The 144,179-nt window shown below is 32.8% G+C and overlaps 1 protein-coding gene across 1 annotated transcript; it reads left to right on the top strand.

Annotated features, from left to right (window-relative positions):
* The first annotated feature begins 43,951 nt into the window (after positions 1–43,951).
* LOC119602897 (low-density lipoprotein receptor-related protein 1B) lies at positions 43,952–140,739 on the top strand. Its single transcript, XM_037954696.1, has 26 exons — positions 43,952–44,207; positions 104,730–104,855; positions 107,899–108,018; positions 108,267–108,509; positions 110,289–110,543; positions 110,974–111,133; positions 113,814–114,030; positions 116,183–116,366; positions 116,893–117,244; positions 117,322–117,519; positions 117,606–117,797; positions 119,353–120,234; positions 120,315–121,892; positions 121,954–122,427; positions 122,491–123,118; positions 125,694–130,870; positions 130,937–131,481; positions 131,545–131,813; positions 131,876–132,272; positions 132,329–132,496; positions 132,563–133,133; positions 133,194–133,462; positions 133,555–133,876; positions 133,948–134,106; positions 139,963–140,089; positions 140,155–140,739. The coding sequence occupies exons 1-26, from the start codon at positions 43,952–43,954 to the stop codon at positions 140,308–140,310; spliced, it is 14,025 nt and encodes a 4,674-aa protein (XP_037810624.1). The 3' UTR covers positions 140,311–140,739.
* The last annotated feature ends 3,440 nt before the right edge of the window (positions 140,740–144,179 follow it).

Below are 144,179 nucleotides of genomic sequence, written 5' to 3'. Positions count from 1 at the left end.
TTACAGTTAGAAAAAAAGCGCCAAACAAATACTAACTAAATATGACCACAGAATGCTTTGTCATATTTAAGAGAAACGAAATGTTGCGCATAAAATATTATATATAATTCATAATAAAGTAAATAAAATTAAAAAAAAAAAATAGAATAATAAAAAATATTGTTATGACTGTCTGAGGCAATAGACAAGTTGCCTTAAAAGGTTGTACAGTAGATTTATTGTTTTTAATAATTTTTTTTTCCTCCAACTCGGTTCCTTTCAAAAACATTTCATATTTTTACTGTTTCTTTGTAGTCGTCCCGTAATGATTTGTTACGAGAATAAAATGTTGGCAAAATAAAAATGTTATTGAAAAAATAATAATAAAAAAATAACAATAAAAAAATTATGACATAAGTCATAATAAAATCTACAAAAAAACAGTTTAACAAAGACTTGGTAAATAAAATTAATATAAATGAAAACTCCCCTCTACTAGCTGCTTTTAAGGAAATGGGTTAAATTTAGTTTTTTTTTATAAAATCATTTGATTCCATTACGAACACATGACCCACAAAGCCCTCATACATGTTATTGATTTTCAAACTGCCTTTTTTTATCAATTTAATTTTCTTTATATGAAATTTCATTTGTATTTTCTTCATTTCATTTTTCATTTTCTTTTATTTCCATAACACTTGACTTAACAAATCAAATTTACTCCTCCTATCTATGACTTTGTCAATTTTGTGTAGAAGTTTTTCCGAAATTGTTTTACTGAGGAAGAGAAAAAGTATAAAGTTGTCTTTTGTTTCAAAATTTGTGTTTTTTGTCATTTTGTAGTTCAACATATTGATAATACGATTTAAATTCTTCTCTGTTATACTTTGCAGGATAACGAAAATGGTACTACAGACAATAGGATAGGACATAGTCCAGACTATACGCTAGACTAGGCTGCAGACTAGACTATAGTTCAGACTATAGACTACACTATAGTCCAGACTATAGAATATATAGTACTATAACTTAGACTACAGTCAAGATTACACACTAGAAAACAGCCCAGACTATATACTAAACTATAGTCCAGACTATATACTAGAGTATAGTCCTGCTTATAGACTAGACTACGTTCCTAACTATAGCTAGTACAAACAATAGGCCATAGTCCAGACTATACACTATATTATAGTCCAGACTATAGAAGCACTATAGTAAAGACTATAGTCCAGACTATAGACTAGACTATAGTCCAGACTATAGACTAGACTATAGTCCAGACTATAGACTAGACTATAGTCCAGACTATAGACTAGACTATAGTCCAGACTATAGACTAGACTATAGTCCAGACTATAGACTAGACTATAGTCCAGACTATAGACTAGACTATAGTCCAGACTATAGACTAGACTATAGTCCAGACTATAGACTGGATCATAGACTAGACTAGACTACAGGCTAGACTATAGTCCAGACTATAGACTAGACTAGACTAGACTATAGTCCAGACTATAGACTAGACTATAGTCCAGACTATAGACTAGACTATAGTACAGACAATAGTCTATACTATAGTCTAGACTATAGTCCAGACTATAGTCCATACTATAGTTCAAACTATAGACTAGACTACAGACTAGACTATAGACTAGAATATAGTCCATATTATAGATTATACTATAGCTGAGATTAGTTGTAGTCCAGAATGTGGACTAGACTATAGTCCCGAATTTAAACTAGACTACCGTCCAGACTGTAGACTAAAGTACAGTGCAGGCTATAGACTAGACTACAGCGCAGGCTATAGACTAGACTACAGTGCAGACTATAGACTAGACTATAGTCCAGACTGTAAACTAGACTATAAACTAGAGTATAGTCCAGACTATAAACTATACTATAGTCCAGACTATAAACTAGACTATAGTCCAGACAATAGACTAGACTATAGGCCAGACTATAGACTAAAGTATAGTCCAGACTATAGGCTAGAATATAGTCTAGACTATAGACTAGACAATAGTCCAGACTTTAGTCCAGACTATAGTCCAGACTCTAGGCTAATATATAGTCCAGACTATAGATTAATATATAGTCCAGACTAGATTATAGTCCAGGCTATAGACTAGACTATAGTCCAGACTACAGACTAGACTATTGTCCAGACTGTAGACTAGACTATAGTCCAGACTATAGACTAGGCTATAGTCCAGACTATAGACTAGACTATAGCCCAGACCTTTGTCCAGACTATAGACTAGACTATAGTCCAGACTATAGGCAAGACTTTAGTCCAATATTTAGCCCTGTCTATAGACTAAACCAAAGTCCAGACTATAGACTATATAGACTAGACTAAAGTCTGGTCTATAGAATAGACTAAAGTCTAGTCTGTAGACTAGAATATAGTCCAGACTATAGTTTGGACTATAGAGTAAGGAATAGCCCAGACTATAGACCCGTCTATTCTAGAATATAGTACAGACTATGGACTACATTATAGCATAGACTGCTATGGACGTGATTATAGCCCAGACTATAGACTAGGCTATAATCCAGATTATAGACTAGACTATAGTCGACTCTATAGACTATATTATAGTCCAGACCCTTGACCAGACTACAGTGCAGACATAGTTGGACTAGAATATCGTCTAGGCTAGACTTTAGTCCAGACTATAGCACAGACTATAGTACAGACTATTGTGCAGACTATAGACTAGACTGTTGTACAGACTATAGACTAGACTATAGTACAGACTATAGACTAGACTGTAGTACAGACTATAGACTAAAGTATAGTATAGACTATAGATTAGACTGTAGTTCAGACTATAGACTAGAGTATAGTCCAGAATATAGACTAGAGTATAGTCCAGACTATAGAATAGAGTATATAGACTATAGACTAGAGTATAGTCCAGACTATATACTAGAGTAGAGTCCAGACTATAGACTAGAGTATGATCCAGACTGTAGACAAGTCTATAGACTAGACTATAGGCTAGATTATAGCCCCGACTATAGACTAGACTATAGACTATAAACTATAGCCCAGACTGCAGACTAGACTATAGTCCAGACTATGGAGTAAACTATAGTCTAGACCATGGATTAAACTATCGTCCAGACTGTAGGACTAAACTATAGTCTAGACTATAGACCAGACCGTAGACTAGACTATAGTACAGACTATAGACTAGAATAAAGCCCAGTCTATAGACTACAGTTCACTCCAGAATATGGACCAGGCTAGACAATAGTCGACTCTAGTGTCAAATATATTTAAGAACGTAAGGCCATAAATAGGTCTCTTTAAATCTTCGTGCATTTTCCTGTCCTTACCTTTCTCTTTTGTCTCGTAGTATAATAATTTTATTTGCATATAAAGTGTTTTAAAATTGATGAATAGTTTTGTCATGTATGAAGATATTTACATTTACCTACATATGTAAGTTTGAACAGAGAAAAGGGAGTTTCAATAATTGCAAATCGATTTTCATAATTTCTGGCAGTCAAGCCATTTTACTAATTAATGTCTGTCAATAGGTGAAATATAAGCAAGACAATCGCTTAAATTCTAACATATTAGGAGATAGGAATCGTTCTAACTTTAGCTGTCTGATAGGTAACTTAAGTCACATTTTTGAACGAGTATTCATATTTAACTTCTAACCGTTCTTATTGGATAACTCTTTATGACTATATACATTTGTTGTACTTCTCTACTTTTGTCAAATCTTTAGTGTATAAAGTGTCAATCTTTGAAATTTTCTATTAAGTTTTTGTTTTTTTCTTTCTTTTCATTATTTCAAATAGTAATATGAGGAGTTTGTATTTTAGTATTTGAAAGACATACATGATTCTATACAAAAATGGCAATTAAAATATTTTAAATTTAATTTAATTCCTTTTTTTAAATAAAAGGAAATGACAAAAATATCTTAAAATTATTTTAAGCAAAAAATATTATTTTAAAATTTCATTGAAATCATTTTAAAGATATTTTAAGGAAATTATTTTTAAATTGTTTAAACTCTGAAACTGAATATTTCTGATAAATACTTATTATTGGATTTAATATATTTACTCATACATATGCACATACTACACACAAATACAAGCGTTCCAATTGTTTGTGTGTGGTATACATATTATACCCGGTTTGGTTTTCTCTTTCGCTTCCTGATTAAATCGCAAAACAAACACTCAAAATCCAATAAAATAAAAATAATTCTGAAAAAGAGTTCAAAAAATGCCAAGAAAACCGAACAGAAAACTGCTTTAAAAAAATGACGTTTAAAAAAGCAATTTCCCTAAAGAGGGAAAGACGAGTCCTATGAGCAAAACAAAAACTGAACAGCAACACTAACTCTTTATATAACGAGAAAAATAAACGTCACAAAAGTTTTAAAAACAATCTTTAAACACAACCCCACAGAAGTTCCCAACAGGTGATCTATTTCAATTATATAAATACCTAGTTGGGTGCGAAGGACCATTTCAAGTTTGTCTAAATGCCATTTATTTCTTCACGTCTTTCAAAGGCCTCCCTAAAATTCACCCTTTAAGCAACTCTGACTTATTGTTGATTTATTAAAATACATATACATATAGCAAATTTGAATATACATTTCCAATAGCAACAAATTCGTTAATATTTTTGTTGTTTAGTATCAAACAATTTAACATTGACTGTCGTGCCATTGTTGACCCCATTATTATTTTTTGTGACATCTTCTAAAAATATTTTTCATTTATTCAATATTTTCAGTTGTTGCTGCAGTAGTATGTGTGTGAGTGTGTGTGTGTATATTCATATACTCAAAAAGTCTGTTCAATACTTGCAAACTTTTTTTCATTTTGCATACTATGGACCAGTTGAGACTATAGACCAAACAAGAGACCATATGATAGACTAGACTACTATTTAGTCTATAGTTTGGACTATAGTCTAGACTACTATCTAGTCTATAGTCTGGACTATAGTCTAGTCTATAGTCTGGACTATAGTCTAGTCTATAGTCTGGACTATAGTCTAGTCTATAGTCTGGACTATAGTCTAGTCTATAGTCTAGTCTATAGTCTGGACTATAGTCTGGACTATAGTCTGGACTATAGTCTGGACTATAGTCTAGTCTATAGTCTGGACTATATTCTAGTCTATAGTCTGGACTATATTCAAGTCTATAGTCTGGACTATAGTCTGAACTATAGTCTAGTCTATAGTCTGGACTATAGTCTAGTCTATAGTCTGGACTATAGTCTAGTCTATAGTCTGGACTATAGTCTAGTCTATAGTCTGGACTATAGTCTAGTCTATAGTCTGGACTATAGTCTAGTCTATAGTCTGGACTATAGTCTAGTCTATAGTCTGGACTATAGTCTAGTCTATAGTCTGGACTATAGTCTAGTCTATAGTCTGGACTATAGCCTAGTCTATAGTCTGGACTGTAGTCTAGTCTATAGTCTGGACTGTAGTCTAGTCTATAGTCTGGACTATAGTCTAGTCTATAGTCTGGACTATAGTCTACTCTATAGTCTGGACTATAGTCTAGTCTATAATCTGGACTATGGTCTAGTCTTTAGTCTGGCTTGACAATAGCCTATAGTCTGGACAATAGTCTAGGCTATAGTCTGGACAATAGTCTAGTCTATAGTCTGGACTATAGTCTAGTCTATAGTCTGGACTATAGTCTAGTTTATAGTATGGATTATAGTCTAGTCTATAGTCTGGACTATAGACTAGTCTATAGTCTGGACTATAGCCTAGTCTATTGTTGGCACTATTGCGTAGTCTATTGTCAGGACTATAGCCTTGTCTATTTTCAAGATTATAGCCTAGACAATAATCTGGACTATAGCCTAGTCTATTGTCAAGACTGTAAATAGCCTTTACTCTGTACTATAGCCTAGCCTGTACTATGGAATAAAGCCTATTCTGTACTCTGGACTATAGTCTAGTGTATGCATAGGAATATAGTCTAGTCTATAGTCTGGACTATAGTCTGGATTATAGTCTGGACTATAGTCTAGTCTATAGTCTGGACTATAGTCAGGACTATAGTCTAGTCTATAGGCTAAACTATAATCTAGTGTATAGTCTGGACTTTGAGGTATTCTATAGTCTGAGCAATAGTCTTGGTTATGGTTTAGTCTGTAGTCTGGATCATAGTCTATTCTATTCTTTTGACTATAGTTTATTCTATATTCTGAACTATAGTGTAATCTATTCTAAAGTCGGGACTATAGTCTTATTTACCTTCCGAGCCATAGTTTAATCTACAGTCTAGTCTATATAGGTTTAGGCTATTATCTGGACTATAGTCTGGAGACTCTAAACTAGACTATGGTCTATTTTAGAGTCTGGTATTCAGTTGGGAATATGCTCTGGTCCATATTCTGGTCAGTACTTAGGATCTAGTCTATAGTATGAGCTACATTCTAGTTTGAAATGTAGTCTACGTTACGACTATATAGTCTAGGCTATAGTCTACATCTCAATTGAAAATAACCGATGTTCATTTTTTGCAACCTTTAAGTTGAAGCCTAAATATAACTGATTCTACCGCTAAAATTCTCGTACTATTTTTATGGATTTTTTTGGGCAATGAAATTTTTTGTAGTTATTCGATTTTCGCTGGAAAATGTGTTTATGCAGTTATTTTGCCCAAAAAGAATTGTATAAAAATAAACTATAAAATTTTGTTTATTTCATTTATTTTTTATTTGCCTTTTTGCTGTTGCTTTAGTTTTGTCACATTTTTTTATGGATTCCAGTATAAAATTTGACAACTAGTTTTATAGACTTTTATTATTGACAGGGGACTAAATTATGCACGTACTACATTTATATATAAAAAAATTGTAGTGGTTTAGATAAACAACGACCAAGTTAAGGAGCTACTACTTCGTTTCTAGATACATACCTATAAATCAGGGTCAAATTTGTGTCAATCGCAAAAGCATGTGACACAAAAAGCATATGCCGGAAGAAATCGAAGGTTTTTGTTATAAACAGAAGTCTAGCCACTGGACAAGGTCTAATTGTTTGTAAGTGTTATCTTTTTAAAGTTATTTTTAAAACAATATTGTAGCTCATCTAATATTCTTCGAATCCTTGCAATAACCTTTTCCACTCACCTGTTAGTTATTCAATTCAAATGACTTTTATGCAATACATATACATTTTTTTACCTTTTTTCCTGGCCAATATTTCTTTTGGGTTTATTTTGTTGTTTATTTAGAAAACTGTATTTATTTGTTTAGTTATATTCAAATGTTATTATAGAGTGAGTGTCTATTTGAATACTATTATTTATCACATTTTCGTAACCCAAATTGAATAGTGGAAAAAAACGTACTATTTACATTTCGAGATTTAAATGTAATTTGAATGGAAAGTGACACTCTTTGGGATCATGGATATTCGGTTGTATAAAATTCGTTAATAAAGTGTGAGGGAAATAGTTTTCTTTTTTAATATTGGGAGTTGTATAGTACAGACAAGAGATAAGACTAAGCTATAGACCAGTCTATAGGCTGAACTTTAGTCTAAACTATTGATTAAACTATAGACCAGACTATATGTTCGACTATTGTCTAGACTATGGAAATGACTATATTCCACATTATAGACTAGACTTCAGTCCAGACTACATACTAGACTATAGTCCAAACTATAGACTAGACTATAGTTCAACATATAGACTTGACTATAGTCCAGACTATAGACTTGACATACTCCAGAGTGTAGACTATAGTCAAGAGTATAGACTAGAAGATAGTCCCGACTATAGGCTAGACTATAGTCCAGACCATAGACTAGACTATAGTCCAGACCATAGACTAGACTATAGTCCAGACTATAGACTAGACTATAGTCCAGACTATAGACTAGACTATAGTCCAGACTATAGACTAGACTATAGTCCAGACTATAGACTAGACTATAGTCGAGACTATAGACTAGACTATAGTCCAGACTATAGAATAGTCTATAGTCCAGGCTATAGACTAGACTATATTCCAGACTATAGACTGGACTATAGTCCAGACAATAGACTAGACTATAGTCCAGGCAATAGACTAGACTATAGTCCAGACTATAGACTAGACTATAGTCCAGATTATAGACTATAGTTTAGTCCAGACTATTGACTATACTATAGTCCAGACTATATAATAGATTATAGACTAGACTATAGTCTGGACTATAGACTAGACTATAGTCTGGACTGTAGTCTGGACTATAGACTAGACTATAGTCTGGACTGTAGTCTGGACTATAGACTAGACTATAGTCTGGACTATAGTCTGGACTATAGTCTGGACTATAGTCTGGACTATAGACTAGACTATAGTCTGGACTATAGACTAGACTATAGTCTGGACTATAGTCAGGACTATAGACTAGACTATAGTCTGGACTATAGTCTGGACTATAGACTAGACTATTGTCTGGACTATTGACTAGACTATAGTCCAGACTATAGCCCAGACTATAGACTAGACTATAGTCCAGACTATAGACTAGACTATAGTCCAGACTATAGACTAGACTATAGTACAGACTATAGTCCAGACTATAGTCCAGACTGTAGACTAGACTATGGTCCAGACTATAGTCCAGACTATATACTAGACTATAGTCCAGACTATAGACTAGACTATAGTCCAGACTATAGTCCAGATTATAGACTAAACTAGAGTCCAGACAATAGTCTAGACTATAGTCCAGACTATAGAATAGAATATAGTCTAGAATATAGACTAGACTATAGTCCAAACTATAGACTATACTATAGTCCTGACTAAAGACTAGACTATAGTACAGAATACAGACTAGACTATAGTCCAGAATATAGACTAGACTATAGTCAGATTATAGACTAGACTATAGCCCAGACTATAGACTAGACTATAGTCTAGACCATAGACTAGACTATAGTCCGGACTATAGACTAGACTATAGTCCAGACTTAAGACTATATTATAGTCCAGACTATAGACTAGACTATAGTCCAGGCTATAGACTAGACTATAGTCCAGGCTATAGACTAGACTATAGTCCAGACTATAGACTAGACTATAGTCCAGACTATAGACTAGACTATAGTCCAGACTTTAGACTATATTATAGTCCAGACTATAGACTAGACTAAAGTCCAGGCTATAGACTAGACTATAGTCCAGACTATAGACTAGACTAAAGTCCAGGCTATAGACTAGACTATAGTCCAGACTATAGACTAGACTATAGTCCAGACTATAGACTAGATCATAGTCCAGATTATAGACTAAACTATAGTCCAGACTTTAGACTATATTATAGTCCAAACTATAGACTAGACTATAGTCCAGACTATAGGCTAGACTATAGTCCAGACTATAGACTTGACTATAGTCCAGACTATAGACTTGACTATACTCCAGACTATAGACTTGACTATACTCCAGACTATAGAATAGAACATAGTCCAGAATATGGACTAAACTATAATGCAGACTATAGACTAAAGTACAGTCCAGATTATAGGCTAATGTATAGTCAAGACTATAGACTAAAGTGCAGCCCAGATTATAGACTAATGTATAGTCCAGACTATAGAATAAGTTATAGACTAGACTGGACTATAGTCCAGACTACAGAGTAAGTTATAATCAAGACTATATATTATAGTCTTATGGACTAGACTATAGTCCAGGCTATAGACTGGACAATAGCTAAGTCTTGACTGTAAGCTGGATGGTAGCCTAACTATAGTCTGGCCTATATTTTTTTATGACGAATACAGCTGAAATGGTCCCTAGTAATGACTGCATTATTACGGAATCATTCTCAATTACTTAATAATTACAGTTTTTTTGTCGTTACTTTTATTTTTTATTATTCATAAGCTTTCAATTTTTAACACCTGTTTCGTAAAAATTATTTAATTTTTTATAATTCCAGTTAATTTTTATCGTCATTATTTACCAGCCCCGGCAAATCTATGTTTAACAAAATTGTTCGTTCATGGATCAGTTTCTTTGTGATTTTTTATAAATTTAATTTAATTGCCATTTAACTATTTTGATTGTATAGAAATTTATACTAAGGAAAATATTGAAATCTACAACGTGTTTAATTCACGACATCGAAAGCAATGAATCATAAAATTTATATTTATTGTGTTAATAAATTGTTTAATACAAAGAACAAGATTTTCTTTATATATTTTTTTAGTGTTTTGTAAAAAAAAGTGACAAGAAATAAACAATTTAACTGTAAATTGAACAATAATCATGATTTAAATTTAAGTTTTTTCGAAGTTGATGTCATACGTTTAATTTCAAAGGAAATCTTTTGTGTTGTTGCTTATCAATTAAGGTTACAAAGTGTAAAGAAAATATTTGAGTTTTTCAAATTATTATTTTTTTTTTTTAATAAGAATTTAGTGAAAATTTGTACCATAGACTAAAGTATGGTTCAGACTAAACAGTATACCAGAATGTAGATTAAACTATAGTCCAGACTATAGACTAAACTATGGTCTAGATTATAGACTATAGTCTAAACTATTGTCCAGACTATAGACTTGACAAAAGTCCATACTAAAGTCTAAACCCTAGTACACACTATAGTCCAAACTATAGACTAAACTATAGTTCTGACTATAGACTAAACTATAGACCAGACTATAGACCAAATTGTAGACCAGACTATAGACTACACTATGGTCCAGACTATAGACTAAACTGTAGACCAGATTATAGAGTAAACAATAGTCCAGACTATAGACTTAACTATGGACCAGACTATATATAATCCAAACTATAGGATAAACTATTGTCCAGACTATAGACTAAACTATAGTTTATGGACTAAACTATAGACCAGACTATAGACTGAACTATAGTCCAGCCTATAGACTAAACTATAGTCCAGACTATAGAGTAAACTATAGTCCAGCTTATAGACTATTGTCCAGACTATGAACTAGAATATAGTCCAGACTATAGACTAGACAATAGTCCATGCTAAAGTCTAAACCCTAGTACAGACTATGGACTAAACTGTAATCCAGACTATAGACTAAACTATAGTCCAGACTATAGTCTAAACTATAGACCAGGCTATAGACTAAACTATAGTTTGTAGTCTAAACTATATTCTAGACTATAGACTAACCTATAGTCCAGAGTATAGACTAAACTATAGTTTATAGACTAAACTATAGTACAGACTATAGACTAGACTATAGTCCAGATCATAGACTAAGCAATAGTCCAGATCATAGACTAAGCAATAGTCCATACTAAAGACTAAACCCTAGTACAGACTATAGACTAAACTATAGGCCAGACTATAGACTAAAGAATATTCATACTAAAAACTAAACTATAGTCAAGACTATAGACAAAGCTATGGTCCATACTAGAGACTAAACTATAGTTCATACTACAGGCTAAACTATAGTCCGGACTATCGACTTAACTATAGTCGAGACTGTAGACTTAACTAAAATCCGGACCATTGATTTCATAGTAATAAGCGTGACTATGTATAAGTTCGTCTATAGTTCATACCATAGTCTAAGCTATTGTCCAGACTACAGTCATTACACAGCAGTTCGACAAAGAGTCAATGCATACGAAGAAGACAGTAATTTCCACTAATAGTTAACCACCTGGATGATCGTAATTCGTACGAATGTGACGAATGACCCATGAAGACAGTCGTCACTTTAGTGTCCTCTTTGTAAGCGGGAGCGGATATAGTCGTCTCTTCACTGTCCTCAAGTAACCTAGAGATTATACTCTTAAAAGTTGTTTTTTTTTTTGTTGTACTTCCGAAAGTAGTTATTTTACCCATCTTTTGGAGAAATGACTGTTACTTTCTACTAATGTGTCACCATCTGGTTGACTCAAATTTATATCTTTCGGGTCAATCGTCACATTATTGTCCCATAGTATTCTAGAGAGTAGACACTTGAAATTTTTAAATTTTAGTTCCATTAATATCTTACCACCTCCAATTCGTATGTTTTTGGTCTTTCGTCACAAATAAACTCTTTGTAAACGAGAATGAAGACAGTCGTCACTTTAGTGTCCCCTTTGTAAACGAGAGCGGAGGCAATCGCCTCTTTACTGTATCTTTGTAGGGTGTAGAGTGACGATTGACTTCCTCGTAGGACAAGCCCATGTTAAAATGGTTGGTCACCTGGGTAGTCAGGTGGCTAGGGGCCACCACAAGTGGTAGGTTAAGTGGTCAGTTCGGGACTGTCCCGTCGAACTGCTGGGTAGTACTGATCAATTCTGTAGATTTAGTTTCAGTTTTTGAAGAAATTATTTAAATATTTTTTAAATACAGTCATATTTACTGGAAGATAATGCATTATAATTCGAAACATAATAGAATTATTGTCTCCTTATTTTATGATTTTTTATGACTTAAAATATTATTATTAGCAGTAAATGGACTGAAGACAAAAATACGGGATAAATTATCTCATATGTCTGGACAATATGGACAATTTGGCTTAAATTCAATGCAAGTTTATTTCATATAGATTAGGGTGATACTTATCGTTTAAAATCAGATGTGGAACCGAATTACCGCATAAGTAATCTCGATATCGAAATTAAGCTAAAATGAAAAAAAGGGAAAACTACGATCAATTCTACTCGATAACGTATGCCGTAAGTCGCTGCCTGATTATAGTTAAGTTGTCTGAACTTATCAAAACAAAATTTATTCAGTTTGCTGCAACTGAAAACCTACACCACCCTAATATTTTATTATTGCAAACAAACAAACAGAAGCCCTAGTTATTTTGTGTTGTTTGTTGTGTCATCGAGCGAAAAAGAAACTTTTCATAAAAGTCTACGACAAAAAAATTGTACTTTTTCCAAATCTTTCTCTACGTACGACTATAATGCGGCAATTTATTATAAAACATTTATGCTTGTTAGTAGTTTCTTTAAAAGAATTATGTTGGATTATAAATTTTATGTGGAAAAAAATATGCATTCAAACACATAAACACAAAAGACGATAAAAATCTTTTAAGGGTCATATATAGCAGAAAAAATAGTTTTCTTTTGCTGTTTGCAACTTTTTTTTTTAAAAAAAGCAATTTAAGTTGAAAATACAAAGATAGTATTTATTAAAGAAGAATTTGATTGTTATTTTTTAAATAAGACAAATAAAGAATAATTGTTATTAGTGAAAATGGCTGTTTTTTGTAATCGAACTTTTAAAGCTCAATTTTAATTTAAGCTTTAGTTCAGTTCTAGTTCAGTTCTAGTTCAGTTCTAGTTCAGTTCTAGTTCAGTTCTAGTTCAGTTCTAGTTCAGTTCTAGTTCAGTTCTAGTTCAGTTCTAGTTCAGTTCTAGTTCAGTTCTAGTTCAGTTCTAGTTCAGTTCTAGTTCAGTTCTAGTTCAGTTCTAGTTCAGTTCTAGTTCAGTTCTAGTTCAGTTCTAGTTCAGTTCTAGTTCAGTTCTAGTTCAGTTCTAGTTCAGTTCTAGTTCAGTTCTAGTTCAGTTCTAGTTCAGTTCTAGTTCAGTTCTAGTTCAGTTCTAGTTCAGTTCTAGTTCAGTTCTAGTTCAGTTCTAGTTCAGTTCTAGTTCAGTTCTAGTTCAGTTCTAGTTCAGTTCTAGTTCAGTTCTAGTTCAGTTCTAGTTCAGTTCTAGTTCAGTTCTAGTTCAGTTCTAGTTCAGTTCTAGTTCAGTTCTAGTTCAGTTCTAGTTCAGTTTAGTTCAGTTCTAGTTCAGTTCTAGTTCAGTTCTAGTTCTAGTTCAGTTCTAGTTCAGTTCTAGTTCAGTTCTAGTTCAGTTCTAGTTCAGTTCTAGTTCAGTTCTAGTTCAGTTCTAGTTCAGTTCTAGTTCAGTTCTAGTTCAGTTCTAGTTCAGTTCTAGTTCAGTTCTAGTTCAGTTCTAGTTCAGTTCTAGTTCAGTTCTAGTTCAGTTCTAGTTCAGTTCTAGTTCAGTTCTAGTTCAGTTCTAGTTCAGTTCTAGTTCAGTTCTAGTTAAGTTCTAGTTCAGTTCTAGTTCAGTGCTAGTTCAGTTCTAGTTCAGTTCTAGTTCAGTTCTAGTTCAGTTCTAGTTCAGTTCTAGTTCAGTTCTAGTTCAGTTCTAGTTCAGTTCTAGTTCAGTTCTAGTTCAGTTCTAGTTCAGTTCTAGTTCAGTTCTAGTTCAGTTCTAGTTCAGTTCTAGTTCAGTTCTAGTTCAGTTCTAGTTCAGTTCTAGTTCAGTTCTAGTTCAGTTCTAGTTCAGTTCTAGTTCAGTTCTAGTGCTAGTGCGTTCTAGTTCAGTTCTAGTCAGGTTCTAGTTCAGTTCTAGTTCAGTTCTAGTTCAGTTCTAGTTCAGTTCTAGTTCAGTTCTAGTTCAGTCTAGTTCAGTTCTAGTTCAGTTCTAGTTCAGTTCTAGTTCAGTTCTAGTTCAGTTCTAGTTCAGTTCTAGTTCAGTTCTAGTTCAGTTCATTAGTTCAGTTCTAGTTCAGTTCTAGTTCAGTTCTAGTTTCAGTTCGAGTTCAGTTCTAGTTCAGTTCTAGTTCAGTTCTAGTTCAGTTCTAGTTCAGTTCTAGTTCAGGTTCTAGTTCAGTTCTAGTTCAGTTCTAGTTCATTCTAGTTCAGTTTCTAGTTCAGTTCTAGTTCAGTCTAGTGCAGTTCTAGTTCAGTTCTAGTAGTTCAGTTCTAGTTCAGTTCTAGTTCAGTTCTAGTTCAGTTCTAGTTCAGTTCTAGTTCAGTTCTAGTTCAGTTCTAGTTCAGTTCTAGTTCAGTTCTAGTTCAGTTCTAGTTCAGTTCTAGTCAGTTCTAGTTCAGTTCTAGTCAGTTCTAGTTCAGTTCTAGTTCAGTTCTAGTTCAGTTCTAGTTCAGTTCTAGTTCAGTTCTAGTTTCAGTTTTAGTTTCAGTTCTAGTTCAGTTCTAGTTCAGTTCTAGTTCAGTTCTAGTTCAGTTCTAGTTCAGTTCTAGTTCATTCTAGTTCAGTTCTAGTTCAGTTCTAGTTCATTCTAGTTCAGTTCTAGTTCAGTTCTAGTTCAGTTCTAGTTCAGTTCTAGTTCAGTTCTAGTTCAGTTCTAGTTCAGTTCTAGTTCAGTTCTAGTTCAGTTCTAGTTCACTTCTGTTCTGTTCTGTTCTAGTTCTGTTCTAGTTCTGTTCTAGTTCTGTTCTAGTTCTGTTCTAGTTCTGTTCTAGTTCAGTTCTAGTTCAGTTCTAGTCACTTCTGTTCTAGTTCTGTTCTAGTTCTGTTCTAGTTCTGTTCTAGTTCTGTTCTAGTTCTGTTCTAGTTCAGTTCTAGTTCTTATTCAGTTCTAGTTCTATTTGAGTTCTAGTTCAGTTCTAGTTCAGTTCTAGTTCAGTTCTAGTTCAGTTCTAGTTCAGTTCTAGTTCAGTTCTAGTTCAGTTCTAGTTCAGTTCTAGTTCAGTTCTAGTTCAGTTCTAGTTCAGTTCTAGTTCAGTTCTAGTTCAGTTCTAGTTCAGTTCTAGTTCAGTTCTAGTTCAGTTCTAGTTCAGTTCTAGTTCAGTTCTAATTCAGTTCTAGTTCAGTTCTAGTTCAATTCTAGTTCAGTTCTAGGTCAGTTCTAGTTCAGTTCTAGATCAGTTCTAATGCAGTTCTAATTCAGTTTTAGTTGAGTTCTATTCTAGTTCTGTTCTCGTTTTTTCTTCTTTAATAGATAAAAACACTAAAAATTATAATTTGAACTAATTTAAAATTTTATTCCTTCTCTTTACAGGTAAGTGATCTCAACACACATACATCTGCGGCAAGTATTTTCCTTTAATCAGATACAATATTAGAAACAAGAATTGTTAATTTTCCAAAGTCTCCCGAGTAGTAACTAGTGCTTTTATGGCTTACTTACCACTATAAGATTGAATCACTTAAAATGATTTCTTAAATTTTTTAGCAAAAAATGTATGCAGAAAAAAAAACTATATAACTTCGTTGAAATAGCTTTTACTGACAAAATTTCTACTCATACAACTCCTTAAGATAAGATTTCCCCCTTTTTACTAAAATAAACTAAAAAAATCCTTTCTTAAACCAGACAAAAACGTAAAAACAACAATTTCTAAATATCTTGAAAGATTACTGAAGGTTAAATTTTCTTGCTCATGCTAAAAAATTCCTTTATGCCACAACAAAAAAAGTGCACAAAAAAATCAGCAAAATCAATTGAATGATTGATGATGATGCTTTGTAAAGCTGATGTTGATGGTGATAGAAAGAAAAAGAGGCATTTTAGTTAATACTTAAAATAAATTAATATATTAAATTCTACCCAACTGAAGAGGAAAAATAAACTACAGCAACTACAACTTAAAATAAAATAATAAATAATGTTTAATAAAAAAAATCTGAGAATCTGGAAAAAATCAACAACAAGAACCCACAACAATTTATATCAAATTTATATACAATCAAAATTGTTTTTTTTTCCTTTTTTTCTTGCAGTTGAAGTTCAGACATCGTCTTCGTTGTCGGTCTCATACGTAAAATAAGAATTATGTGTACTATATAGTTTCCCTCTTTTTTTTATTGCTCATGGGGTGTTAAATTATAAAAAGAACAAAAAAACCTATTCTCAATAAGAAAAGAAAAAAAGTATTGTAACATGAAAGTGTTGGGGGTAAAATAATAGGGATGTAATAAAAGAAAGAGTCTTATATTGTAAAATGGTGGAATTTCTCTAAGGCTTCATTGATGTGCAGTTAAGAAGTCGAAATATAGTTTTAGTTCTGTTCTAGTTTTTGGTTCTAGTTCTGTTCTAGTTCTGTTCTAGTTTGTTCTAGTTTGTTCTAGTTCTGTTCTAGGTTCTGTTCTAGTTCAGTTCTAGTTCAGTTCTAGTTCTGTTTCTAAGTTCTGTTCTAGTTCTGTTCTAGTTCTGTTCTAGTTTCTGTTCTCAGTTCTGTTCTGTTCTAGTTTTTGTTCTAGTTAGTTCTAGCTCTGTTCTAGCTCTGTTCTAGTTCTGTTCTAGTTCTGTGCTAGTTCTGCTGTCTAGTTCTGTTCTAGTTCTGTTCTAGTTCTGTTCTAGTTCTGTTCTAGTTCTGTTCTAGTTTCTGTTCTAGTTCTGTTCTAGTTCTGTTCTAAGTTTCGGTTCTAGTTCGGTTCTAGTTCTGTTCTAGTTCTGTTCTAGTTCTGTTCTAGTTTCTGTTCTAGTTCTTCTAGTTCTATTCTGTTTCTAGTTCTGTTCTAGTTCTGTTCTAGTTCTGTTCTAGTTTCTGTTCTAGTTCTGTTTCTAGTTCTGTTCTAGTTCTGTTCTAGTTCTGTTCTAGTTCTGTTCTGTTCTGTTCTAGTTCTGTTCTAGTTCTGTTCTAGTTTCCTGTTCTAAGTTCTGTTCTAGTTCTGTTCATAGTTCTGTTCTAGTTCTGTTCTAGTTCTGTTCTAGTTCTGTTCTAGTTCTGTTCTAGTTCTGTTCTAGTTCTGTTCTAGTTCTGTTCTAGTTCTGTTCTAGTTCTGTTCTAGTTCTGTTCTAGTTCTGTTCTAGTTCTGTTCTAGTTCTGTTCTAGTTCTGTTCTAGTTCTGTTCTAGTTCTGTTCTAGTTCTGTTCTAGTTCTGTTCTAGTTCTGTTCTAGTTCTGTTCTAGTTCTGTTCTAGTTCTGTTCTAGTTCTGTTCTAGTTTGTTCTAGTTCTGTTCTAGTTCTGTTCTAGTTCTGTTCTAGTTCTGTTCTAGTTCTGTTCTAGTTCTGTTCTAGTTCTGTTCTAGTTCTGTTCTAGTTCTGTTCTAGTTCTGTTCTAGTTCTGTTCTAGTTCTGTTCTAATTCTGTTCTAGTTCTGTTCTAGTTAGTTCTAGTTCTGTTCTAGTTCTGTTCTAGTTCTGTTCTAGTTCTGTTCTAGTTCTGTTCTAGTTCTGTTCTAGTTCTGTTCTAGTTCTGTTCTAGTTCTGTTCTAGTTCTAGTTCTGTTCTAGTTCTGTTCTAGTTCTGTTCTAGTTCTGTTCTAGTTCTGTTCTAGTTCTGTTCTAGTTCTGTTCTAGTTCTGTTCTAGTTCTAGTTCTGTTCTAGTTCTGTTCTAGTTCTGTTCTAGTTCTGTTCTAGTTCTGTTCTAGTTCTGTTCTTAGTCTGTTCTAGTTCTGTTCTAGTTCTGTTCTAGTTCTGTTCTAGTTCTGTTCTAGTTCTGTTCTAGTTCTGTTCTAGTTCTGTTCTAGTTCTGTTCTAGTTCTGTTCTAGTTCTGTTCTAGTTCTGTTCTAGTTCTGTTCTAGTTCTGTTCTAGTTCTGTTCTAGTTCTGTTCTAGTTCTGTTCTAGTTCTGTTCTAGTTCTGTTCTAGTTCTGTTCTAGTTCTGTTCTAGTTCTGTTCTAGTTTCTGTTCTAGTTCTGTTCTAGTTCTGTTCTAGTTCTGTTCTAGTTCTGTTCTAGTTCTGTTCTAGGTTCTGTTCTAGTTCTGTTCTAGTTCTGTTCTAGTTCTGTTCTAGTTCTGTTCTAGTTCTGTTCTAGTTCTGTTCTAGTTCTGTTCTAGTTCTGTTCTAGTTCTGTTCTAGTTCTGTTCTAGTTCTGTTCTAGTTCTGTTCTAGTTCTGTTCTAGTTCTGAGCTAGTTCTGTTCTAGTTCTGTTCTAGTTCTGTTCTAGTTCTGTTCTAGTTCTGTTCTAGTTCTGTTCTAGTTCTGTTTCTAGTTCTGTTCTAGTTCTGTTCTAGTTCTGTTCTAGTTCTGTTCTAGTTCTGTTCTAGTTCTGTTCTAGTGTGTTCTAGTTCTGTTCTAGTTCTGTTCTAGTTCTGTTCTAGTTCTGTTCTAGTTCTGTTCTAGGTCTGTTCTAGTTCTGTTCTAGTTCTGTTCTAGTTCTGTTCTAGTTCTGTTCTAGTTCTGTTCTAGTTCTGTTCTAGTTCTGTTCTAGTTCTGTTCTAGTTCTGTTCTAGTTCTGTTCTAGTTCTGTTCTAGTTCTGTTCTAGTTCTGTTCTAGTTCTGTTCTAGTTCTGTTCTAGTCTGTTCTAGTTCTGTTCTAGTTCTGTTCTAGTTCTGTTCTAGTTTCTTTTCTAGTTCTGTTCTAGTTCTGTCTAGTTCTGTTCTAGTTCTGTTCTAGTTCTGTTCTAGTTCTGTTCTAGTTCTAGTTCTGTTCAGTTCTGTTCTAGTTCTGTTCTAGTTCTGTTCTAGTTCTGTTCTAGTTCTGTTCTAGTTAGTTCTGTTCTAGTTCTGTTCTAGTTCTGTTCTAGTTCTGTTTCTAGTTCTGTTCTAGTTTTTAGTTCTGTTCTAGTTCTGTTCTAGTTCTGTTCTAGTTCTGTTTTTCTAGTTCTGTTCTAGTTTCTGTTCTAGTTCTGTTCTAGTTCTGTTCTAGTTCTGTTCTAGTTCTGTTCTAGTTCTGTTCTAGTTCTGTTCTAGTTCTATTCTAGTTATTCTATTTCTTCTTCTAGTTCAGTTCTCTTTCCTACTATTGTAGTGCTATTTAGCTCTTCTTCTCTGTACACTTTGTTCGTATGTTATTATAAGAGTTTGAACGTAAAGTATGGTAAATTTACTTTAATTGCTTTGCACTCGACAATTAATTTGTTGTTGTTAGTTTTATTTTTGTTAAGTTATAGTTGGTGTTGGTTTAATTGTCGTTTTTTTTTGTTACATCCCTGTAGTTCGTATAAGCTTTTGACGAATTAGGGACAATTTTGTTGGAACAGTTTTCTATTGTAAGGTGTCTGTGCAGAGAGTGTGTCGGGAAAGTTTTCAATAGAAAAATTCTCTTTGGGTGCAGTTTTTGGTCTTTTGGGACAGTTGCTTTTATATGAAATTTTATGTTGTAACTGTTTTCTATAGAAGAGTTTGTATCTTGGTGACAGTTTTCTATAGTAAATTTTCATTTGGGAAAGTTTTGTATGAAGTTTTTCCTTTGATACAGATAAAACTGATACATTGACTCCTTGTTAACTACTGGGCTTTTGTTGCAGTTTGTTTTATAGTTGTTTTTTTGTTTATCATTGCTTTTTATACTAAAGGATTTAAGTTGTAAAGTGTGTAAAATAAGTAGAAATTTTAAGTTGAGCGAAACAGCAACAAAAACTATAATACGGCACAATTGTAATTAATTTTAATTACCCCATGCAATTTACATTAGTTGTCGTTTAGTTTTTAGTTTATTTTTTTTCTTTGTTTCTAAATAAAAACATTTATTTTATTATTTACATGCATCGTGCTCATGTAAATTATTATTGTTACAAGAAAAATTAAAAAAAAAAAATTATGGCTGGGAAAAAGGGAGTTAGTTGGTGTGAAATAGTAGTAATTTATGAAGTATTTTCTTAGAATAGGAGGAAATGGGTGGTCGTCGTTTCATTTGATAAATTCATTTAATTATATTGATCTTTGGCTTTTGTTGATACAAAAATAAGTCTTAATGTGTTGCAAATTCAGCCAGCGCTTACTATAGTACTGCTTAGTAATGCTGGCGGTATGTAGTGGTTATTACAATACCAATTACTCATTATAAGGCTTTGCCTTTAATATCAAAAAGATAAATTTTATATAAAAATCTTTAAAATTCAAATTTCTGTGTTAATTTAAAAACTTTTAAAATCATCAGCATTTCATCTGTTTTTGCTCCCAACAGCAAAAAATCATTCATAATTTACAATCAACTTGTAGTTGCAACAAGAAAAAAACTATGTTTTACCTTCAATTGTTAAATTAGTAGAAGAAAAACTCTCACAAGAACTTTTCATAACTAAAACTTACATTCATTCTCTTAACGAATCAAGTGGAACGAACGAAGTATAACTTGTATTGCGTTCTGTTGTTGTTTTATTTTCATTTTTATATTTTCTAACATTTTTCATCCACTTTCATGCCACAATCAACTTTTTGTTTGAAAGTAAAAAAAAAAATCATCTTGAATATTGAAAAGGTATGTTGTACCTGCTCTCTATATATTCTGATAGTATTTAAGTTTGTCGACTTGTGTAGATGGGTTCCGTCTGTTCTGTACTCTAAAGTAAAACAAACAGACATAATGGCGCCTTCTACAAAACAGACGAAGAATCACAAGAGAACGGAAAAGAAATATAATTTCAACTAATAGAGTTTGCAATGTGTAACTAATTGTTAAATTGATGGCGCGCAATAGGGTAGCGAGAACAGTATCAGGTGGAAAACTTAATGATGCTGTACACGGAAAATAATAGTTTTTAGAAGAAAGTATTCCCAAGAAGACAGTTTTCTGTAGAAAAGTGTCTTTTGGGAACAGTTTTCTATTGAAAAGTGTCTTCTTGGGACAGTTTTCTAAAGAAAAGTGTCTTCTTTGACAGTTTTCTTCGCAAAAGTCTCTTCTTAGGATAGTTTTCAATAGAAAAGTGTCTTTTTAGGAATTTTTTTTATAGAAACGTGTCTTCTTAGGACATTTTTCTATAGAAAAGAGTTTTCTTGGGACAATTTTCTAAAGAAAATTGTCTGCTTAGGATAATTTTCTATAGAAAAGTTTTTTTTTGGGACAGTTTTCTATAGAAAAGTGTCTTCTTAGGACAGTTTTCTATAGAAAAGTGTCTTCCTGGGACAGTTTTCTATAGAAATGTGTCTTCTAAGGACAGTTTTCTGTAGAAAAGTGTCTTCTTGGGACAATTTCCTAAAGAAAAGTGTCTTCTTGGGACAGCTTGGGATAGTTTTCTATAGAAAAGTGTCTTATTGGAACAGTTTTCTATTGAAAAGTTTTCTATAGACAGTTTTCTATAGAAAACTTTTCTATAGACAGTTTTCTATAGCGAAATATCTTCACGGAACAGTTTTTTTTATAGAAAATTGTCTCCTTGGGACAGTTTTCTATAGAAAAGTGTCTTCTTGAAACAGGTGTCTATAGAAAAGTGTCTGCTTATGATAGTTTTCTATAGAAAAGTGTCTTCTTAGGACAGTTTTCTATAGAAAAGTGTCTTCTTGGGATGGTTTTGTATAGAATATTGTCTTATTGGGACGGTTTTCTATAGTAATGTGTCTTCTTGGGACAGTTTTGTTTAGAAAATTTTCTTTTTGGGACATTTTTCTATAGAAAATTTCCTTTTTGGGACAGTTTTCTATAGAAAAGTGTCTTTTTGGGACAGTTTTCTATAGAAAAGTATCTTCTTGGAACAGCTTTCTATATAAAATGTCTTCTTGGGACACTTTCTGTAGAAAAGTGTCTTCTTGGGATGGTTTTGTATAGAAAAGTGTCTTTTTGGGACAGTTTTCTAGCGAAAAGTGTCTACCCGGGGCAGTTTTCAATAGAAAAATGTCTTCTTGGAACAGTTTTCTATAGAAAAGTGTCTGCTTATGATAGTTTTCTATAGAAAAGTGTCTTCTTAGGACTGTTTTCTGTAGAAAAGTGTCTTCTTGGGACAGTTTTCTATAGAAATGTGTATTCATGGGACAGTTATCTATACAAAAGTGTCTTTTTGGAACAGTTTACTATAGAAGATAGTCTTCTTGGGACTGTTTTCAATAGAAAAGTGTATCATGAGGACAATTTTTAATAGAAAATTGTCTATTTGGGACAGTTTTCTATAGAAAAGTGTCTTTTTATGACAGTTTTTTATATAAAAGTCTCTTTTTGCAACAGTTTTCTATACAAAAGTGTCTTCTTGGGACAGTTTTGTATAGAAAATTGTCTTCTAGGGACAGTTTTGTATAGAAAAGTGTCTTCTTTGGATGGTTTTGTATAGAAAGGTGTCTTCTTTGGATGGTTTTGTATAGAAAAGTGTCTTCTTGGGATGGTTTTGTATAGAAAAATGTCTTTTTGGGACAGTTTTCTAGCGAAAATTGTCTTTTCGGGACAGTTTTCAATAGATAAATGTCTTATTGAAACAGTTTTCTATAGAAAAGTGTGCTTATGATAGTTTTCTATAGAAAAGTGTCTTCTTAGGACTGTTTTCTGTAGAAAAGTGTCTTCTTGGGACAGTTTTTTATAGAAATGTGTATTCATAGGACAGTTTTCTATAGAAAAGTGTCTTTTTGGAACTGTTTACTATAGAATAGTGTCTTCTTGGGACAGTTTTCAATAGAAAAGTGTATCATGAGGACAATTTTTATAGAAAATTGTCTATTTGGGACAGTTTTCTATAGATAAGTGTCTTCTTGGGACAGTTTTGTATAGAAAATTGTCTTCTTGGGACAGTTTTGTATAGAAAAGTGTCTTCTGGGGACAGTTTTTGATAGAAATGTGTCTTCTTGGAACAGTTTTCTGTAGAAAATTGTCTTTTTTGGACATTTTTCTTTAGAAAAGTGTCCTCTTGGGACAGTTTTCTATACAAAAGTGTCTTCTTGGGACACTTTTCTGTAGAAAAGTATCTTCTTGGGACAGTTTTCTATAGAAAATTGTCTTTTTGGGACAGTTTTCTATAGAAAAGTGTCTTCTTGGAACAGTTTTCTATAGAAAATTGTCTTTTTGGGACATTTTTCTTTAGAAAACTGTTTTCTATACAAAAGTGTCTTCTTGGGACACTTTTCTGTAGAAAAGAATCTTCTTGAAACAGTTTTCTCTAAAAAAGTGTCTTTTTGGGATGGTTTTGTATAGAAAGGTGTCTTATTGGGACAGTTTTGTATAGAAAAGTGTTTTCTGGGGACAGTTTTTGATAGAAATGTGTCTTCTTGGGACAGTTTTATATAGAAAAGTGTCTCCTTGGTACAGTTTTCTATAGAAGATTGTCTTCTTGGGATTGTTTTGTATTGAAAAGTGTCTTCTTGGATTAGTTTTCTGTAGAAAAGGTTTTCCTGGATATCATTTAATTTCTCTCAGTGTCCTCAACAAAAGAACCAGACACTCTAATATGAAAACAACTAATAGACTTGTTTGATTTTCATTATGAAAGAAAAAATTATGAAAAAACCAAATACCAAATAAAGATATGAATTCTACAGTTACTCACGATATGCCATAGCCTCCGAACATTTGCCACATATCTGAGTGTGTTTGTACTTGTGTGGCACGAGTAAAGTGTAGGCGAAAAGCGCGCAAAGTAGTAAAAAGCTCTTTGGTAAATAATTTTTAATTGAAAATAAAAATCGTAGAAAGACTATTTCACACACTTGTGCCAAAGCATAACGAGTTGCTAAGACAAAGAGTCAGTGATGGAAAAGTATAGAAAATTATGACCAAAATAAAGCCTAAACATAAATTTTTAAAGTTTTGAAATAAAAAGCCCTAAAGGATCCATAAATTAAAGCGAACTATAGAATTGTTTCATTAATTATAAAAGAAATACTCTTTTAGATATCTGTACTTTAATAAAATCATAACCGTGAATTTCTCTATGTTGTCGTCTTCCATCATCCACTTAAATTTTTATAACAGTTATGAAAGTTACTTAGTAGTAGTAGTGCGTTCGTTAGTCGCCCCGCTCTTGCTTGTTTCCTGTTTCCTGCTGTAACGACTAAACTACCAAACAAGACACTACCACACCAACACCATCGCAACCCAATAGCAGCAACATCTCGAATGACTACATTGTTGCTGTTAAAGATGAGCAGGCGATATGTGTGGCAACGAATGGTGTAAAAGCATAAGAAAAATTGTTATTGAACGAGGTGCAAAGTTCAGTAAGCTATTTTATCTTTCACAACACAAACATTTTCACATTCTCTTGCATGCAGCCATGCATGCACGCACTTACACTTCAAACATTCTTAACACATCCTTGAAAAGGACTATAAGGTAATAGCAACAACACACTAACTGGTGGTAGCAACAGGAAGAAAAAGTAAAATGTTTCTTTCTTTTTTTGTTTTTGTTCTTCAACTTGATAGTATTTTCGGTTTTAATGGTTGTTGCGAAAATTTTTAATTGATTTTCTGATGTGTTTATTTTTTTCTCTTTTTTTTTGTTTATACTTTTTATTTGTTTGCGCCAACATGCAACAACATGGCATAAGAAAATAATTGTCTTTAATTAATTTAAAAGAACTAAATAAACAAACTTAAAGTGTGACATAAAGTTTTTCTTGATAAAGAAAAACTTGAAAAGTGGTGTATTTTAAATGTTTATTAATTTTAAAAGAAATATGAAAAGTTTTTGCTTAAATTGTTTTGCAAAAAAAAGCTCGAAATTTGGGAAAAGTTCTTTTAGGATAGATTTCTATAGAAAAGTGTCTCTTAGGACAAGTTTCTATAAATATCTCCCTTAGAAAAGTCTCTGTTTTGGGACAGTTTTCTAAAGAAAAGTGTCTGTTTGGGACAGTTTTCTACAGAAAGGTTGCTTTTTGAGACAGTTTTCTAATGAAAAGTGTCTGTTTGGGACACTGTTCTCTAGAAAAGTTTCTATATAAAAGTATCTGTTGGAGCATTTTACTATGAAAAAGTGTTTTCTTGGGATAATTTTCTATAGAAAATAGTCTTTTTGGGATAGTGTTCTAGAGAAAAGTGTCTTCTTGGACTGTTTTCTATAGAAGAATTTTTGTTGCGACAGTTTTCTATAGCAAGTTGCCTGTTGGAACAGTTTTCTATGAAAAAGTGTTTTCTTGGGATAATTTTCTGTAGAGAAATGTCTTCATGGGACGTTGTTCTATAGAAAAGTTTCTTCTAAGGACAATTATCTATAGAAAAGTGACTTCTAAGGACAGATTTCTATAGAAGAGTGACTTCTTGGGACAGTTTTCGAAAGAAAAGTGTCTTCTTAGGAATGTTTTCTATAGAAAAGTGTAGAAAGGTTTCTGCTGGGACAGTCTTCTATACAAAAGTCTCTCTTTGGGACAGTTTTCTATACAAAAGTTTCTGTTTGGGACAGTTTTCTATAGAAAAGTTTCTGTTTGGGACAGTTTTCTATAGAAAAGTTTCTGTTAGGACAGTTTTCAATAGAAACATTTCTGTTGGTACAATTTTCTATAGAAAAGTTTCTGTTTGGGACAGTTTTCAATAAAAAGATTTATGGTGGGACAGTTTTCTATAACAAAGAGTCTTTTTGGACAGCTTTCTATAGAAAAGTTTCTGTTGTTGCAGTTTTCTTTAGAAATAGTCTCTTTTGGGACAATTTTCTATAGAAAAGTTCCTGTTGGGACAGTTTTCTATAGAAAAGTTTCTGTTAGGACAGTTTTATATAGAAAAGTTTCTGTTAGGACAGTTTTCTTTAGAACAATTTCTATGAAATGAAAATTTCGATAAAAAAGTTTCTCTTTGGGACTGTTTTCTATAGAAAGCTTTATGGTGGGATAGTTTTCCATAGAATAGTTTCTGTTTGGGACAGTTTTGAATAGAGAGATTTATGGTGAGAGAGGTTTCTATAGAAAAGATTATGTTGTGGCAGTTTTCTATAGAAATAGTCTCTGTTGGGACAGTTTTCTATAGGAAAAGTTTCTGTTTGGACAGATTTCTATAGAAAAAGTTTCTGTTGGGACAGTTTTCTAAAGAAAAGTTTCAGTTGTGAAAATTTTCCATAGAAAAGTTTCTGTTGCAAGAGTTTTCTATAGAAAGATTTCTGGTGGGATAGTTTTCTATAGAAATAGTTTCTATTGGGACAGTTTTCTATAGAAAATTTCTTGTTAGAGCATTTTTCTATAGAAAAGTTCCTATTGGGACAGTTTTGTATAGAAAAGAGTCTTTTGGGACAGCTTTCTATAGAAAAGTTTCTATTGTGGTAGTTTTCTGTAGAAAAAGTTTCTGTTGGGACAGTTTTCTATAGAAATAGTCTCTGTTAGGATAGTTTTCTATAGAAGAGTCTTTTGGGAAAGTTTCTGCTGCGACCGTTTTCTATAGAAAGATTTATGGTGGGATAGTTTTCTATAGAAATAGTCTCTGTTGGGACAGTTTTCTATAGAAAAAGTCTCCAAACAGAGTGTCTTCTTCCTATAGAAAATTGTCTTCTTGGGACAGTTTTCTATAGAAAAGTGTCTTCTTGGAACAGTTTTCTGTAGAAAATTGTCTTCTTGGACTAGAAAAATGTCTTCTTAGACAGTTTTCTATAGAAAAGTGTCTTCTTGAGACAGTTTTCTATAGAAAAGTGTCTTCTTGGGACAGTTTTCTATAGAAAAGTGTCTTTTTGGAACAGTTTTCTATAGAAAAGCTTCTGGTAGAACATTTTTCTATATAAAAGTTTCTGTTTGGGACAGTTTTCTGTAGAAAAGGTTTTGTTGGGACAGTTTTCTATAGAAAGTTTTCTGTTGGGGACAGTTTTCTGTAGAAAAGTTTCTGTTGGAACAGTTTTCTACATAAAAGTTTCTGTTTGGGACAGTTTTCTGTAGAAAAGGTTTTGTTGGGACAGTCTTCTATAGAAAGTTTTCTATTTGGGACAGTTTTCTATAGAAAAGTCTCCTTTTGGAACATTTTTCTATAGAAAAGTTTCTGTTTAGGACAGTTTTCTATAGATAAGTTTTTGTTGGGACAGAAAATGTCTTCTTGGACAGTTTTCTATAGAAAAGTGTCTTCTTGGGACAGTTTTCTATAGAAAAGTGTCTTTTTGGAACAGTTTTCTATAGAAAAGCTTCTGTTGGAACATTTTTCTATATAAAATTTTCTGTTTGGAACAGTTTTCTGTAGAAAAGGTTTTGTTGGGACAGTTTTCTATAGAAAGTTTTCTGTTGGGGACAGTTTTCTATAGAAAAGTTTCTGTTGGAACAGTTTTCTACATAAAACTTTCTGTTTGGGATAGTTTTCTGTAGAAAAGGTTTTGTTGGGACAGTCTTCTATGGAAAGTTTTCTATTTGGGACAGTTTTCTATAGAAAAGTCTCCTTTTGGAACATTTTTCTATAGAAAAGTTTCTGTTTAGGACAGTTTACTATAGAAAAGTTTATATGTAGAATATTTTCCCAAAAGCAGATGCTTAGCTTATCGTCTTAACCAGTCTCTCCAACAAAATTCCAATCATTTGCCTTAATATTAATCTCCCTGCCAGTTTTCTTCACAAAAAAGAAACGAAAAAAAAATCCATTATACTTAATTTTAACAAACATTTATCACTAATTTAAAACGTTTTATGGTTTCTCATCTATTATATCCAATAATACATGTGTATAAAGTAAAAGATACTTTTTCATTATAGCCATCAAAAAAAAAAAAAAAAAAAAAAAAAAACAGTTCTAAAAACACATACCAAAAATAAAACAATCTAAAAACACCAGCTTAAAGAATAGAACGAAAAAAATAAAAACTACCAACCACAAAATACAGTTTGACAGCGCATCAATCACAACAAGTTGTCAATTCATATCATTCGCACAAAAGTTTACACTCTGAACGCTTACAATCGCATACTATATAGTCCTAGCAGCAACAAAATAGTCAAGTCATTCATTCATACAGCCAGCCAAGTCTTGTCGAGTCATACTCACTTACTCTGTCACTCACTCAGTCAGTCAGTCAGTTATTCATTCCATCTAACAGTCAATAGATATTGAGCGTATTGTAACAAACCACTGAAAATTGATAAAAATACAAGAAAAAATCGCTTTAGATGTAAACAATATGTGAACAATATTCGACTAGAGAGAGTCTGTATGGAGGGCGAGAGGATGAGAGAATTTGACAAGATTGATACATAGTATGACATTAATATTTGAATGTGACAGATACGGGGTGATTAGGGATCATTGCAGCTCTTAAACGTTTTTCCTCCTTTTGAATTTTGGCTACACTTTTATGTCATGGTCAGCAGTTTTTGGGAAATTTTGTAGTAGGGGGGAAAAAATGTCAATTAAAAAACTTGACATGTCATTAAGTGGTCACTTAATATTGTTCAAATATTATTTTTCAAATTTAAAAAGATATGAAAACTGACAGCTGTCATTTTGAATCATATTTTAGTTGTCAGTAATTACCACAATTTTTGTATTTAATCCTTTATTTATCTCAGCATCTGCGCTACTGATTTTACATCCCTCCCCTGCTTTGCTTAACCACAAAAATCGATGACTGAAAAATCACATTCGAATTGTTGAACATGCACACCAAAGCACAGAAAAAAACCTAAAAACGTGTATTGAAATATGAATACAACAACAAAAAAAAATAAAGTTAAACCCTTTTCAGGAAACCCCTTAAATAGATTTCAAAACAATTTTAACTTGTGGGTTGTCATTGTCATCAACATTGTCATCATCATCTGCAGCAGCAACAGCATCAACATCACCATTGAAGTGTGTCGTCGTTTGTTTAAAAACAGCAGTAAACTATTTCTGATTGTGACTCTTTTTTTGTTGTAATTGTTGTTGTCCTCGTTTTTCCTATTTTAGAAATAGTTGTTCTCTTACAAATATCGATATATTTTTAGGGAATATTTGTGCATACATTGTTGCCACTGTAACTCACACATACTAGGGTTTATGTCCTCGAATGTGTTTTGAACAGGAAATGCAAGAAATGCGAAATTTTGCATTAATAGTTCAAGTAGAAAGTTTCTTGGGATAACTTTCTAAAGAAAAGTGTTTATGGGGACAGAGAAAAAATATCTTTTGACAGTTTTCTAAGCTCAGTTCTAGTTCTGTTCTGGTTCAGTTCTGGTTCAGTTCTAGTTCTGTTGTAGTTCTGTTCTAGTTCTGTTCTAGTTCTGTTCTAGTTCTGTCCTAGTTCTGTTTCTAGTTCTGTTCTAGTTCTGTTCTAGTTCTGTTCTAGTTCTGTTCTAGTTCTGTTCTAGTTCTGTTCTAGTTCTGTTCTAGTTCTGTTCTAGTTCTGTTCTAGTTCTGTTCTAGTTCTGTTCTAGTTCTGTTCTAGTTCTGTTCTAGTTCTGTTCTAGTTCTGTTCTAGTTCTGTTCTAGTTCTGTTCTAGTTCTGTTCTAGTTCTGTTCTAGTTCTGTTCTAGTTCTGGTTCTAGTCTGTTCTAGTTCTGTTCTAGTTCTAGTTCTGTTCTAGTTCTGTTCTAGTTCTAGTTCTAGTTCTGTTCTAGTCTAGTTCTGTTCCAGTTCTGTTCTAGTTCTGTTCTAGTTCTGTCTAGTTCTGTTCTAGTTCTGTTCTAGTCTGTTCTAGTTCAGTTCTAGTTCTGTTCTAGTTCTAGTTCTGTTCTAGTTCTGTTCTAGTTCTGTTCTAGTTCTGTTTCTAGTTCTGTTCTAGTTCTGTTCTAGTTCTGTTCTAGTTCTGTTCTAGTTCTGTTCTAGTTCTGTTCTAGTTCTGTTCTAGTTCTGTTCTAGTTCTGTTCTAGTTCTGTTCTAGTTCTGTTCTAGTTCTGTTCTAGTTCTGTTCTAGTTCTGTTCTAGTTCTGTTCTAGTTCTGTTCTAGTTCTGTTCTAGTTCTGTTCTAGTTCTGTTCTAGTTCTGTTCTAGTTCTGTTCTAGTTCTGTTCTAGTTCTGTTCTAGTTCTGTTCTAGTTCTGTTCTAGTTCTGTTCTAGTTCTGTTCTAGTTCTGTTCTAGTTCTGTTTCTAGTTCTGTTCTAGTTCTGTTCTAGTTCTGTTCTAGTTCTGTTCTAGTCTGTTCTAGTTCTGTTCTAGTTCTGTTCTAGTTCTGTTCTAGTTCTGTTCTAGTTCTGTTCTAGTTCTGTTCTAGTTCTGTTCTAGTTCTGTTCTAGTTCTGTTCTAGTTCTGTTCTAGTTCTGTTCTATGTTGCTGTTCTAGTTCTGTTCTAGTTCTTGTTCTAGTTCTGTTCTAGTTCTGTTCTAGTTCTGTTCTAGTTCTGTTCTAGTTCTGTTCTAGTTCTGTTCTAGTTCTGTTCTAGTTCTGTTCTAGTTCTGTTCTAGTTCTGTTCTAGTTCTGTTCTAGTTCTGTTCTAGTTCTGTTCTAGTTCTGTTCTAGTTCTGTTCTAGTTCTGTTCTAGTTCTGTTCTAGTTCTGTTCTAGTTCTGTTCTAGTTCTGTTCTAGTTCTGTTCTAGTTCTGTTCTAGTTCTGTTCTAGTTCTGTTCTAGTTCTGTTCTAGTTCTGTTCTAGTTCTGTTCTAGTTCTGTTATAGTTCTGTTCTAGTTCTGTTCTAGTTCTGTTCTAGTTCTGTTCTAGTTCTGTACTAGTTCTGTTCTAGTTCTGTTCTGGTTCTGTTCTGGTTCTGTTTTAGTTCTGTTCTAATTCTGTTCTAGTTCTGTATTTTAATTAAAATGTATTTTAATTAAAATGTCTGTAAATGTGTCTGTTCGTAAAAATAAATAATATACCATAAACTAAATGATAAATATACAGTGGACGTCCAATAGTACGTATACTCTTTATTACGAATGTCCAATAATACGAATGGCAAAATTGTTGCATTGCCTACTCTATAGTACGAATAAAGTCACAATTTTTCTGTTCGATAGTACGAATAACGCATTTTTTATGGGAATTTTGGTTGTATTTACGTATGAATGAAGTTTTTATTTTATTATTTCGGTATCATTCACCTTAAGCTCAGTAATTTTGAAGTTTTTTTGTATTTATTACAAGTGTTTTGTATTTTTAAAAATCCTATACACACAATTTACTGCATGTGTATTTACAAATCAACAATTATTTAGTGTTATTAATTTATTTTATTGGAATTTTGATGACCCAAGAGAAGAAATTAAATTGGATGATAACGCCAATGAGGAAAGTATTTTATTAGTTCCCGACAATAACTCTGCTGAGAACAATATTGAAGCCTAAAAAGCGCTGTTATTGAAAAAGCCGTAGGAATCATTTTACAAAGTAATAAACATCGATGTTAAATGATGGATTTTTTAATAATTAAAATGATATTTATATACATATGTATGTATGAACTGTTAATTTTGAAAGTAGTGTGACTCCACATTCCAAACAATGGGTTTAAGGATAACTATTCTAATTTTTAAGAGAAAATTATAAATTAGAGAATTGTGGTATATTCCATTCAAGTTTCTAATAAAAGTTTTATGTAATCTGAACATTTTAACACATTTTAGAACACATATGTAAATTGCAAATTGTCTTTGGCACACATCTTTTTAAAAACATTAAAATTTAAAACCTTCTACATATATCTCATTTCAACCATTGGACTCACGATACTTTCAAAATTAACAATTCATATACGTAAATACAGTATTGTTCGAAACCTAAGCAACTTTTTTTGGCATTGTATACAAAGTGCTATATTTTCTATTTTAATTGATTTATTCAAAATTATATAATTGATAATAATACTATTATGTGTCTACATTATAATAACAACAACAAAAGTTTAATTCCATTTCGCTTTTGAGTTACAAGAAAATAATAACTGAATTAACTCCATAAATAGCTGTTCGAAACTTAAGCAACTTTTTGATCTTCTTATGAAAATCTTTGGTCCTTTTGAGTTCCAAACACCTTTATGGAATAGATTAGTTACAAGTGTAGTTCGTAATGAATCCCAATCGGATTTTAAGCCATTCGCCAGCTGTAATGTTTTCTAAAACTGCGAGTTTCGACCCAGCGCTTCAGAATGCCGAATAGCATCTCTAAGGGGCTTGAGTTAGGAGACTTTGATGGACAATCAAAGAATTTGGGTCCCATTATACAATAACTACTCTTAGATCAACTTTGCCAAAGGTTTTGGTTCATTATCATGCTGAAAATCGCAATAAAGTAAGTTGTTCTGTTCAATGTACTTAATCCTATGGTTCATTTTGTTGGCCAAAAATGTCCCAGAAAGTAAAACAATCCAATTTTATTTGTATTTCAACATCAGGACTTACTCTACTCACTAAAAATCTTGCCCACAACCTTAATTGTTTGACCTCCATGCTTTTTTAAGTCTTTAATGTACGATGATGTAACCGCATATGAATCCCGCAGTGACATGGCACAGAGTTTACTTAAAGAAATTCGATTTTTTTTACAAATTTTGTACATTTTTGGGTAGAATATTGAAATAGATTACGCAAGACTAATAAAAACAGTTTTATTTAAAAAAGGGGTCCACATTTTCCTTCTTAAATTCAAAAAGAGTATGCGAGGCTCAAAGGCTGAAGGAAATATTACAATATACCCTTTTAGTAAAGGCCCAATAATGAATGAAGAGCAAAAATTTAAGGCTGTGGCCACGTTTTTTGAAGAGAAGAGTTAGTCCTGATGTTGAAACACAAACAAAGTTGGATTGTTTTTCCTTTTGGGACGTTTTTCGCCAACAAAATGAATCATATGATTGAGTACACCGAACAGAACAACTTACTTTATTGCGATTTTCAGCATGATAATGAACCAAAACCTTTGGCAAAGTTTATCTAAGAGTTGTTATCGGGTAATAGGACCCAAACTCTTTGATTGCTCATCAAAATTTCCTGACTCAAATCCCTAGAGATGCTGTTCGGCGTTTTGAAGTGCAGTTTCGGAACTCGCCGTTGTAGAAAACATTGCGGGGGCGAATAACTTAAAATCCGATTGGGATTTATTACGAACTACACTAGTAACTAATCTATTCCATAAAGGTGTTTGGAACTCAAAGGGACCAAAGATTTTCATAAGAAAATCAAAAAGTTGCTTAAGTTTCGAACAGCTATTTATGGAGTTAATTCAGTTATTATTTTCTTGTAACTCACAGCGAAATGAAATTAAACTTTTGTTGTTGTTTTTATAATGTAGGCACATAATAGTATTATTATCAATTATATAATTTTGAATAAATCAATTAAAATAGAAAATATAGCACTTTGTATACAATGCCAAAAAAAGTTGCTTAGGTTTCGAACAATACTGAATGTCCCTTTTATGCCTGTTTATGTACAAGAAATTTATTTAAAATAATACACATTTATTATATTTTGTTCCGTTATGTAATTTTTATGAAAAATAAAACAAAAATAAATAAAATCCAATATTTTATGTGTATTATTTGAATTTAAACATACAAAATGTGTTGTTCAATAATACGAATTTTTCGGTATTACGAAAGGGCCTGACACTATATAATTCGTACTAGTGGACGTCCACTGTATAAGAAATTTTCTACTAAATTTAACAAGAACTGGTTATCAATCAAGATCAATTTAGTTTATAACTAAAATATAATCCTACGTATAAAAAAAGTAAAACATACAAATATTTGTTTTTATTGCATTTGAGTGCAATTTAATTTAGAATATTTGTCTGTATGGAGCAACAGTAGAGGTTAAAAAAAGTACGTTGTGTTGGAAATTGTATTAAGATTTTGTTCTGTTCTGGTTCAGAGTTAGTTCAGTTCTAGTTCAGTTTTAGTTCAGTTCTAGTTCAGCTCTAGTTCAGTTCTAGTTCAGTTCTAGTTCAGTTCTAGTTCAGTTCCTGTTCAGTTCTAGTTCAGTTCTAGTCTAGTTCAGTTCTAGTTCAGTTCTAGTTCAGTTCTAGTTCAGTTCTAGTTCAGTTCTAGTTCAGTTCTAGTTCAGTTCTAGTTCAGTTCTAGTTCAGTTCTAGTTCAGTTCTAGTTCAGTTCTAGTTCAGTTCTAGTTCAGTTCTAGTTCAGTTCTAGTTCAGTTCTAGTTCAGTTCTAGTTCAGTTCTAGTTCAGTTCTAGTTCAGTTCTAGTTCAGTTCTAGTTCAGTTCTAGTTCAGTTCTAGTTCAGTTCTAGTTCAGTTCTAGTTCAGTTCTAGTTCAGTTCTAGTTCAGTTCTAGTTCAGTTCTAGTTCAGTTCTAGTTCAGTTCTAGTTCAGTTCTAGTTCAGTTCTAGTTCAGTTCTAGTTCAGTTCTAGTTCAGTTCTAGTTCAGTTCTAGTTCAGTTCTAGTTCAGTTCTAGTTCAGTTCTAGTTCAGTTCTAGTTCAGTTCTAGTTCAGTTCTAGTTCAGTTCTAGTTCAGTTCAGTTCTAGTTCAGTTCTAGTTCAGTTCTAGTTCAGTTCTAGTTCAGTTCTAGTTCAGTTCTAGTTCAGTTCTAGTTCAGTTCTAGTTCAGTTCTAGTTCAGTTCTAGTTCAGTTCTAGTTCAGTTCTGTTCTGTTCTAGTTCAGTTCTAGTTCTAGTTCAGTTCTAGTTCAGTTCTAGTTCAGTTCTAGTTCTGTTCTAGTTCTGTTCTAGTTCTGTTCTAGTTCTGTTCTAGTTCTGTTCTAGTTCTGTTCTAGTTCTGTTCTAGTTCTGTTCTAGTTCTGTTCTAGTTCTGTTCTAGTTCTGTTCTAGTTCTGTTCTAGTTCTGTTCTAGTTCTGTTCTAGTTCTGTTCTAGTTTTGTTCTAGTTCTGTTCTAGTTCTTTTCTAGTTCTGTTCTAGTTCTGTTCTAGTTCTGTTCTAGTTCTGTTCTAGTTCTGTTCTAGTTCTGTTCTAGTTCTGTTCTAGTTCTGTTCTGGTTCTCTTCTAGTTTTGTTCTAGTTCTGTTCTAGTCTTCTGTTCTTCGTTCTGTTCCTAGTTCTGTTCTAGTTCTGTTCTAGTTCTGTTCTAGTTCTGTTCTAGTTCTGTGCTAGTTCTGTTCTAGTTCTGTTCTAGTTCTGTTCTAGTTCTGTGCTAGTTCTGTTCTAGTTCTTTCTAGTTCTGTTCTAGTTCTGTTCTAGTTCTGTTCTAGTTCTGTTCTAGTTCTGTTCTAGTTCTGTTCTAGTTCTGTTCTAGTTCTGTTCTAGTTCTGTTCTAGTTCTGTTCTAGTTCTGTTCTAGTTCTGTTCTAGTTCTGTTCTAGTTCTGTTCTAGTTCTGTTCTAGTTCTGTTCTAGTTCTGTTCTAGTTCTGTTCTAGTTCTCTGTTCTGTTCTGTTCTAGTTCTGTTCTAGTTCTGTTCTAGTTCTGTTCTAGTTCTGTTCTAGTTCTGTTCTAGTTCTGTTTCTAGTTCTGTCTAGTTCTGTTCTAGGTCTTTCTAGTTCTGTTCTAGTTCTGTTCTAGTGTTCTGTTCTAGTTCTGTTCTAGTTCTGTTAGTTCTAGTTCTAGTTCTGTTAGTTCTGTTCTAGGTTCTGTTCTAGTTCTGTTCTAGTTCTGTTCTAGTTCTGTTCTAGTTCTGTTCTAGTTCTGTTCTAGTTCTGTTCTAGTTCTGTCTAGTTCTGTTCTAGTTCTGTTCTAGTTCTGTTCTAGTTCTGTTCTAGTTCTGTTCTAGTTCTGTTCTAGTTCTGTTCTAGTTTCTGTTCTAGTTCTGTTCTAGTTCTGTTCTAGTTCTGTTCTAGTTCTGTTCTAGTTCTGTTCTAGTTCTGTTCTAGTTCTGTTCTAGTTCTGTTTAGTTTCTGTTCTAGTTATGTTCTAGTTCTGTTCTAGTTCTGTTCTAGTTCTGTTCTAGTTCTGTTCTAGTTCTGTTCTAGTTCTGTTCTAGTTCTGTTCTAGTTCTGTTCTAGTTCTGTTCTAGTTCTGTTCTAGTTCTGTTCTAGTTCTGTTCTAGTTCTGTTCTAGTTCTGTTCTAGTTCTGTTCTAGTTCTGTTCTAGTTCTGTCTAGGTTCCTGTTTCTAGCTAGGTTTCTGTTCTTGTTTGTTCTGTTCTGTTTCTAGTTTGTTCTAGTTCTGTTCTAGTTCTGTTCTATTCCTGTTCTAGTTCTGTCTAGTTCTGTTTCTAGTTCTGTGTCTAGTTCTGTTCTAGTTCTGTTCTAGTTCTGTTCTAGTTCTGTCTAGTTCCTTGTTCTAGTTCGTTCTAGCTAGTTCAGTTCTAGTTCTGTTCTAGTCTGTTCTGTTCTGTTCTAGTTTCTTTTCTAGTTCTGTTGTATTTCTGTTCTGTTTCTAGCTCTATTCTACTATAGTTCGCCTGTTTACCTCACTATTTCCCTTTTTTCCTTGGTATGCTATTTAATTTACATCGAAGGCTTTTTGATTTCACATATAATATTTTCCTTTCGCTCATTGTAAAGTAATTTTTCAATTATTTATTTTCAGTTCGACAATTAGTTGTTTGTAAACAGTTATAATTGAGCAACGAAAATGTATGACAAATATTTGTTTAAAGTAAGAAAAATATATTTAAATATTTATTTAAATTTTGTGTGTCATAATTTTTTAGCAAACAATGAGAAAATTTTGCAAATAATTGCTTAATTGAAAAAAGTTTAGTGAAGGGAAAATGAAGAGAATAATGAAAAAAGTGGAAAAATTTATAGAAATATATGTAGAAATACTTATTTATATTACTTATATTCTATATAATGTAAGACAGAATTATTAGCCTCTTATAAGCTTGTTTTATCATCCGACTGTAACTGACCTGAACGTAAAATGGAATCTAAGTAGAAATTGTTTATGTGTTCGGCATTAATAGGCTTTTTCTTCTCCTTAATTTCTTCAAAACTAAAAGACAAAGTTATTGAATCCATACAGGTTGACAAATATTGTGTAACACATTTTCAAGTAATTTCTTACATAATTTTTTGCTGTGACAAGTTCGTTGGTTAATTACCGGTTTAAGTTTTATTTCACTTTAAATTGCCTAATAGGCCCAGACCTCTAATTTGTAGCTTTATTACAATATGTTCAAACTATATAAAGTTTCACCCCCTTAATAATCTATCTGCATTTTAAATATTACAATTTACAATAACATATGTTTTAAATCATTATTATTTATTATTTAATTACATATTCATTTCATTTATTTATTAATTTATTTATTTAACTATTCAATTATTTGCAAATAAAAAGTGTGAAATTTATAATTTCCATTTATACAAATTTATGAATTTGTAATTCAGATTGTTGAAAAAAAATTTACACAAATCATTGTTACAGTTACTATTTTTTGTACCTTAAACTAGTTTGAAGAGGTGTTTTACGTTTAAGATGATGTTTGTAACGCAGAATTGGTCATATTTTAAGGCTCCGTCTATTCTTACTTGCAATGACTTCTAGAACTGAACTAGAACAGAACTAGAACAGAACTAGAACAGAACTAGAACAGAACTAGAACAGAACTAGAACAGAACTAGAACAGAACTAGAACAGAACTAGAACAGAACTAGAACAGAACTAGAACAGAACTAGAACAGAACTAGAACAGAACTAGAACAGAACTAGAACAGAACTAGAACAGAACTAGAACAGAACTAGAACAGAACTAGAACAGAACTAGAACTGAACTAGAACAGAACTAGAACAGAACTAGAACTGAACTAGAACAGAACTAGAACTGAACTAGAACAGAACTAGAACAGAACTAGAACAGAACTAGAACAGAACTAGAACAGAACTAGAACAGAACTAGAACAGAACTAGAACAGAACTAGAACAGAACTAGAACAGAACTAGTACAGAACTAGAACAGAACTAGAACAGAACTAGAACAGAACTAGAACAGAACTAGAACAGAACTTGAACAGAACTAGAACAGAACTAGAACAGAACTAGAACAGAACTAGAACAGAACTAGAACAGAACTAGAACATAACTAGAACAGAACTAGAACAGAACTGGAACAGAACTAGAACAGAACTAGAACAGAACTAGAACAGAACTAGAACAGAACTAGAACAGAACTAGAACAGAACTAGAACAGAACTAGAACAGAACTAGAACAGAACTAGAACAGAACTAGAACAGAACTAGAACAGAACTAGAACAGAATTAGAACAGAACTAGAACAGAACTAGAACAGAACTAGAACTGAACTAGAACAGAACTAGAACAGAACTAGAACTGAACTAGAACAGAACTAGAACTGAACTAGAACAGAACTAGAACAGAACTAGAACAGAACTAGAACAGAACTAGAACAGAACTAGAACAGAACTAGAACAGAACTAGAACAGAACTAGAACAGAACTAGAACAGAACTAGAACAGAACTAGAACAGAACTAGAACAGAACTAGAACAGAACTAGAACAGAACTAGAACAGAACTAGAACTGAACTAGAACAGAACTAGAACAGAACTAGAACTGAACTAGAACAGAACTAGAACAGAACTAGAACAGAACTAGAACAGAACTAGAACTGAACTAGAACAGAACAAGAACAGAACTAGAACAGAACTAGAACAGAACTAGAACAGAACTAGAACAGAACTAGAACAGAACTCGAACAGAACTAGAACAGAACTAGAACAGAACTAGAACAGAACTAGAACAGAACTAGAACAGAACTAGAACAGAACTAGAACAGAACTAGAATTGAACTAGAATTGAACTAGAATTGAACTAGAACTGAACTAGAACTGAACTAGAACTGAACTAGAACTGAACTAGAACTGAACTAGAACTGAACTAGAACTGAACTAGAACTGAACTAGAACTGAACTAGAACTAGAACTGAACTAGAACTGGGGCCACCTTCCTAATGGAATAGGGTATCGAATAGTCCTGTTTGTTTCGTAATTCTTATCGTTTTTTTTTTCTTGTTATATAAATGTGAAATTATAAATGTAAACATTATTTTAAGAATATGTTCCAATGAATAATATTAATATCAGTTAAATAATAAATTATTTATATATTATTATAAGTAGAATAGGCAAAAAACTAAATTAAATATTAATAAAATATACAATTATTTATTACATATATTAATGTATGTGTAACATTTCAATTAAGATAAGAATTTGTGTAGGTGATTAATATATACACATTTGGAAGGTGTATGGTGATCATGGAACAAATTTTATATAGTTTTATATAGTTTGAATTACATTTGTAGCCACTGGTGTACTGCTAAGTAAAGTAATGCTACATTTCCGGAGAAACTTAAATATTAAGTACTTCTTCTTAAAATGTTTAATTAAATGTACACTTTTACAATTTAAATCCATTTTATCTTATTTAGGTTTAATTGAAAATATGTTCTATAAATTATTTTGCAAAATAACGCAATTTTTCTAAATAAAATAGTTTCTTACTACATACATACCAAACATTTCTAACATTCTTTTGTGATTTTTATTTCACCCAAAATTATATTTCCGTTTTACAAACAATAATTTCCTTTTTTTAAATAATTTTTATTTTCTATCACAACAACAATTTTAAAATTAAATTCTCCATTTTCTGTTCTTTTCTTTACAGGTAAGTGTATGGCTGTTGTTATTGTTGCACCAAAGGATTTTCAAACTTTTGCAGAAAGTTTTTCTTTAAATGTACACATACGATTATATACTTATGCTTAACTACCTACCATATTCTATAACTATTTTATTTATCATAAATTTTATTAAATAAAAATATTTTATTTCGAAAACATGCTGGAGTAGCCAACAAGATCCATATGTAAAAGACAATTTCCACACAATTTATAGAGAAAAGTTTTTAAATGTGTTCGTTCACATTACCCAACCAACATAGCAGGTCAAATATTTGAAAAAAAATATGGAAATTTCAAAACTCTAAACAAATTTGTAGAAAAATATTTCTAAAAATGTTGATTTTCAAGTGACCGATTTGAAAAGAAAATCTTTCTAAAATGTTAATGTTTGAGAATGTTTCATGAAAGTTTAGGTATTGAGAAGATAAAATTTTACTTCGTGATTTTTATAGAAATAATAATTTTAATAAATATGAAGAACTTTCCAGAGCTACATTTGAAAATGGTTTCAATTTCAAATCATTCTCTATTTTTGAGCAATATTAGTAGTTTGCTGGGATTAAACAAATGTCTGTGTGTATGGGTATTTATTTACATTAGGATGGTACCAAACTTCTACATATGTACGTATATTTCATTTCACTTATATTTCTGTTCTAGTTCAGTTCAGTTCTAGTTTAGTTCTAGTTCAGTTCTAGTTCAGTTCTAGTTCAGTTCTAGTTCAGTTCTAGTTCAGTTCTAGTTCAGTTCTAGTTCAGTTCTAGTTCAGTTCTAGTTCAGTTCTAGTTTGTTCTAGTTCTGTTCTAGTTCTGTTCTGTTCTTGTTCTGTTCTAGTTCTGTTCTTGTTCTGTTCTAGTTCTGTTCTAGTTCTGTTCTAGTTCTGTTCTAGTTCTGTTCTAGTTCTGTTCTAGTTCTGTTCTAGTTCTGTTCTAGTTCTGTGTTCTTGTTCTTGTTCTGTTCTAGTTCTGTTCTAGTTCTGTTCTAGTTCTGTTCTAGTTCTGTTCTAGTTCTGTTCTAGTTCTGTTCTAGTTCTGTTCTAGTTCTGTTCTAGTTCTGTTCTAGTTCTGTTCTAGTTCGGTTCTAGTTCTGTTCTAGTTCTGTTCTAGTTCTGTTCTAGTTCTGTTCTAGTTCTGTTCTAGTTCTGTTCTAGTTCTGTTCTAGTTCTGTTCTAGTTCTGTTCTGTTCTAGTTCTGTTCTAGTTCTGTTCTAGTTCAAGTTCTGTTCAAGTTCTGTTCTAGTTCTGTTCTAGTTCTGTTCTAGTTCTGTTCTAGTTCTGTTCTAGTTCTGTTCTAGTTCTGTTCTAGTTCTGTTCTAGTTCTGTTCTAGTTCTGTTCTAGTTCTGTTCTAGTTCTGTTCTTATTATACTTTTATTCTTATTTTTAAATAAATCAAACAACCTGTTTGTTTCAAGGTTAGACAAAGAATGATCGTCTGCATCATCTTTCTTTATTATCATCTTCTTATTATTATCTTATTCTAAACGCGTGTTTACATTGTAGGCGTGCTTACATAATATAAGGAGTATTTACATATATTTGCAGGGATGGCACTATACCTCCCTTTATTACAAAAAGTTTTGATTATTTCATAAAAAAATAATTTATAAATGTTTAATTTCTATAGGGATTCCTTCCCCTCTTTCGTTTTGTTTGTACTTTTTTTCATTACAAAGATTTTAATTGTATTACAAAAAATAAATATTTTGATTATGTGATAAAAATTTTAATTTATAAATGTTTAATTTCTATTGCTATGTATACAAATTTTAATTTGTAAATGTTTAATTTCTTTCCTCTTTGTTTATACCTTTTTCATTACAAAGTTTTAATTGTATGATAAATTTTGTATATACATATATATATATATAATTTTAATTTCTATAGGGATTCCTTCCCATCTTTTTTTTTTGTTCTTTCATTAATATACATATATTTTATTTACAAATATGGTTTATGTATTTTACTTACGTTTTTTTTTATTTTTTTTTTCTTCATTTTTTTGTTTACTTTTAAAATTTTGAAATGTTTCTTTTTGAAAATGAAATTAGTGTAAAATTAAATCTAATATACAAACTTTTAGTATTTTCTTATTCTGTTTTTATGTACAGTTTTTTCTTTTTTTGTTAATTCATTGTAAATTATTACGTTAGTATCAAAAATTTTTTTTACAATATATGGACCATCATAAATATTTTTGTGTTTATCATATGGTTCAATTTTTAATAAAACTTTGTCATTTATTTTTAAATTTATAGGATTTGCAGAATTGTCGTAAAACTTTTTGCTTCTAACTTTATGTTTTTCTAATAACTCTTTAGCAAGTAAATTAGTTTTTTGAAGCCTGTATTTAATTTCTTTACTGTAATTGTCGATATTGTAAATAGGTTCAATATTGTTATTTATTTCATTAGGCATTATTGCCTTTTTGCCGAAAACCAATTCAAAAGGAGTAAACTTATTGTCGAAAACTGTGTTAGGTGTAGTATTGTGATAGAATGTATAATATTTCAAATATGTGTCCCAGTCAGATAAATTTTCATTTAAGTAAGCCCTAGTGTATTCGTTGAAAACGCGATGATTACGTTCCACGGTTCCTAATGTTTCATGGTGATAACTAGTTGAGAATTTGATTTCGATTTCTAAAAATTTGCATAGCTCAGTTAAAATTTCGTTTTTGAACTCAGTTCCTAAATCCGATTTAATAATGTTCATCTTCCCATATATTAAAATAAAGTTTTCGAAAATAGCTTTAGCAACAGTTTTGGCTGATTTATCAGGTATTGCTATTGATATCAGGTATTTTGACAAATCGCACATTATTGTTATGGCATATTTATTTCCAAACGCAGTTTGAGGTAATGGACCTATAGTATCTATAACAACAATTTCAAATGCTCTGTTAGGAGTTGGAGTTAAAGTAAGTTTTTCAGTATTTGAAGGCCTAACTTTGTTTAAACAACATTTGGTGCAATTCCGCACAAATTTAGCAATGTCCTTTGTCATTCTTTTCCAATAATACTTCGTTCGGATTTTTGCATAAAGCCTCTTTTGTCCGCAATGACCTCCTATTACTGGGTCATTATGATATATTTGCATAATTTTAATCTTCTCATCTTCATTTTTTACTATAGCGATAGGTTCAGTAAGAATTATTTCAAGAGTCTTCAATATTTTATTACCGTAATCTTTCAATTTCTGTATTGTAAAAATTTTGAAAAATAAATCATCTTTTGGCCATTCTGCACTATAGATTCCCTGTTCGTTGGCTTCCTTTTCTAGCCTCGAAAGCAAATAGTCAAAACTAATTGTTTCGTTAACGAAATCAAAGTCTAAAGACAGCAATTTTTTAAATTTTATATATATTTTTAAACGCAATATTTTTTGTTTTTGATCATTGTGAAATAATTCGGTTCTAATTTTTGCTATTTTCTTACTAAAGTTATGAGAAAATTTGTCGTAAATTTTCAAATTAAGAGGTTTTTCATTGAAAGGTTTAAATGCAATGTTTTTATTGGGTTTCTTTGACATTGAACGCGTTGTCACTGCGAGTATATGCTTGTCTGTATTATTCTTTAGTTCATTTATGCTAACTCTTGACAATGCATCTGCTGCTACATTTGATTTGCCTTTGATATATTCGACGGTGAAATTGTACTCTGAAAGTTCTAATCTTATTCTGGTAAGTTTTGAAGAAGGGTCTTTGATGTTAAAAAGATAAACAAGTGGTCTATGATCCGATCTAACTATAAAAGGTGTGCCATAGACATATGGTCGAAATTGTGTAATTGCGAAGTAAATTGCCAGCAGTTCAAGCTCAATTGTGGGTTTTTTCTGTTCTGACTGATTAAACGATTTTGAGGCAAAGTAAATTGGCAAATCGTTACCATTAAAGTTCTGGCTCAATATAGCTCCACAACCAAGTTTTGAAGCATCTACTGTTATAATGAATGTTTTTGAAAAGTCTGGATATTGTAAAATCCTGGGAGATATTAACATTGACTTTAAATGATCGAAAGATTTTTGACATTTCTCATCCCAACTAAAGTGTATATTTTTTCGTGTTAAACGGTTTAATGGTGCTGCTATTATTGCAAAATTTGGTATAAAGCGCCTATAATAGTTTGAAAATGCGACAAAGCGTCTTACTGCGTCTTTATCTGTTGGAACAGGATAAGTTTTAACTGCGTTTATTTTTGTATCATCCGGCAAAAGACCATTCGCGGTACATCTGTGCCCTAAAAACGTTACTTCAGAACGAAAGAAATTGCATTTGTATGGATTCAACTTTAAATTATGAGATCTTAAAACATTAAAAACATCCTTTAAATTACTCAAATGGTGTTGTTTGCTACAACCGACTATGACAATGTCGTCTACATATAAAAATGCTTTGTTGGGAGAAAGTCCAGAAAACGCTATGGACATCATTCTTGAGAAAGAATTAGGTGCCACATTTAATCCAAAGGGTAAGACCTTCCATCGGAAAGAGCCTTTGTCGGTACTAAAAGAAGTTACGTCACGCGAGTCGGAATGTAGTGGGATTTGGTGGAAACCAGAAAATAAATCAACAACAGAAAAATATTTTGCTCGACCTAAATTGTCTAGAATATCGTCAATGCGAGGTAAAGGGAATTTGTCCGCTATGAGTTTCTTATTGACGGCCCGATAATCTACGCACATCCTATACGACTTTTGATCATCTGTACTCTTTTTGGGTACCAGAATTAGTGGACTATTAAAATTGGAAAAACTAGGTTCAATCAAATCATTTGCTAATAAATTGTTCACTTGTCTATTAATTTCGTGTTTTTGTGAATGAGCAAGCCTATAATTTTTTATATATATTGGGGATTGATCAACTAATCGAAATTTTTGCTCATAGAAATTATTAATTGACATTTTGTCATCCTTCAACGCAAAAATATCTTCGAATTCCCTACAGAGTGGCATAAGACTATCTTTTACATCATCCGGCATTTGATTTTGTAGTACATTTTCTAATTTGCCTATACGTTCACTATTTTTCACATTTTCATTTATCGAATATATATTAAAATTTCGTAACTTTTCCGCATTGACTTTGTCATTTTGTATGCATTTAAATTCATTAGTAGTATTTACTATTCGTATGACTGGATTGTTTGAGTCTATAATGCCCTTACCGATAAATACGCCTTTGCAAATTTGTTGTGAATCTACAAACATGGGTTCTGTAATTCCGCATAAGTTAAAAGTTCTATATACCTCACACCTTGGTGGGATAACACAAGTAAAATTTTTAGTACCTTGCAATATTGGCACGACTAATCTCTTATTCCTGTCACGAACTGTTATGGTCATATTTTCGTAATTAATTTCACACTTATTGTCTTTCAGAAAATCTTTGCCTAATATTCCTTCGGATGGTATATTGAAATTGTTGCTTACTACATGGAAAACTTGTGGAATTATAGAATCTGACACAATTATACTTGTACAAATTGTACCTAAAGTAGTTAAAGAGTTCGGAGTAATACCTGTAATATTGATTATTTCATTCTTGTTCAAAAAAATATTTTGATTTAAGCAAGAAATTTTAATTAAAGATATGTCTGCTTGTGAGTCTACAAGAAAAGAACAGGTTTTATCTGCGTCAACACAGTTTAGTTTTATAAAATCTGCATAATTAGGGTTTAAGCTGTAAACTGATTTAAAATGTTGGGTATCTAATTCTGATTTTGTGTTTCGTTTTCCTCCCTCAACATATTCTGTTGAGGGTCTTCCACGTTTAAAGTCCTTACTGAAGCCCTTTGGTTATTGTTATTTTGTCCATTTCTACCATTACGACGATAATTATTGTTATTTTGATTGTTTGCAAAATTGTTGTTTCTTCTAAAATTGTTATTGTAATTGTTATTAAAATATCTACGGTTACTGCCACGGTAATAATTGTTACGAAAACGAGGAAAATTTTTGTTTTGATAACTATTGGTTCTATTGCTACCTTGATTCCTGAATGCCAAAACCTGACGTTCTTTTGTTTCAGCCGTTTGTTCGACTACTAGTTTCGCAATAACTTCTTTCGGGTCTGAGAAGGATGAGGATGCTAAGATTGACTTTACCAAATCGGATTTAGCATTTAATCTACACATTGCAACTGTTTGTTCAACCGCCATTTCGTGAGCTTTTTTCTTAGTTATTCCCTCGACAGTCAAAGAACGTTTGAAAGCGTCAGCAAGTAGCTCTGCTTGCTTTGAAAAATCCGCAAAATTATCATTTTTAACCGTAAGAGCTGAAATTTTACCCGCGATAACTTTCGAACTATCAGGTTTAATATTTGTTTTCAAAGCAGTTTTAATTTCATCAATTGTAGTAACGTTATCTGGCAATGCTTCACGAGCTTTTGCTTCCAATTTAGATTTTATAAAATGCACAAAAGTTGTTGTTAAGTTTGGTTCAGTCAATTCTTCTATTAAATCTATTTTGTCAAGAAACGAATCTAAAGACAGTGGGTTACCATCGTAATTATCTCTTATAATAGACGCGCACATGCCTATAAACGATTTTTTCTGTTCTATTGTAGCCATTGTTTCAGAAATTTCTATACTATCCTTGTTATCACTATTAGAAATGTTGTCCGAGTCACTATTACTATCACTTTCTAACACAATTTCTTTTTTTATATATGTAAATAAGTTTTTTCCTTCCGGGACTTTTATTCTACATTCTAATTTATTGAAACAATTTACTAAAAGTTGTCGACAGTGTTTAATTTTCTTGAGAATTGGTTTCCTATTGGAAGGTAATAATTCTTTATATCTTGTTTCTGTATATTCTAGTATGGCATTATAAGTTTCTGTTAGAAGTGAGATATATTCATTAAGTTTATCGACATTTTTTGTTAATGGTCTACGTTGCAAAACTCTTCTCTTTATTTTATAAAATTCAAAAACTAGTTCATTAAACCTTGTGTTATTAAACTCTGACATTTGTAAAACATTATAGTTTATTTGTTTTATATATAATATATATATATTTACAAATTCTTATTTTTAAAGGTTTTTTTGAATAGTTTTGAATATTTATATAAAATAAAATCTTTTTATAAATTTAGAAAAGTATAAGTAATTTTAAATATTATTAATTATTAATATTATTAATATTGTTAATATAAAATTTCTTATCTATTTAGTAAAATTTACAAGTAATTTTAAATATTATTATGGATATAAAATTTCTTATATCTATAATTAATTTTATATATTAATATTTAACAAAGTTGTAAACTAATTTCGAATATCTTAATTATTTTGTAATTAGAAGAAGCTTAAAATATTATGTAGTAGTAGAAAAAAAAGGATTAATAATTAAGAATGATAGTTATAGTTTTAAGTATATGATTAATAATCTAATAATATTTACATATTTACAAATAACTTCAACTGTTACCCTTATTCCATCCCTGATGTTTTTCCTTATTTCCTTATTTGTTATTGTCCATCTTCAGTTCAATTTCTCCATCTCTTTATTTTGTTGTTTTAGCTATTGTCCATCTTCGTTTGCATTTTATTACTCCATCTCTTTATTTTGTTGTTTTAGCTGTTATAAATCTTCGGTTGCATTTCATTGTCTCCATCTCTTTATTTTGCTTGTTGTTTGGTTTTTTCTTATTGTTAATTGTCCATCTGCAATTCACTTCATTTCTTACTTATTTTTTCATTTTTTGTATTTTTTTCAAACTGTTTTCCGTTTTAAGTTTATCAATTTTCAAAATAATTTTGTTTTTATATCTTAATAGATAATATTCTGTTTGTTAAATTTTATTTTTGTATTTTTTTTATATTTTATTAAATGTTGGTTTTCTATATGTTTATTATTTTATGTGCGATTTTTTTTTTTTATATTTCAATATTGTTTTTCGTTCTTGATTCTTGTGTTTTTTTCCTTTAGTTTTATTATGTTGTGTCCTGTTTTTTTTTCTTTATTCCTCTTTTTTCACTTTGCTTCATTATTTATTCTTATGATTTTTTTCCGTTACATTTTTTTTTAAAGATCAAATTTTTCTTTTGTGTTTGTTAAGTTTGTGTTTTTTTTCACCACACTTTATATTCTTATTTGCAATAAGCACTTTTGAAAGTACTGTACCATTTTGCATTTTTACAATCACGCCACGAATTATTTGCAATAACGGTACCTTTAAATATTTGCACAAGTACTACGCATTTTGCGATTTCCACAACAACACAGTGATTTGTCTATAAGTGTTCTTCTTTTTTTTTTGTAAATGGTTTTATTGTTGTTGTTTTTCTTCTTTTTTTGTAATTGTTAGAGATTTTTTTTTTGTGGTTCAATATAATTGTTTGTAAAGTTTTAAGATTATTTTGAAAAATTACATTATATTTTATTTATTAGTTATTGTGAAGTTACACATTTTCATGATGATTTTTTTAAACGTTATTTTCTTTTGATTTTAAAGGTTAGTTATAAGTAATGGTTTTAATTAGGTTTTTTTTCATACACTTATAATATTCAACACATTTTCCTTTTTTTTTTTAAAACAACTTTTCCTTTTATGTTAGGTTTTATTTTTTTAGTAGTTTTTTTTTTATAACTTTATGTCACTATTTTTGTATTTTATTTTTGCAAATACCACAAATTCTTTTGTTTAGTTTTCAACTGTCCTGTCACGGTCGCCATATTATACTTTTATTCTTATTTTTAAATAAATCAAACAACCTGTTTGTTTCAAGGTTAGACAAAGAATGATCGTCTGCATCATCTTTCTTTATTATCATCTTCTTATTATTATCTTATTCTAAACGCGTGTTTACATTGTAGGCGTGCTTACATAATATAAGGAGTATTTACATATATTTGCAGGGATGGCACTATATTCTAGTTCTGTCTAGTTTCTGTTCTAGTTCTGTTTCTGTTCTGTTCTAGTTCTGTTCTAGTTCTGTTCTAGTTCTGTTCTAGTTCTGTTCTAGTTCTGTTCTAGTTCTGTTCTAGTTCTGTTCTAGTTCTGTTCTAGTTCTGTTCTAGTTCTGTTCTAGTTCTGTTCTAGTTCTGTTCTAGTTCTGTTCTAGTTCTGTTCTAGTTCTGTTCTAGTTCTGTTCTAGTTCTGTTCTAGTTCTGTTCTAGTTCTGTTCTAGTTCTGTTCTAGTTCTGTTCTAGTTCTGTTCTAGTTCTGTTCTAGTTCTGTTCTAGTTCTGTTCTAGTTCTGTTCTAGTTCTGTTCTAGTTCTGTTCTTGTTCTGTTTTGTTCTGTTCTAGTTCTGTTCTAGTTCTGTTCTAGTTCTGTTCTAGTTCTGTTCTAGATCTGTTCTAGTTCTGTTCTAGTTCTGTTCTAGTTCTGTTCTAGTCTGTTCTAGTTCTGTTCTAGTTCTGTTCTAGTTCTGTTCTAGTTCTGTTCTAGTTCTGTTCTAGTTCTGTTCTAGTTCTGTTCTAGTTCTGTTCTAGTTCTGTTCTAGTTCTGTTCTAGTTCTGTTCTAGTTCTGTTCTAGTTCTGTTCTAGTTCTGTTCTAGTTCTGTTCTAGTTCTGTTCTAGTTCTGTTCTAGTTCTGTTCTAGTTCTGTTCTAGTTCTGTTCTAGTTCTGTTCTAGTTCTGTTCTAGTTCTGTTCTAGTTCTGTTCTAGTTCTGTTCTAGTTCTGTTCTAGTTCTGTTCTAGTTCTGTTCTAGTTCTGTTCTAGTTCTGCTCTAGTTCTGTTCTAGTTCTGTTCTAGTTCTGTTCTAGTTCTGTTCAAGTTCTGTTCTAGTTCTGTTCTAGTTCTGTTCTAGTTCTGTTCTAGTTCTGTTCTAGTTCAGTTCTAGTTCTTTTCTAGTTCTGTTCTAGTTCTGTTCTAGTTCTGTTCTAGTTCTGTTCTGGTTCTGGTTCTGTTTTAGTTTTCTTCTAGTTCAGTTCTCGTTCAATTTTAGATCTTTTACTTCGTTTCACACGTGCCTTATTAATGAAAATTTTATTGTGTATTTGCTAAAAGTATAGTGTCAAACTTTCGACATGTTTTTAATTAAAAATAAACAATATGAGATAAACAATTATATAAAAGAAATAACAAAAATATGTTAAATTAAATTATTGTACATTTTTCTAAATAATTTTTTATAATACTAAGTATTATTTAGTTATATACTTGACAGTTTAAAAGCTTGTAAAAGAATTTTATTTTAAATATAAATATGAAATACCCTGCAGGAAATGGTACTAGTACTAAACTAGTATTTTACTAGTACCAAAATCACCAGTACTAGTTCCCAACTGTAAACTTTTCTATACCATCTTAATGCTCAAATTAACATTGAGTGTGTTTGAAAAATTACTAGTACCAATAGTTCTAGACTTATACTAGTACACTTGGACCAAATTGGGTTCTTTAGAACCAGTTAATTACTAGTTCTAATGTTTACAAAAAGTGCCCATAATTGGTAATTTTGCTTCTTTTAATCCTCCTGCTTGGTTCCAAGTAAAAATTACTACAAAATTAGTTTTTTATTATTTTATTCATAAAAATTAAATTCATATAAAAAATTTTGTAAATACATACTGGTTTCTATCCGAACCACCAACATGGGTTATATACACATACATATGTATATAATGTCCACAAAATTGCATTCAGGTATCGCCTTAAATATGAACATTTGCGTATGATAAAATAACTAATTGCAATTTTTAGATTTAACAGACGTACCTTCATAGGGTTCTGCATGCAACTGCACCTAAACAGTCATTCACTATTTATCCTCTGATTTGAAAGAAAATTTTTGTAAATTTCCTTTATTTTATGCAAAATGTTTGAAAATATTAATTTTATAATTTAAATAATTTATTTTTTTCCAACACATGTCAAATAAAAAAGTGGTGCCCCTTAAACTACTTCTAGTACTAGTATTTTTTCATTAAAACTCTAACCCCTTTTGTACTAGTGTCTACAGTACTAGTAATAGTACTAGTGGCTATAAGACAATTGTCGCTTCATTTCCTGCAGGGTACATATTTAAAATTTGTTCAAAAGTTAAGATATAGGCGAAAACAGTTTTGAGACATTTCTGACCAGAAAGAATTAAGTATAAATCCTCTCTTTTAACTATAAAACCTCTCTCACAACGGTATACTTTAATATTTTTACCAAAGTGACAACAATACTTAATCGTCCATAAGTTTCATTCCGCTTTAATTTTTTTTTTTTTTTCATTTTTTATTTAAACATCCTCTTAAAAGAGAATTTTCACACCAAGGTCTGTCTATATTTATTGTCTTTGTATTCAGTTATTTTTTTCCACAAAATAGACAAGTATGGCCCAGAGCCTTAAATAGCACTGAACATGTTAAAAGTTCTTGTTTTTTGTTGCTGTTTCGAACATATGCATAAACTTGAAAACAACTTGAAATTCTACAAAAATACACACACAGTAATACTGAAAAAAAAAAACAAATCTCGCACTTAACCACGTGAAGGTATGTAACCTTGCAGTTCGGGGGTACTAGACTATAGTATAGTCTATAGTCTAGTCTATAGTCTAGTCTATAGTCTAGTCTATAGTCTAGTCTATAGTCTAGTCTATAGTCTAGTCTATAGTCTAGTCTATAGTCTAGTCTATAGTCTAGTCTATAGTCTAGTCTATAGTCTAGTCTATAGTCTAGTCTATAGTCTAGTCTATAGTCTAGTCTATAGTCTAGTCTATAGTCTAGTCTATAGTCTAGTCTATAGTCTAGTCTATAGTCTAGTCTATAGTCTAGTCTATAGTCTAGTCTATAGTCTAGTCTATAGTCTAGTCTATAGTCTAGTCTATAGTCTAGTCTATAGTCTAGTCTATAGTCTAGTCTAGTCTATAGTCTAGTCTATAGTCTAGTCTATAGTCTAGTCTATAGTCTAGTCTATAGTCTAGTCTATAGTCTAGTCTGTAGTCTAGTCTAGTCTATAGTCTAGTCTATAGTCTAGTCTATAGTCTAGTCTATAGTCTAGTCTATAGTCTAGTCTATAGTCTAGTCTATAGTCTAGTCTATAGTCTAGTCTATAGTCTAGTCTATAGTCTAGTCTATAGTCTAGTCTATAGTCTAGTCTATAGTCTAGTCTATAGTCTAGTCTATAGTCTAGTCTATAGTCTAGTCCTATAGTCTCTAGTCTCTAGCCTAGTCTATGTCTAGTCTATAGTCTAGTCTATAGTCTATTCTATAGTCCTAGTCTATAGTCTAGTCTATAGTCTAGTCTATAGTCTCGTTCTATAGTCTAGTCTATAGTCTAGTCTATAGTCTAGTCTATAGTCTAGTCTAGTCTAGTCTATAGTCTAGTCTATAGTCTAGTCTATAGTCTAGTCTATAGTCTAGGCTAATAGTCCAGTCTATAGTCTAGGCTATAGTCTAGTCTATGTCTAGTCATAGTCTAGTCTATAGTCTAGTCTATGTCTAGTCTATAGTCTAGTCTATAGTCTAGTCTATAGTCTAGTCTATAGTCCTAGTCTATAGTCTAGTCTATAGTCTAGTCCTATAGTCTAGTCTATAGTCTAGTCTATAGTCTAGTCTATAGTCTAGTCTATTGTCTAGTCTATAGTCTAGTCTATTGTTTCTATCTATAGTCTAGTCTATAGTCTAGTCTATAGTCTAGTCTATAGTCTAGTCTACAGGCTAGTCTATAGTCTAGTCTATAGTCTAGTCTATAGTCTAGTCTATAGTCTAGTCTATAGTCTAGTCTATAGTCTAGTCTATAGTCTAGTCTATAGTCTAGTCTATAGTCTAGTCTATAGTCCAGTCTATAGTCTAGTCTATAGTCTAGTCTATAGTCTAGTCTATAGTCTAGTCTATAGTCTAGTCTATAGTCTAGTCTATAGTCTAGTCTATAGTCTAGTCTATAGTCTAGTCTATAGTCTAGTCTATAGTCTAGTCTATAGTCTAGTCTATAGTCTAGTCTATAGTCTAGTCTATAGTCTAGTCTATAGTCTAGTCTTTAGTCTAGTCTTTAGTCTAGTCTTAGTCTAGTCTATAGTCTAGTCTATAGTCTAGTCTAGTCTATTCTAGTCTATAGTCTAGTCTATAGTGTAGTCTATAGTGTAGTCTATAGTGTAGTCTATAGTCTAGTCAATAGTCTAGTCATAGTCTAGTCTATAGTCTAGTCTGTAGTCTAGGCTATAGTCTAGTCTATAGTCTAGTCTATATTATAGGCTATAGTCTAGGCTATAGTCTAGTCTATAGTCTATAGTCTAGTCTAGTCTAGTCTATAGTCTAGTTTATAGTCTAGTCTATAGTCTAGACTAGACGAATTTGTGACCTTCATATTCCGGTACATACAACGCTCCCATTTTAATCCCAACATATGTATTTTTTACTATTCTTCTTTTTCATAGTATACTTTTATGCGATTCCGTTATCTTTTGCCGCAAAAGTTGTTTTTATATCTTTTTTTTGTGAATATTTTTGCAGTTTTATTTCGTAATTTGTTTTATACATTTATTCAGCAACACAAAAAAAGCAACAAGAAACTTTTATTTTGTGTTCTGAATATTTTTGTAAATATTTCATTTTTGTCTATTCAAAATATCGACTGTTTTCAAAGTACACAAATACATAACCAGACAAACTTGGGTATAAATTAGAGCGGTTCTTTTTTCTTTGAGAATTAATATTAAGTATTTGAGAATTGATTCGATTCAAATTCTCGGTAAGAATATATAGTAACAAGTCTCGAAATATTCCAATCCATTTAACTTTAAAAAACTTAAAACAAACACCCTAATATTTCAATAGAAGTGTTTATTTCAGCTAGTAGTAAAAACACGTGCATGTATTAAAGCTTTTTTCTTCGAAATGTTATTAAAGCCAGAGTAACAAAAACACTGCTACACAAAAACAGAACGGAAAAGGAAGTGTTGCTAGGATGGAATGTTTATGATTGTAGATTCTACTTGAATATACATACATCTATTTATTTATCTTATGTGTGTACAACTGCCTGTTACATTCTCTGTTACTGTGTGTAATTATCTTTAAAAAAATTATAATTATTTTTTGTGTATTTTTTGGTGTCTTGTTCTTTGCTAACGAGCAACATGGAGTAGAACTAATTTTCACTCTTACTTATAGTAAATTGCAATAGTTTGTTTATGAGGTGGGTTTTTGTATATAAGGAAAAACTATCATCCGTATGGTGTATGATTCATAAGTAGTTATTGTAGGTTCATACACAGTTATTTGTTCTAAGATTTCCGGTTATTTGTTGAATGAAAGCAAAATATTTGTTCCAAATGTTAAGTATTTGAAAGTAGCTTAAGAAAATCCAAAATATGTTTTAGAATTGAGAAACATTTTTGAATGTAAGAGATTATTTAGAAAAAAAATAGTTAACTAGACTAAACAACTAGACTATAGACGAGACTATAGACTAGACTATAGACTAGACTATAGACTAGACTAAGACTAGAGACTAGACTATAGACTAGACTATAAGACTAGACTATAGACTAGACTATAGACTAGACTATAGACTAGACTATAGACTAGTATAGACTAGACTATAGACTAGACTATAGAATAGACTATAGACTAGACTATAGACTAGACTATAGACTAGACTATAGACTAGACTATAGACTAGACTATAGACTAGACTATAGACTAGACTATAGACTAGACTATAGACTAGACTATAGACTAGACTATAGACTAGACTATAGACTAGACTATAGACTAGACTATAGACTAGACTATAGACTACACTATAGACTAGACATAGACTAGACTATAGACTAGACTATAGACTAGACTATAGACTAGACTATAGACTAGACTATAGACTAGACTATAGACTAGACTATAGACTAGACTATAGACTAGACTATAGACTAGACTATAGACTAGACTATAGACTAGCTATAGACTAGACTATAGACTAGACTATAGACTAGACTATAGACTAGACTATAGACTAGACTATAGACTAGACTATAGACTAGACTATAGACTAGACTATAGACTAGACTATAGACTAGACTATAGACTAGACTATAGACTAGACTATAGACTAGACTATAGACTAGACTATAGACTAGACTATAGACTAGACTATAGACTAGACTATAAACTAGACTATGACTAGACTATAGACTAGACTATAGACTAGACTATAGACTAGACCATAGACTAGACTATAGACTAGACTATAGACTAAACTATAGACTAGACTATAGACTAGACTATAGACTAGCCTATAGACTAGACTATAAACTAGACTATAGACTAGACTATAGACTAGACTATAGACTAGACTATAGACTAGACTATAGACTAGACTATAGACTAGACTATAGACTAGACTATAGACTAGACTATAGACTAGACTATAGACTAGACTATAGACTAGACTATAGACTAGACTATAGACTAGACTATAGACTAGACTAAGACTAGACTATAGACTAGACTATAGACTAGACTATAGACTAGACTATAGACTAGACTATAGACTAGATAGACTAGACTATAGAATAGACTATGGACTAGACTATAGACTAGACTATAGACTAGACTATAGACTAGACTATAGACTAGACTATAGACTAGACTATAGACTAGACTATAGACTAGACTATAGACTAGACTATAGACTAGACTATATACTAGACTATAGACTAGACTATAGACTAGACTATAGACTAGACTATAGACTAGACTATAGACTAGACTATAGACTAGACTATAGACTAGACTATAGACTATACTAGACTATAGACTAGACTATAGACTAGACTATCGACTAACTAGACTAGACTATAGACTAGACTATAGACTAGACTATAGACTAGACTATAGACTAGACTATAGACTAGACTATAGACTAGACTATAGACTAGACCATAGACAAGACTATAGACTAGACTATAGACTAGACTATAGACTAGACTATAGACTAGACTATAGACTAGACTATAGACTAGACTATACTAGACTATAGACTAGACTATAGACTAGACTATAGACTAGACTATAGACTAGACTATAGACTAGACTATAGACTAGACCATAGACAAGACTATAGACTAGACTATAGACTAGACTATAGACTAGACTATAGACTAGACTATAGACTAGACTATAGACTAGACTATAGACTAGACTATAGACTAGACTAGACTATAGACTAGACTATAGACTAGACTATAGACTAGACTATAGACTAGACTATAGCTAGACTAGACTATAGACTAGACTATAGACTATACTATAGACTAGACTATAGACTAGACTATAGACTAGACTATAGAATAGACCATAGACAAGACTATAGACTAGACTATAGACTAGACTATAGACTAGACTATAGACTAGACTATAGACTAGACTATAGACTAGACTATAGACTAACTATAGACTAGACTATAGACTAGACTATAGACTAGACTATAGACTAGACTATAGACTAGACTATAGACTAGACTATAGACTAGACTATAGACTAGACTATAGACTGACTATAGACTAGACTATAGACTAGACTATAGACTAGACTATAGACTAGACTATAGACTAGACTATAGACTAGACTATAGACTAGACTATAGACTAGACTATAGACTAGACTATAGACTAGACTATAGACTAGACTAGACTAGACTATAGACTAGACTATAGATTAGACTATAGACTATACTGACTAGACTAAAGACTCGACTATAGGCTCGACTATAGACTAGACTATAGACTAGACTATAGACTAGACTATAGACTAGACTATAGACTAGGCTATAGACTAGACTATAGACTAGACTATAGACTAGACTATAGACTAGGCTATAGACTAGACTATAGACTAGACTATAGACTAGACTATAGACTAGACTATAGACTAGACTAGACTATAGACTAGACTATAGACTAGACTATAGACTAGACTATAGACTAGACTATAGACTAGACTATAGACTAGTCTATAGACTAGACTATAGACTAGACTATAGACTAGACTATAGACTAGACTATAGACTAGACTATAGACTAGACTATAGACTAGACTATAGACTAGACTATAGACTAGACTATAGACTAGACTATAGACTAGACTATAGACTAGACTATAGACTAGACTATAGACTAGACTATAGAGACTAGACTATAGACTAGACTATAGACTAGACTATAGACTAGACTATAGACTAGACTATAGACTAGACTATAGACTAGACTATAGACTAGACTATAGACTAGACTAAAGACTAGACTAAAGACTAGACTAAAGACTAGACTAAAGACTAGACTATAGACTAGACTAAAGACTAGACTATAGACTAGACTATAGACTAGACTATAGACTAGACTATAGACTAGACTATAGACTAGACTAAAGACTAGACTATAGTCTAGACATAGACTAGACTATAGACTAGACTTAGACTAGACTAGACTATAGACTAGACTATAGACTAGACTATAGACTAGACTATAGACTAGACTATAGACTAGACTATAGACTAGACTATAGACTAGACTATAGACTAGACTATAGACTAGACTATAGACTAGACTATAGACTAGACTATAGACTAGACTAGACTATAGACTAGACTAGACTATTGACTAGACTATAGACTAGACTAGACTATAGACTAGACTATAGACTAGACTATAGACTAGACTATAGACTAGACTATAGACTAGACTATAGACTATATAGTTAGAAGAGTCGTGCTTAATATTTTCCAGACTTAATTTTACTTTTTTTTAATTTTGTTGCAAGTTCCCCGAAAAACACATTAAAGGTACAACCAGAGCTAAATATTCCAATTAATCTTTAGCAAGAATTTAGGTATACTTAGATTGTAATTTACAATTTCAAACGAAAAGGAAGAGATCATTACTCTCATGTTAACAACATTTCCTTTGAAATTTCCTAAAGCACAAGCGTTACTTTGTTTTAACGAAATTTCACTTTCAATTTTATCCATTAAACTCTGTACATTGTACAACGCATTTCCAATCAATCTGTCGTAGTTCCCAGAAGTAACAAGCAAAATCCTGCTTTTATTTACTATTTACTTCAGCTTTTTGAAACATTGTGAGAATTTGTAATATCTCTGCCTAATTTAAAATCGATTACTACGAAATAAAATTCAACCAAAAAATCATGTTTAACAGCGTTTCTTTGTTAAGCTTAAGCGTTAGAAGGATGTAGTATATCCTTTAAAAGAAATACGAAAATACTGTTGCCAATAATTTTTCGCAGAAAAAAACGAAATCGCAGTAAAAGAAAATGTGTTTATTTTGCTAAAAGTCAGAAGAGACAAGAACTAAAACATGATAAAAAGTAGCGAAAATTTAATAAAACAGTGTAAAATGTCAAAACACTGCAGTAGTGATAAAAAAAATAAAAATACACACTGACATAAATACACACTACATACATAGGGCACTATGCTTTGAAAACTTTTTAAAGGGAAAAGAAGCTGAATAAAAAATTTGCAGATGGAAAAAATCTTGACGACATGCCACTTTGAAAGACATTATTTTTTCTTATTTAACCCACAGAGGCACAATCGCACTGTTACACAGGAGCTGGGTTTACTGTAACATACATTAATTTAAGAGAATTTTTTAAAGAATTAATTCGCTCACTTTGGTTTAGTTCACTACAGTTCTAGTTCAATTATACGTCACATGTAGTTAACTTGTAGTTTAGCTCTAGTTCAGTTGTAATTCAGTTCTAGTTCAGTTCTAGTTCAGTTCTAGTTCAGTTCTAGTTCAGTTCTAGTTCAGTTCTAGTTCAGTTCTAGTTCAGTTCTAGTTCAGTTCTAGTTCAGTTCTAGTTCAGTTCTAGTTCAGTTCTAGTTCAGTTCTAGTTCAGTTCTAGTTCAGTTCTAGTTCAGTTCTAGTTCAGTTCTAGTTCAGTTCTAGTTCAGTTCTAGTTCAGTTCTAGTTCAGTTCTAGTTCAGTTCTAGTTCAGTTCTAGTTTAGTTCTAGTTCCGTTCTAGTTCAGTTCTAGTTCAGTTCTAGTTCAGTTCTAGTTCAGTTCTAGTTCAGTTCTAGTTCAGTTCTAGTTCAGTTCTAGTTCAGTTCTAGTTCAGTTCTAGTTCAGTTCTATTTCAGTTCTAGTTCAGATCTAGTGCAGTTCTAGTTCAGTTCTAGTTCAGTTCTAGTTCAGTTCTAGTTCAGTTCTAATTCAGTTCTAGTTCAGTTCTAGTTCAGTTCTAGTTCAGTTCTAATTCAGTTCTAGTTCAGTTCTAGTTCAGTTCTAGTTCAGTTCTAGTTCAGTTCTAGTTCAGTTTCAGTTCAGTTCAGTTCTAGTTCAGTTCTAGTTCTTTAGTTCAGTTCTAGTTCATTTCTAGTTCAGTTCTAGTTCAGTTCTAGTTCAGTTCTAGTTCAGTTCTAGTTCAGTTCTAGTTCAGTTCTAGTTCAGTTCTAGTTCAGTTCTAGTTCAGTTCTAGTTCAGTTCTAGTTCAGTTCTAGTTCAGTTCTAGTTCAGTTCTAGTTCAGTTCTAGTTCAGTTCTAGTTCAGTTCTAGTTCAGTTCTAGTTCAGTTCTAGTTCAGTTCTAGTTCAGTTCTAGTTCAGTTCTAGTTCAGTTCTAGTTCAGTTCTAGTTCAGTTCTAGTTCAGTTCTAGTTCAGTTCTAGTTCAGTTCTAGTTCAGTTCTAGTTTGTTCTAGTTCCGTTCTAGTTCAGTTCTAGTTCAGTTCTAGTTCAGTTCTAGTTCAGTTCTAGTTCAGTTCTAGTTCAGTTCTAGTTCAGTTCTAGTTCAGTTCTAGTTCAGTTCTAGTTCAGTTCTAGTTCAGTTCTATTTCAGTTCTAGTTCAGATCTAGTGCAGTTCTAGTTCAGTTCTAGTTCAGTTCTAGTTCAGTTCTAGTTCAGTTCTAATTCAGTTCTAGTTCAGTTCTAGTTCAGTTCTAGTTCAGTTCTAGTTCAGTTCTAGTTCAGTTCTAGTTCAGTTCTAGTTCAGTTCTAGTTCAGTTCTAATTCAGTTCTAGTTCAGTTCTAGTTCAGTTCTAGTTCAGTTCTAGTTCAGTTCTTTCAGTTCTAGTTCAGTTCTAGTTCAGTTCTAGTTCAGTTCTAATTCAGTTCTAGTTCAGTTCTAGTTCAGTTCTAATTCAGTTCTAGTTCAGTTCTAGTTCAGTTCTAGTTCAGTTCTAGTTCAGTTCTAGTTCAGTTCTAGTTCAGTTCTAGTTCAGTTCTAGTTCATTTCTAGTTCAGTTCTAGTTCAGTTCTAGTTCAGTTCTAGTTCAGTTCTAGTTCAGTTCTAGTTCAGTTCTAGTTCAGTTCTAGTTCAGTTCTAGTTCAGTTCTAGTTCAGTTCTAGTTCAGTTCTAGTTCAGTTCTAGTTCAGTTCTAGTTCATTCTAGTTCAGTTCTAGTTCAGTTCTAGTTCAGTTTCGTTCAGTTCTAGTTCAGTTCTAGTTCAGTTCTAGTTCAGTTCTAGTTCAGTTCTAGTTCAGTTCTAGTTCAGTTCTAGTTCAGTTCTAGTTCATTCTAGTTCAGTTCTAGTTCAGTTCTAGTTCAGTTCTAGTTCAGTTCTAGTTTAGTTCTAGTTCCGTTCTAGTTCAGTTCTAGTTCAGTTCTAGTTCAGTTCTAGTTCAGTTCTAGTTCAGTTCTAGTTCAGTTCTAGTTCAGTTCTAGTTCAGTTCTAGTTCAGTTCTAGTTCAGTTCTATTTCAGTTCTAGTTCAGATCTAGTGCAGTTCTAGTTCAGTTCTAGTTCAGTTCTAGTTCAGTTCTAGTTCAGTTCTAATTCAGTTCTAGTTCAGTTCTAGTTCAGTTCTAGTTCAGTTCTAATTCAGTTCTAGTTCAGTTCTAGTTCAGTTCTAATTCAGTTCTAGTTCAGTTCTAGTTCAGTTCTAGTTCAGTTCTAGTTCAGTTCTAGTTCAGTTCTAGTTCAGTTCTAGTTCAGTTCTAGTTCATTTCTAGTTCAGTTCTAGTTCAGTTCTAGTTCAGTTCTAGTTCAGTTCTAGTTCAGTTCTAGTTCAGTTCTAGTTCAGTTCTAGTTCAGTTCTAGTTCAGTTCTAGTTCAGTTCTAGTTCAGTTCTAGTTCAGTTCTAGTTCAGTTCTAGTTCAGTTCTAGTTCAGTTCTAGTTCAGTTCTAGTTCAGTTCTAGTTCAGTTCTAGTTCAGTTCTAGTTCAGTTCTAGTTCAGTTCTAGTTCAGTTCTAGTTCAGTTCTATTTCAGTTCTAGTTCAGTTCTAGTTCAGTTCTAGTTCAGTTCTAGTTCAGTTCTAGTTCAGTTCTAGTTCAGTTCTAGTTCAGTTTCTAGTTCAGTTCTAGTTCAGTTCTAGTTCAGTTCTAGTTCAGTTCTAGTTCAGTTCTAGTTCAGTTCTAGTTCAGTTCTAGTTCAGTTCTAGTTCAGTTCTAGTTCAGTTCTAGTTCAGTTCTAGTTCAGTTCTAGTTCAGTTCTAGTTCAGTTCTAGTTCAGTTCTAGTTCAGTTCTAGTTCAGTTCTAGTTCAGTTCTAGTTCAGTTCTAGTTCAGTTCTAGTTGAGTTATAGTTGAGTTCTAGTTGAGTTCTAGTTGAGTTCTAGTTCAGTTCTAGTTCAGTTCTAGTTCAGTTCTAGTTCAGTTCTAGTTCAGTTTCTAGTTCAGTTCTAGTTCAGTTCTAGTTCAGTTCTAGTTCAGTTCTAGTTCAGTTCTAGTTAAGTTCTTGTTCAGTTTCTTGTTAGTTCTTGTTCAGTTCTAGTTCAGTTCTAGTTCAGTTCTAGTTCAGTTCTAGTTAAGTTCTAGTTCTGTTCTAGTTCTGTTCTAGTTCAGTTCTAGTTCAGTCTAGTTCAGTTTCTAGTTCAGTTCTAGTTCAGTTCTAGTTCAGTTCTAGTTCAGTTCTAGTTCAGTTCTAGTTCAGTTCTAGTTCAGTTCTAGATCAGTTCTAGTTCAGTTCTAGTTCAGTTCTAGTTCAGTTTTCTAGTTCAGTTCTAGTTCAGTTCTAGTTCAGTTCTAGTTCAGTTCTAGTTCAGTTCTAGTTCAGTTCTAGTTCAGTTCTAGTTCAGTTCTAGTTCAGTTCTAGTTCAGTTCTAGTTCAGTTCTAGTTCAGTTCTAGTTCAGTTCTAGTTCAGTTCTAGTTCAGTTCTAGTTCAGTTCTAGTTCAGTTCTAGTTCAGTTCTAGTTCAGTTCTAGTTCAGTTCTAGTTCAGTTCTAGTTCAGTTCTAGTTCAGTTCTAGTTCAGTTCTAGTTCAGTTCTAGTTCAGTTCTAGTTCAGTTCTAGTTCAGTTCTAGTTCAGTTCTAGTTCAGTTCTAGTTCAGTTCTAGTTCAGTTTCTAGTTCAGTTCTAGTTCAGTTCTAGTTCAGTTCTAGTTCAGTTCTAGTTCAGTTCTAGTTCAGTTCTAGTTCAGTTCTAGTTCAGTTCTAGTTCAGTTCTAGTTCAGTTCTAGTTCAGTTCTAGTTCATTTCTAGTTCAGTTCTAGTTCAGTTCTCGTTCAGTTCTAGTTCAGTTCTAGTTCAGTTCTAGATCAGTTCTAGTTCAGTTCTAGTTCAGTTCTAGTTCAGTTCTAGTTCAGTTCTAGTTCAGTTCTAGTTCAGTTCTAGTTCAGTTCTAGTTTTAATTCTAGTTCATCTTTTGAAATCTATCAAATTTGTGTACAAATTATTTCTTTTAAGACTCTGTCCCTGACATCTTCCTGTTCAGGAGGGAAGTTGTTGAAAAAAATGTGTGTTATACGGCAGTGAAAAAAAAAAATAAAACAATCTGGCAAATGATGTAGCAAAATCAGATTAACATAACCCCAAAAAAAGGCAACAATTCAAAAAAGTTTTTTTATATCTAAAAAAACATAAATATGAAGCAATTTATTATATTTATGTAGTCTAAAAACACGATTTCCTTAAGACCCCGGTATCTAATGTAAGATTCGTTTGATTGAAATTATTACATTATTAACGATTCGGGTTAAAACTGATAAGAAATTTGAGCTAAAACAAGGAACTGTTAAAGTTTTAGCAAATTCCGGCTTTAATTTAATAAAAAAATATTTTAAATTTTAAATTCCTAAATTTAAATTTTAAATTTTTTTATTTATTTGCTACTGGCAATTTAATATTCTTATTAGACATTTGGTATTGTTATAATATATTATGTAAATTTATTTAGCAATTGTTATAATTTATTGTTCCCAATGTGATGTTTGTCGGTTTTAGAAACATAATGCGATACTAGTATTATGCCAATTAATGTCTTCAATATTATCAAGACACAAAGGCTGACAAACAGACCGACTGACAAGTAATACAAGATAAAATAAGTGTTAAATAATACAATTGTTAAATGATGTTTATACTGTAAAGTAATAAAAGGGACATATTGAGCGTTTATAATGCAAAGCAGCCAACTGTTCAGTTCTAGTTCAGTTCTAATTCAGTTCTAGTTCAGTTCTAGTTCCGTTTTAGTCCAGTTCTAGTTCAGTTCTAGTTCAGTTCTAGTTCAGTTCTAGTTCAGTTCTAGTTCAGTTCTACTTCAGTTCTAGTTCAGTTCTAGTTCAGTTCTAGTTCAGTTCTAGTTCAGTTCTAGTTCAGTTCTAGTTCAGTTCTAGTTCAGTTCTAGTTCAGTTCTAGTTCAGTTCTAGTTCAGTTCTAGTTCAGTTCTAGTTCAGTTCTAGTTCAGTTCTAGTTCTAGTTCTGTTCTAGTTCAGTTCTAGTTCAATTCTAGTTCAGTTCTAGTTCAGTTCTAGTTCAGTTCTAGTTCAGTTCTAGTTCAGTTCTAGTTCAGTTCTAGTTCAGTTCTAGTTCAGTTCTAGTTCAGTTCTAGTTCAGTTCTAGTTCAGTTCTAGTTCAGTTCTAGTTCAGTTCTAGTTCAGTTCTAGTTCAGTTCTAGTTCAGTTCTAGTTCATTCTAGTTTAGTTCTAGTTCAGTTCTAGTTCAGTTCTAGTTCAGTTTTAGTTCAGTTCTAGTTCAGTTCTAGTTCAGTTCTAGTTCAGTTCTAGTTCAGTTCTAGTTCTAGTTCAGTTCTAGTTCTAGTTCAGTTCTAGTTCAGTTCTAGTTCAGTTCTAGTTCAGTTCTAGCTCAGTTCTAGCTCAGTTCTAGTCCAGTTCTAGTCCAGTTATAGTTCAGTTCTAGTTCAGTTCTAGTTCTGTACTAGTTCTGTTCTAGTTCTGTTCTAGTTCTGTTCTAGTTCTGTTCTAGTTCTGTTCTAGTTCTGTTCTAGTTCTGTTCTAGTTCTGTTCTAGTTCTGTTCTAGTTCTGTTCTAGTTCTGTTCTAGTTCAGTTCTAGTTCAGTTCTAGTGCAGTTCTAGTTCAGTTCTAGTTCAGTTCTAGTTCAGTTTCTAGTTCAGTTCTAGTTCAGTTCTAGTTCAGTTCTAGTTCAGTTCTAGTTCAGTTCTAGTTCAGTTCTAGTTCAGTTCTAGTTCAGTTCTAGTTCAGTTCTAGTTCAGTTCTAGTTCAGTTCTAGCTCAGTTCTAGCTCAGTTCTAGTCCAGTTCTAGTCCAGTTCTAGTCCAGTTCTAGTTCAGTTCTAGTTCAGTTCTAGTTCAGTTCTAGTTCAGTTCTAGTTCAGTTCTAGTTCAGTTCTAGTTCAGTTCTAGTTCAGTTCTAGTTCAGTTCTAGTTCAGTTCTAGTTCAAGTTCTAGTTCAGTTCTAGTTCAGTTCTAGTTCAGTTCTAGTTCAGTTCTAGTTCAGTTCTAGTTCAGTTCTAGTTCAGTTCTAGTTCAGTTCTAGTTCAGTTCTAGTTCAGTTCTAGTTCAGTTCTAGTTCAGTTCTAGCTCAGTTCTAGTCCAGTTCTAGTCCAGTTCTAGTCAGTTCTAGTTCAGTTCTAGTTCAGTTCTAGTTCAGTTCTAGTTCAGTTCTAGTTCAGTTCTAGTTCAGTTCAGTTCAGTTCTAGTTCAGTTCTAGTTCAGTTCTAGTTCAGTTCTAGTTCAGTTCTAGTTCAGTTCTAGTTCAGTTCTAGTTCAGTTCTAGTTCAGTTCTAGTTCAGTTCTAGTTCAGTTCTAGTTCAGTTCTAGTTCAGTTCTAGTTCAGTTCTAGTTCAGTTCTAGTTCAATTCTAGTTCAGTTCTAGTTCAGTTCTAGTTCAGTTCTAGTTCAGTTCTAGTTCAGTTCTAGTTCAGTTCTAGTTCAGTTCTAGTTCGTTCTAGTTCAGTTCTAGTTCAGTTCTAGTTCATTCTAGTTCAGTTCTAGTTCAGTTCTAGTTCAGTTCTAGTTCAGTTCTAGTTCAGTTCTAGTTCAGTTCTAGTTCAGTTCTAGTTCAGTTCTAGTTCAGTTCTAGTTCAGTTCTAGTTCAGTTCTAGTTCAGTTCTAGTTCAGTTCTAGTTCAGTTCTAGTTCAGTTCTAGTTCAGTTCTAGTTCAGTTCTAGTTCAGTTCTAGTTCAGTTCTAGTTCAGTTTCTAGTTCAGTTCTAGTTCATTCTAGTTCAGTTCTAGTTCAGTTCTAGTTCAGTTCTAGTTCAGTTCAGTTTCTAGTTCAGTTCTAGTTCAGTTCTAGTTCAGTTCTAGTTCAGTTCTAGTTCAGTTCTAGTTCAGTTCTAGTTCAGTTCTAGTTCAGTTCTAGTTCAGTTCTAGTTCAGTTCTAGTTCTTTCAGTTCAGTTCTAGTTTAGTTCTAGTTCAGTTCTAGTTCAGTTCTAGTTCAGTTCTAGTTCTAGTTCAGTTCTAGTTCAGTTCTAGTTCAGTTCTAGTTCAGTTCTAGTTCAGTTCTAGTTCAGTTCTAGTTCAGTTCTAGTTCAGTTCTAGTTCAGTTCTAGTTCAGTTCTAGTTCAGTTCTAGTTCAGTTCTAGTTCAGTTCTAGTTCAGTTCTAGTTCAGTTCTAGTTCAGTTCTAGTTCAGTTCTAGTTCAGTTCTAGTTCAGTTTCTAGTTCAGTAGTTCTAGTTCAGTAGTTCTAGTTCAGTAGTTCTAGTTCAGTAGTTCTAGTTCAGTAGTTCTAGTTCAGTAGTTCTAGTTCAGTAGTTCTAGTTCAGTAGTTCTAGTTCAGTAGTTCTAGTTCAGTAGTTCTAGTTCAGTTCTAGTTCAGTTCTAGTTCAGTTCTAGTTCAGTTCTAGTTCAGTTCTAGTTCAGTTCTAGTTCAGTTCTAGTTCAGTTCTAGTTCAGTTCTAGTTCAGTTCTAGTTCAGTTCTAGTTCAGTTCTAGTCAGTTCTAGTTCAGTTCTAGTTCAGTCTAGTTCAGTTCTAGTTCAGTTCTAGTTCAGTTCTAGTTCAGTTCTAGTTCAGTTCTAGTTCAGTTCTAGTTCAGTTCTAGTTCAGTTCTAGTTCAGTTGTAGTTCAGTTCTAGTTTAGTTCTATTTTTAAAGAACTTCATCAATTACCCTCGTTTATCCAAACAATATGTATTAACTTAAGCTGAATTTAATACCTGTTGTAATAAATTGTTATGATTAAGTGTTTTAACATTTGTAATGTCAGTGTATTATCTCGCGTTAAAATGGTGAACATATTTTTGCAGTCCAGTTGGAAATTGAAGACAAAAGCATTTAACACGATTGTTTAAACGTAATGATTTCCGGTACTAAGTACGATAACTGTTTACAGTCGGTTTATTAGGCGCTATATTTATCTCACCTGCGTGCTGCAAATTTTTAACAGATCTTTGCTATAAAATTCAAAATCAAAATTTTCAATTGGGGTTTCAATGCCACAAGCACAAACAACTTGTATCTCCTCCATTGTACTATGTGCAACCTATTCATATATTTTAAAACAATAATAATCATACAACGAGTACAACAGCAACCGCAACGCGGTTGTAATTCTAGAAACTGCAACATTACATTTCAGCCTCGTTTTTGTTATTGTTGTCGTCGTCGTACTGCAAAACAAGTTTGATGCAGTTTGTTTGTGGGTGGGTGTTTCAATTTGTTATAAACCCTTTAAAGGTCATTTAATTTAAACACAAAATACTTAAATACACATGTGTAAACTCTTATTGTTTTTAATTTCTTTGAGAATTTATCAATTAAATGTTCCAACCAGTTGTGGGAGTAATAAATGTATTCCTATTAGCTGGTAATTTTACAAAAGTTTTAATACTTTATTACTCTTTTGTATATATAATTGACGACACTCAGAACTGCTGGATTCGTATTAACTTATCATATAATGGCGTACATCGAAGTCCCGCTGTATAGCCTTTTATTTAATAGTTTGTATAATGTTCTTTTATAATTGCAAACTATTTAGTTTTATATTTATAGTTAAACATTATCAACGTCAACGTAGTCATCATCCACAACATCAGATGGTTAAATAATGAGTTTTAATTAATATTTAAAATTTAATTTTAATTAGCTATTGAAGTCATGTGTACATATATTAACATTGCAAAAAGTTAAGTTTAATATTGATTGCAACTAAAAAAGCTTTTAACAGGCTTAAAAAGGAATTTATAACAAATTATTCACAATAACACAGATTTTCAGCAGACGATTAGCAAAGTTGAACCAAAATTCAGTTCCAGTTCAGTTCTGTTCTAGTTCTGTTCTAGTTCTGTTCTAGTCAGGTCTAGTTCTGTTCTAGTTCTGTTCTAGTTCTGTTCTAGTTCTGTTCTAGTTCTGTTCTAGTTCTGTTCTAGTTCAGTTCTAGTTATGTTCTAGTTCTGTTCCAGTTCTGTTCTAGTTCTGTTCTAGTTCAGTTCTAGTTATGTTCTAGTTCTGTTCCAGTTCTGTTCTAGTTCTGTTCTAGTTCAGTTCTAGTTATGTTCTAGTTCTGTTCTAGTCAGGTCTAGTTCTGTTCTAGTTCTGTTCTAGTTCTGTTCTAGTTCTGTTCTAGTTCTGTTCTAGTTCTGTTCTAGTTCTGTTCTAGTTCTAGTTCTAGTTCTGTTCTAGTTCTAGTTCTGTTCTAGTTCTGTTCTAGTTCTGTTCTAGTTCTGTTCTAGTTCTGTTCTAGTTCTGTTCTAGTTCTGTTCTAGTTCAGTTCTAGTTCTGTTCGAGTTCTGTTCTAGTTCTGTTCTAGTTCTGTTCTAGTTCTAGTTCTGTTCTAGTTCTGTTCTAGTTCTGTTCTAGTTCTGTTCTAGTTCTGTTCTAGTTCTGTTCTAGTTCTGTTCTAGTTCTGTTCTAGTTCTGTTCTAGTTCTGTTCTAGTTCTGTTCTAGTTCTGTTCTAGTTCTGTTCTAGTTCTGTTCTAGTTCTGTTCTAGTTCTGTTCTAGTTTGTTCTAGTTCTGTTCTAGTTCTGTTCTAGTTCTGTTCTGTCTGTTCTGTTCTAGTTCTGTTCTAGTTCTGTTCTAGTTCTGTTCTAGTTCTGTTCTAGATCTGTTCTAGTTCTGTTCTATTTCTGTTCTAGTTCTCTTCTAGTTCTAGTTCTGTTCTAGTTCTGTTCTAGTTCTGTTCTAGATCTGTTCTAGTTCTGTTCTAGTTCTGTTCTAGTTCTGTTCTAGTTCTGTTCTAGTTCTGTTCTAGATCTGTTCTAGTTCTGTTCTAGTTCTGTTCTAGTTCTAGTTCTGTTCTAGTTCTGTTCTAGTTCTGTTCTAGTTCTGTTCTAGTTCTGTTCTAGTTCTGTTCTAGTTCTGTTCTAGTTCTGTTCTAGTTCTGTTCTAGTTCTGTTCTAGTTCTGTTCTAGTTCTGTTCTAGTTCTGTTCTAGTTCTGTTCTAGTTCTGTTCTAGTTCTGTTCTAGTTCTGTTCTAGTTCTGTTCTAGTTCTGTTCTAGTTCTGTTCTAGTTCTGTTCTAGTTCTGTTCTAGTTCTGTTCTAGTTCTGTTCTAGTTCTGTTCTAGTTCTGTTCTAGTTCTGTTCTAGTTCTAGTTCTGTTCTAGATCTGTTCTAGTTCTGTTCTAGTTCTGTTCTAGTTCTGTTCTAGTTCTGTTCTAGTTCTGTTCTAGTTCTGTTCTAGTTCTGTTCTAGATCTGTTCTAGTTCTGTTCTAGTTCTGTTCTAGTTCTGTTCTAGTTCTGTTCTAGTTCTGTTCTAGTTCTAGTTCTGTTCTAGTTCTGTTCTAGTTCTGTTCTAGTTCTGTTCTAGTTCTGTTCTAGTTCTGTTCTAGTTCTGTTCTAGTTCTGTTCTAGTTCTGTTCTAGTTCTGTTCTAGTTCTGTTCTACTTCTATTCTTGTTCTGTTCTAGTTCTGTTCTAGTTCTGTTCTAGTTCTGTCTAGTTCTTTCTAGTTCTGTTCTAGTTCTGTTCTAGCTCTGTTCTAGTTCGTTTCTAGTTCTGTTCTAGTTCTGTTTCTAGTTCTGTTCTAGTTCTGTTCTAGTTCTGTTCTAGTTCTGTTCTAGTTCTGTTCTAGTTCTGTTCTAGTTCTGTTCTAGTTCTGTTCTAGTTCTGTTCTAGTTCTGTTCTAGTTCTGTTCTAGTTCTGTTCTAGTTCTGTTCTAGTTCTGTTTTAGTTCTGTTCTAGTTCTGTTCTAGTTCTGTTCTAGTTCTGTTCTAGTTCTGTTCTAGTTCTGTTCTAGTTCTGTTCTAGTTCTGTTCTAGTTCTGTTCTAGTTCTGTTCTAGTTCTGTTCCAGTTCTGTTCTAGTTCTGTTCTAGTTCTGTTCTAGTTCTGTTCTACTTCTGTTCTAGTTCTGTTCTAGTTCTGTTCTAGTTCTGTTCTAGTTCTGTTCTAGTTCTGTTCTAGTTCTGTTCTAGTTCTGTTCTAGTTCTGTTCTAGTTCTGTTCTAGTTCTGTTCTAGTTCTGTTCTGGTTCTGTTCTAGTTCAGTTCTAGTTCAGTTCTAGTTAAGTTCTAGTTTTGTTCCAGTTCTCTTCTAGTTCTCTTCTAAGTCTGTTCTAGTTTTGTTCAAAATCTTTTCTAGTTCTGCTATTTCTGTTCTGTTCTAAATATGTTCTAGTTCAGTTCTTGTTTGTCACACAATTTCTATAGAACTTTCTATTTATCCACATTTTACAAACTGTGCAAAATCTACATTCCAGACAAATATTATATATTAATTTCAAATATCTATTAAAAATACATAAAGTAATTTGATTCATCGTAACAAAGACAAAAGATAAAATTGTAATTTATATAAAAAATTGTTCAAATATTCTGTTGTAAACTCCTCTACCTTACCTCTACTCCTGCTAATATCTCACAGGATGTCAATTTTAAGCACAACATTTTACCTTTTAGTTTAAACAAAGTGTGTCCCTTCAAAAGTGAATTCTCACGTTCATTAATAATTTAAAATTATGTTGTTATGTTTGTAGCCGGGTTTTAAATTACTTTTCAATATGTATGAGTTTGTTTAAATCTATATGCAAAAGTGTGTAGCTTTTTATAATCTCTAAACATGCAACATGACCATTAAAGTGCTGTTGTGCAACACAAATATGAAACATACATACGTTCTTCTACAATGAAACATACACACAAACACACACATAGTAAAAAAGATCCTGGTATTTGTAATTTTTTTCCATTTTTGTGAACATTTTGCATATAAAATTACACTACACATCATTAATTTTTAAACTATATTTTGCCTCTGTCTGTCGTTCTCTTTTTTTATACCCAATAATTTATTCATATTTAAGCTTTATGTTCATGATTTTGTTCGTGTTTTCTACATACATTTTGAGCAGGCAATATTCGAAAATGTTGCAGATATTGTTTTTTTTTGCACAAAAGTGTACGTACATGTTGTTAAAATATGAACCAAAGCACTAACGTGGAATTAAAGTTGAATTTTTTTAATCTAAAAATAAAACGAATAAATTTTATAGAGCGGAATTAAGAAGATTGGAATTTAAAAATAATTGTTCTAGTTCTATACTAGTTCTGTTCTAGTTCTGTTCTAGTTCTGTTCTAGTTCTGTTCTAGTTCTGTTCTAGTTCTGTTCTAGTTCTGTTCTAGTTCTGTTCTAGTTCTGTTCTAGTTCTGTTCTAGTTCTGTTCTAGTTCTGTTCTAGTTCTGTTCTAGTTCTGTTCTAGTTCTGTTCTAGTTCTGTTCTAGTTCTGTTCTAGTTCTGTTCTAGTTCTGTTCTAGTTCTGTTCTAGTTCTGTTCTAGTTCTGTTCTAGTTCTGTTCTAGTTCTGTTCTAGTTCTGTTCTAGTTCTAGTTCTGTTCTAGTTCTAGTTCTGTTCTAGTTCTAGTTCTGTTCTAGTTCTAGTTCTAGTTCTAGTTCTGTTCTAGTTCTAGTTCTGTTCTAGTTCTAGTTCTGTTCTAGTTCTGTTCTAGTTCTGTTCTAGTTCTGTTCTAGTTCTGTTCTAGTTCTGTTCTAGTTCTGTTCTAGTTCTGTTCTAGTTCTGTTCTAGTTCTGTTCTAGTTCTGTTCTAGTTCTGTTCTAGTTCTGTTCTAGTTCTGTTCTAGTTCTGTTCTAGTTCTGTTCTAGTTCTGTTCTAGTTCTGTTCTAGTTCTGTTCTAGTTCTGTTCTAGTTCTGTTCTAGTTCTGTTCTAGTTCTGTTCTAGTTCTGTTCTAGTTCTGTTCTAGTTCTGTTCTAGTTCTGTTCTAGTTCTGTTCTAGTTCTGTTCTAGTTCTGTTCTAGTTCTGTTCTAGTTCTGTTCTAGTTCTGTTCTAGTTCTGTTCTAGTTCTGTTCTAGTTCTGTTCTAGTTCTGTTCTAGTTCTGTTCTAGTTCTGTTCTAGTTCTGTTCTAGTTCTGTTCTAGTTCTGTTCTAGTTCTGTTCTAGTTCTGTTCTAGTTCTGTTCTACTTCTGTTCTAGTCTGTTCTAATTCTGGTTCTGTTCTAATTCTGGTTCTGTTCTAATTCTGGTTCTGTTCTAATTCTGGTTCTGTTCTAATTCTGGTTCTGTTCTAATTCTGGTTCTGTTCTAATTCTGGTTCTGTTCTAGTTCTGTTCTAGTTCTGTTCTAGTTCTGTTCTAGTTCTGTTCTAGTTCTGTTCTAGTTCTGTTCTAGTTCTGTTCTAGTTCTGTTCTAGTTCTGTTCTAGTTTTGTTCTAGTTATGTTCTAGTTCTGTTGTAGTTCTGTTGTAGTTCTGTTGTAGTTCTGTTTTAGTTCTGTTCTAGTTCTGTTCTAGTTCTGTTCTAGTTCTGTTCTAGTTCTGTTCTAGTTCTGTTCTAGTTCTGTTCTAGTTCTGATCTAGTTTTGTTCTAGTTCTGTTCTAGTTCTGTTCTAGTTCTGTTCTAGTTCTCTTCTATTTCTGTTCATTTAAGTTGTAGTTCAACCTTAGTCGTTGTTATTAGTTCTTCTAATTTTTTTCTCTGTGTAGATATTTTGCCCATATAAATTTATCTTTTCTAATAAAGAAATTAAATTCATTGTAGTAAAAATTAACAATATTTTAAATTGGATTTTTTTTAATAACAAAACATAAAAGATTTCAATAGATTACTTTGTAATGTATAAAAATCACCCTTAAATTTTTATAGGTTTCCTATTATTTAAACAATAAGTTTGTTTAACAATATGAAAGCTTTTAAAATTTTACTTTTGCCAATAAAAAAGAACACCTTTAAAATGAGCCAACAAATTTTATGAGTTCTTTTTTTTTTTGTAACATTTATTTTTTTTTTGCTTTATTGGAAAATAATATCCAGTTGCAAAGTATTAAAGTTACTGCAAAAAAAAGGTTTGATCTTGAAGTTCAACTCTATTATACAACAATAAAATAAACTCTGCCATTTATGTACAAAAACATCAATTACGTAAAGTAAATGTTTGCTTAATAAATTGCCTGTAAAATATATGTATTTGCCACATAGTATACTGACAATAAAAATGGGGAAGTGCCACATATGTGTATGTGTATGCGTGTGTGTGTTTGAGGCAATATATGCCCCTAAATTCAATTTGCTTCAACATTTAATATTAGTTGTTTTTCCACCTCTTTTTGTTGGAGTTTTTCTGTTTTTCTTTGAAATAAAAAAATCAAGAATATAGCAGTCACCCTATAAAAGAGAGTTCCTCCGAACAATTCAAATAAATTTCAAAGTTTTTCAATGAAATTTTTCTTTGTTTTTGATTTATTAACAAATATACACACAGTCACAGTCGCACATACATCCAAAGAAATAGAAAAATTGCAAAAAGTCGAGGTAACTGCAGGAAACAGAAACAGTTGAAGTTATAAATACAAGAAGCAAAAGACTGAAACAGAAACAGAAGTGGAAAATGAAGGAAATCTACTTAAGCAACTAACAACTTGTGATACTGCAACCTACATACAGATACAGATACATTTACAGCTAAAATATACAGAGATATAACCCTGCAATAAGGGGACCAACTTAGCCATCCAACTTGATCTAACTGTAGTTATCCGCTAGACTATTTGGATATAATGCCAGATTACCCGAAGCTTCAAATTATACACGGGTTTCAAAAAGTATTGGGAAACACACAGTCTTATAAGGAACTCACTGTCTTCTTAAAGATCTGCTGGAAATATATAATACGTACTATGTATTTCCTCATACAGACACTAAGTGAAAACATATGTTTTCTTAAGGAGAGGGTAAGAACAAAAAAACAAAATTTAACAGCATTGGCATCAGAGAAATATTCAATTCACACACAATCTGAGTACAAGTTGATACATATGCATACTTACAAACTCTTAAGGATGTAGTCGGCATCATAAACACAGTTATTTTATATGTATGTAGTGGTGTTAATATCACAGTAGTATAATCCCTGTTTTGAAAGGATTCAGTAACTAAAAAAAAACTATTTATAAAAATTTAGTTTTTTGTATTAAAAACCTCTTTATTTTCATTAAATATTTGAAATGTCAATAATCCTTAATACTCTTTTATCCCTTTCATCCCTTGGGAATATCACAAAAAAGGTGACACCACTAATATTATTATAGACCCAGCAAAATAAATCATTCATTTAAAGTTTTATACAATTTATTTAAACATTCATCTTTAATATGCCCACACTCACATGTATTCCAAACGGTCTTTATTTGGGTGACACCTCTCCAGATGAAAACAATCGCATTTCAAGTCAGGTTATAGACTAGACTATAGACTAGACTATAGACTAGACTATAGACTAGACTATAGACTAGACTATAGACTAGACTATAGACTAGACTATAGACTAGACTATAGACTAGACTATAGACTAGACTATAGACTAGACTATAGACTAGACTATAGACTAGACTATAGACTAGACTATAGACTAGACTATAGACTAGACTATAGATTAGACTATAGACTAGACTATAGACTAGACTATAGACTAGACTATAGACTAGACTATAGACTAGACTATAGACTAGACTATAGACTAGACTATAGACTAGACTATAGACTAGACTATAGACTAGACTATAGACTAGACTATAGACTAGACTATAGACTAGACTATAGACTAGACTATAGACTAGACTATAGACTAGACTATAGACTAGACTAAAGACTAGACCATAGACTAGACTATAGACTAGACTATAGACTAGACTATAGACTAGACAGTAGACTAGACAGTAGACTAGACTATAGACTAGACTATAGACTAGACTATAGACTAGACTATAGACTAGACTATACACTAGACTATGGACTAGACTATAGACTAGACTATAGACTTGACTTTTGACTAGACTATAGACTAAACTATAGCCTAGACTATAGACTAGACCATAGACTAGAATATAAACTAGACCACAGACTAGACTGTATGCTAGACTATAGACTAGACCATAGACTAGACTATAAACTTGACTATAGACTAGACATACACTAGGCTATACACTAGACTATACACTAGGCTATACACTAGACTATAGACTAGACTATACACTAAACCATACACTAGACTATACACTAGACTATACGCTAGTCTATAGACTAGACTATAGACTAGACTATAGACTAGACTATAGACTAGACTATAGACTAGACTATAGCCTAGACTATAGACTAGACTATAGACTAGACTATAGACTAGACTATAGACTAGACTATAGACTAGACTATAGACTAGACTATAGACTAGACTATAGACTAGACTATGACTAGACTATAGACTAGACTATAGACTAGACTATAGACTAGACTATAGACATAGACTATAGACTAGACTATAGACTAGACTATAGACTAGACTATAGACTAGACTACCTAGACTAGACCTATATACTAGACTATAGACTAGACTATAGACTAGACTATAGACTAGACTATAGACTAGACTATAAGACTAGACTATAGACTAGACTATGACTAGACTATAGACTAGACTATGACTAGACTATAGACTAGACTATAGACTGACTATAGACTAGACTATAGACTAGACTATAGACTAGACTATAGACTAGACTATAGACTAGGACTATAGACTAGACTATAGACTTAGACTATAGACTAGACTATAGACTAGACTATAGACTAGACTATAGACTAGACTATAGACTAGACTATAGACTATAGACTAGACTATAGCTAGACTATAGACTAGACTATAGACTAGACTATAGACTAGACTATAGACTAGACTATAGACTAGACTATAGACTAGACTATAGACTAGACTATAGACTAGACTATAGACTAGACTATAGACTAGACTATAGACTAGACTATACTAGACTAGACTATAGACTAGACTATAGACTAGACTATAGACTAGACTATAGACTAGACTATAGACTAGACTATAGACTAGACTATAGACTAGACTATAGACTAGACTATAGACTAGACTATAGACTAGACTATAGACTAGACTATAGACTAGACTATAGACTAGGACTATAGACTAGACTATAGACTAGACTATAGACTAGACTATAGACTAGACTATAGACTAGACTATAGACTAGACTATAGACTAGACTATAGACTAGACTATAGACTAGACTATAGACTAGACTATAGACTAGACTATAGACTAGACTTATAGACTAGACTATAGACTAGACTATACTAGACTATAGACTGACTATAGACTAGACTATAGACTAGACTTAGACTAGACTATAGACTAGACTATAGACTAGACTATAGACTAGACTATAGACTAGACTATAGACTAGACTATAGACTAGACTATAGACTAGACTATAGACTAGACTATAGACTAGACTATAGACTAGACTATAGACTAGACTATAGACTAGACTATAGACTAGACTATAGACTAGACTATAGACTAGACTACAGACTAAACTATAGACTAGACTATAGACTAGACTATAGACTAGACTATAGACTAGACTATAGACTAGACTATAGACTAGACTATAGACTAGACTATAGACTAGACTATAGACTAGACTATAGACTAGACTATAGACTAGACTATAGACTAGACTATAGACTAGACTATAGACTAGACTATAGACTAGACTATAGACTAGACTATAGACTAGACTATAGACTAGACTATAGACTAGACTATAGACTAGACTATAGACTAGACTATAGACTAGACTATAGACTAGACTATAGACTAGACTATAGACTAGACTATAGACTAGACGATAGAACTAGACATAACTAGACTATAGACATAGGACATAGACTAGACTATAGACTAGGACTATAGACTAGACTATAGACTAGACTATAGACTAGACTATAGAACTAGACCTATAGACTAGACCTATAGACTAGACTTAGACTAGACTATAGACTAGACTAGAGACTAGACTATAGAATAGACTATAGACAGACTATAGACTAGACTTATGACTAGACTATAAGACTAGACTATAGACTAGACTATAGACTAGAACTATAGACTAGACTATAAGACCTAGACTATAGAATAAGACTATAGACTAGAATATAGACTAGACTATAGAGCTAGAACTATAAGACTAGACTATAGACTAGAATATAGACTAGACCTATAGACTAGACTATAGACTAGACTATAGTACTAGACTATAGACTAGACTATGAACTAGACTATAGAACTAGACTATAGTACTAACTATAGACTAGACTATAGACTAGACTATAGACTAGACTAATGACTAGACTATAGACTAGACTATAGACTAGACTACAGACTAGACTATAAGACTAGACTATAGAGCTAGACTATAGACTAGACTATCAGACTAGACTATAGACTAGACTACTATAGACTAGACTATAGACTAGACTATAGACTAGACTATAGACTAGACTATAGACTAGACTATAGACTAGACTATAGACTAGACTATAGACTAGACTATAGACTAGACTATAGACTAGACTATAGACTAGACTATAGACTAGACTATAGACTAGACTATAGACTAGACTATAGACTAGACTATAGACTAGACTATAGACTAGACTATAGACTAGACTATAGACTAGACTATAGACTAGACTATAGACTAGACTATAGACTAGACTATAGACTAAACTATAGACTAGACTATAGACTAGACTATAGACTAGACTATAGACTAGACTATATACTAGACTATAGACTAGACTATAGACTAGACTATAGACTAGACTATGGACTAGACTATAGACTAGACTATAGATTAAACTATAGACTAGACTATAGACTAGACTATAGACTAGACTGTAGACTAGACTACCCTATAGTCCTCGACTGTGGACTTTCAGTACTCCTAGAATTAAAAATTTTATCCAAATAATTAAGCACCCTACTACATGTTAGTTTGTGTATGCATTTCACACAAAAATCTTTCGTTTGCAGAAAAATTCCACAAAAAAAAAATCTAAGAAATAAGAATGAAATAAAGTAGACTTGTCCTAAAACTTGAAATAATGTTATACTTTCTGAAATTGACTACTAAACTTAATATATGTCTGTCTAACTAAAATACACAAACATACAAACATGGAAAAATGTGTATACTACACATTCATATGTATGTATGTATTTTTATTTGTAGGCGAATGTCTGTTGCTGTATAAGAGTAAAGGAATTTATTATAAATGTATGAGTTTGCTAGGATATGTTTGCCTGAAGGCAGTTTATTTCAATTCGAAAATATTACGACACATTTTGACTAGTATTTACGCATATATACATACATATAGCTCTATAAAAACACTTAGACATATTTGTATACATACAAATGTATATTTCCTACTATACTACTGATCTATCTATGTACGTCTACCCTGTAGTTTAAAGTGATGATATCGTTATAGTTAGAATAGGTAAATACCTTAAATATCTATCTTAAAAGGAAACATTGATTCCCCTTAAAACCACCGGGCTACTTCTAATACTAAAGTGTATAAGTACCTCTCAATATGTGTAAGAAAAAAAAAACAAATATTGTTAGAAGATTCTCAGATGAAATAATGAACTGAAATAGAAGCTGAACTAAAAACAAAAAACAATACCAAAAGGAAATAAAAAAACACATTGAGCAAAGACAAACATGCATGGCTTAATGTTTGTATGCTTTGTATATCATACATGTGTGTATTTAACTATTAAAGAACTTTATAAAACTTATCGTACATGTCGACAAATGTTGTTGTTTTATCTTTAGTTTTTTTTTTCTGTTTCAAAATAATATGTTCATTTTTAGCAGATAGTGTGCAACTTTAAGAAGAAATTATTGAAGAAAGGAGTTTTTGGAGCAAATATTTTTAAAAGGATATCAGCTCTCCATTGGAGATCTTGGCTGTTCTATTTACCCTACTATAGGCTGTTCTTTAGACCCCACTCTAGACTGTTTTAGAGTTCCGACCATAGACCAGTATATAGACTGTTCTATAATCTGGACTATAGACTGTTCTATATTCAGGACTATAGAATATTATATAGTATAGTCACGATTATAGACTGTTCTATAGTCTCGACTATAGTCTCGACTATAGACTGTTCTATAGTCTCGACTACAGTCTCGACTGTAGACTGTTCTAAAGTCTGGACTATAGACTGTTCTAAAGTCTCGACTATAAACTGTTCTATCGATTATAGACTGTTTCGACTATAGACAGTTCTATAGTCTCGACTATAGACTGTTCTATAGTCTCGACTATAGACTGTTCTATAGTCTCGACTATAGACTGTTCTATAGTCTCGACTATAGACTGTTCTATAGTCTCGACTATAGACTGTTCTATAGTCTCGACTATAGACTGTTCCATAGTCTCGACTATAGACTGTTCTATAGTCTCAACTATAGACTGTTCTTTAGTCCCGACTATAGACTGTTCTATAGTCTCGACTACAGTCTCGACTGTAGACTGTTCTAAAGTCTCGACTATAGACTGTTCTATAGTCTTGACTATAGACTGTTCTATAGTCTCGACTATAGACTGTTCCATAGTCTCGACTATAGACTGTTCTATAGTATCGACTATAGACTGTACTATAGTCTCGACTATAGACTGTTCTATAGTCTCGACTATAGACTGTTCTATAGTCTCGACTATAGACTGTTCTATAGTCTCGACTATAGACTGTTCTATAGTCTCGACTATAGACTGTTCTATAGCCTCGACTATAGACTGTTCTAAAGTCTCGAATATAGACTGTTCTAAAGTCTCGACTATAGACTGTTCTATAGTCTCGACTATAGACTGTTCTATAGTCTCGACTATAGACTGTTCTACAGTCTCGACTATAGACTGTTCTATAGTCTCGACTATAGACTGTTCTATTGTCTCGACTATAGACTGTTCTATAGTATCGACTATAGACTGTTCTATAGTCTCGACTATGGACTGTTCTATAGTCTCGACTTTAGACTGTTCTATAATCTCGACTATAGACTTTTCTATAGTCTCGAATATAGACCGTTCTATAGTCTCGACTATAGACTTTTCTATAGCCTCGACTATAGACTGTTCTAAAGTCTCGAATATAGACTGTTCTAAAGTCTCGACTATAGACTGTTCTATAGTCTCGACTATAGACTGTTCTATAGTCGAGACTATAGACTGTTCTATAGTCTCGACTTTAGACTGTTCTATAGTCTCGACTATAGACTGTTCTATAGCCTCGACTATAGACTGTTCTAAAGTCTCGAATATAGACTGTTCTAAAGTCTCGACTATAGACTGTTCTATAGACCCGACTATAGACTGTTATATAGTCTCTGACTATAGACTCTTCTATAGGCTCGACTATAGACTGTTCTATAGTCTCGACTATAGACTGTTCTATAGTCTCGACTATAGACTGTTCTATAGTCTCGACTATAGACTGTTCTATTGTCTCGACTATAGACTGTTCTATAGTATCGACTATAGACTGTTCTATAGTCTCGACTATAGACTGTTCTATAGTCTTGACTTTAACTGTTCTATAGTCTCGACTATAGACTGTTCTATAGTCTTGACTTTAAACTGTTCTATAATCTCGACTATAGACTTTTCTATAGTCTCGACTATAGTCTGGACTATAGATTGTTCTATAGTCCCGACAACAGAACATTCTTTAGTCCCGATTATAGACTATCGTAAAGTCCCAACTATAGAATATCTTCTAGTACCAACTAAATGCTATTCTATAGTTCCGACAGTAGATATATTAATAGATTATAGTAAGCAAACGATTCCAAAAAAGATGAACGTAGATTTCATGGAATTTGTTTAAGTTCTTGAGAAATTCGTTGTAACTGATCCACATCAGACATTAATCTGCTTTAGTTTCGCATGTTTTTTTTTCTCGTCTTAACTAAAAATAATAAATTGTTTAGCCAGGATAAAAAACTAACTAACAAGAATATTAGTTTACTATTGACGTAGAGCACACATAGTGGGAAAAAAAATTAAAGAAAATATTGTTACCAAAAAAAAAAAAATCCAGAAAAATAAGAAAAAAATATATACATACGCGTTGGAATTCTTTTTTGCAGTCTAGTCTTTATTGAGGCAGTCCTTATTTATGTCTCGCAACATGAAGGACTTCATTTTGTTGCTTTTCTACTGTTATTTTTGTTTTCAGTTTTTTGTCTCAAAATTTATATTAGTTTATTTTTTCTGTAGGTTTTAAGGCTTCCTTGACTAAATTTATTCGTTTTACAGGTTTAAATTATACTTAAGTCTTTGGGGGTTTTAAATTACGACAAATGTATCGAGTTAGTGTGTATGTGTGTGTGGTTGGAGCTGGAGGTTGTCGAAATTATGTATATGTTGTTAACCATGGATGATGCTATAATATTAATGTAGCTAAGTATTTTCAAACATTTATCTTATTCGTGTCGATCTATAGTCCCGAATCTAGGTCGACCTTAAGTCTCGACACTAGACCGATATATAGCCTCGACTTTAGATCTATCTATAGTTCTAATTATAGACTATTAAATAGTACCGATTATAGACAATTCTACATCCTTACTATATTCTATAGTCCTGACTATAGACTATGGACTACTGTCCCGACTATAGACTATTCTATAGTACCCACTATAGACTATTCTATAGTACCCACTATAGACTATTCTATAGTCCCCACTACAAACTATTCTATAGTCCCCACTACAAACTATTCTATAGTCCCTACTATAGACTATTCAACAGTCCCTACTATAGACTATTCAACAGTCCCTACTATAGACTATTCTATAGCCCCACTATAGACTATTCTATAGCCCCACTATAGACTATTCTATAGTCCCGACTATAGACTATTCTATAGTCCCGACTGTAGACTATTATATAGTCCCGACTATAGACTATTCTATAGTCCCGACTGTAGACTATTCTATAGTCCCGCCTCTAGACTATTCTATAGTCACGACTATAGGCTATTCTGTAGTCCCGATTGTAGACTATTCTATAGTCCCGACAATAGACTGTTCTATAGTCCCGCCTATAGACTACTCTATAGTCTTGACTATAGACTATTCTATAGTCCCGACTATAGACTATTCTATAGTCCCGACTATAGACTATTCTATAGTCCCGACTATAAACTATTCTACAGTCCCGACCATAGACTATTCAACAGTCCCTACTATAGACTGTTGAACAGTCCCTACTATAGACTATTCAACAGTCCCTACTATAGATTATTCTATAGTCCCGACTATAGACTATTCTATAGTCCCGACTATAGACTATTCTATAGTCCCGACTATAGACTATTCTATAGTCCCGACTATAGACTATTCTATAGTCCCGACTATAGACTATTCTATAGTCCCGACTATAGACTATTCTATAGTCCCGACTATAGACTATTCTGTAGTCCCGACTATAGACTATTCTATAGTCCCGACTATAGACTATTCTATAGTCCCGACTACAGACTATTCAACAGTCCCTACTATAGACTATTCAACAGTCCCTACTATAGACTATTGAACAGTCCCAACTATAGATTATTCTATAGTTCCGACTATAGATTATTCTATAGTTCCGACTATAGACTATTCTATAGTCCCGACTATAGACTATTCTATAGTCCCGACTATAGACTATTCTACAGTCCCGACTATAGACTATTCAACAGTCCCTACTATAGACTATTGAACAGTCCCGACTATAGACTATTGAACAGTCCCGACTATGGATTATTCTATAGTCCCAACTATAGATTATTCTATAGTCCCGACTATAGACTATTCTATAGTCTCGACAATAGACTATTCTATAGTCCCGACTATAGACTATTCTATAGTCCCGACTATAGACTATTCTATAGTCCCGACTATAGACTATTATATGGTCCCGACTATAGACTATTCTATAGTTCCGACTATAGACTATTCAATAGTCCCGACTATAGCTATTCTGTAGTCCCGACTATAGACTGTTCTATAGTCCCGACCATAGACTATTCTACAGTCCCGACTTTAGACTATTCTACAGTCCCGGCTATAAACTCGTCTATAGTTTCAGCTATTGTTGTTGTTTTACATTTCCTATAAATGTAATTTCTGTGCTTAATCCACTCATCAGAGATTTTATTAAAATCATTCAATTTTCCCAGAAATCACCCATATATCTTAATGCTTTATTTGTATTTCATTTGTGTCCTTTTGTTTTTATCCTCATGTTTTGTTTTCTTCCTTTTATTTTATCCTGGCCTGGTATTAGATTTATTTCTATTTTCTATAGAAGGACTTTTAAATAATGATGAAATATCATTGTTGGACATTTGGCACGTTCTAATACACAACTCGTTTACAGGCATTGTCGTTGTTTGTGTGTGTGTGTGTGTGTGTTTGTAAGATTGTTCATGTTTTATTGTTGATTTCTCTAAATTTTTTTCCAGCTTTTACTACTCTTACCAGTATGTTTTTGCCTCATATTACCATTTTGTATTTGTGTTGTTGATATTTGCTAATATTGTATGTATTTGTTGTTGAAATTTTTTTGTATTATTATTGTCGACAAGACGGAAATGAACTTCATTTTTTTTTGTTGTTTCTTATGCTGTTGGTATTGTTGCTAAACAAATAAAGATAAATACTTCTTATTTAGAAGTTTGTTTTATTTTTAGTATTTTCCTTTACTCACACTCTCTTCTGTTGCTTTCAGAATGTATGCCCTGCCACCCAGTTAATCTCTAACTCCTTGTTTTTCTTAAGTTATTTTACTTATGTACGTGTTCCTAGTCTGTTTCATGTTCTAAATGATAAAAGTTGAGTTTTGTTTAATATTTGTTGTAGTATTTATATAGTAAAAAAAGGCAAACACAACCCCTACCCTGTTGTAGGCTAATTATAAAAAATGTATGTATATTAGTTACCTTTAAGATCACTAGTATGCTTTAGTGTGGTGTGTTAAGTCGTGTTATAATTATGATCACTTGCAAGTATATTGCTGTGGATCTATATTGTGAATTACCAAACTGAAAATTATAATAGATCCATGAAATGCAGGGTATTTTTTTGTTGAAACTATGTTGGCTAAATACACCACTTCCTGTATTAGTTGGAATACGAAAAACATATAAACATTTGCTATTTCCAAGAATATTATGTTTCAACTTTGCGAGGAATATTTTCCTAATTATTCAAGTTTCATTCCCGACAGTTCTTTAGTCCACCCTATGTGCTATTCTACAGTCTCGGCTTGTCTATAGTCCAGATTAGTTTCTATTATGTGTTGATCTACAGTCTCGAATTTAATCTAATCTATCGCCTAGACTATAGACCGATGTAAAGTCTCGACTATAGACTGACCCATAGTCTCGACTAAAGTCCTATCTTTGACTTGACTATACACTGATCTATTGTCTCTACTTTAGACTGCTCCACAGTCTCGACTATAGACTGATCTTTAGTCAAGACTATAGACAGATCTCTAGTCAAGACTATAGACTGAGCTATAGTCAGGACTATAGTCTGATCTATTATCCTTACTATAGACTGGTCTATAGTCAAGACTATAGACTGATCTATAGTCGAAACTATAGACTGATCTATAGTCAATACTATAGACTGATCTATAGTCAAGACTATAGACTGATCCATAGTCAAGACTATAGACTAATCCATAGTCAAGACTATAAAAAGATATATAGTCAAAACTATAGACTGATCTATAGTCAAAACTATAGACTGATCTATAGTCAAGACTATAGACTGATCTATAGTCAAGACTATAGACTGATCTATAGTCAAGACTATAGACTGATCTATAGTCAAGACTATAGACTGATCTATAGTCAAGACTATGGACTGATCTATAGTCAAGACTATAGACTAATCTATAGTCAAGACTATAGACTGATCTATAGTCAAGACTATAGACTGATCAAGTCAAGACTATAGACTGATCTATAGTCAAGACTATAGACTGATCTATAGTCAAGACTATAGACTGATCAATAGTCAAGACTATAGACTGATCAATAGTCAAGACTATGGACTGATCTATAGTCAAGACTATAGACTGATCAATAGTCAAGACTATAGACTAATCTATAGTCAAGACTATAGACTGATCTATAGTCAAGACTATAGACTGATCTATAGTCAAAACTCTAGGCTGATCTATAGTCTAGATTATAGACTGATCTATAGACTCTGCTATAGTCTGGACTCAACATAGCATTCATTTTGTAATTCTCTTTCACTATATTTCGAATCAAATGTTTATTTATATTTGCAACAAATATACTATATTTGTTAATGTGTATGTGTATATGTAAATTGTACTAACACACAAATAAATACCAACAAAACCCAACATATTTGTATGTTTAAGAAATTGTTGCAAGAATTTTTATTTACTTAACAGTTTGGTTGGGTTTGTTGATTTTGTTCAGTTTTTTTTTTTATTTTTTTGTATATTTTTTGTAATTTTTTACAATAAAACGTCTGCTTTGGTTTTGGTTTCAGAGGTTGTTTTATAAGTCATGGACAGAAAAATGGCAAAAAAGTAAAAAAAAAACGAACAGATTTCAAAGTTTGTTGGCCTAGGTTTGGGGTTGTATACTTGTTTGTTCTTTTATGTTTTTTTTTTAATACAAAATTTTGTTGTTTTGTTTTACAGTTTCTGTTACAGTTACTGGTTGATTTGTATGGAATTTATTTTTACATCATTGTACCGGTTCCGTATATGTTTGTTTGTTTTGTTGTAGAGTGTTCTTGTTAGTTTTATTACATTTTTCTCCATTTTGTTGCATGTTAAATCAACTTCATCACTTGCAGGTGAATTTCATTCAACCAATTCTTTTTTTCTGTAAATTTTTAGTATTTACTAGTGAGTTTGTTAAGTCAACTATAGTTATGGGTTTAACTTTTGTAAATATTTTTTTCCAATTTATGTGTGTGTGTGAGAGTAATTTTTTTCCTTTACTTTGAGTGGAATTTTTGTTCCTTATATTTGTGCTTTTTGGGTGGAAACTGTTTTAATTGAATTTTTTTTTCTTTATTTCATATGGTTAACATTGGCATATTCATAATCTCATGGAACATGGTCAAGTGTTTAAAGGGTATTGGCCTTAATATTGAGTTTAAAAGTTTTAAGATTTTTTTTCTAAAGTGCATCTTTTAATTACTGTTTCGTAGAGTTTGTAAGGTTTTTGTTATCTGTTTTAAATATGAAGTATGACGTTTTTTTGCTTATTGATGCATGATGAAGAGGTCAAGAATTAATATAGACTAATCTATAGTTTCGAGAATTGATTGATCTATAGTCTCGACTAAAGGTTGATCTATAGTCTATACTATAGACTGAACTATAGGCTCGACTATAGACAATTATATAGTCTCAACTATGGACTGATCTATAGTTTCAACTATAGACTGATCTTTACCCTCGACTAGACTGATCTATAGTCTCGACTCTCTATAGTATCGACTATAAACTTATCAATAGTTTCAACTATAGATTGATGTACATATAATCTCGACTACGTACTGATCTATTGTATCGACAATAGACTGATCAATAGTCTCGACTATAGCCTGATCTATAGTATCGACTATAGACTAATCTATAATCTTCACGAAAGACTGAACTATATTGTCAACTATAGACTGATCTATAGTCCCGACTATAGTCTGATCAATAGCTTCAACTATAGACTGATCTTTAGTATAGACTGATCTATAGACTCGGCTACAGACTGATTTATATTCTCTGAAAGTTTCTCGTTTTTAGAGAAAATTTTTGAAAGCTTTTCGTTTTTATGAAAATTTTTCGAAATTTTCTCTTTTTATAGAAAATTTTCGAAAAATTTCTCTTTTTATAGAAATTGTTCTCTTTTTGTAGAAAATTTTCGAAAAATTTCTCATGTTGTAGAAAATTTTCGAAAGCTTCTCGTTTTTAGAGAAAATTTTTGAAAGCTACTCATTTTTGGAGAAAATTTCCTAAAGTTTTTGTGTTATATAAAATTGTCGAAAGCTTTTCTTCTTTATAGAAATTTCCTGAAGCTTTTCTTTTTATATAAAATTTTCGAAAGCTTTTCTTTTTTATAGAAATTTTCGAAAGCTTTTCTTTTTACATAAAATATCGAAAGCTTTTCGTTTTTAGATAAAATTTTCGAAAGCTTTTCTTTTTTATAGACAATTTTCAAAAAATTTCTCTTTTATAGAAAATTTTGAAAGTTTCTCTCTTTTTGAAAGAAAAATTTCTGAAGCTTTTCTTTTTTATATAAAATTTTCGAAAGCTTCTCTTATTTATAGAAAATTTTAAAAGCTTTTTTATAGAAAATTTTCGAAAGGTTCTCGTTTTTAGATAAAATTTTCAAAAGCTTTTCTTTTTTATAGAAAATTTTTGTAAAATTTCTCTTTTTATAGAAAATTTTCGAAAGCTTTTTATTTCTATAAAAAATTATTGAAAGCTCATATCTCGTTTTTAGAGAAAATTTTCGAAAGCTTCTCGTTTTTATATAATTTTTCAAAAGCTTCACTTTTTTTGTTTACAGTTTTTGAAAGCTTCTCTTTTTTATAGAAAATTTTCGAAAGCTTCTCGTTTTTAGAGAAAATCCTCGAAAGCTTCTCTTTTTTATAGACAATTTTTGAAAGCTTCTCTTTTTTATAGAAAATTTTCGAAAGCGTCTTATTTTTAGAGAACATTTTCGAAAGCTTCTCTTTTTTTGTAGAAAATTTCTTTTTATTTATAGAAAATTTTCGAATTATTTTTTATAGAAAATTTGTCACAATTCTTTTATAGAAATGTATTGTTTCTAATTCTTTCAAAACGCCCCACAGTTGTCCTGTTTATATGAATTTAATGTCGCATTAAAAACCCATAACCAAACAATCTGTAGTAGAAACCAACACAGTTTAATTTTACATAAAAGTCACATAAATGTAGAAGACACAAAAAAACTCCAAAACATTAAAACAATTGGAATTGCATTTTGCACATTCAACTCACAAATTTACACACTATATGTTCCTAAAAAAAAACATTCACACGAAAATAGAAAAAAAAAAGCAAAAACCGTAAACCAAAAACAATGCAAGGAAAAGCTCATAAAATTATATTTTAATATGCCATTAAGTTCCCTCTGTGTTTATAGGTTATTATGGAACCGTGTATTTTTTTGTTGTTGTCGTTAAATTTTTGTCGATTTTTACTAACACATAAACATGCTCTAACACTTTCTCAACAACACCAACAAAATCATGGTGAAAGATTGACAACTGATAACTGGTTTAGTTTTCTTCATTGAGTTAATGAAAGAAATCATCATTAGAATGAAAAAGAAATCTTTTAGCTTCATTGTGTTTTCATAGAGAAAAAGTGTTAGTTATGTAGTCTTAACACTTCACCATGAACAAAACAAACGCACACAATATGTAGTCGAAATATAAAAACACCAACCATTCAGTTATATTCCTGTGGAGGTTCTCATATAAAGGGTGTTCCAAAAAGCAACCGGAAAACAAATTTTATTCAGTTTATTTTGTTTTTTACCACCCATTAAGTGAATAACATGTCTTTGCAGGAGGGAAATTGCCAACCAGATTACTCATACAATCTGGTTTATTACAGAAACAGTTCTTTTAATGTTGCCATTTATTTGGGGGTTTTCCTTGTTTTTGTTTGCCTTACATTGCCTATTTTTTTGGCTCTCCATAGGTGGCAGACATAATTGACAATATAGTAAAATCAAATGAAAGTCATATACAATTTTATATTTTTTATATTAAAATGTTAAGCCTATAATATACGAGGTTAAAGTAGAAAATTTTGTAGCAAAACGAAAAATGGTGATAATTTGAGAAACTTTTGATTTAAGCAGAAAGACAAAGGGACGTATGTAAGTAAGTAGATCTTCAATGATATTTGATCCTTTTCACAGAGAATTTCTAATATTTTTAAATAATTCTCTTTTTTATAGAAAATTTTAGATAAAAAAGTCTATAGTCTAGTCTATAGTCTAGTCTATAGTCTAGTCTATAGTCTAGTCTATAGTCTAGTCTATAGTCTAGTCTATAGTCTAGTCTATAGTCTAGTCTATAGTCTAGTCTATAGTCTAGTCTATAGTCTAGTCTATAGTCTAGTCTATAGTCTAGTCTATAGTCTAGTCTATAGTCTAGTCTATAGTCTAGTCTATAGTCTAGTCTATAGTCTAGTCTATAGTCTAGTCTATAGTCTAGTCTATAGTCTAGTCTATAGTCTAGTCTATAGTCTAGTCTATAGTCTAGTCTATAGTCTAGTCTATAGTCTAGTCTATAGTCTAGTCTATAGTCTAGTCTATAGTCTAGTCTATAGTCTAGTCTATAGTCTAGTCTATAGTCTAGTCTATAGTCTAGTCTATAGTCTAGTCTATAGTCTAGTCTATAGTCTAGTCTATAGTCTAGTCTATAGTCTAGTCTAGTAGTCTAGTCTATAGTCTAGTCTATAGTCTAGTCTATAGTCTAGTCTATAGTCTAGTCTATAGTCTAGTCTATAGTCTAGTCTATAGTCTAGTCTATAGTCTAGTCTATAGTCTAGTCTATAGTCTAGTCTATAGTCTAGTCTATAGTCTAGTCTATAGTCTAGTCTATAGTCTAGTCTATAGTCTAGTCATAGTCTAGTCTATAGTCTAGTCCTATAGTCTAGTCTATAGTCTAGTCTATAGTCTAGTCTATAGTCTAGTCTATAGTCTAGTCTATAGTCTAGTCTATAGTCTAGTCTATAGTCTAGTCTATAGTCTAGTCTATAGTCTAGTCTATAGTCTAGTCTATAGTCTAGTCTATAGTCTAGTCTATAGTCTAGTCTATAGTCTAGTCTATAGTCTAGTCTATAGTCTAGTCTATAGTCTAGTCTATAGTCTAGTCTATAGTCTAGTCTATAGTCTAGTCTATAGTCTAGTCTATAGTCTAGTCTATAGTCTAGTCTATAGTCTAGTCTATAGTCTAGTCTATAGTCTAGTCTATAGTCTAGTCTATAGTCTAGTCTATAGTCTAGTCTATAGTCTAGTCTATAGTTTAGTCTATAGTCTCGTCTATAGTCTAGTCTATAGTCTAGTCTATAGTCTAGTCTATAGTCTAGTCTATAGTCTAGTCTATAGTCTACTCTATAGTCTAGTCTATAGTCTAGTCTATAGTCTAGTCTATAGTCTAGTCTATAGTCTAGTCTATAGTCTAGTCTATAGTCTAGTCTATAGTCTAGTCTATAGTCTAGTCTATAGTCTAGTCTATAGTCTAGTCTATAGTCTAGTCTATATAATCTATAGTCTAGTCCATAGTCTAGTCTATAGTCTAGTCCATAGTCTAGTCTATAGTCTAGTCTATTGTCTAGTCTATAGTCTAGTCTATAGTCTAGTCTATAGTCTAGTCTATAGTCTAGTCTATAGTCTAGTCTATAGTCTAGTCTATAGTCTAGTCTATAGTCTAGTCTATAGTCTAGTCTATAGTCTAGTCTATAGTCTAGTCTATAGTCTAGTCTATAGTCTAGTCTATAGTCTAGTCTATAGTCTAGTCTATAGTCTAGTCTATAGTCTAGTCTATAGTCTAGTCTATAGTCTAGTCTATAGTCTAGTCTATAGTCTAGTCTATAGTCTAGTCTATAGTCTAGTCTATAGTCTAGTCTATAGTCTAGTCTATAGTCTAGTCTATAGTCTAGTCTATAGTCTAGTCTATAGTCTAGTCTATAGTCTAGTCTATAGTCTATAGTCTAGTCTATAGTCTAGTCTATAGTCTAGTCTATAGTCTAGTCTATTGTCTAGTCTATAGTCTAGTCTATAGTCTAGTCTATAGTCTAGTCTATAATCTAGTCTATAGTCTAGTCTATAGTCTAGTCTATAGTCTAGTCTAGTCTATAGTCTAGACATTTTTATAGAAATTGTCTCTTTTTATAGAAAATTGTCTGTTTTCTACAAAAAAAAAAACAAAAAATCGAAAATTTTTATAGAAAATTTTCAAAAGTTTATTTTTTCTATAGAAAATTTTCGAAATTTTCTGTTTTCTATAGAAAATTTTCGAAATTTTCTGTTTTCTATAGAAAATTTTCGAAATTTTCTGTTTTCTATAGAATATTTTCGAAATTTTCTGTTTTCTATAAAAATATTTCGAAATTTTCTGTTTTCTATAGAAAATTTTCGAAATTTTCTATTTTCTATAGAAAATATCGAAATTATTTATTTAAAATTTCTTTCTCATTTTATTAATTAGCAATTCTCTTTTAAAAATTCTCATTTTCATGTTTAAAATTGAGACACTAGTACGTATGAGTCATTAAAATATGTTTAATATTCATCATACAACCTGCTGCACTTTAAAATCTTGTATCTTTGTCAATTATTTTCTTTGTTTTTTTTTAGCAGCACGTTTTTATGAAGAGATTTCTTTGAAGTATTCTAAAAATAAATATTAAAAATAAGAAAATTTTTTAAAAATAAAAATAAAACTTTAATTGGACAAGGTCAATTGTAAAGTAAACTAAATATATGTATTTGAATAGGTTAAGTTAGGTGGGCATTTTTCGCTCTTATTTTCATTGAAAATGTTGTTAGAAAAACTCTTATATGGCGATCTGTGAAAGGAATCGTGGGGTTATCACTCCATAGAAATAATCGTTCTTTTGGCTACTTCGGAGGGCTTTCTTTTTCAGCGTCTAGTTGAAGGAATCGCTTCTTTTCCCATTCCCTTCCTTTCGATATTGATTTGGTCGAAGTGTTTGTCTTCACAAAAGTTTGCTTGGCTTTGTCCTTCCTTCTTCAGAGTCGAAAACGTTTAAGAATTTATGTAATTTTTTATAAATTTTATTTGAATGTAAATACATTTAAGGACTCTTTTGTCCTTTTTCTTTCAGAAATATTAAAATAAATTTAATTAGCCTACAAAACTACGTACAACTTAATACTTATGAAAGCTGTAAAGTGTTGGATGGTTTGGAAAACTTTTACATATTAACATACCTTTACACACATACACCCATGCAATGTACAAGTCTGTATGTATGAATATCTGCATACTTACAACTAATTGTATGAATAACATCTTGTATAGCTTTTGTTGCTTTTTTTCAAAATACATTTTTCTCCTCCATTTCTGGGTTATTTGTGGGTCAAATAACACAGTTTTGCACTTAATTAGTGAGCAATTCAGTTTATATTTTTTTCTTTTCTGCTTCTTTTATAAGTTTTTTTTCATACATATTTTTAATACTTGTGTACTGCTTTTATGTTCCAACACAAATTATATGCAAAACATGTTTTCTGTTAAATAAACTGCTGCTTTTTATAGTGTGTTATTTTTACACTCGTATGCGTGTAGTTCTTATTTTACAAGTTTAACGGGGATACAATCAAGTTTTATATCCTTGTAAAAGCAACATCAACACCCACAATTTCTTACATTAAGTTTGACTATTTGGTGTGAGTGAGGGGTGTTCTTTTATAGCTTTTCTACAAGTTAACTTTTCCCCTGGTAGTTTATGCTGTTGCAGTAAAATAAAAGTGAATTTAAAACAAATATTACCATCTAATTAAATGCAATTGAAGAGAACATTTTGTTCAGTTCACTTTCGTCTATAGTTTCACTACTATGAATATTCAAGATTCCTCTTTATACACACGAATTTAAACTTCTTCTTTAAAGTTTTCACCATTTCGTTTAAATAGTCGCTTTTTTGAAAATTTTTGTTTTATGTCTTCTCCCATTTATCATCACTTTTGTGTTCATTTTAAATATCATTCCTAAATATACTTTTTAATTCCTTAAATCTCGTTTATAAACTGACTTTAATCTTTATAACATAAAATTTATAAAGTCATTTGTCGTTTGTCATGTTTTGTCATTATCTTGAAATGGAGCCTACACACACTCTGCTAAACAAACAATTATACATATAGAGATTTACATATCCGGCAGGTCAAGGAGCCTTTTAAACTAAATGTCTAAACCAAATCATACGTTTGGACTATAGATAAGTCTATAGTCTGGACTATAGATAAGTCTATAGTCTGGACTATAGATAAGTCTATAGTCTGGACTATAGATAAGTCTATAGGCTGGACTATAGATAAGTCTATAGTCTGGACTATAGATTAATCTATAGTCTGGACTATAGATAAGTCTATAGTCTGAACTATAGATAAGTCTATAGACTGGACTATAGATCAGTCTATAGTCTGGACTAAAGATCAGTCTATAGTCTGGACTATAGATCAGTCTATAGTCTGGACTATAGATCAGTCAATAGTCTGGACTATAGATCAGTCTATAGTCTGGACTATAGATCAGCCTATAGGCTGGACTATAGATCAGTCTATACGCTGGACTATAGATCAGTCTATAGTCTGGACTATAGATCAGTCTATAGGCTGGACTATAGATCAGTCTATAGGCTGGACTATAGATCAGTCTATAGGCTGGACTATAGATCAGTCTATAGGCTGGACTATAGATCAGTCTATAGGGTGGACTATAGATCAGTCTATAGTCTGAAATATAGATCAGTCTATAGTCTGGACTATAGATCAGTCTATAGTCTGGACTATAGATCAGTCTATAGACTGGACCATAGATCAGTCTATAGTCTGGACCATAGATCAGTCTACAGTCTGGACTATAAATCAGTCTATAGTCTGGACTATAGATCAGTCTATAGTCTGGACTATAGATCAGTCTATAGTCTGGACTATAGATCAGTCTATAGTCTGGACAATAGATTAGTCTCTAGTCTGAACTATAGATCAGTCTATTGTCTGGACTATAGATCAGTCTATAGTCTGGACTATAGATCAGTCTATAGTATGGACTATAGATCAGTCTATAATATGGACTATAGATCAGTCTCTAGTCTGGAATACAGGTCAGTCTCTAGCCTTTGCTACAGATCAGTCTATACAGTCTGGAATACAGAACCGCCAATAGCCTTGAATATTTTTCAGTCTACATTCTTGATTATACATTTGTCTACAGTCTTCGTTATAGATCAGTCTATAGTCTAACCATAGATCATTCTATAGTCTTGACTGTAGATCATTCTGTTGTCTTGACTAAAAATCCGTCTATAGTCTTGAATATAGATCAGCCTATAGCTTTGACATAAGATCCGTCTATAGTCTTCCCTATAGATCTGTCTATAGTAATGTAATAGGTCTTAACTATAGAACCGTCCTGACTATAGATCATTGTATAGCTTAGACTGTAGTCTTTACTTCGGCTAAAACTCTTAATTTATAGCATGACTATAGGCAAGGCTACAATCTTTAATTTGGCCTTTACTACTGCCGGTTAAATTACCACATTTCTCACACTAAAATCCTATATGAACATTTACCAGAATATGATATAAAAGAAGCCATAATTTTATTGTTATAACAAAATTTTATTGTTATTAAGAACACTTAATTTATTTTTTTTGTGTTGGCCTCATGTCAGTTTGGAGCATGAAAGTGGTGGGAGTTTTTTGTGTTGAGCTGCTGCTGTAATGGTTGGGTATTTTCCTAGCATTATTTTAAATGCTTTTAAGAAGGTTTATTAAGATATGGGCTAAATATGTCATAATAAATAATTGTGGCGACCAAAATGTTGGTGCTTTTGTCATCAATAACAAACTAAATAAAGACTATAGAAAATACTATAGGCTAGACTATAGACTATATTCAGACTATATAGACTTGACTATATAGACTAGACTATAGACTAGATTATAAACTACACTATAGACTTCAGACTAGACTATAGAATAGACTTCAGACTAGACTATAGAATAGACTTTATAGTATACTGTAGACTAGACTATAGACTAGATTATAGACTAGACTATAGACTAGATTATAGACTAGACTATAGACTAGGCTATAGACTAGATTATAGACTAGACTATAGACAAGACTATAGACTAGATTATAGACTAGACTATAGACTAGACTATAGACTAGATTATAGACTAGACTATAGACTATAGACTAGACTATAGACTAGACTATAGACTAGACTATATCGACTAGACTATAGACTAGACTATAGACTAGACTATAGACTAGACTATAGACTATACATAGACTAGACTATAGACTAGACTATAGACTAGACTATAGACTAGACTATAGACTAGACTATAGACTAGACTATAGACTAGACTATAGACTAGACTATAGACTAGACTATAGAACCTAGACTATGACTAGACTATAGACTAGACTATAGACGAGACTATAGACTAGACTATGACTAGACTAGAGACTAGACTACTATACAGACTTAGACTAGACTATAGACTAGACTATAGACTAGACTATAGACTAGCTATAGACTAGACTATAGACTAGACTAGATAGACTATAGACTAGACTATAGACTAGACTATAGACTAGACTATAGACTAGACTATAGACTAGACTATAGACTAGACTATAGACTAGACTAGACTATAGACTAGACTATGACTAGACTATAGACTAGACTAGACTATATGACTAGACTAGACTAGACTATAGACTATAGACTAGACATATAGACTAGACGAGAGACTAGACTATAGACTAGACTATAGACTAGACTATAGACTAGACTATAGACTAGACTATAGACTAGACTATAGACTAGACTATAGACTAGACTATAGACTAGAGATAGACTAGACTATAGACTAGACTATAGACTAGACTATAGACTAGACTATAGACTAGACTATAGACTAGACTATAGACTAGACTATAGACTAGACTATAGAGACTATAGACTAGACTATAGACTAGACTATAGACTAGACTATAGACTAGACTATAGACTAGACTATAGACTAGACTATAGACTAGACTATAGACTAGACTATAGACTAGACTATAGACTAGACTATAGACTAGAGTATAGACTAGACTATAGACTAGACTATAGACTAGACTATAGACTAGACTATAGACTAGACTATAGACTAGACTAGACTATAGACTAGACTATAGACTAGACTATAGACTAGACTATAGGCTAGACTATAGACTAGACTAGACTATAGACTAGACTATATACTAGACTAGACTATAGACTAGACTATAGACTAGACTATAGACCAGACTATAGACTAGACTATAGACTAGACTATAGACTAGACTATAGACTAGACTATAGACTAGACTACAGACTAGACTATAGACTAGACTATAGACTAGACTATAGACTAGACTATAGACTAGACTATAGACTAGACTATAGACTAGACTATAGACCAGACTATAGACTAGACTATAGACTAGACTATAGACTCGACTATAGACTAGACTATAGACTAGACTAGACTATAGACTAGACTATAGACTAGACTAGACTATAGACTAGACTAGACTATAGACTAGACTATAGACTAGACTATAGACTAGACTATAGACTAGACTATAGACTAGACTATAGACTAGACTATAGACTAGACTATAGACTAGACTATAGACTAGACTATAGACTAGACTATAGACTAGACTATAGACTAGACTATAGACTAGACTATAGACTAGACTATAGACTAGACTATAGACTAGACTATAGACTAGACTATAGACTAGACTATAGACTAGACTATAGACTAGACTATAGACTAGACTATAGACTAGACTATAGACTAGACTATAGACTAGACTATAGACTAGACTATAGACTAGACTATAGACTAGACTATAGACTAGACTATAGACTAGACTATAGACTAGACTATAGACTAGACTATAGACTAGACTATAGACTAGACTATAGACTAGACTATAGACTAGACTATAGACTAGACTATAGACTAGACTATAGACTAGACTATAGACTAGACTATAGACTAGACTATAGACTAGACTATAGACTAGACTATAGACTAGACTATAGACGACTATAGACTAGACTAAAGACTAGACTATAGACTAGACTATAGACTAGACTATAGACTAGACTATAGACTAGACTAAAGACTAGACTATAGACTAGACTATAGACTAGACTATAGACGACTATAGACTAGACTATAGACTAGACTATAGACTAGACTATAGACTAGACTATAGACTAGACTATAGACTAGACTATAGACTAGACTATAGACTAGACTATAGACTAGACTATAGACTAGACTATAGACTAGACTATAGACTAGACTATAGACTAGACTATAGACTAGACTATAGACTAGACTAGACTAGACTATAGACTAGACTATAGACTATACTATAGGCTACACCATAGACGAGCCTATAGACTAGACTATAGCTTGGCCTATAGACCAGACTATTGACTGTACTATAGACTAGTTTATAGACCAGACTTTAGACTAGCCCATATATAGGTTATGTTTTATGAGTTTCAGATTTAAACCTTTAAAAACAAGAATTTCTGTCTTTGTGGGTTTCTGCAAATGTTGCACAATTTACTATGAGAATTACAAAGTAGTTCGCCTCTAACCCAGTTTTATTTAGTGTTTGATTTTTTTTTTTTGTTGCAACATTGTTACCCCCTAAAAGAAAATATGCTACAAAATTTTTATTTTTTATGTTTTTTTCATGTGTTTTTACAAATTTTTATGATTGCGATTGCATGTTGTGGCAAATATTTATTACGTGTTATAAAATCAATAATAATAATAATAAAAAAAAGACTTGTATGAACAAATTTTGTTGCAAATTTTATATGACAAAAATATGTAAATAAAAAAATATAAAAAAAATACTAAATAAAAAAATAAAATTTAAAAAAAAAATCATACACAATCATTTACAAAAATTACCATCTACCGAAGAGGAGAAAATGTTTATTGGCACGTGAGTGGCATTTTACTTGATTTTTATTTCGGTGTTTTAAAATAAAAATATTTTTATGGAAATTTTGTCAGTTTGTTGTTAAATCTTTAGCATTGTTTGTTGAAAACATTAAAAATGTTTAACAAATTTGTTAAATAAAAAATTATGGGAAAACAAAAATTGTTCTTGAAAAAATTTTTTCCTTCACAGTCTTCAACTCTCATAAAAATTGAGGAAATTTCTTATTAATTTAAAAAAATATTAAACTTTTTTATTTTAAACATATTTTTTCAATAAATTTCATTTTTTCTTTTTGCAAAAATTATGTAAATTAAATTTATTAAAATCACACTTAATACCCACCATCTTAGATTTCGTAATGCTTGATTTGATTTTTTGAATTGATTTCTATTTCTATTTTTGGTTCCATTCACTCGCTTCGCTTTGTTGTAATTCAAATAGAAATTGTAAGCGTCATAGAAACCACAGCGTACAAAACGTGAGGCCTAAGTTTCAGTTTCAAAAAACAAAATATGATTTTTTTTCTAGTTTTTTTGATTTTGCAACCTAATGTGGCAACAATTGGTAGTCACGTTTTGTATTCTTATTCCTTTTTGCTAAAGTAGTACATTTTAACCGAAAATTTACAATAACAAAAATGTGTATTTACTAAAAAAGTTTCATATTTCTTTCATCTTCTCTGTCTACAAATATAAAATAATAAACAGCAATTGTTTTATACATATTCCTACATACAAATATTTAATAATGCAGTCAGTCGGTTTAATACGGTTTACACTGTAAATATGTCTATAGTCTAGTCTATAGTCTAGTCTATAGTCTAGTCTATAGTCTAGTCTATAGTCTAGTCTAGTCTAGTCTATTGTCTAGTCTATAGTCTAGTCTATAGTCTAGTCTATAGTCTAGTCTATAGTCTAGTCTATAGTCTAGTCTATAGTCTAGTCTATAGTCTAGTCTATAGTCTAGTCTATAGTCTAGTCTATAGTCTAGTCTATAGTCTAGTCTATAGTCTAGTCTATAGTCTAGTCTACGTCTAGTCTATAGTCTAGTCTATAGTCTAGTCTATAGTCTAGTCTATAGTCTAGTCTATAGTCTAGTCTATAGTCTAGTCTAGTCTAGTCTATAGTCTAGTATATAGTCTAGTCTATAGTCTAGTCTATAGTCTAGTCTATAGTCTAGTCTATAGTCTAGTCTATAGTCTAGTCTTATGTCTAGTCTATAGTCTAGTCTATAGTCTAGTCTATAGTCTAGTCTATAGTCTAGTCTATAGTCTAGTCTATAGTCTAGTCTATAGTCTAGTCTATAGTCTAGTCTATAGTCTAGTCTATAGTCTAGTCTATAGTCTAGTCTATAGTCTAGTCTATAGTCTAGTCTATAGTCTAGTCTATAGTCTAGTCTATAGTCTAGTCTATAGTCTAGTCTATAGTCTAGTCTATAGTCTAGTCTATAGTCTAGTCTATAGTCTAGTCTATAGTCTAGTCTATAGTAGTCTATAGTCTAGTCTATAGTCTAGTCTATAGTCTAGTCTATAGTCTAGTCTATAGTCTAGTCTATAGTCTAGTCTATAGTCTAGTCTATAGTCTAGTCTATAGTCTAGTCTATAGTCTAGTCTATAGTCTAGTCTATAGTCTAGTCTATAGTCTAGTCTATAGTCTAGTCTATAGTCTAGTCTATAGTCTAGTCTATAGTCTAGTCTATAGTCTAGTCTATAGTCTAGTCTATAGTCTAGTCTATAGTCTAGTCTATAGTCTAGTCTATAGTCTAGTCTATAGTCTAGTCTATAGTCTAGTCTATAGTCTAGTCTAGTCTATAGTCTAGTCTAGTCTAGTCTAGTCTAGTCTAGTCTAGTCTAGTCTAGTCTAGTCTAGTCTAGTCTATATAGTCTAGTCTAGTCTAGTCTATAGTCTAGTCTATAGTCTAGTCTATAGTCTAGTCTATAGTCTAGTCTATAGTCTAGTCTATAGTCTAGTCTATAGTCTAGTCTATAGTCTAGTCTATAGTCTAGTCTATAGTCTAGTCTATAGTCTAGTCTGTAGTCTAGTCTATAGTCTAGTCTATAGTCTAGTCTATAGTCTAGTCTATAGTCTAGTCTATAGTCTAGTCTACAGTCTAGTCTATAGTCTAGTCTATAGTCTAGTCTACAGTCTAGTCTATAGTCTAGTCTATAGTCTAGTCTACAGTCTAGTCTATAGTCTAGTCTATAGTCTAGTCTATAGTCTAGTCTATAGTCTAGTCTATAGTCTTGTCTATAGTCTAGTCTATAGTCTAGTCTATAGTCTAGTCTATAGTCTTGTCTATAGTCTAGTCTATAGTCTAGTCTATAGTCTAGTCTATAGTCTAGTCTATAATCTAGACTATAGTCTAGTCTATAGTCTAGTCTATAGTCTAGTCTATATAGTCTAGTCTATATAGCCTAGTATATATAGTCTAGTCTATATAGTCTAGTCTATATAGTCTAGTCTATATAGTCTAGTCTATATAGTCTAGTCTATATATAGTCTATATAGTCTAGTCTATATAGTCTAGTCTATATAGTCTAGTCTATATAGTCTAGTCTATATAGTCTAGTCTATATAGTCTAGTCTATATAGTCTAGTCTATATAGTCTAGTCTATATAGTCTAGTCTATATAGTCTAGTCTATATAGTCTAGTCTATATAGTCTAGTCTATATAGTCTAGTCTATATAGTTTAGTCTATATAGTCTAGTCTATATAGTCTAGTCTATATAGTCTAGTCTATAGTCTAGTCTATATAGTCTAATCTATATTGTCTAGCCTATATTGGCTAGTCTATCTAGTCTAGAATATATAGACTAGTCTATAAAGTCTAGTCTATATAGTCTAGTCTATAGCCTAGTCTATAGTCTAGTATATAGTCTATTGTCTAGTCTATAGTCTAGTCTACATTCTAGTCTATAGTCTAGTCTATAGTCTAGTCTATAGTCTAGTCTGTAGTCTAGTCTATATTCTAGGCTATAGTCTAGTCTATAGTATAGTCTGCAGTCTAGTTTATAGTATAGTCTAGTATATAGTATAATCTACATTCTTCGCCATAGTATCGTCTATAGTCTAATATCTAGTTCAACATGTCTATATGCTAAATTTATAGTCTATAGTCAGCCTTTTTTGCACAGTGTATACTAATTTTACAAACATTTGTTTTGTTGTTGTTGTGGCATTGCATATGAAATGAAGGCACGTCTCTAAAACACAGTATGTTTACAAAACACACACAACCACTAAAAATTTTCAAATTCTTTTTTTCATTTTTTTTTTTTTTTTCTTTAAAAACAATCATAATAAAATCACACACCACATACAAACTGGCAATAATATACATACATGAATATGAATCATATTTATTTATGGGAGCTTCCATAAATGGCTTTACAGTAAAAAAGCAAAAATGACATAATTTTGTGAAATTTTAAATTGCAATGAAATTCATATTACACAGTTCTGTAGTCTAGTCTAGTCTAGTTCAGTTCTAGTTCAGTTCTAGATCAGTTCTAGTTCAGTTCTAGTTCAGTTCTAGTTCTGTTCTAAGTTCAGTTCTAGTTCAGTTTAGTTCAGTTCTAGTTCAGTTCTAGTTCAGTTCTAGTCAGTTCTTGTTCAGTTCTAGTTCAGTTCTAGTTCAGTTCTAGTTCAGGTTCTAGTTCAGTTCTAGTTCAGTTCTAGTTTAGTTCTAGTTCAGTTCTAGTTCAGTTCTAGTTCAGTTCTAGTTCAGTTCTAGTTCAGTTCTAGGTTAGTTCTAGTTCAGTTCAAGTTTCGACTACATTTCAAAATTTTGAACGTTTGATCCTCACTGCATCTGTCTATGTGCTTTCATTAGAATTTTTCCATATTCACATTTATAGTGTTCTAATTTCCACACTAATTAAATTACAATTTTAATTTAAAACTATAGTTGGGTATGTGAGTCAGCCAGCCTCTCTTTCTCCCCTATAGTATAACAAAAATTTACATTTGTAACTACTTAAACCTTGTAAATGCTATAACAGAAAATTTTATTTCATTTTAAATACAATTTAATTTGATCCTTTGTGTTTTGTTTTTTGCAGAAACTGTCCACCATCTTATACACATGCAAACGATGGCAAAGTGCATACCCAATGCGTTGGAAATGTGATCCACACCAGACTGTGCTTATGGGTTCTGATGAGACTATTTGTTGTGGTAAAAAAAGTACTATTGTCCTATGGGTAGGTCAACAAAATAGAATAAATGGAACCACAGGAGCGGAGGAAATGGAGTGATAATGTTTATGAGTGTCAAATATATTTCAAAATAACATTTTCATAATTTGATAATAGAAATTATAATTATTTTCAAATTTCCATTAAATTAACCAAATTTTTTACCAATTCATTTAATTTTATGCAAATTTAAATGTGCAATTAGGTTTTTTTTTTAGAAAAAAATATCTTAATTTAAATAACAATTTTGCTGAGTTGTTAAATTGTTAAATATTTTTTTACTATTTCAATTTTAAACTTTATCTCTATATATTTTGTTGTATTTGTGTGCATTAGCTGCATAACAAAAAATTAAAATTTTTAACGTGAAAATTGTTTACACTTCAATAGTCATGTGATTGTTTAAAAAGTCACAATCATAAATTTGAAATTTATTGCAAAAGTTGCTGCAAAAACAACGAAATAAAATTGAAACAAAAAATTTATATGTAAATAAAAGAACTAGTTCATAACTAAAATATAATAAAATGTTGCAACTTTGTTCTCCAAAAAACAAAAAAGAGCATTTATGTAAGATACAGTGTGTGATGAAAACAATAAAATGATTTTAAGTTCCAAACCAAAATCTTTGTATGAAGTATAATCTTAACGGCAAGACTAGTCCTGACTATATTAGCTTTACAGTCTTGTAGAGAGCCTCGACTATAATAAATAAGAATATAATTGGACAGACTTAGAACAGAAATAGAAAAGCACTAAAACAGAACTAGAACAGAACAAGAGCAGAACTAGAATAGAACTAGAACAGAACTAGAACAGAACTAGAACAGAACTAGAACAGAACTAGAACAGAACTAGAACAGAACTAGAACAGAACTAAAACAGAACTAGAACAGAACTAGAACAGAACTAGAACAGAACTAGAACAGAACTAGAACAGAACTAGAGCTAGAACAGAACTAGAACAGAACTAGAACAGAACTAGAACAGAACTAGAACAGAACTAGAACAGAACTAGAACAGAACTAGAACAGAACTAGAACAGAACTAGAACAGAACTAGAACAGAACTAGAACAGAACTAGAACAGAACTAGAACAGAACTAGAACAGAACTAGAACAGAACTAGAACAGAACTAGAACAGAACTAGAACAGAACTAGAACAGAACTAGAACAGAACTAGAACAGAACTAGAACAGAACTAGAACAGAACTAGAACAGAACTAGAACAGAACTAGAACAGAACTAGAACAGAACTAGAACAGAACTAGAACAGAACTAGAACAGAACTAGAACAGAACTAGAACAGAACTAGAACAGAACTAGAACAGAACTAGAAACAGAACTAGAACAGAACTAGAACAGAACTAGAACAGAACTAGAACAGAACTAGAACAGAACTAGAACAGAACTAGAACAGAACTAGAACAGAACTAGAACAGAACTAGAACAGAACTAGAACAGAACTAGAACAGAACTAGAACAGAACTAGAACAGAACTAGAAAACTAGAACAGAACTAGAACAGAACTAGAACAGAACTAGAACAGAACTAGAACAGAACTAGAACAGAACTAGAACAGAACTAGAACAGAACTAGACAGAACTAGAACAGAACTAGAACAGAACTAGAACAGAACTAGAACAGAACTAGAACAGAACTAGAACAGAACTAGAACAGAAAGAACAGAACTAGAACAGAACTAGAACAGAACTAGAACAGAACTAGAACAGAACTAGAACAGAACTAGAACAGAACTAGAACAGAACTAGAACAGAACTAGAACAGAACTAGAACAGAACTAGAACAGAACTAGAACAGAACTAGAACAGAACTAGAACAGAACTAGAACAGAACTAGAACAGAACTAGAACAGAACTAGAACAGAACTAGAACAGAACTAGAACAGAACTAGAACAGAACTAGAACAGAACTAGAACAGAACTAGAACAGAACTAGAACAGAACTAGAACAGAACTAGAACAGAACTAGAACAGAACTAGAAAGAACTAGAACAGAACTAGAACAGAACTAGAACAGAACTAGAACAGAACTAGATCAGAACTAGAACAGAACTAGAACAGAACTAGAACAGAACTAGAACAGAACTAGAACAGAACTAGATCAGAACTAGAACAGAACTAGAACAGAACTAGAACAGAACTAGAACAGAACTAGAACAGAACTAGAACAGAACTAGAACAAAACTAGAACAAACTAGAACAGAACTAGAACAGAACTAGAACAGAACTAAACAGAACTAGAACAGAACTAGAACAGAACTAGAACAGAACTAGAACAGAACTAGAACAGAACTAGAACAGAACTAGAACAGAACTAGAACAGAACTAGAACAGAACTAGAACAGAACTAGAACAGAACTAGAACAGAACTAGAACAGAACTAGAACAGAACTAGAACAGAACTAGAACAGAACTAGAACAGAACTAGAACAGAACTAGAAACAGAACTAGAACAGAGCTAAACAGAACTAGAACAGAACTAAACTAAATTATTGAATAGTGTTGATGAAAGTCTAGTTTATAGGTTTGTAAGTAGATTTAAGAATGAATCTGAAAATTTAAGAATAAACTCCCATAATTTAAATTTTTCTCTCTTTTATTCAATTTCAAATTCAATATGCATCTTGTAGCTGCTTACTTATTATAACCAACAAATTGAGTGAGAGAGTAAAAAGGATATATTTTATACATATTTTGCATATCTTCTTCAACTGATGAACTGTCGCAGTTGTGGTCGTCATCTGCATATGGCAGCGTGTGGTTTTCATCATGCTAGGAAACAGATTTCATACTTATTTTCTCCCTTTTATTTATGTTTTTCTAAAAACAAGAAAAAAACTCAATTTGCATTTCAAATGAGAAGACCACTTTTGTGTCTGTGTCAGTTTGCAGTGTTTGCATGTGTTTGAGTTATTGTTTGGTTAGTGAGTGAGATTGTTTAAAGTACAGTAATAATATAAAATGCATAATGCGGGTGTAACTTATATAAGACCAATTTGACTTTAGTACAATTTTCCACCAATCCAATCCAATTGTTGTAAATATTTAATTGAAATTAAGGTTATTATTTTCAAATTGTTTTCAATTGCTTGATCCCATCTATGTGTTACCAATCAATTGACATTTGTGTAATAGTTACCTCTTTTATTTTCTATATGTATGTCGAGATAGTTGTAACGCAGACTACTTACAACTCCCCGAGAGTCCATGTAAATTGTTTGAAATATAATTTTGAAACTTATTTACATCTGGCCACTCTACTTATGCCCACATATTAGCATGATACTCTTTTGTCTGCCATCGTAAGAACAAAAAATATATATACAAAAAGTCACACAACCCAACAACTGTGTGTAGTTAGCATATAGAATACATTAAATGTCATTTGCAAATTTTATAGAGTATGTATTTTTTGTTGTTATTCTTCGTCCTTAGCCACACCATTTTTTCTAAAATTTGTCCTTATATTATGTTTAAGCATTAGTATGAGTGTGTATGTATGAGTTTTTTTCATTTAATGTTAAATACATTTAAAAGTCAATTAGATAATTACAGATTAAGGATATTAGCTATTTAACAGAAACGAGAACAACAACAAAAAGTTAGAAATTAAAAAAAACAGTTTATGTTTTTTAAACAATGTTATCAGCTCCCTGCAGGACTCTCTTTTTTTAGATGTTGTTTTATTAGGTGTAATAAAAATATTTAAATTTTTGTTTTCTTTTTCTACTTTTTCTTTACAGCCAATGCTTCCAAATGTAATGAAGGTCAATTCCAATGTAGTGTCACACATAAATGTATACCCAATAATTGGGTATGTGATGGTGAATATGATTGTGGTCTATCGGATGTCTCCGATGAAATAAATTGTAAGTATTCAAGAAGGAATATATACATATGTGGAAAATGTGATGGTGAACGTAATACAGTGAGTGTTAAAATTGAGACTACATTGAAATAGGAAATTAAAGGAAGGATATAAATTCGAAACTCTGATTATTGTTTGATCCTGTTTAAAATCCTATAGTCTAGTCTATAGTCTAGTCTATAGTCTATAGTCTAGTCTATAGTCTAGTCTATAGTCTAGTCTATAGTCTAGTCTATAGTCTATAGTCTAGTCTATAGTCTAGTCTATAGTCTAGTCTATAGTCTAGTCTATAGTCTAGTCTATAGTCTAGTCTATAGTCTAGTCTAGTAGTCTATAGTCTAGTCTATAGTCTAGTCTATAGTCTAGTCTATAGTCTAGTCTATAGTCTAGTCTATGTCTAGTCTAGTCTAGTTATAGTCTAGTCTATAGTCTAGTCTATAGTCTAGTCTATAGTCTAGTCTATAGTCTAGTCTATAGTCTAGTCTATAGTCTAGTCTATAGTCTAGTCTATAGTCTAGTCTATAGTCTAGTCTATAGTCTAGTCTATAGTCTAGTCTATAGTCTAGTCTATAGTCTAGTCTATAGTCTAGTCTATAGTCTAGTCTATAGTCTAGTCTATAGTCTGTCTAAGTCTAGTCTATAGTCTAGTCTATAGTCTAGTCTATAGTCTAGTCTATAGTCGTCTATAGTCTAGTCTATAGTCTAGTCTATAGTCTAGTCTATAGTCTAGTCTATAGTCTAGTCTATAGTCTATAGTATAGTCTAGTCTAGTCTATAGTCTAGTCTATAGTCTAGTCTATAGTCTAGTCTATAGTCTAGTCTATAGTCTAGTCTATAGTCTAGTCTATAGTCTAGTCTATAGTCTAGGCTATAGCCTAGTCTATAGTCTAGTCTATAGTCTAGTCTATAGTCTAGTCTATAGTCTAGTCTATAGTCTAGTCTATAGTCTAGTCTATAGTCTAGTCTATAGTCTAGTCTATAGTCTAGTCTATAGTCTAGTCTATAGTCTAGTCTATAGTCTAGGCTATAGTCTAGTCTATAGTCTAGTCTATAGTCTAGTCTATAGTCAGTCTATAGTCTAGTCTATAGTCTAGTCTATAGTCTAGTCTATAGTCTAGTCTATAGTCTAGTCTATAGTCTAGTCTATAGTCTAGTCTATAGTCTAGTCTATAGTCTAGTCTATAGTCTAGTCTATAGTCTAGTCTATAGTCTAGTCTATAGTCTAGTCTATAGTCTAGTCTATAGTCTAGTCTATAGTCTAGTCTAGTATAGTCTAGTCTATAGTCTAGTCTATAGTCTAGTCTATAGTCTAGTCTATAGTCTAGTCTATAGTCTAGTCTATAGTCTAGTCTATAGTCTAGTCTATAGTCCAGTCTATAGTCTAGTCTATAGTCTAGTCTATAGTCTAGTCTATAGTCTAGTCTATATAGTCTATAGTCTATAGTATAGTCTATTAGTCTAGTCTATAGTCTAGTCTATAGTCTAGTCTATAGTCTAGTCTATAGTCTAGTCTATAGTCTAGTCTATAGTCTAGTCTATAGTCTAGTCTATAGTCTAGTCTATAGTCTAGTCTATAGCCTAGTCTATAGTCTAGTCTATAGTCTAGTCTATAGTCTAGTCTATAGTCTAGTCTATAGTCTAGTCTATAGTCTAGTCTATAGTCTAGTCTATGGTCTAGTCTATAGTCTAGTCTATAGACTAGTCTATAGTCTAGTCTATAGTCTAGTCTATAGTCTAGTCTATAGTCTAGTCTATAGTCTAGTCTATAGTCTAGTCTATAGTCTAGTCTATAGTCCAGTCTATAGTCTAGTCTATAGTCTAGTCTATAGTCTAGTCTATAGTAGTCTATAGTCTAGTCTATAGTCTAGTCTATAGTCTAGTCTATAGTCTAGTCTATAGTCTAGTCTATAGTCTAGTCTATAGTCTAGTCTATAGTCTAGTCTATAGTCTAGTCTATAGTCTAGTCTATAGTCTAGTCTATAGTCTAGTCTATAGTCTAGTCTATAGTCTAGTCTATAGTCTAGTCTATAGTCTAGTCTATAGTCTAGTCTATAGTCTAGTCTATAGTCTAGTCTATGGTCTAGTCTATAGTCTAGTCTATAGTCTAGTCTATAGTCTAGTCTATAGTCTAGTCTATAGTCTAGTCTATAGTCTAGTCTATAGTCTAGTCTATAGTCTAGTCTATAGTCTAGTCTATAGTCTAGTCTATAGTCTAGTCTATAGTCTAGTCTATAGTCTAGTCTATAGTCTAGTCTATAGTCTAGTCTATAGTCTAGTCTATAGTCTAGTCTATAGTCTAGTCTATAGTCTAGTCTATAGTCAGTCTATAGTCTAGTCTATAGTCTAGTCTATAGTATAGTCTATAGTCTAGTCTATAGTCTAGTCTAGTATAGTCTAGTCTATAGTCTAGTCTATAGTCTAGTCTATAGTCTAGTCTATAGTCTAGTCTATAGTCTAGTCTATAGTCTAGTCTATAGTCTAGTCTATAGTCTAGTCTATAGTCTAGTCTATAGTCTAGTCTATAGTCTAGTCTATAGTCTAGTCTATAGTCTAGTCTATAGTCTAGTCTATAGTCTAGTCTATAGTCTAGTCTATAGTCTAGTCTATAGTCTAGTCTATAGTCTAGTCTATAGTCTAGTCTATAGTCTAGTCTATAGTCCAGTCTATAGTCTAGTCTATAGTCTAGTCTATAGTCTAGTCTATAGTCAGTCTATAGTCTAGTCTATAGTCTAGTCTATAGTCTAGTCTATTGTCTAGTCTATAGTCTAGTCTATAGTCTGGTCTACATTCTAGCCTTTAGTCTATAATTTAGTCTAGAGCCCAAAGGTGTTAAGAAATATTTGATTAACATGGCTTCGAAATATATATTTCAATAACAGTTTAGTCCAATTTTCCTCAAATCGTTTCAATTATTTTGACATTCACTGTATATATGTATATATTTTTTACCATTAGCCATAACATATTAAGAATTCCCATTTTAGTTTTTTTATTTTATTCATCTTTCCACTTTGTTCCCTTGATGTAATGTGTTGATTTTACAGGTCATTCGGATGCATTAAAATGTCGTTCCTATCAAAGTGAATGCAGCAGTGGTATGTGTTTGGATATATCGAGATTTTGTGATGGGAAATGGGATTGCAGTAACGATGAAGTCAAATGTGGTATGTACGAAAATACAAAGATTTTACAACGTTAAAAACGAAATATATTTTTGAGAAAAATTTAAAAATGTTAAGAATGATTTTCATTCAAACATAAATATTAACACGCTTTAGCTCTATTTCCTGCTCTATGCATTTCCTTTTTTTGTCTCCCTGTATTTTATTTCCTGTCGTTTTCTTTGATTGTACTGAAACTAATGATGACACTCTGGCTGTGATTATGATGATGTCAATGTTCATCCTTTCAGATAACCAAGAAGCTCAGTGTGCCACCTTAAATTGTTCATTCAACTGCAAGTTAACACCCCAGGGTCCCAAATGTTATTGTGCACCCGGACAGGTGCCAGTCAATGTAACTCAATGTATGGACTTCGATGAGTGCTCTATTGAGGGCATGTGCGATCAGCTGTGTCGCAATACGCCAGGTTCCTATGAGTGTTCTTGTGTTTCGGGTTACGTGAAGCAAAAGAATCATTGTTATGCCATTAATGGTAAGTTTTTTCTTCTTTTTTATACTTTTTACGGGGTTTAGGTTAAATTGTATGCAATTTGATTTTTGTATATTGGCTAAAATATAACGAAAGAAAGGTTATGGATGAATGGTGTTTATTCGGGAAAATATAAAATGTTTTAATGGAATAAAGATAATTGTTGTTTCTCGTTTACAAAAGAATCAGTGAGTTTACGAAATAATAAATTGTTCTTAAGGGAACCCTAGTGTGTCACACTATCCTCGAAATAAAGTGAAGTTTTTCATAAAAACCCCGAATGTATTCAGTTACTGTCCGAAAGGTTTTTAAGCAAACAGAATTTAGACAAAAAGCGACAGCGAGATAGATAGATAGATAGATAGATAGATAGATAGATAGATAGATAGATAGATAGATAGATAGATAGATAGATAGATAGATAGATAGATAGATAGATAGATAGATAGATAGATAGATAGATAGATAGATAGATAGATAGATAGATAGATAGATAGATAGATAGATAGATAGATAGATAGATAGATAGATAGATAGATAGATAGATAGATAGATAAGATAGATAGATAGATAGATAGATAGATAGATAGATAGATAGATAGATAGATAGATAGATAGATAGATAGATAGATAGATAGATAGATAGATAGATAGATAGATAGATAGATAGATAGATAGCTAAGTATGATAGATAGATAGATAGATAGATAGGATAGATAGATATGATAATGATAGATAGATAGATAGATAGATATAGATAGATAGATAGATAGATAGATAGATAGATAGATAGATAGCTAGATAGATAGTATAGATAGATAGATAGATAGATAGATGATAGATAGATAGATAGATAGATGATAGATAGATAGATAGATAGATAGATAGATAGATAGATTAGATAGATAGATAGATAGATAGATAGATAGATAAGCTTAGGATAAGATAGATAGATAGATAGATAGATAGATAGATAGATAGATAGATAGATAGATAGATAGATAGATAGATAGATAGATAGATAGATAGATAGATAGATAGATAGATAGATAGATAGATAGATAGAGATAGATAGATAGATAGATAGATAGATAGATAGATAGATAGATAGATAGATAGATAGATAGATAGATAGATAGATAATAGATAGATAGATAGATAGATAGATAGATAGATAGATAGATAGATAGATAGATAGATAGATAGATAGATAGATAGATAGATAGATAGATAGATAGATAGATAGATAGATAGATAGATAGATAGATAGATAGATAGATAGATAGATAGATAGATAGATAGATAGATAGATAGATAGATAGATAGATAGATAGATAGATAGATAGATAGATAGATAGATAGATAGATAGATAGATAGATAGATAGATAGATAGATAGATAGATAGATAGATAGATAGATAGTAGATAGATAGATAGATAGATAGATAGATAGATAGATAGATAGATAGATAGATAGATAGATAGAATTTGTTTTCCAACTTTTCGAAACGAACACACACTCTTCTGACGACCCACTGCTCTGATCCAATTATTCAAAAATAATTATTTCAAAAATCACTTGAATACTTTAAGGCATCTCATATAAATGAAAAATAAAGCCTACATTGATGAGTAAAAATACACCTGATTAACTTTACTTTCCATTAATTTCTTTTCGTTTATTCTCATTCAATTTTCCTTTTTTTAATATCCTGTCTGCATGTGTCTTTGATTTTAATTCATTTTAATTTTGGTTTATTTTTCGCTTAACTACATTTTCAGTGCCCAAAGATGAGTTGGCTTCTTTGATATTCCTTACGCAGTCGAATGTGCGGCGGATAAATCCTTACAATGGCACACTGTTAGCTAATTTGAATTCGAATGATATATCTGCAATTGAGATTTGGCATCGTAATCGCACTTTGTGTGCCATGTACTCAAGTCCCTGGACAGCGGTTGATATGAAATGTTTTCGTATTGATGATTTCAATGTAACATGGTCGATGCCTTTGCCGGAACTAATTACGAGTACACACTGTAAGTACTTGGCCGTAAATGAAGTCGGTCGTCGGTTGGTAGTTGTAAATTTGCACACGGTCTGCTGTATTTGCTCGGTTATTGTTTGTTGCAAGTATAACTTGCAAATTTTTTTTACGGAAAACATAACTTAATACAGTAAATCTGTGTGTCTATAACTGACAGAGTATCCATCTGAATCTCCGTAGATATGTTTTTATGTATGATGATATTGTTCGTTTGTTCGATGATGCACTTCTGTGTATGTTGTTGTGGCTGCAACAGCAGCAATGACATTATTTGTTGTTTTATTCATCATCGTTCAACATTCTCGTTATCCTCATCAACATTTTCTCATATACACTTTTTTATGTTGGATTTTCTTTGTCCTTTCCGTATATTTGTATTAATTTTGTCATGATTTTCTTTTTTTGTATATTTTCTGTTATAGCAATCGATAAATTACGTCTCGATTGGATAACTGGCAATTGGTATTTTTTGAGTAATGAGCCTGGTTTAATATTTATGTGCACCAATACAATGCAATACTGTAGCATTATATTGCAGGATGTACAAAATCCCTCATCAATGGTTTTGGATCCCACAAAAGGGTATGTATTCACTCAAATACACAATTTTTTTTCTCTATAGATTTGTGTACATTTAAGGAGTACGTACGTATGCGAAACATAATATACATATGTATATCTATATAAAGGCGTGCACAGTGGTTTAAGTGGAACATATTCTCAATTTTTTTAAACTTTAGTAGTCTATAGTCTAGTCTAGTCTATAGTCTGGTCTATAGTCTAGTCTATAGTCTAGTCTATAGTCTAGTCTATAGTCTAGTCTATAGTCTAGTCTATAGTCTAGTCTATAGTCAGGTCTATAATCTACTCTATAGTCTAGTCTATAGTAGTAGTCTATAGTCTAGTCTAGTCTATAGTCTAGTCTATAGTCTAGTCTAGTCTATAGTCTAGTCTATAGTAGTAGTCTATGGTCTAGTCTAGTCTATAGTCTAGTCTATAGTCTAGTCTATAGTCTAGTCTATAGTCTAGTCTATAGTCTAGTCTATAGTCTAGTCTATAGTCTAGTCTATAGTCTAGTCTATAGTCTAGTCTATAGTCTAGTCTATAGTCTAGTCTATAGTCTAGTCTATAGTCTAGTCTATAGTCTAGTCTATAGTCTATAGTCTAGTATAGTCTAGTCTATAGTCTAGTCTATAGTCTAGTCTATAGTCTAGTCTATAGTCTAGTCTATAGTCTAGTCTATAGTCTAGTCTATAGTCTAGTCTATAGTCTAGTCTATAGTCTAGTCTAGTCTATAGTCTAGTCTATAGTCTAGTCTATAGTCTAGTCTATAGTCTAGTCTATAGTCTAGTCTATAGTCTAGTCTATAGTCTAGTCTATAGTCTAGTCTATAGTCTAGTCTATAGTCTAGTCTATAGTCTAGTCTATAGTCTAGTCTATAGTCTAGTCTATAGTCTAGTCTAGTCTAGTCTATAGTCTAGTCTATAGTCTAGTCTATAGTCTAGTCTATAGTCTAGTCTATAGTCTAGTCTATAGTCTAGTCTATAGTCTAGTCTAGTCTATAGTCTAGTCTATAGTCTAGTCTATAGTCTAGTCTATAGTCTAGTCTATAGTCTAGTCTATAGTCTAGTCTATAGTCTAGTCTATAGTCTAGTCTATAGTCTAGTCTATAGTCTAGTCTATAGTCTAGTCTATAGTCTAGTCTATAGTCTAGTCTATAGTCTAGTCTATAGTCTAGTCTATAGTCTAGTCTATAGTCTAGTCTATAGTCTAGTCTATAGTCTAGTCTATAGTCTAGTCTATAGTCTAGTCTATAGTCTAGTCTATAGTCTAGTCTATAGTCTAGTCTATAGTCTAGTCTATAGTCTAGTCTATAGTCTAGTCTATAGTCTAGTCTATAGTCTAGTCTATAGTCTAGTCTATAGTCTAGTCTATAGTCTAGTCTATAGTCTAGTCTAGTCTAGTCTAGTCTATAGTCTAGTCTATAGTCTAGTCTATAGTCTAGTCTATAGTCTAGTCTATAGTCTAGTCTATAGTCTAGTCTATAGTCTAGTCTATAGTCTAGTCTATAGTCTAGTCTATAGTCTAGTCTATAGTCTAGTCTATAGTCTAGTCTATAGTCTAGTCTATAGTCTAGTCTATAGTCTAGTCTAGAGTAGTCTAGTCTAGTCTATAGTCTAGTCTATAGTCTAGTCTATAGTCTAGTCTATAGTCTAGTCTATAGTCTAGTCTATAGTCTAGTCTATAGTCTAGTCTATAGTCTAGTCTATAGTCTAGTCTATAGTCTAGTCTATAGTCTAGTCTATAGTCTAGTCTATAGTCTAGTCTAGTCTATAGTCTAGTCTATAGCCTATTCTATAGTCTAGTCTATAGTCTATAGTCTAGTCTATAGTCTAGTCTATAGTCTAGTCTATAGTCTAGTCTAGTCTATAGTCTAGTCTAGTCTAGTCTAGTCTATAGTCTAGTCTATAGTCTAGTCTATAGTCTAGTCTATAGTTTAGTCTAGTTTAGTCTATAGTCTAGTCTATTTTCTAGTCTATTTTCTAGTCTATAGTCTAGTCTATAGTCTAGGCTATAGTCTAGTCTATAGTCTAGTCTATAGTCTAGTCTATTTTCTAGTCTATAGTCTAGTCTATAGTCTAGTCTATAGTCTATTCTATAGTCTAGTCTATAGTCTAGTATATAGTCTAGTCTATAGTCTAGTCTATAGTCTAGTCTATAGTCTAGTCTATAGTCTAGTCTATAGTCTAGCCTATAGTCTAGTCTAAAGTCTAGTCTATAGTCTAGTCTATAGTCTGGTCTATAGTCTAGTCTATAGTCTAGTCTATATTTTAGTCTATAGTCTAGTCTATAGTCGAGTCTATAGTCTAATCTATAGTCTAATCTATAGTCTAGTCTATAGTCTAGTCCTGTAGTCTAGTCTATAGTCTAGTTTATAGTTTAGTCTGTAGTCTATCGTATAGTCTAAAGTCTGGTCTGTAGTCTGTTCTATAGTCTGGCCTTTTATGCCAATTTTTCTTTTCCTTTTCATAAATACTGACCCACTGTGCTACACACCATGTTTATTCATGATTGTTTTATAAATTATTTATACACTTTGTGTATATTTTCTCTTTTTTATTCTGCAAATAATTTAAAACGGATTCGCTTTTATTTCATTTGCATATATTTCGTTTATAATTTTGGTTCCTCTTTTTATCGAGTTCCGTATTTTTTCCCTCGCTTTCGATTATATTGTAATTTGTTTCATAAAATTTTACAGTTTCATATTTTTCACCGAATGGAGTCCCAGTTTATCACGCTCCAATCTAGATGGTACAAATCGCACCGTATTGGTATCCACCCAAATTTATTATCCCAGTCGCTTGACATTGGATTTACCCAATGAACATGTCTATTGGATTGATATCTATAAGGATTTTGTGGAAAGAGTCGATTATGAAGGACGCAATCGTTGGGCCATGAAAAAAACATCAGATGTAAGTATATATGTATTTATATGACTGTTCATAAATGTAACCTCCAGCTTAGTGTATGCAAAATGGTATATAGTTAATATTTATAATTGTATGAATGTGTGGAGACACGTAAAGTTGGTGGAATTTAATGGTTTGATGACTGACTGACTGACTGTCAATCATTGGCACTCTTATATGTAGGTTGGTACTTCATATACATGTATATATGGATGGATTACATTTCAAAAATTCTATTAATATGTGTGCGTATTACTGCGTTTGCACGTATAGAAGGATTCATGCATTCACACATACATACTTATATCTATATATATGAATATATGTATGTATTATATACTCAACAGTAGGCTATGAATCTGTGTGTTTGTTTTTGGTTGCTTGGCAATACTTAACTCTGATTTTGGTCATGTTGCCATTTGGTATCAAAGCTTTTGTGGAGGATTTTGTTGGCTGCCTGGCTGGCTGACTGTTCATTTCCCATCAATGCCAGCCACACAAGCATAAAATCACATGAATTTTAATTAACGTCTTGTGTATTGTATAAACATCGAATGTGTAAAAGGCCGAGGCAAATAAAAATATATACATACATACACAAACCAACAACAGAAAACCAACAACAACAAAAAATTAATTTTAATTGAAAATTTTGTTTTGTATGGATGGATTTTTAATTAATTTGTGGTTGATTAATTTATAGCGACAACTAACTCTCTTTGATCTAAAAACATGTACCTAAGTGAGTGATTCAATATCGCAAACAATAGAATGAACGAATCTATTTATATTGCGAATTTCAAATTAGTACGATCGTTTACTACATATCCTTGATTCCGATGCACATTCAACCAACTATAGATCTGCTAGGTAAAACTCTGAATATAAACTGTAACCTAGACTATTTTCTGGACTATAGTGTGGGCGATAATCTGGACTATAGACTTATCTATAGTATGGACTATAAACTTGAGTGCACTCTGGACTATAGCCTACACCATATTCTGCACTATAGCCCTGATTATAATCGGAACTATTGACTTGCTATAGTCTGGACAATATTTTGGACTAAAATCTTGACTATAGATTTGACTATAGGCCAGATTTAAGACTTGACTATATTCTGGACGATAGCCTAGACTATAGCCAATACCAGAGGCCTGACTATAAACTTAAATATAGTCTGGAATATAGACTTAACTATAGTCAGGAATATAGACTTGACTATAGTCTGGACTATAGACTTGACTATAGTCTGAACTATAGACTTGTCTATAGTCTGGACTATAGACTTGACTATAGTCTGGACTATAGACTTGACTATAGTCTGGACTATAGACTTGACTATAGTCTGGACTATAGACTTGACTATGGTCTGGACAATATATTCTTGACTTAGTCTGGATTATAGACTTGACTATAGTCTGGACTATAGACTTGACTATAGGCTGGACTATAGACTTGACTATAGTCTGGACTATAGACTTGACTATAGTCTAGACTATAGACTTGACTATAGTCTGGACTGTAGACTTGACTGTAGACTTGACTATAGTCTGGACTATATACTTGACTATAGTTTGGACTATAGACTTGACTGTAGTCTAGACTATAGACTTGACTATAGTCTGGACTATAGACTTGACTATAGGCTTGACGATATTGTGGACTATAGTCTGGACTATAGGCTTGACTATAGTTTGGACTATAGACATGACTATAGTCTGTACTAATGACTTGACTATAGTGTGGACTATAGTCTGGACTATAGCCTATACCATAACCTATAATCTAGACTATAGTCTGGACTATAGACTTGACTATAGTGTGAACTATAATCTGGACTACAGACTTGACTATATTTTGGACAATTGACTTGACTATAGTCTGGACTATTGACTTGACTATAGCCTAAATCATAACCTATAACCTAAACTATAGTCCGGACTTTAGACTAGACCATAGTCTGGAATGTAGACTAGACTATAGTCTGGACTCTAGACTAGACCATAGTCTGGAATGTAGACTAGAGTGTAGTCTGGATTATACTATTGATACCAATTGCTCTTTATTAATCTGGGACATTTTCTTTTCAACTAACATTTCTCAAGTATCATATGTTAACACTCACAATTCTTCCTCTCTTCCTTTTTAGACACATGTACCTTTAAAATCCTTACATGCCGTTGAAGTATTTGAAAATACCGTTTATTTAGCACCATGGAGTGATACCGTTATTGTTGCCATGGATAAATACACATTAACGGCCCAGCAGATCGTTAAAGATGTCAAACGTCCGTTTGACTTTAGAATATTTCATCGTCAAAAACAACCCGAGGGTAAGTGTTGTGCTAGTTTAGTGTGCACGTATGTATGTTTGTAATATTAGGTTTATTGCATATGAACTCATAAATTCATAAACTTAGAACATACAAAAGAAAAGTGAAAGAGATATTAAAATGTTGGAAGAGGAGCGAATAAAAAGAACACAACAACAACTAAGAATAATAAAAACTAAAAGTGGAACATGTTAGATATGGAATTTGCTGTATTATGACCGGTCAGGGACAAAGGATTTCAAAGGATATGTTGTTATTTTCTGCTTTTAATAAAGTGTTAATTTTAAAGAAGAAAGCAGAGAGAATGTAATATTTAATATAAAAGGATTTGAAAGGATTTCTATAAAAATAGAGAAATTTTTGAACCTTTTTCTATAAAACTTTTTTTTCTTCTGCAGAAATATTTTCATATTTTTCTAATTTCCGGTTCAGTTTACCATTTTTCCTCAAGTTGAAATCTTTACTAAAGAACAATTTTCTCCTGTTTTCTTTATTTCTATTTCTGCTTTGAACTCCAAAAAAACAGTTGCTCATCCTTGTCGCGATAACAATGGTCAGTGCAATCAGATTTGTATACCAATGTGGACAAAGGGATTTGCTCGTGCAACCTGCATGTGTTCACATGGTTATAAATTACGCAACAATACCGAATGCGTATTCCAGCACTATGATAAATTTCTAATATTGGCTCGACAACGTTTGGCCAGTATAGCCGGTATACCACTAAATCAACCCGAACGCCATTCAAATCAGGAGGCTGACTCTAGCTCTACTGTAGTTGTGGAAGATGCTATGGTGCCCATATACAATGTTACTTGGATAATGCCAGCCGATATTAATGTTCATCATAAATTGGTTTATTATGTGCAGCAACAAAAGTTAGTTAAACAAATAATAATTTTAAATGTTTTTTTTTTACTCAAAACTCAAACTTTTAATCCTGTTCCCTCCTTAGGACTGGCTATATTATACTAAGTCAATCAACGGATGGTATGCAACGCAAAATGCTTACAAATGGCACGGAGGGAATTTCAGTTTTGGCTTACGACTGGCTATCGTCGAATCTGTATTGGGGTGGTGTAGAGAGTTTCTATGTTGCTCCTGTGGCAAATATGTCCAAAATAGTTACGTTGCCTTTGAAGGCCGAAGCCATGTAAGTTAAATGTTTTGTTCAGATTTGCTGTTAAATTGTTTTGAAATTTGTTTTCACTTCTTTTTACACTATTTTTGTTATTGTAGGAGTTTAGCTTTGAATCCCATTGATGGCTATATGTTTTGGTCTCATTGGACGGCTGGCAATAAAAAGGCTTCAATCTTTCGTGCTTGGTTAGATGGTTCACATCGTGATATGTTAATTGAATCGACGGATGATAAACCCATGAAATGGCCTTTAAGTTTAGTGGTGGATGTTCAGCATAAGAAGTTGTATTGGTAAGTGTTAAGGATTTAAAAAGGGAACTTATGTAGTTTCATTCATATACCCAGTATATCTGTAGTCCAGACTATAGTCTATAATTTGACTATAATTTGTAGTCTTGACTATAGTCTATAGTCCAGAGTCCAGACTATAGTCTATAGTCCAGTCTGTAGCTGATAGTCTAGACTATTGTCTATAGTCCAGACTATTGTCTATAGTCCAGACTCTAGTCTATAATCCAGACTATAGTTCAGACTATAGTCTAGATTCCTGACTTAAGTCCATAGTCCAGACTATAGTTTACAGTACAGTCTATAATCTATAGTCCAGACTATAGTCTATAGTCCTGACTATAGTCTATAGTCCAGACTGTAGTCTATAGTCCTGACTATAGTCTATAGTCCAGACTATAGTCTATAGTCCAGACTATAGTCTATAGTCCTGACTATAGTCTATAGTCCAGACTATAGTCTATAGTCCAGACTATAGTCTATAGTCCTGACTATAGTCTATATTCCAGACTATAGTCTATAGTCCAGACTATAGACTATAGTCCAGACTATAGTCTATAGTCCAGACTATAGTCTATAGTCCAGACTATAGTCTATAGTCCAGACTATAGTCTATAGTCCAGACTATAGTCTATAGTCCAGTCTGTAGCTGATAGTCTAAACTATTGTCTATAGTCCAGACTATTGTCTATAGTCCAAACTATAGTCTATAGTCCAGACTATAGTCTATAGTCCAGACTATAGTCTATAGTCTAGACTATAGTCTATAGTCCAGACTATAGTATATAGTCCAGACTATAGTCTATAGTCCAGACTATAGTCTATAGTCCAGTCTGTTGCTGATAGTCTAGACTATTGTCTATAGTCCAGACTATTGTCTATAGTCCAGACTCTAGTCTATAATCAAGACCATAGTCCAGACTATACTTTATAGCCCAGAATATAGTATATAGTCTAGACTATAATTTATAGTCCAGACTATAGTCTATAGTCCAGACTATTGTCTATGGTCCAGACTTTAGTCTATAGTCCAGACTATAGTCCATAATCCAGACTATAGACTATAATCTGGACTATAGATTATAATTTGGACTAGAATGTAGTATATAGTCCAGACTATAGTTTATAGTCCAGACTATAGTTTACAGTCCACACTATAGTTTATAGTCCAGTCTATAGTCCAGACTATAGTCCATAGTCCAGACTATAGTCCATAGTCCAGACTATAGTCTATAGTCCAGACTATAGTCCATAGTCCAGACTATAGTCCATAGTCCAAACTATAGAGTATAGTCTGGACTATAGATTATAATCTATACTATAGTCTATAGTCCAGACTATAGTCTATAGTACAGTCTATAGTACAGACTACAGTACAGACTATATTCTATAGTACAGACTATGGTCTATAGTACAGGCTATAGTCAATAGTACAGTCTATAGTCCATAGTACAGACTATAGTCTATAGCCCAGACTATACAATTCAATTCAGTACAAAATATAGTCCGGACTATATGGACTAATATCTAATGTTGATTTTTTCCCCCCCATTTCCAGGTGTGATGTTCGCGAAAGTGTTATAGAACGCATGAATTTTGATGGAACTGATCGTGAAATCATCTTTAAAGATGAACAATATCATCCGATATCAATTGCTCTGCACAAGGGTACCATTTACTGGGTGGACAATAAAAATGGAACCGTAAAAACGTTTTCCATACATCACCTAAGTGGTATGGTGAAGAATAACTCTCAATCACAACTGTTCTCATACGAACGTGGTCGTACATCCAACCTAAAAATGTTTGATGTTAGCACTCAACCCACATCGATAAGTAATGCTTGTGCTAAAACCAAATGCCCGGGAGTATGTTTTAATACTCCGAATACCTCTATTTGTCGTTGTCCAGACAAATTCTCTCTAAATGGAACGGGATCTCAGTGTATACCTTATCCCAAGGACACAGAAGTGAAGGCGAAAAATTGTACTACAGGGTTTCCATGTCTAAAGTCGCAGCAATGTGTCGATGTTAAGGATTTATGTGATGGCTTCGATGATTGTGATGATGGCAGTGATGAAAGTAATGCTGATGGCGGCCCATGTAATCCCAAGAAATGTGATTTAAATTTACATTTTGTATGCAATCAACGATGCTATCAACGTTCGCTGCTGTGTAGCTCCATAAACTATTGTCTAGATGGTACGGATCAACAGAATTGTGAAACGCATTCGTGTAATGCCAATGAATTTACCTGTGCGAAAAGTGGTAAATGTATACAATTGTCTTGGGTTAATGATGGCATGGTGGATTGTGGTCCCGATGATTCTTCCGATGAAGAGGGTGAAGATTTATTCGATGAAAAGTGTGCAGAATTTGAGTGTCATAATGGTGCATGTCGATCGTTTTCGGATGTTTGTGATGGTGTCGATCAGTGTGGGTAAGTTGGGAGGAGAGAGAGAGAGATAGAGAAAAAGTATTTCAATGTAATGATATTGGTAATTTATTGCTCTTTTTTAGTGATAATTCAGATGAATTATCTTGTGAGTTTGAATGTGGACCGGGAGAGCGTTACTGTGTACCCGTGGGTTGCTATGATGAGACGCATATGTGTGATGGCATACATGATTGTTTGGATTTCAGCGATGAAGCCAACTGTAATGAAACCAAATCGGATAATCATCATATCATAGATTTAGGTGAAGCTCATTACTGTGGACCCATTGAATTCGGCTGTTCCGATCCTTTCGAATGTATACCACACTTCTTTAGATGTGATGGCATTCCTCATTGTTTTGATAAGTCTGATGAAATGAATTGTACACAAATTAAAACCAATCCTTTGGAATTCAATGAAACCATCATCTGTGAACCTCCTGAACGTTTGTGTCAAGTGTCCAATAAATGCATAAGCCTACAACAGCTTTGTGATGGTAAATTCGATTGTGAAGATACCACCGATGAGGGCTTCTTGTGCGATGACAAGTTGTGTGAAAAATCCCATGAATGTTCTCACTATTGTCATAATGCTCCAGAGGGTTTTATCTGTTCCTGCCCCGCCCACATGTATTTACTGCCCAATGGCAAACGCTGCAGCATGCAACATGCCTGTGATCATTGGGATTCCTGTTCGCAAATATGTGCCACCGTGGGCAAGCGGTATGAGTGTAAATGTTTTGAGGGTTATGATTTACAATATGATAGTTTTACCTGCAAGAGCACAGCCGAAGATGATCCCTATGTAATTTTTACCAATCGCCAAGAAATTAGGGGTTTAAACCTGAAAAAGGGCACCATAAGTAATTTGTATACTTCGCTACGCAATACCATAGCCTTGGATTTTCTATACAATAACGAATCTAGTCAAATATTTTGGACCGATGTTATAGACGATAAAATCTATAGGGGACAATTGGTGGGAGAAGCTTTACACAAGGTGGAAGCGGTGGTACATTCAGGTTTATCTACCACAGAAGGTTTGGCAGTGGACTGGATTGGCATGAATCTATATTGGATAGATTCTAATCTGGATCAAATCGAGGTAGCTAAGCTTAATGGCAGTTTTAGGCGCACCCTTATAGCGGGTGATATGGAAAGTCCTAGAGCTATAGCTTTAGATCCAAGAGAAGGTCTGCTGTTTTGGACTGATTGGGATGATAATTATCCACGCATAGAACGTTGCTCTATGGCTGGTAAACATCGACAAGCTATTACCACTACTTCCATGGTATCGGCTGGTTGGCCTAATGGTCTTTCTTTGGACTATACGCAAAAGCGTGTCTACTGGGTAGATGCTAAATCGGACTCAATATATACCATAAAATATGATGGCTCTGATATTCATTTGGTGCTCAGAGATCTGGAGATATTGTCACATCCCTTTGCCATAACGGTGTTTGAGAATTACGTGTACTGGACCGATTGGAGAACCACCTCAGTGATAAGAGCCAATAAATGGAATGGCACCGATATACAAGTAATACATCGCACACAAACTCAACCTTTTGGTATACAAGTTTTACACTCCAGTCGCCAGCCTCAGGCTGAAAATCCTTGTGGTGATAATAATGGCGGCTGCTCGCATTTATGTTTATTAGAGTAAGTTTTTTCTTATAGTTTTAAGAATTTTTATAAAATTATAAATAAATTATCCATTTAGTGTCAAGAAATCCTATCAATGTGCCTGTCCCCATGTCATGCGTTTGGATCCTACCGATAATCGCACCTGTGTGGCCAATGAGCAGGTTTTACTATTTATAATGGGCGATGAAATCAGGGGTATTGATTTAATGCAACCCATACATCATACCATACCTACTATAAGACAATCGCCTCAAGTATTGGCACCTCAGCGTATAGATTTTACTGTAGAGGACAGCCGTCTTTATTGGTCTGATGTCCAACTAAATGAGATCAAAACTGCTGGTATTTCTAATGGTCTAATAGATACCATTATTAATACGGATATACAAAATCCCTTTGGTTTTGCCATAGATTGGATTGCCAAGAACATGTATTTTTCCACCGGTAAAGTGAAAAGTGATATCTGGGCTAGTAATCTAAAAGGAGAATATGTTACGGAAATTTTGGCGGATCTTAATATGGTTGAAAGTATAGCTTTAGATCCTGTTAAGTAAGTTCAAAGTTTTTTAAACTAAATTTGATTAAATTTTGAAGTTTATTCCTTTCTTTTTAGTGGCAAAATGTATTGGATATCGTCGGCCCGCAATTCTCAGTTATGGCAAATTGAACAGAGCAATCTAGATGGCACTAATCGTCAGAGTATTTTCGAGCACAACAAAACCTTGGCCTCTCTAACCATAGACTTTGATTCCTGGCGTTTGTATTATGTCTATGATAATTCCGGTATATCCTATTATGATATAGCTACCAAAACCATACACGTGGTCTTGGCCTCTAGTGAGGTAATGACCATTAGTGCGGTTACCGTCTACAATGGCACTCTTTATTTTCCCGAGAATATACAAAGTGTTATAATGTCCTGCGATAAGGATTCTTGTCCCGAATATTTTATGCTGCGTAAAAATACCAAATCCATCCAGTATTTGAAAATGTTTTATGCTGAAGCTCAACAGGGTACCAATACCTGTGCGGGACCGTTGAAAGGTGGCTGTGCGCATTTATGTTTGGCCATTTCTTCTACAGAACATGTATGTGGTTGTTCCATTGGCTATCGTGTAGATCCTAATAATGCAACACAATGTATTGGTTTGGAGGAGTTTCTTTACTATTCCAATCATGAGCTGAAAGGTATTGAGGTTTATGATCCTAGTAAAACTTTGGATGAACAGGGACAGAAAATGGTAAGTTGAAACAAAATTACTTTAATATGATCAGGAATAATGTTTTATCAACATTAAATTAACCATTGGTGTAGCCATATAGTATTTGAATTTCCCTGAGGATCGTTAAAAGTTCAAACTGTTTCTCTGACTTGTCTTTCTCTTGAGATTCGTTCTTGTGAGTGTCTCTAAAGCAGACCAGTGATGTGTGTTCGTTTAAGTTTACTTCGTCTTTTCAACAAACCTTCCCGACTCCACTTAGTCAGCTGCAAGATGTGTCTTTTTCCAAGACATCTCCGAAGCGAAGCCGTAAAGTTTAGTTTTCATTAAGGATTATCTTCTACAGTTTCGTTTGGACTACGAAACCTCCTAATTGATGCAGCGTAGAAGGAAGATATGTGCATTTTATCTGAACTCCCTTTCCCCACATGATTCGCTTCTATGCCACTCTCTTCTGTAGCGAACCTGTGAAGTCTTTCCAACAGAACTTCCTTTCTCCTCTTAGTCTGCTACAAGATGTGTTTCTACCAGGACTTTCCCGAAGCAGATCTACAAAATGGGGTTCCCTATCTAAGGCTTATTTATATGGCGCATAGCAAGGAAATGGGTTCCCTGAAGCAGATCAAAGGATTGCATTTGTGTGAGTTATCTTCCTCTAGATCTTCATTTTGACGACGAAAGCTCTTAAATTCTAAACTGCGGAGCTAAAGCAAGTTTACTCTAGGGCGTTAAAGTTATAAGTTACCTTTCCTTGGCTTTCGTTTTTATGACGGCTTCTAAAGAAGATCCTTGAAGTAGTTATGTTTGAGATTCCTTCTCTCTTTACAGCTTCGTTCTAATCTTCATAACTTCTAGTCAGAGCTGCGAAATATGTTTCCTGAATTGATATAAAACTGAACTAGACCTGAACTAGAACTGAACTAGAACTGAACTATAACTGAACTAGAACTGAACTAGAACTGAACTAGAACTGAACTAGAACTGAACTAGAACTGAACTAGAACTGAACTAGAACTGAACTAGAACTGAACTAGAACTGAACTAGAACTGATCTAGAACTGATCTAGAACTGAACTAGAACTGAACTAGAACTGAACTAGAACTAAACTAAAACTTAACTAGAACTGAACTAGAACTGAACTAGAACTGAACTAGAACTGAACTAGAACTGAACTAGAACTGAACTAGAACTGAACTAGAACTGAACTAGAACTGAACTAGAACTGAACTAGAACTGAACTAGAACTAGAACTAAACTAGAACTAGAACTCAACTAGAACTGAACTAGAACTGAACTAGAACTGAACTAGAACTGAACTAGAACTGAACTGAACTAGAACTGAACTAGAACTGAACTAGAACTGAACTAGAACTGAACTAGAACTGAACTAGAACTGAACTAGAACTGAACTAGAACTGAACTAGAACTGAACTAGAACTGAACTAGAACTGAACTAGAACTGAACTAGAACTGAACTAGAACTGAACTAGAACTGAACTAGAACTGAACTAGAACTGAACTAGAACTGAACTAGAACTCAACTAGAACTCAACTAGAACTCAACTAGAACTCAACTAGAACTGAACTAGAACTGAACTAGAACTGAACTAGAACTGAACTAGAACTGAACTAGAACTGAACTAGAACTGAACTAGAACTGAACTAGAACTGAACTAGAACTGAACTAGAACTGAACTAGAACTGAACTAGAACTGAACTAGAACTGAACTAGAACTGAACTAGAACTGAACTAGAACTGAACTAGAACTAAACTAGAACTGAACTAGAACTGAACTAAAACTAACCTAAAACTAAACTAGAACTGAACTATAACTGAACTATAACTGAACTATAACTGAACTATAACTGAACTATAACTGAACTATAACTGAACTATAACTGAACTATAACTGAACTAGAACTGAACTAGAACTGAACTAGAACTGAACTATAACTGAACTAGAACTGAACTAGAACTGAACTAGAACTGAACTAGAACTGAACTAGAACTGAACTAGAACTGAACTAGAACTGAACTAGAACTGAACTAGAACTGAACTAGAACTGAACTAGAACTGAACTAGAACTGAACTAGAACTGAACTAGAACTGAACTAGAACTGAACTAGAACTGAACTAGAACTGAACTAGAACTGAACTAGAACTGAACTAGAACTGAACTAGAACTGATCTAGAACTGAACTAGAACTGAACTAGAACTGAACTAGAACTCAAATAGAACTCAACTAGAACTCAACTAGAACTCAACTAGAACTGAACTAGAACCCAACCAGAACTCAACTAGAACTGAATTAGAACCCAACTAGAACTCAACTAGAACTGAACTAAAACTGAACAGGAAATGTACTTGAACTGAAACTGTTATCTACTAGTTGTTGAGATCCCTATGTGATTAGTGATTCAAGTTTTAGTGGGAAAACTATTGGCTTCGACTACGATATTATCTGCTCGTTACAGAATTTAAAGAGGAATACTCCTTGGTTACACCTATATATGTGCAATTTCTTTAGTCATTTTAAGCATAATGTATAAATATTGTTATATATATATCACGAAAAAATTTTGCGTTTTCCAGGCTTTAGGTCCCATTTCACGAATATCCTTAGCCTCCTACATAGACTATCATGCTGCCAAGGATTTCCTCTACTGGGGTGACAATGATAGCGGCACTATATCACGTATAAAACGAGATGGTACCCAACGTGAAGTCATCATCCAATCACCCGAATGGATGGATAATAAACAATTAGATTGGTTAGGTGGCATAGCCATCGATTGGATAGCCGAGAATATATACATCAGTGATGTAAAGCGTAATGTTATAGAAGTGGCTCGACTAAATGGATCATATCGGCATGTTATTATTTCAAATGTGGTTAAACCCAGTGCCTTAGCGGTAGATCCTGTACAGGGTTTATTGTTCTATGTGGCGGATGGTATAATAGGACGTACCGGATTAGATGGTTCACAACCTTTTATTTTGGTAAATCATCAGAAAATCGTTACCAGTTTGGTGCTAGATATTGAGGCTACAAAGGTCTATTGGTGTGAAACACCCAAAAATGCCATAGTCCAACCCGCCATCATGAAAGTAGACTATGATGGTAATGTTAAGGAAGTGTTGCTGAATCATACTTTGGAATATCCCACATCAGTGGGTAAATTAGATGATTTCATATACTGGGCGGATAATAATTATAATAAGGGTACCTTTAAGGTGGCTAATATGGGTAATTTGAGCGATTTTAAGGAGCTTAAGCGTTTCGAAGGCTATTCCATTAAAGACATGAAGATATTCTCGAAAAGACTACAAAAGGGCACCAATTTGTGTGCGGAAAACAATGGCGGTTGTCAAGAGTTGTGTTTGTACAATGGTACTTCCGCCTTATGTGCCTGTTCCCATAGTCGTGTGGCTAGTGATGGTGTATCCTGCGAGCCTTACGATAGTTTCCTATTATTCTCTCACCGCAGCACTATAGAGAGTGTACATCTCACCGATCATTTAGATAAAAATGGACCAGTACGCAGTATACGTAATTCCACCATGATGGTTAATGTTATAGCCTTGACCTATGATTATGAAAATAGCGTCTTATATTACTCGGATATGGTCTTGAGCACTATAAATGCGGTAAACTTCAATGGCAGCAATAATCGGGTGTTAGTTAGTCATCAAGGACGAGTGGAGGGTTTGGCATTTGATATAGTAAACGAAATGTTATTTTGGACTTCCAATAATGATGCTTCCATATGCAGTTTGGATCTGCATTATATCAATGAAAATCCCGATAATAACACTCAGCTGGTCAGTCGCATAAGGGTATTGAATTCGAAAGATAAGCCTAGAGGCATAGCGGTAGAACCCTGTTTGGGTATGATCTATTGGACGAATTGGAATGAAGAGGCTCCCTCTATTCAAAGAGCTTATGTAACCGGATTTGGCTTGGAATCGATTATAAAGAAGGATATCAAAATGCCTAATGCCATAACTTTGGATTTGGAAGATCAAAAATTGTATTGGGCTGATGCGCGTATAGATAAAATTGAAAGGGCCAATTATGATGGTTCTCATCGTGTGGTTTTGGCTCATTCAACACCCAAACATCCGTTTGCTATAGCGGTCTATGGTGATCTATTGTTTTGGTCTGATTGGGTTTTGGGTGCTTTAGTGAGAGCTAATAAATATACCGGTGCCGATATGGTTCTGTTGAGAGATCATATTGAGCGTCCTATGGGTGTGGTGGCTGTACAGAATACCACCGTTAACTGTGATTCCAATCAATGTAAAATCTTAAATGGAGGCTGTGAAGATGTTTGTATTTTGAATAAAAATGGCACTGCCAGTTGTCAATGTACTCGTGGTGTTTTGGCCTCGGATGGCAGGAGATGTATACAACAATTGAATACCAAATGTGAAAAGAATGAATTCCCTTGTCGTTCTGGAGAATGCATACCTTTACACTTGACCTGTGATAGCATATCCCATTGCCTGGATGGTTCTGATGAATCGCGCAGTTATTGTATAATACGCGTCTGTCCCAATGACTTTTTCATGTGCAACAATCATCGTTGCATACCACAGAATGAAACCTGCGATGGTGTACATCAGTGTGGTGATGGTTCCGATGAGTCGGAGTTAATATGCAAATGTGAACCGGAAAAATTCAGGTGCGGCAGTGGAGAGTGTATATCTCAGCAATTTGTGTGTGATCAGGTGCGTGATTGTAAAGATTTTAGTGATGAGAAACATTGCCCCGCCTCCGAGTGTCCAGCCGGAGATGCTCTCTATGAACATTGTCCCAATTCGACAGCCTGCATTATGCCCATGTGGCGTTGTGATGGTGATAACGATTGTCCCGATGGCAGTGATGAACAAAACTGTGAACATGTTACAAAAGTAGCCTGTGGTCCCGGACAATTCCAATGCTCTAATGGTCGTTGTATTAACGAGAAATGGCGCTGTGATGGTGAAAATGATTGTATAGATGCAGTGCCCGGTAATTTCAGTTCAGATGAAGTGGGCTGTAAGTTGCAATGTAAACCAAATGAGTTTAGATGTGATAACATGTGTATACCGGCAAGTTGGCAATGTGATGCCAAACCCGATTGTGAAGATGGTTCAGATGAAGGTGCCCAATGTCCCAATCGTGTTTGTCGGCCTCATTTGTTCCAATGCAAGTCCTCAGGACGTTGTATTCCACAGAAATGGGTATGTGATGGTGAACATGATTGTCCTGCCCCTGGCTTAGAAGATGAAGGAGAACATTGTGCCGTGGCCTCCGTACCTCATATACCCGATTGCGTGGCTCCTTCCTTTTTATGTTCCAATGGCATTTGTTTGGATCGTCGTTTTGTATGTGATGGTGACCATGATTGTCCCAATGGCGAAGATGAATATGAAGATTGTGTACATTTCAATTATACCCAAGTGTGTTTGGAAGAAGTGGAATTCCAGTGTCATAATTTAGAATGTATAGCTAAAAATCTTACCTGTAATTCACGTCCCGATTGCTCAGATGCTTCTGACGAGTCTTTGGAGTTGTGTGGTGAGTCGACAATGTCTTGCGGCCTAGGACAATATCAGTGCAAAAATGGTGCTTGTGTCTCTGAGGACTTTTTATGTGATGGACGTAATGATTGTGGCGATTTCTCCGATGAGTCCTTGTGTAATGTCAATGAATGTTTGACACCGGATATATGTGAGCATGTATGTATAGATAAGAAAATCGGTTATGAATGTCAATGTGATCCGGGCTATAAGTTGCATGCCAATCATCACTTATGCGATGATATAGACGAGTGTAGTGGTCCTCATCATTGCTCGCAAATTTGTGCCAATACTTATGGTTCCTATAAGTGTTTGTGCATGAAGGGTTATGAACTGAAGGATGATCAACATACCTGCAAGGCCACCAGCAATGAAACCGCCAAACTTATATTCTCCAATCGCTATTACATCCGTCAGGTTGATATGCGCGGCAATGGTTCTATTCTAATACATCAGCTATCTAATGCTGTGGCTTTGGACTTTGATTGGGATTCTAAGTGTCTATTTTGGTCGGATGTTACCTCTACGGTGGGTATGATTAAACGTTTTTGTACAGTGGAGAATAAGACCACTACATTACATCAAGCTATGCTTAAGAATCCAGATGGTTTAGCTGTAGATTGGGTGGCTAAGAATCTGTATTGGTGTGACAAGGGTTTGGATACTATTGAGGTGTCGAAATTGGATGGTCGCTATCGTAAAGTGTTGATAAATGAAAATCTACGTGAACCTAGAGGAGTAGCTTTGGATCCTTTCAATCGCAATCTTTATTGGTCCGACTGGGGTGATAATCCTCATATTGGTAAAGCCGGCATGGATGGTTCCAATCCTCGGGTCATAATACGCGAGAATATGGGTTGGCCTAATGCCTTGACATTATCCTTCGAAAGTAATCAACTATTTTGGGGTGATGCCCGAGAAGATACAATTTCCGTGTCCGATTTAGATGGCAATAATATACGAGTTATCATGTCGCGCAAGCTTAATCCTCAACTTAATCTGCATCATATATTTGCCATTGCTGTATGGGAGGACAAGGTATTCTGGTCTGATTGGGAAACCAAATCCATAGAATATTGTAATAAATTTTCAGGACAAAACTGTTCCACCTTAATTACCACCATCCACCGGCCCATGGATTTGAGAATCTATCATCCTTATAGACAACAGCAGCCTCACAAGGGCAATCCTTGCGATACGGCCAATTGTTCAACCTTATGTTTACTCTCACCCGAAGCTCCTTATTACAAATGTGCTTGTCCCAATAATTTCTTCTTGGCCGATGATCATAAATCATGTATAGCTAACTGTACGGCGGCCCATTTCCAATGTTCGCAAACTTACAAATGTATACCGTTCTATTGGAAATGCGATACGCAAGATGATTGTGGTGATGGCAGTGATGAACCGGAAAATTGTCCACCCTTCCATTGTGAACCGGGCCAGTATCAGTGTAACAATAAGAAATGCATACATCCCTCGGCTATATGTGATGGCACCAATCAATGTGGTGATAATTCAGATGAACAGAATTGTGATAAGTTTACCTGTTTCGAAAATCATATGAAATGTGAAGCTTCCGACAATACTACCGCGTTCTGTATAGATAATGTCAAGAAATGTGATGGAGTACGCGATTGTCCCAATGGCGAGGATGAAAGTGGTTGTGCACCACTCAATTGCACCAAGAATCAATTCCAATGTGGCAATAATCGTTGTATGCCTTTCATATGGGTGTGTGATGGTGATATTGATTGTCCCGATAAATCGGATGAGTTGAATTGTGAACGGGTTTCCTGTGGTCCCAGTGATTTCCAATGTGCTTCGGGACGTTGTATACCTATGTCTTGGAGATGTGATGGTGAGGATGATTGTCCCAGTGGTGAAGATGAACCGCCTTCTTGTCACTCCTCGAAGGAAGAATGTGATCCCACCTACTTTAAGTGCAACAATTCCAAATGTATACCCGGCAGATGGCGCTGTGATTATGAAAATGATTGTGGCGATGGCAGTGATGAGTTAAATTGTCAAATGCGCAATTGTTCGGAAAGTGAGTTTAGATGTGGTACCGGGAAATGTATTAAACATGATCATCGCTGCGATGGTGAAATACATTGTGATGATAGCAGTGATGAGATTAATTGTAATATCACCTGCAAGGAGCATCAATTCAAATGTGCCGCCTTTAATACTTGCATCAATAAGTAAGTCTTGAGAGGATTTTTGTTGGTTTTGTAAAGAAATTAAGAATAACTTTTTACCATTTCCAGACAATACCAGTGTGATGGAGACGATGATTGTCCGGATGGCAGCGATGAGGTTAACTGTACCTGTCCCCATGATCATTTCACTTGTGCCAATGGCAAGTGCATAATGGCTCGCTGGAAATGTGATGGTTGGGATGATTGTACCGATGGCAGTGATGAGAGCTATGAAACTTGTGCTTTAATTCATTGTCACACCAATGCCTTTAAGTGTTCCAATCTGAAGTGTATACGCAAATCTGCATTGTGTGATGGTGTCAATGATTGCGGCAATAATGAAGATGAAGCCGATGAGGTGTGTGCTGCTCTACCCAAATGTCGTCACGATCAATTCCAATGTGAAAATGAGGACTGTATTTCGAAAATATTCCGCTGTGATGGTCAATATAATTGCATAGATGGTTCGGATGAAATGAATTGCCAACCTCCAGTATGTGGTTTTGGCACCTGCTCACAGATTTGTATAGAAAAGAAGGCGGGACATTTCAATTGCAAATGTACGGAGGGTTATTTCAAGGGATCGCAGAAAAATGATACTTGTTTGGCCTCGGGTAAGTGGAAGGAGATCAAAATTGTTTATTTAGAAATATTTATGTTTGTATTTGTTATCTTAGGTCCCGATCAGGTATTGCTTTTAGCCTCGGAACAAGAATTCCGTTTTATTTTGCCCGCCAAACAGGAAGGCACCACAGTAGTGGGTTTCTTCCAAACGGACAGTTTGAAAATAGATGTTTTCGATATTTTGATCAGACCCAAGGATACTTTACTCTTCTGGATAGATTCTCATCATGGTAAAGTGCATACCATGAAGATTGCCACTCCCAATACCGAAGTAACAGCTGTGAGAGTAAAAAGAGATCTCAAGGAGTTAAAGGCATTTGATGTGAGTTTGTGATGCACTTTAGTTTTGAAAATATATTGAACACTAACTTTGTTCTCCAACAGATTCCCGCCTTGGATGATCCCAAATCCTTGGCCATAGAATGGGTCACCCAATTGGTGTATATAATCGATTCGCGACACAATGAAATCATTGTTACCGACATTGATGGCAAGAAATATGCTTCTCTAGTATCCACCGGCTTAAATCCCACCGATATTGTAGTAGAACCAGAATCTCGCATTATGATTTGGTCAACTTTGGAAAATGGCATATTAATGGCTTCGCTGGATGGTCAAAACAAACGCAGTTTAGTGGAACGTGATGTGGGTTGGCCCATTAGTTTGGCTATAGATTATCCCACAGGGCGTCTGTATTGGGCAGATTATCGTAAGGGCACTGTAGAAACTTGTCGTTTGAATGGTAAAGAACGTAATGTGGTTAGAAGATTTTCGAATAAGGGTAAGTTGTTTTCCTTATAAAAAACCTTCAGGGACCTAACCGCAATTCCTTTTCAGAAAAACCCCAAAAAATCGATGTATTTGAGGACTATTTATATATCAAATTATATGATCAAAGCATTATAAAAATGAACAAATTTGGCAATGACAATGGCACTTATTTGCTTAAGGGCTATAGATCCTCAGATATCGGTATTTTACATCCACTCAAACAAAATCGTAATAGTAAGTTTTCACTTCATTCTGCAAATCAAAAAATCGTTATTAATTTGAATACTATACCTATTTAAGTAACCAACCCTTGCGCCAAGGAACCCTGCAAACAAATGGGTTCTTTGTGTATACTCAGCACCGAAACCGATAGCGGCTATAGATGTAAATGTCCCAAGGATTATCATGTAGCCAATGGCAAATGTGTAGCAGATCATGCCACCATACCCGACTACTGTCCCCTTAAATGTAATCTAGGAACCTGCAAAATCATCAATCATATACCGAAATGTGTCTGTCAGCCCCAGTTCGAAGGAGAATTCTGTGAACATTATCGTTGCTCGAATTATTGTAAAAATTATGGTCTTTGTATAATAGCACCACAAATACCGGGTTCCCTAGAACCACCACCACTCAAATGCAGCTGTACGCCCGGTTGGTCGGGACCTCGTTGTGAAACTTCGGTGCCAGAATGTCAATCACGTTGTCATAATGGTGGTTCTTGTCTCATAACTGATGATCACATGAAATGTACCTGTCCACCCATGTATATCGGAGAACAATGTGAACATTGTGTTAATCTGACATGTGCTAATGGTGGAATATGTCGTGAAACGCTAACGGGTACAACGCAATGTGAATGTCCCGACGGGTAAGTTTATTACAGTTATATTTTTTATAGGAACAGGTTTTTTTAATAATAATATTTTAGCTTCACCGGTAAACGTTGCGAGGTGGATGTCTGCTCTGGCTTCTGTAAAAATGGTGGCATTTGTAATATAGGCACCAAAGGTGGACCACAATGCCAATGTCTACAGGGTTTCTATGGTGAACAATGTGAATCGGATTCATGTGCCAACTATTGTCTGAACGGTGGTCTTTGCACTGAAAACCAGCAAATGCTTATGTGTACCTGTTCCGAGCGCTATACTGGAGATCGTTGTGAAACTGATTTGTGTAAAACTACAAATCCACCACAATGTAAGTAAATTATATATTTTGTATAAATTTTCCGTTTTTATAGAAAATTTTCTCTACTAACTAATACATTCCGTTTTTTTATCCTCCCCCAGTCTGTGATGCCTCCGAAATTCCCCTAAGAAATCCCTGCACCGGCATTATCTGTCAAAATAGCGGCACTTGTCATGTCATCAAAAACGTAGCCATGTGTAATTGTACCGATCAATGGAATGGTGATTTCTGTGAGCGTCCCGTTTCAGAGGATAATCCCTGTATACATTACTGTCAAAATAACGGTGTTTGTCATTTGGATGCATATGCGATACCGCATTGTTCATGCATTGGAGAATGGGAGGGCGATGCTTGTGATGTACCACCCGCGTGTGTGGGTGAATGTGGTGTTTGTCAGACCGGCAGTTCTATAAATGAGTGCAAGTAAGTTTAGAGATAGGAGAAAGAGATATTGGGCTGATATATAAGTAATTGTTTTATTTCTTTCCTTTAAGGTGTGATGATGGCCATGTTACCACCTGTTTGGCTGATAGCGCCAATGCCTTAAGAAGTGAAACTGAACATTCCGCCAATATTATGTCAATAATAGCCATTGTTTTGGCTATAGCCATTTTGGTGCTGGCACTGTTTGGTGGTGGTCTATACTTTTTGAAGTGAGTAGAAAATAATAGTCTTTATTAGAATATAGACTAGAATATAGACTAGACTATAGACAAGACTATAGGCATGACTATAGACTAGACTATAGACCAGACTACAGACTAGACTATCGACTGAACTATAGAATAGGCTATAGTCTGGCCGTAGACTATACTATAGTCTGGCCGTAGACTATACTATAGTCTGGCCGTAGACTATACTATAGCCTGGCTATAGTGTAGACAATAGAATAGATTATAGACTTAACTATAGACTAGACAATAGACTATAGACTGGACTATAGACTAGACTATAGACTAGTCTATAGACTAGACTATATACTAGACTATAGACTAGACTATAGACTAGACTGTAGACTAGACTATAGACTAGACTATAGACTAGACTATAGACTAGACTATAGACTAGACTATAGACTATACTATAGACTAGACTATAGACTAGACTATAGACTAGAATAGACTAGACTATAGACTAGAATAGACTGGACTATAGACTAGACTATAGACTACACTATAGACTAGACCATATACTAGACCATAGACTATAGACTAGAATATAGACTAGACTATAGACTAGACTGTAGACTAGACTATAGACTAGACTATAGACTAGACTATAGACTAGACTATAGACTAGACTGTAGACTAGACTATAGACTAGAATAAACTATAGACTAGACAATAGACTAGACTATAAACTAGACTATAGACTAGACTATAGACTAGACTATAGACTAGACTATAGACTAGACTGTAGACTATACTATAGACTAGACTATATACTAGACCATAGAATAAACTATAGACTAGACTATAAGCTAGACTATAGACTAGACTAGACTAAACTATAGACTAGACTATAGACTGGACTATAGACTACACTATAGACTAGACTATATACTAGACTATAGACTAGACTATAGACTAGACTATAGACTAGACTATAGACTAGACTATAGACTAGACTATAGACTAGACTATAGACTAGACTATAGACTAGACTATAGACTAGACTATAGACTAGACTATAGACTAGACTATAGACTAGACTATAGACTACACTATAGACTAGACCATATACTAGACCATAGACTAGACTATAGACTAGACTATAGACTAGACTATAGACTAGACTATAGACTAGACTATAGACTAAACTATAGACTAGACTATAGACTAGACTATAGACTAGACTATAGACTAGACTATAGACTAGACTATAGACTAGACTATAGACTAGACTATAGACTAGACTATAGACTAGACTATAGACTAGACTATAGACTAGACTATAGACTAGACTATAGACTAGACTATAGACTAGACTATAGACTAGACTATAGACTAGACTATAGACTAAAGACTAGACTAAAGACTAGACTAGACTAGACTATAGACTAGACTATAGACTAGACTATAGACTAGACTATAGACTAGACTATAGACTAGACTATAGACTAGACTATAGACTAGACTATAGACTAGACTATAGACTAGACTATAGACTAGACTATAGACTAGACTATAGACTAGACTATAGACTAGACTATAGACTAGACTATAGACTAGACTATAGACTAGACTATAGACTAGACTATAGACTAGACTATAGACTAGACTATAGACTAGACTATAGACTAGACTATAGACTAGACTATAGACTAGACTATAGACTAGACTATAGACTAGACTATAGACTAGACTATAGACTAGACTATAGACTAGACTATAGACTAGATATAGACTAGACTATAGACTAGACTATAGACTAGACTATAGACTAGACTATAGACTAGACTATAGACTAGACTATAGACTAGACTATAGACTAGACTATAGACTAGACTATAGACTAGACTATAGACTAGACTATAGACTAGACTATAGACTAGACTATAGACTAGACTATAGACTAGACTATAGACTAGACTATAGACTAGACTATAGACTAGACTATAGACTAGACTATAGACTAGACTATAGACTAGACTATAGACTAGACTATAGACTAGACTATAGACTAGACTATAGACTAGACTATAGACTAGACTATAGACTAGACTATAGACTAGACTATAGACTAGACTATAGACTAGACTATAGACTAGACTATAGACTAGACTATAGACTAGATTATAGACTAGACTATAGACTAGACTATAGACTAGACTATAGACTAGACTATAGACTAGACTATAGACTAGACTATAGACTGGACTATAGACTACACTAGACTAGACTATAGACTAGACTATAGACTAGACTATAGACTAGACTGTAGACTAGACTATAGACTAGACTATAGACTAGACTATAGACTAGACTATAGACTAGAATAGACTAGACTATAGACTAGACTATAGACTAGACTATAGACTACACTATAGACTAGACCATATACTAGACCATAGACTAGACTATAGACTAGAATATAGACTAGACTATAGACTAGACTGTAGACTAGACTATAGACTAGACTATAGACTAGACTATAGACTAGACTGTAGACTAGACTATAGACTAGAATAAACTATAGACTAGACAATAGACTAGACTATAAACTAGACTATAGACTAGACTATAGACTAGACTATAGACTAGACTATAGACTAGACTATAGACTAGACTGTAGACTATACTATAGACTAGACTATATACTAGACCATAGAATAAACTATAGACTAGACTATAAGCTAGACTATAGACTAGACTAGACTAAACTATAGACTAGACTATAGACTGGACTATAGACTACACTATAGACTAGACTATATACTAGACTATAGACTAGACTATAGACTAGACTATAGACTAGACTATAGACTAGACTATAGACTAGACTATAGACTAGACTATAGACTAGACTATAGACTAGACTATAGACTAGACTATAGACTACACTATAGACTAGACCATATACTAGACCATAGACTAGACTATAGACTAGACTATAGACTAGACTATAGACTATACTATAGACTAGACTATAGACTAAACTATAGACTAGACTATAGACTAGACTATAGACTAGACTATAGACTAGACTATAGACTAGACTATAGACTAGACTATAGACTAGACTATAGACTAGACTATAGACTATAGACTAGACTATAGACTAGACTATAGACTAGACTATAGACTAGACTATAGACTAGACTATAGACTAGACTATAGACTATAGACTAGACTATAGACTAGACTATAGACTAGACTATAGACTAGACTATAGACTAGACTATAGACTAGACTATAGACTAGACTATAGACTAGACTATAGACTAGACTATAGACTAGACTATAGACTAGACTATAGACTACACTATAGACTAGACCATATACTAGACCATAGACTAGACTATAGACTAGACTATAGACTAGACTATAGACTAGACTATAGACTAGACTATAGACTAGACTATAGACTAGACTATAGACTAGACTATAGACTAGACTATAGACTAGACTAGACTATAGACTAGACTATAGACTAGACTATAGACTAGACTATAGACTAGACTATAGACTAGACTATAGACTAGACTATAGACTAGACTATAGACTAGACTATAGACTAGACTATAGACTAGACTATAGACTAGACTATAGACTAGACTATAGACTAGACTATAGACTAGACTATAGACTAGACTATAGACTAGACTATAGACTAGACTATAGACTAGACTATAGACTAGACTATAGACTAGACTATAGACTAGACTATAGACTAGACTATAGACTAGACTATAGACTAGACTATAGACTAGACTATAGACTAGACTATAGACTAGACTATAGACTAGACTATAGACTAGACTATAGACTAGACTATAGACTAGACTATAGACTAGACTATAGACTAGACTATAGACAACTATAGACTATAGACTAGACTATAGACTAGACAATAGACTAGACTATAAACTAGACTATAGACTAGACTATAGACTAGACTATAGACTAGACTATAGACTAGACTGTAGACTAGACTATATACTAGACCATAGAATAAGCTATAGACTAGACTATAAGCTAGACTATAGACTAGACTAGACTAAACTATAGACTAGACTATAGACTGGACTATAGACTACACTATAGACTAGACTATATACTAGACTATAGACTAGACTATAGACTAGACTATAGACTAGACTATAGACTAGACTATAGACTAGACTATAGACTAGACTATAGACTAGACTATAGACTACACTATAGACTAGACCATATACTAGACCATAGACTAGACTATAGACTAGACTATAGACTAGACTATAGACTAGACTATAGACTAGACTATAGACTAAACTATAGACTAGACTATAGACTAGACTATAGACTAGACTATAGACTAGACTATAGACTAGACTATAGACTAGACTATAGACTAGACTATAGACTAGACTATAGACTAGACTATAGACTAGACTATAGACTAGACTATAGACTAGACTATAGACTAGACTATAGACTAGACTACTAGACTAGACTATAGACTAGACTATAGACTAGACTATAGACTAGACTAATAGACTAGACTATAGACTAGACTATAGACTAGACTATAGACTAGACTATAGACTAGACTAATAGACTAGACTATAGCACTAGACTATAGACTAGACTATAGACTAGACTATAGACTAGACTATAGACTAGGACATATAGACTAGACTATACGACATAGACTAGCATAGACTAGACTATAGACTAGACTATAGATAGACTATAGGACTAGACTATATGACTAGACTATAGACTAGACTATAGACTAGACTATAGACTAGACTATAGACTAGACTATAGACTAGACTATAGACTAGACTATAGACTAGACTATAGACTAGACTAGACCTAGACTATAGCTAGACTATAGACTAGACTATAGACTAGACTATAGATAGACTAGACTGACATATACTAGACTATAGACTAGACTATAGACTAGACTATAGACTAGACTATAGACTAGACTATAGACTAGACTATAGACTAGACTATAAGACTAGACTATAGACTAGACTATAGACTAGACTATAGACTAGACTATAGACTAGACTATAGACTAGACTATAGACTAGACTATAGACTAGACTATAGACTAGACTATAGACTAGACTATAGACTAGACTATAGACTAGACTATAGACTAGACTATAGACTAGACTATAGACTAGACTATAGACTAGACTATAGACTAGACTATAGACTAGACTATAGACTAGACTATAGACTAGACTTTAGACTAGACTGTAGACTATAGACTAGACTATAGACTAGACTAGACTAGACTAGACTATAGACTAGACTATAGACTAGACTATAGACTAGACTATAGACTAGACTATAGACTAGACTATAGACTAGACTATAGACTAGACTATAGACTAGACTATAGACTAGACTATAGACTAGACTATAGACTAGACTATAGACTAGGCTATAGACTAGGCTATAGACTAGACTATAGACTAGACTATAGACTAGACTATAGACTAGACTATAGACTAGACTGTAGACTAGACTATAGACTAGACTATAGACTAGACTGTAGACTAGACTATAGACTACACTGTAGACTAGACTATAGACTAGACTATAGACTAGACTATAGACTAGCCTATAGACTAGACTATAGACTACACTATAGACTATACTATAGACTAGAATATAGACTAGAATATAGACTAGACTATAAACTAGACTATAGACTCGACTATATACTAGAATATAGACTAGACTACAGATTAAACTATAGACTAGACTATAAACTAAGTCTAACTAGCCTAACGTTTTACTTTAAAATTTTGTACTAAATTTTTATATTTTCCATTCTTATAGAAAACATCGCATATCACAACCCTTCTCTCATGCCCGTCTTACCGAAAATGTCGAAATAATGCTTACGAATCCCATGTATCGGGGAGATGCCGATGAAACTCCCGCCTTTGTACACGAAGATGATAAGGTAATAACATTTTTTTTATTCAAATCATAATGATGCTTAATTGTTTGATTAACTTTCTATTCCAGGGCAACTTTGCCAATCCTGTCTATGAATCCATGTATGCCGATGCCATAGTGGAACCGGCAGTAGTGCCGGAAAATAATTTAAGTACAGCACCAGACGAAAGAAAAGGTCTGCTGCAACATTCACACGATGACAACAATACACCCGATATTCTCTGATGATTAACATCTCATGAGATTTGTTAAACTATTTAAGTAAAAATAATCACATTCGAACACGAGATAAAAACAAAAAAAAAAATTAAAAGAATTTATGCCATTTAATTATAGTCATATATAAGTTTAATAATTAAGGAACAAAAACAAGAAAAACATCACTCTCTACCTTTACTCTCTATCACACTTTCCTCTACTCCTACAAACCCTGCCCTTTATTAACTTAAAAAAAACTTGTACATTTTTTAAACAAACGTTTTCCTTTTATACCCCACCTTATCCCTCGAAAAAAACCGAACAAAATCTTTATGAAAAAACTCAATTATCAAAGAAAACCAAGCATTTCTTTTAAACAAACTAAAATGTTTGTTAAACAAAAAAAAAAAACGCAACAAACAAACATGGACTGATAGTATAGTCATTTCAAAAAAATTATAATTGTACACCTAAATGAAAAAAAAAAAAAACAACTATGTGTAATATTTAACATTTCATTTACATATTTAATTTAATTTTACAAAACAATCAAAACGAAAAACAATTAAAAAGCTTTTTAAAGAATTTTAGTTTTAAGTAAGAGAGTCCTATTGTAAAATTTGTCAAATTTTATGAAATCTCTTAATTGACCACTTTTCGGTTTTAGACTTGTTTGAAAGTGTTCCATTCAAAAGAATTTTCGAAATTAATTTTAACTTCGTAGTACTTAGGCTAGATTGTAGACTAGACTATTAGACTGTATGCTACACTGTAGACTAGACTATAGACTAGATTATAGACTAAACTATAAACTAGACTATAGACCATACTATAGACTCGGATATAGACTAGACTATAGACTAGCATATTGACTAAAGTATAGACTAGACTATAGACTAGACTATAGACTAGACTATAGACTAGACTATATAGACTAGACTATAGACTAGACTATAGACTAGACTATAGACTAGACTATAGACTAGACTATAGACTAGACTATAGACTAGACTATAGACTAGACTATAGACTAGACTATAGACTAGACTATAGACTAGACTATAGACTAGACTATAGACTAGACATAGACTAGACTATAGACTAGACTATAGACTAGACTATAGACTAGACTATAGACTAGACTATAGACTAGACTATAGACTAGACTATAGACTAGACTATAGACTAGACTATAGACTAGACTATAGACTAGACTATAGACTAGACTATAGACTAGACTATAGACTAGGACTATAGACTAGACTATAGACTAGACTATAGACTAGACTATAGACTAGACTATAGACTAGACTATAGACTAGACTATAGACTAGACTATAGACTAGACTATAGACTAGACTATAGACTAGACTATAGACTAGACTATAGACTAGACTATAGACTAGACTATAGACTAGACTATAGACTAGACTATAGACTAGACTATAGACTAGACTATAGACTAGACTATAGACTAGACTATAGACTAGACTATAGACTAGACTATAGACTAGACTATAGACTAGACTATAGACTAGACTATAGACTAGACTATAGACTAGACTATAGACTAGACTATAGACTAGACTATAGACTAGACTATAGACTAGACTATAGACTAGACTATAGACTAGACTATAGACTAACTATAGACTAGACTATAGACTAGACTATAGACTAGACTATAGACTAGACTATAGACTAGACTAGACTAGACTATAGACTATAGACTAGACTATAGACTAGACTATAGACTAGACTAAGACTAGACTATAGACTAGACTTAGACTAGACTATAGACTAGAACTATAGACGAGACTAACTATAGACCTAGACTATAGACTAGACTATAGACTAGACTATAGACTAGACTATAGACTAGACTATAGACTAGACTATAGACTAGACTATAGACTAGACTATAGACTAGACTATAGACTAGACTATAGACTAGACTATAGACTAGACTATAGACTAGACTATAGACTAGACTATAGACTAGACTATAGACTAGACTATAGACTAGACTATAGACTAGACTATAGACTAGACTATAGACTAGACTATAGACTAGACTATAGACTAGACTATAGACTAGACTATAGACTAGACTATAGACTAGACTATAGACTAGACTATAGACTAGACTATAGACTAGACTATAGACTATAGACTAGACTATAGACTACACTATAGACTAGACTATAGACTAGACTATAGACTAGACTATAGACTAGACTATAATCTAGACTATAGACTTGACTATAGACTTGACTATAGACTAGACTATAGACTAGACTATAGACTAGACTATAGACTAGACTATAGACTAGACTATAATCTAGACTATAGACTTGACTATAGACTTGAATATAGACTAGACTATAGACTAGACTATAGACTAGACTATAGACTAGACTATAGACTAGACTAGACTATAGACTAGACTAGACTATAGACTAGACTAGACTAGACTAGACTAGACTAGACTAGACTATAGACTAGACTAGTCTATAGACTAGACTATAGACTAGACTATAGGCTGTACCGAAGACTTGTCCATTGACCAGTCAATAGACTAGTTAAGTGTTCTCTCTCTCCCACTCTCTTAAGTATACATTTTCAGAACAGAATGTTTGCCTTTAGTTGTCTGAAGAAAGATTTTTAATAAAACTGGCAAATTTTACAATAAAACAATTAATATTTTTTAACTTGAACATAAAGCAAGTTTTAATAATTTAAAGAAAATATATGCTCATACAAAGAGATTGAAAGGGAATTAATTTGGTAACAATTTCAATACGCAACAGATTCTCTAAAAATTAAAAATATTTTTAAAGTTTTCAAGGAAAAATTGAAAAGAAAGCTGAAACTGAATTCCTGGTATTATATTGAAAAATAATATAAAGTTTGAAATTCAAATTTGTAGTTTGTGAAAAATGTATTGAAACCAACTTAGCTCTCTAAATAATCTCTTAATTTAAAAAATTTTATTTAAAATCCTTTTATAATTTGTTCTCTCTCTCTCTTTGTTAACAAAATTCGTAATATTTATAATAATGTATTTTTGTTTTATATTTATGTATTTGCATGTAAACTCATTATAAATTATTATTTTTTATATATATTTTTTTAACTTTGTAATATAAAAAGCAGCTAAAACGCAATACTTTTTTTATCTACTCTAATGAGAAATATGTTTTTATTTAACTGTTTAATTGATAAAATGAAAAACATTTTTTATATGTCCTTTGTATTTATATATTATATATAAATAGTTATATATATAACAAAAATATAAATAAAAATAATGTATGTATATTGTATTCTAAAATAATGTAGTATATATATTTAACAAAAAAAAAAAAAAAAACGAAAAGTGAAAAGTGAAAACAAAATAACATTTAAAACAAATTTACTGTTAAGCAAATTTTACTTTAAAATTTAACTTTAATAACACACACTCAACTCACACATAATTTAATAAATAAACGAATTAAAAATTATAAAATAAAATTAAAAAATGCAAAATAATTAAACGAAAATTTAAAATTACAACAAAAATAAAACAAAGTCTAATAAAAAGAAATTGTACACAATAATAGAATTATCGGTTATTTAAGAAAGATGTAGGTAATATATCGATAACAAATTATCTCTTTAAAAGCTACGTTCCCACTGCTGGACAACTCCACTCTGCACTCCACTAGTCTACAGATTAGTAAATAAGCTAAACTATAGATTAGACTATAGATAAGACTATGGATTAGACTGTAGATTAGACTATAGACTAGACTATAGACTAGACTATAGACTAGACTATAGACTAGACTATAGACTAGACTATAGATAGACTATAGACTAGACTATAGACTAGACTATAGACTAGACTATAA

The sequence above is a fragment of the Lucilia sericata genome, unplaced genomic scaffold (genome assembly GCF_015586225.1).
Source record: "Lucilia sericata isolate MDLA Ls3-8-SP2 unplaced genomic scaffold, ASM1558622v1 Contig000262F_arrow, whole genome shotgun sequence".
Classification (NCBI taxonomy): Eukaryota; Metazoa; Arthropoda; class Insecta; order Diptera; family Calliphoridae; genus Lucilia; species Lucilia sericata.
The sequence above is the reverse complement of the archived record's forward strand: the minus strand, read 5'-3'. Positions and strand labels throughout refer to the sequence as shown.

Bases quoted from the DNA above. Each gene is read 5' to 3' on its own strand.
- LOC119602897 (XM_037954696.1), top strand. From the start codon at position 43,952: ATGTCGTCTACATATAAAAATGCTTTGTTGGGAGAAAGTCCAGAAAAC. The intron at 104,856-107,898 runs GTAAGTATTCAA...TTGATTTTACAG, and splicing joins TGTCTCCGATGAAATAAATT to GTCATTCGGATGCATTAAAA. The intron at 131,482-131,544 runs GTAAGTGGAAGG...TTGTTATCTTAG, and splicing joins TGATACTTGTTTGGCCTCGG to GTCCCGATCAGGTATTGCTT.